This window comes from Camelina sativa, chromosome 8, assembly GCF_030686135.1.
Source record: "Camelina sativa cultivar CO46 ecotype springtype chromosome 8, ASM3068613v1".
In the NCBI taxonomy this organism is placed as follows: domain Eukaryota; kingdom Viridiplantae; phylum Streptophyta; class Magnoliopsida; order Brassicales; family Brassicaceae; genus Camelina; species Camelina sativa.
The window spans coordinates 9,556,600-9,667,582 of NC_141887.1; the positions used below are offsets into that span (position 1 = coordinate 9,556,600).

General features: G+C 36.4%; 15 protein-coding genes, 1 long non-coding RNA gene, 1 other non-coding gene and 3 pseudogenes across 26 annotated transcripts; 6 read left to right on the forward strand and 14 right to left on the reverse strand.

Moving 5' to 3' along the window:
- Nucleotides 1–300: 300 nt before the first annotated feature.
- LOC104706886 (uncharacterized) lies at nucleotides 301–1,531 on the forward strand. The gene is made up of 4 exons (XR_015563718.1): nucleotides 301–573; nucleotides 682–723; nucleotides 847–996; nucleotides 1,074–1,531. It is a non-coding gene; the product is annotated as an uncharacterized LOC104706886 (long non-coding RNA).
- Nucleotides 1,532–10,169: 8,638 nt separating this feature from the next.
- On the reverse strand, nucleotides 10,170–13,941 carry LOC104706887 (indole-3-pyruvate monooxygenase YUCCA6-like). 2 transcript variants are annotated; one of them, XM_087461593.1, is made up of 5 exons: nucleotides 12,607–13,880; nucleotides 11,205–11,453; nucleotides 10,982–11,104; nucleotides 10,677–10,853; nucleotides 10,326–10,498 (listed from the first exon to the last, which is right to left on the reverse strand). In XM_087461593.1, exons 1-5 carry the CDS (start codon nucleotides 13,309–13,311, stop codon nucleotides 10,433–10,435), a joined length of 1,320 nt encoding a protein of 439 aa, XP_087317719.1. In that variant the 5' UTR covers nucleotides 13,312–13,880; the 3' UTR covers nucleotides 10,326–10,432. The 2 variants fall into 2 exon arrangements, with proteins under 2 accessions (XP_087317718.1, XP_087317719.1); XM_087461592.1 differs by having other exon boundaries at nucleotides 10,170–10,853; nucleotides 12,607–13,941.
- Nucleotides 13,942–34,092: 20,151 nt separating this feature from the next.
- On the reverse strand, nucleotides 34,093–34,165 carry TRNAF-GAA (transfer RNA phenylalanine (anticodon GAA)). Its single transcript has one exon. It is a non-coding gene; the product is annotated as a tRNA-Phe (tRNA).
- Nucleotides 34,166–34,375: 210 nt separating this feature from the next.
- On the forward strand, nucleotides 34,376–36,753 carry LOC104706890 (pentatricopeptide repeat-containing protein At5g25630). Its single transcript, XM_010423127.3, has 3 exons — nucleotides 34,376–34,652; nucleotides 34,846–35,718; nucleotides 35,795–36,753. Exons 1-3 carry the CDS (start codon nucleotides 34,587–34,589, stop codon nucleotides 36,557–36,559), a joined length of 1,704 nt encoding a protein of 567 aa, XP_010421429.2. The 5' UTR covers nucleotides 34,376–34,586; the 3' UTR covers nucleotides 36,560–36,753.
- On the reverse strand, nucleotides 36,667–38,469 carry LOC104706889 (rhomboid-like protein 11, chloroplastic). Of its 2 annotated transcripts, XM_087463220.1 has the most exons (7): nucleotides 38,189–38,419; nucleotides 37,863–38,110; nucleotides 37,679–37,764; nucleotides 37,551–37,591; nucleotides 37,297–37,463; nucleotides 37,154–37,216; nucleotides 36,667–37,039 (listed from the first exon to the last, which is right to left on the reverse strand). In XM_087463220.1, exons 1-7 carry the CDS (start codon nucleotides 38,214–38,216, stop codon nucleotides 36,854–36,856), a joined length of 819 nt encoding a protein of 272 aa, XP_087319346.1. In that variant the 5' UTR covers nucleotides 38,217–38,419; the 3' UTR covers nucleotides 36,667–36,853. The 2 variants fall into 2 exon arrangements, with proteins under 2 accessions (XP_087319346.1, XP_010421428.2); XM_010423126.3 differs by having other exon boundaries at nucleotides 37,863–38,469.
- Nucleotides 38,470–38,722: 253 nt separating this feature from the next.
- LOC104706888 (rhomboid-like protein 11, chloroplastic) lies at nucleotides 38,723–40,587 on the reverse strand. Of its 6 annotated transcripts, none has more exons than XM_010423125.3 (7): nucleotides 40,353–40,587; nucleotides 40,069–40,214; nucleotides 39,871–39,956; nucleotides 39,693–39,733; nucleotides 39,429–39,595; nucleotides 39,254–39,316; nucleotides 38,723–39,087 (listed from the first exon to the last, which is right to left on the reverse strand). In XM_010423125.3, the coding sequence occupies exons 1-7, from the start codon at nucleotides 40,585–40,587 to the stop codon at nucleotides 38,902–38,904; spliced, it is 924 nt and encodes a 307-aa protein (XP_010421427.3). In that variant the 3' UTR covers nucleotides 38,723–38,901. The 6 variants fall into 6 exon arrangements, 3 of the variants coding, with proteins under 3 accessions (XP_010421427.3, XP_087319347.1, XP_087319349.1); XM_087463221.1 differs by having other exon boundaries at nucleotides 39,233–39,316; XR_015564575.1 differs by lacking the exon at nucleotides 39,693–39,733 and having other exon boundaries at nucleotides 39,233–39,316.
- A 76-nt stretch (nucleotides 40,588–40,663) lies between these two features.
- On the forward strand, nucleotides 40,664–43,046 carry LOC147939848 (uncharacterized). The gene is made up of 6 exons (XM_087463219.1): nucleotides 40,664–41,189; nucleotides 41,278–42,105; nucleotides 42,190–42,338; nucleotides 42,442–42,535; nucleotides 42,629–42,700; nucleotides 42,781–43,046. Exons 1-6 carry the CDS (start codon nucleotides 40,827–40,829, stop codon nucleotides 42,823–42,825), a joined length of 1,551 nt encoding a protein of 516 aa, XP_087319345.1. The 5' UTR covers nucleotides 40,664–40,826; the 3' UTR covers nucleotides 42,826–43,046.
- Nucleotides 43,047–43,203: 157 nt separating this feature from the next.
- On the reverse strand, nucleotides 43,204–44,525 carry LOC147939849 (G-type lectin S-receptor-like serine/threonine-protein kinase SRK). The gene is made up of 3 exons (XM_087463224.1): nucleotides 44,103–44,525; nucleotides 43,803–43,956; nucleotides 43,204–43,666 (listed from the first exon to the last, which is right to left on the reverse strand). The coding sequence occupies exons 1-3, from the start codon at nucleotides 44,261–44,263 to the stop codon at nucleotides 43,373–43,375; spliced, it is 609 nt and encodes a 202-aa protein (XP_087319350.1). The 5' UTR covers nucleotides 44,264–44,525; the 3' UTR covers nucleotides 43,204–43,372.
- A 534-nt stretch (nucleotides 44,526–45,059) lies between these two features.
- Nucleotides 45,060–46,481, reverse strand: LOC147939850 (receptor-like serine/threonine-protein kinase SD1-8). The gene is made up of 5 exons (XM_087461055.1): nucleotides 45,998–46,481; nucleotides 45,748–45,885; nucleotides 45,477–45,676; nucleotides 45,181–45,313; nucleotides 45,060–45,067 (listed from the first exon to the last, which is right to left on the reverse strand). Exons 1-5 carry the CDS (start codon nucleotides 46,479–46,481, stop codon nucleotides 45,060–45,062), a joined length of 963 nt encoding a protein of 320 aa, XP_087317181.1.
- Nucleotides 46,482–46,628: 147 nt separating this feature from the next.
- LOC104709397 (S-locus-specific glycoprotein S13 pseudogene) lies at nucleotides 46,629–47,231 on the reverse strand (annotated as a pseudogene).
- Nucleotides 47,232–47,723: 492 nt separating this feature from the next.
- LOC104706892 (uncharacterized) lies at nucleotides 47,724–50,023 on the reverse strand. Its single transcript, XM_087463225.1, has 6 exons — nucleotides 49,566–50,023; nucleotides 48,650–49,477; nucleotides 48,417–48,565; nucleotides 48,220–48,313; nucleotides 48,055–48,126; nucleotides 47,724–47,974 (listed from the first exon to the last, which is right to left on the reverse strand). The coding sequence occupies exons 1-6, from the start codon at nucleotides 49,926–49,928 to the stop codon at nucleotides 47,930–47,932; spliced, it is 1,551 nt and encodes a 516-aa protein (XP_087319351.1). The 5' UTR covers nucleotides 49,929–50,023; the 3' UTR covers nucleotides 47,724–47,929.
- A 1,189-nt stretch (nucleotides 50,024–51,212) lies between these two features.
- LOC104706893 (uncharacterized) lies at nucleotides 51,213–56,208 on the forward strand. The gene is made up of 7 exons (XM_010423130.3): nucleotides 51,213–51,696; nucleotides 52,250–52,381; nucleotides 52,577–52,792; nucleotides 52,887–53,071; nucleotides 53,205–54,148; nucleotides 54,268–54,535; nucleotides 54,805–56,208. The coding sequence occupies exons 1-5, from the start codon at nucleotides 51,213–51,215 to the stop codon at nucleotides 53,382–53,384; spliced, it is 1,197 nt and encodes a 398-aa protein (XP_010421432.3). The 3' UTR covers nucleotides 53,385–54,148; nucleotides 54,268–54,535; nucleotides 54,805–56,208.
- A 5,939-nt stretch (nucleotides 56,209–62,147) lies between these two features.
- Nucleotides 62,148–64,578, reverse strand: LOC147939851 (uncharacterized). The gene is made up of 4 exons (XM_087461057.1): nucleotides 63,747–64,578; nucleotides 63,119–63,656; nucleotides 62,948–63,047; nucleotides 62,148–62,852 (listed from the first exon to the last, which is right to left on the reverse strand). Exons 1-4 carry the CDS (start codon nucleotides 64,561–64,563, stop codon nucleotides 62,148–62,150), a joined length of 2,160 nt encoding a protein of 719 aa, XP_087317183.1. The 5' UTR covers nucleotides 64,564–64,578.
- Nucleotides 64,579–67,835: 3,257 nt separating this feature from the next.
- On the forward strand, nucleotides 67,836–72,683 carry LOC109124791 (ubiquitin-conjugating enzyme E2 PEX4). Of its 2 annotated transcripts, none has more exons than XM_010423132.3 (5): nucleotides 67,836–71,508; nucleotides 71,611–71,660; nucleotides 71,793–72,044; nucleotides 72,137–72,266; nucleotides 72,378–72,683. In XM_010423132.3, the coding sequence occupies exons 2-5, from the start codon at nucleotides 71,655–71,657 to the stop codon at nucleotides 72,464–72,466; spliced, it is 477 nt and encodes a 158-aa protein (XP_010421434.1). In that variant the 5' UTR covers nucleotides 67,836–71,508; nucleotides 71,611–71,654; the 3' UTR covers nucleotides 72,467–72,683. The 2 variants fall into 2 exon arrangements, with proteins under 2 accessions (XP_010421434.1, XP_010421433.2); XM_010423131.3 differs by having other exon boundaries at nucleotides 68,564–71,325.
- LOC104706894 (uncharacterized) lies at nucleotides 72,484–75,576 on the reverse strand (annotated as a pseudogene). Its single transcript, XR_015564578.1, has 14 exons — nucleotides 75,343–75,576; nucleotides 74,853–74,975; nucleotides 74,689–74,759; nucleotides 74,508–74,588; nucleotides 74,274–74,402; nucleotides 74,061–74,150; nucleotides 73,925–73,978; nucleotides 73,721–73,811; nucleotides 73,550–73,620; nucleotides 73,360–73,429; nucleotides 73,175–73,227; nucleotides 73,000–73,093; nucleotides 72,804–72,901; nucleotides 72,484–72,702 (listed from the first exon to the last, which is right to left on the reverse strand). The product of XR_015564578.1 is annotated as an uncharacterized LOC104706894 (transcript).
- Nucleotides 75,577–75,977: 401 nt separating this feature from the next.
- LOC104706896 (eukaryotic translation initiation factor 3 subunit B) lies at nucleotides 75,978–79,604 on the reverse strand. The gene is made up of 11 exons (XM_019228413.2): nucleotides 79,266–79,604; nucleotides 78,928–79,165; nucleotides 78,661–78,807; nucleotides 78,293–78,421; nucleotides 78,045–78,173; nucleotides 77,868–77,951; nucleotides 77,655–77,779; nucleotides 77,349–77,547; nucleotides 76,735–77,267; nucleotides 76,540–76,648; nucleotides 75,978–76,457 (listed from the first exon to the last, which is right to left on the reverse strand). Exons 1-11 carry the CDS (start codon nucleotides 79,376–79,378, stop codon nucleotides 76,119–76,121), a joined length of 2,145 nt encoding a protein of 714 aa, XP_019083958.2. The 5' UTR covers nucleotides 79,379–79,604; the 3' UTR covers nucleotides 75,978–76,118.
- Nucleotides 79,605–79,678: 74 nt separating this feature from the next.
- On the reverse strand, nucleotides 79,679–82,129 carry LOC104706897 (protein tesmin/TSO1-like CXC 7). The gene is made up of 8 exons (XM_010423135.3): nucleotides 81,739–82,129; nucleotides 81,545–81,658; nucleotides 81,251–81,431; nucleotides 80,760–81,086; nucleotides 80,532–80,620; nucleotides 80,355–80,449; nucleotides 79,967–80,290; nucleotides 79,679–79,878 (listed from the first exon to the last, which is right to left on the reverse strand). Exons 1-8 carry the CDS (start codon nucleotides 81,966–81,968, stop codon nucleotides 79,844–79,846), a joined length of 1,395 nt encoding a protein of 464 aa, XP_010421437.1. The 5' UTR covers nucleotides 81,969–82,129; the 3' UTR covers nucleotides 79,679–79,843.
- A 2,395-nt stretch (nucleotides 82,130–84,524) lies between these two features.
- On the reverse strand, nucleotides 84,525–87,847 carry LOC104706899 (small RNA degrading nuclease 5). The gene is made up of 14 exons (XM_010423136.2): nucleotides 87,539–87,847; nucleotides 87,393–87,443; nucleotides 87,243–87,308; nucleotides 87,018–87,151; nucleotides 86,825–86,934; nucleotides 86,535–86,657; nucleotides 86,372–86,442; nucleotides 86,234–86,293; nucleotides 86,106–86,161; nucleotides 85,958–86,018; nucleotides 85,581–85,848; nucleotides 85,301–85,482; nucleotides 84,922–85,211; nucleotides 84,525–84,804 (listed from the first exon to the last, which is right to left on the reverse strand). The coding sequence occupies exons 1-14, from the start codon at nucleotides 87,647–87,649 to the stop codon at nucleotides 84,681–84,683; spliced, it is 1,707 nt and encodes a 568-aa protein (XP_010421438.1). The 5' UTR covers nucleotides 87,650–87,847; the 3' UTR covers nucleotides 84,525–84,680.
- Nucleotides 87,848–96,610: 8,763 nt separating this feature from the next.
- On the forward strand, nucleotides 96,611–97,432 carry LOC104709398 (uncharacterized; annotated as a pseudogene).
- A 9,083-nt stretch (nucleotides 97,433–106,515) lies between these two features.
- On the reverse strand, nucleotides 106,516–107,932 carry LOC104706900 (ethylene-responsive transcription factor TINY-like). The gene has a single exon (XM_010423137.2). It carries the CDS (start codon nucleotides 107,440–107,442, stop codon nucleotides 106,765–106,767), a length of 678 nt encoding a protein of 225 aa, XP_010421439.2. The 5' UTR covers nucleotides 107,443–107,932; the 3' UTR covers nucleotides 106,516–106,764.
- Nucleotides 107,933–110,983: the final 3,051 nt, after the last annotated feature.

Consider the following 110,983-nt stretch of genomic DNA (forward strand, 5'->3'; position numbering starts at 1 on the left):
TATAAATTTATTTAATATAGTCATTTTAAAACCTAAAACTAATCATTTTTAAATCTAAATCAAATATAATTTTCTTCTAAATCTAAGACCCCAACTTCCAAATCCTGAAATTTAAATCTCATTTCCTGAAGTATGAATTTAAAACTGCAAAAACATATGAAATTATAAAGTTTTAATGTAATTGATTATTCTTTAAATAATTAATCTTGTTTCCTGTTGTAAAAAAGAAAAAAAAACTTTAAATAATGAAACTTTTTCATTGGATGATATGTAAACACAAGGATAACACTATCAACCGTTGATTGATTGATTTAATCCAACAGACAAAATATCTTCCTTCTTTTTCTTCCCTTCTCTCTTCTCCTTGCCCGATGAGACTCTCTTCTTCTCCTTTGTCTCCTTTTTTTTTTTGTCTGGCGATTCTCCTTTGTTTTCTCCACCTATTGCTTCTATCAATTCCATCTTCATCTATGTCGTTGTTTTCATCCTCTCAAGTTGTTAGATCTTGTACCCAAGCACTCTATCGCGGATCTCAGATCTTAGATCTCAACCCCATTGTTTCATTGATACAAGGTAGATTTGCTTCCTTCTTCTTCTTATTTTCTCAATTTCGGATTTATAAATTTGAAGTCTTTCTCATGATTCTACTTTACGGTGGTGGTGGTTCGCTCTCTTCCAAAGCTCGTTGTCTCTCCATGAAAATGGTGTCGCTTACCCTTGGCGGTATATTGAATCAATCTTTCTTAGAGATTTTGGATCAATTGAACCCAGTCTCTATGTGTATCTGCAATTGAATTGGATTAGGCTTTTGCTGATTATGGTGTCTCCTTGATTTTTTATTTCCAGTGAAAGGGAACAAACTATCTAGAACGCGCTGGGTGTGTTCTAGGATTATATCAAAGAGGTTCAATGTAGGATGAAGAGTTCGATCTTGATCGACCTACGGATGGATTTTTGTGTATTTCTCAAGCTATTGAAGATATTCGACAGAGCACGGTTTGTGATATATAGTAGTGATAGTGTTAGCTTTTGTTGTCTTTGAAGGAGAGGATTTTATTTTTTTGAGTTTGCAGATGGTAGTTGTTGTAGATGATGAGGACAGAAAAATGAATGAGATTTGATAATGTTGGCATCGTTGGTAACGTACATGAACCTATGGCTTTTGTGGTTAAGCATGGACTGGAATCGTGTGTGTGAGCATGTAAGGCAAAGCTGAGATTTCAAAGCACAAATCAAGCTGAGATTCAAGTGTGTGTGTGAGCATATAAGGCGAAGCTGAGATTTCAAAAGCACAAATCAAGCTGAGATTCAAGACTGCTGCAGAGAAGGAGGTGGTATGTTAAGGTCATTTCAATGGACACAAAAGGCTTCAAAGATGGAATACAAGGCAATTGGGAATGGACACAAAAGGCTTCAAAGTTCAAACCATTATGTAGATGTTATCTTTTTTTTTTTAGGAGTATGATGTATTCTTATTTTTAATTTTATTTTGTAATACAGTTTTTTTTTTTAAATCATGGTTTCATAAAAATATATATTATTTTATTTTTAATATCAATTTACTCCAAACAAACATTATTCATAATTTCTATATATTTAAAAATAATTAATAAAATATAGATATTATTATTGAAATAATATATATAATTTGTATAAATAATGTATAAATACATAAATACTATACAAATACGATCATAGTCGTTACATACTCACTAGTTAATCACTAAATTTGGTGACTAAGTTACGACAAATGTTTGCAGTTATAAAATTAGTCGCCAATTAGTCGTAAATAATAACGACTATTTTACGACAGTTAAGATTCGTCGTGACATAGTCGCTATTTGACGACTATTTTTACGACTATTAATTTTAGCGACGAAGGATTTACGACTACAGTGTTTAGTCGTTATTTGGTCGTTATACCCTATTTAGCGACTATTAAGTGACTAATAGTGCAGTCGCTATTCGTCTGTTTTCTTGTAGTGTATGCGATTGAGCAACGATTGAGTACAATTCAGTAAGGTTCTCTTGATGTTACTTCTTATTATACGAAACTGGTCACATTGTGGGAAGAACACAAGAATTATATTGAGTTACCGGTTTGTACTTGCGGTAGATGTAGTGTAACGCAGCAGTCTTATGGGAGAAGCTCCAACAACGTAGCAAGGTTACCAAGTTTTTCATGGGACTGAATGAGAGCTATGAAGCTACTCGGAGGCATATTTTGTTGCTTAAACCTTTCCCAATATTGTTGATGCTTTCAATATGGTGACACAAGATGAGAGACACAGGACTATTACTCCTACTACTAAACTTGAGAATGTGGTGTTTCAGAATATTGGTCCTTCTGAATGTGGTTCTTCTGGTTATTACAATGCTGAAGCTACGCAGAATATGAGTGCTGGTTACTACAATGGTCCTCCAGATAAGACGGCATATGCAGTGGTGAACTACAGGCCTAGTCAGCGTCCGTATTGGTCATACAGTTCACAAGTGTTATAAGCTGAATGGCTATCCACCGGGTCATAAGTTTGGACCAAGAGCTTCTGCTCAACAGTACTCTCTCCCTCGTAACCAAACCACTTCAGGACAACGTCCACCATTTCCTCAATAGTCTGAATTCCAACAATCTCAGTATGCAAGACCTGGTCTGATGGCTAATGCAGTGACAAGTCCTGCTCCTTTTTAAAATACACAGCCAGCATCTCTCTATATGCCGTCACCAGCTATGAATGCTACTAATCTCGATTTGTCACAATTTAGTAACGACCAGATTCACTCCTTGATCCATCAACTCAACACTCATGTCAAGCTACATGAGCAGTCATCTCTTCATCTAACTGCTACGATAATTGAGAGTGGAGCCATGGCACCTACTTCCACCTCTGGTACTGTTTCATTTGAATTTCCCTCTTCTAATCTCATATATGAAAATCATTCATTCAGTTTTCAACATCATTCACTCAATTTTTTATACTCTACTCTTCCTAATGGTGCTTGGATAAATGACCGTCGAGCCACTAGTCATGTTTGTTCTGACTTGGCTTTGTTTAGTGAAGTCTTTCATGTTTCATGTGTTACAGTCTCACTCCCTAATGGCACTAGAGTGCCAATTACTCATACTGGAACCATACATATTTCGAATCATCTTATCTTGCATGATGTGTTGCATGTCTCAACTTTCAAATTCAATTTGTTGAGTGTTAGTTCTTTGCTTCATCGTAATAAATGTTCTGCACATTTTTACTCAGATACTTGTTTTCTTCAGAACCTTTCTCAGGACGTGACGATTGGTAAAGGCATCTTAATTCACAGTTTTATATCTTGGAGACTGACGTTCTTACTGCAAATTTTTGTGGATCCTTGCTCATAGATGGTGACCTTTGGTATCAACGCATAGGACATCCATCTCCTGCCAAGTTACAGCATATGTCGGGTACTTTACCTATGTCTAAGTCGAGTTCTTTACACTGTCAAGTTTGTCCATTAGCAAAACAAAGAAAGTTATCTTTTCCATCTATGAATCATTTGTCTTCTTCACCATTTGATCTAGTTCATTTAGATATTTGGGGTCCCTTTTCTATTGAGTCTATAGAGGTTTATCGATATTTTTTAACAATAGTGGATGATTGTACTCGAGTTACATGGCTTTATATGATGAGAAGTTAAAGTGATGTCTCTATTGTTTTTCCTGATTTCATTAAACATGTTCAAAATCAGCATCAAACTGTTATTAAAGCTATTCGTAGTGATAATGCTCCAGAGTTAGCTTTCACTCAACTTGTTAAGACTCATGGAATGATACATCAATTTTCATGTGCATACACCCCTGAAAAGAAGTTTGTGGTTGAACGTAAACACCAGCATCTGTTAAATGTTGCAAGAGCATTATTATTTCAATCTAATGTTCCATTGCCATATTGGTCAGATTGTGTGCTTACTGCTGTTTTCCTTATCAATCATACTCCTTCTCTTTTATTAGATAAGTTTCTCCTTATGAAAAATTATACAAGAAACAACCAGATTATACTTTCTTGCGTTCATTTGGTTATCTTTGCTATGCTTCTACTCTTGTAAAGAATAGGAACAAATTTACACCTAGAGCTTAGCCATGTGTTTTATTAGGCTATCCTTCGGGTTATAAAGGCTATAAAGTTTTGAATCTTGTTACTAATGTGGTTTCTACATCTAGAATGTTGTTTTTCATGAAACCATTTTTCCATATAAAACCATTTCATCTGATTTACCGCAGCATGACTTGTTTTCTAAAACCATGATGCCTTTATCTACACCTGTTGCACTTGATCAACTGAGTCCTATTTCATATCCTGTCTTTCATGGTAAGGCGTTGGCTTCTTCTCCTGTTACAAGTGCATCATCATCATCATTGTCACCTGTAACACACTCTAATGCCACTCAACCTTCATCATCATGAGAGACTATGACATCTGCTTCAGAACATGCTCCTCTGATCACCACCAAGTCAAAACGACAGGTAAAGGCTCCAGGTTACTTATCCGATTACCATTGCAATCTAACTCAATCTTCTACTTCATCTGAGTCTACTCCCTCTTCGCCTCTAGATTCTTTACCTCTTTATCCTTTTTCCTCTGTTATTACATATTCAAACTTTCGTATCAGGCTTTTGTTCTTTCTTGTTCACTTGAAATAGAACCGACAAATTTCCATCAAGCCATGGCACACCCTCATTTTTCGAAAGCTATGGATGTGGAGATTTCAGCTCTTGAGCAGCTTCGAACATGGACTATTGAATCTTTACCCCCAGGTAAGCATGTGATTGGGTGTAAATGAGTTTACACTATCAAATATAACCCAAATGGTTCGATTGACAGATATAAGGCATGCCTGGTAGCCAAAGGATACACGCAGAAGGAAGGTATATACTATATTGAGACCTTTTCTCCTGTTGCCAAACTGGTTAGTGTCAAGTTCATTCTCGTCCTTGCTGCAAAGCTTGGCTGGACTCTTACACAAATGGATGTCATGAATGACTTTCTACATGGTACTATCAATGAAGAGATCTACATGAGTCTTCCTCAAGGTTATACTCCTACGAATGGTGCACCTTTACCTCCAAATGCAGTATGCATGCTACACAAATCCTTGTATGGTCTCAAACAAGCATCACGGTAGTGGTACCAATGTTTTTCTATTGTGGTTCTCAGTGAAGGTTTTGAGCAATCTCCTGTCGACAATACTTTGTTTATCAAGCAAACTGGAGACTCATTTATTGCATTATTGGTCTATGTCGATGACATTTTGATTGCATCCAATAATGACTTTGATTTATAGGCTCTTCAAGCTGCTCTTCACAAAGCTTTTAAGATTAAAGACCTAGGCGTGCCCAAATATTTCTTTGGTCTTGAGATAGCGAGAAATGCTATGGGAATCTCTATTTGCCAACGCAAATATGCTCTGGATATTCTTGCCGCAACATGTATGTTTGCTTGTAAACCTGAAAATGTCCCTATGGATCCGACAGTACACCTAAGTAAGGAAACAGGAACGCTATTAGCAGATGGTACTTCGTATAGGGAATTGGTTGGACGATTGTTATATCTCACTATTACTAGGCTAGATATAACTTTTGCTGTCAACAATCTTAGTCAGTTACTCTCTTGTCCCACTGATGTCCATTATGCTGCTACTCTACGTGTACTATGCTATATCAAGAATAATCTAGGGCAAGGTCTTTTCTATTCTATGGATACGGAACCCTGCCTCAATGCGTTCAGTGATGCGAATTATGGTACATGTCCTGATTCTCGACGATCAGTCACTGGATTATGTGTCTACCTTGGTACGTCCTTGATTAGCTGGAAGTCCAAGAAACAGGGGACTGTTAGTCGAAGCAGTACTGAAGCAGAGTATAGGAGCATGGCCTTAGCAACTTGTGAGCTTCTTTGGTTAACTCAGTTGTTGAAAGACTTAAAGGTAAAGATACGGGTTCCTGCCAAGCTTTTTTGTGACAACAAATCGGCAATGCACATTGCGTCTAATCCAGTCTTCCATGAGAGGACGAAACATATTGAGATTGATTGTCACACTATACGTAATCAGGTGAAGAATGGCTTTTTGAAGGTGTTTCACGTTAGTAGCGCTAATCAACATGCAGATATACTTACTATGCCTTTACATCCTGGTCAGTTTCATTCTTTGTTAGCTCTTACGTCTATTTCAAGTCTCTTTCTCCCTGCTTCAGTTTTGGATTCAGAGACTTGATGGGAGTGTATTAGATGACTCATATGTAAAGTACAGTATACTCTACTTGTATAGCTAGAGTATACTATAATTAGTTAGATATATTTGTACATAGTATAAATACAGTTTGTACAGTCACTTTAATAATTAATGAGAAATACAGTTTTATTTAGCTCTATGCTTTACTCTTGTTATGACCCATAATTTTTGGATACGAATAAATTTTACAACTACGATCTTATTTACGGTTCAATAAAGAATCTACTTTGCATAAGCAAACTGATCTCTTTGCTTATAACTAAATTGTTTACAATACATGCATTAAACATATTGTTAAGATTGACCTTAACATGGCTTAGAACTTAATGACTACAAACTTAATGATCTTCTGAATCTAAAAACAAAGTCATTGTAGTACAGTTTTGTTAAATGTCAGTGTCTTCGAAAACAACACATCAGTGTCTATTTACTTTCTAGCTAAAATATAAGTAATATCCATGGCGTATGAATGTCTCTTGTTATAGTATAGTTGCAATAAATAAATTCAAGCACCGCATACATCGGTCATCTTTTCTTGGAGGACACTCCGGCTCCTCCGACTATATATGAGTTATAAACTCCAGCCTAATCTCAGTTCTCAAGCTTTAAAACTTAATTTATAGTTACCTGATTTTTTAGGAGGTTCTTCCATTCACACAATATAGCAAATGTTTCATCCTTTATGATAATGAAAATCATGGGTATTTAAACAGTTATCTATGATGGACACGTATAGGACTATATACATATATATGTATTTGTAAAACAAAGAGTTTACAAAATTCAATATCTCCATCATTTTTTAAGGATACTCTTTCCAAAAAGAAACAAAAAGTACCTTATTAAATGCTCATGTTACCAAGTCCACTATGTCATATTGATGATTTATGTAACCCTTTTCGGTTTAAAATTTGAGACAGCTCACATTTTACTGTTTTCTGTCTAATAGATTTAGTCCATTAGCCAGAGATTCTTGTATTGTCATTTTCTAATTCTTGTAAAACACAATTTTCCTCTTCCACCTTCATGTGTGTCTTCAGATGGATTTTACTAGTTTTTTCTCGAATATTAATGGTCTTTTTTTGTTCTTTGATCGGTCAAGCTTCGACATGTAAGCTCATATTTTGCTAAGCAGCTGAGCTAATAAGTACATGTACTCGTTTGTACAGTGATATGTTAATCAAGTTTAACTATTTTAAAACAATGTATAGTGCATGAAATATATATAATCAGTCGTATGTATAAAGAATATATGGATGGAATCATCTACACCATTTGATGTAAAAGAGCACCAATTTCCAACACAATATGGTTGACAAGCCAACCATATGATTCAGAGCCATGAAAAAGCATAAACTAAAAAAGGCAAAAAATGAAAGAAAGAAAAAAGTTCATAAAAAGCAGAAACATTGTTTGAAAAAAAAAGTAAGTGCTTCTTGTGTTAAAAATGTGGGACTAGGAACTGTAATGATATATCAAATCTGTTCGCCTATTTGGAGTCAGCCACTACTAATTACTTCAACCACATTCAATTGAAATACAAAAAGTGGAAATTTCGAATTAAAGACTCGATGTTGACAATAATATAATTGAAAGATTTGATTTGGGATCTGAATATCTGATTTTGTTTTCTAAAATTTCCCCAACAGCTTGGCAAAAGTGTAAGGGCTCCAGCTTGTTTACTTATGTGCTTTTTACAAAAAGTAAATTTCTGTAAGATCCTTGTTCCCCTTTTTTTCCTTTTCCACTATACTTGTCATAATTAACTCTTTATTTCATGTATAAATATCTTCTGATGATTTTAAAACTTCAGGATTTAATTAGGTAGAGTTCTGAGTAAAAATGAACCATCTCTTAGAGAATATATTTATGTATGTTGATCAGTCTTGACATTAAAGACAAAATGAATACGTACAATCTCTAATATACATTTACTTTCTAAGGTCAGCCGCATGATTAATGATGGTCCAAAGACTTCGAAAGAAAGAAACACAAAACTATTTGTTATGTTCCGATTATAATTATATGTCCTTGTCTTCTTTGGCAGAAAACTTATAATTTTGAGTTTCTCATAAATTTTTAGTCTATCTCAGCAATAGTAAAAGTGTCTTTGTGTCTCCGATCAAAAGTGTAATTGGTTAGCCTGTAAGTCCATTCTATCGACTAGTACTAACCTTAAAAAAATCATAACCTGATCCTGAAGAAACCAAAACTGCCGCGAGTTTTCAACAGTGCTACGTATGACTTTAGTGTTTTCATCTTATTATGACCATCCTATTTAGCCTCTAAGTCCATTCTATCGACTAGTACTGACATTAAAAAGTCTAACACCTTTGCTCATACGTTAATGGATTGACCTACGAAATCTTAAAGATAGATTTGATTATTTCATGGCGGCCAAAAATCTAACTGAACTTAATGCTAATAAATTGCATAGTACCTTCTAGGTTGTGATGGTTCCAAACATTAAAAGTAATTATTGAAGCTTCCTCTATATTTTGAACACAATGCTCACATTCAGTCTACATGTACCCACATATTGGACCACGGTATCAACCATGCAAATGATACTTTCTAAATGTTATAAATTTGACACGCCCATTTTGGAGAGGGATATATGAACAGCGGCTTCATTCATGATACAAAATTTGTAAAATCCATTGGATGAACCCCACTAATCTTTGTTTTCAACATCATCTTATCTGGCTTCGTCAAGATGTTGGGGCAAAGGAAGCTACACCTCGTCAATATATGTTTCTTAATTGAATTTTTTTAGTACAATGATAATTTATTCTTCCGTACAATCTTTCAAACAATTCAAGTGAAAAATATTTCATACATGTTTCTTCACAAGTTTTAATCGTATTCTGAACAACAATTTATGAATATCTTTGTTGGCCAACCAAAACGACCGTAATATTAGGTATTTTCTAGTAGTCTTTTTCATATTCCACCCTTCACTAATATTTTTTGTTCTGATTTTCTCGATAGAGAATTCACCAAGATTTGTTACCACAATATCCTGTTCCTTTTCGTATAAAACATCAATGTAAGAAATCAAAATTTCAGGTGGCTCAGACGAGGAGGAACACAAAAATTCATGGAGACATGTAATGAGAGTCTCCATCTACTGACAATTTTAGAACATTAGTTTTTCCATCTAAAACCAATGCCTGTGTTCGAGAAGCAAGAAAAATACTTGAATGCTCTCTACAAGGCTATCTATCTATGCATCCTTTAAATGTAAAGTGGCCTTAAATACAAATGCCTTCGCTCTTTCGTTACATATAAGAATATCTATGACATCTTCTTCAGCGAGAGACTACTAAAAATATCGATCGTGGACGAGCTTCCCATTAACAATTAATATATTGTGGTGAACTTTTCTTCTCTTTAATTGTCAAATATAGTCTAGTTGAATATAATTTACAGGTAGAATGTTGCTAAAACATTGTTTTTTTTACGCGGAAGTACTTATAACAAGGTTTACCAATTTTTTGGCAGAGTATTAATACGGCCAAGGTACAAACAACCTGATTATGAGATCCACAATGGAATCTAAAATGGACGTACGATATTATATATATCTGACTAGAGAGATCTAGTATAGATTTCGATATAGCCAAATTAATTAACAAAAATATGACAAGAAAAAAAAAATCATGTGGAGGCCGTACATCTAGCAATAATTGGAAAAAAACGGTCAGCAGAATTATAAATGTGCAGGTCTTAATTTCTGACGAATGTACAAGCAGTGGTCCTAATTTATATGACACTTCTACTAGGGAATGAAATCATTTCGACAAGGAAATTTCATTGACACACTCATTGGTAGGACACATATAATCAATTATACTTATATATGTCCGTTAAAAATAAGAGTTTAGTTCGAAGTTAAAAGTTAAAAAAGTTAAAACAAATATTATGTATATAACAAACAAAAACCTCACCACAATACTCTGCCAACAAAAAAATTGAACCAAAACAGGGAAGAAAAACAAAGAGCATACCTAACTAGGAAAAACTAAAAAAAAAAAAAACAAAATACAAAAAAGAAAAGAGAAAAGAAGAAAATTTTAGAAACATAGAAAGAAGGTATAGAAAGATTTACAAAGTGGGTTATAAGCATGCAAAGAGAAGAGGGTCCCCTCTCCTTTGGGGCAGATGATCATCAATTCCCACCACAATCACTCTCACTAAATTTCCTTTTCATTCTTTTCCCCAATTTGCATCGCAGCTGGAGATAAGTCTTTAATTTACATCACCTCTCCTCCCCCTCCAGTTCTCCTTTTAAACCAAACCATCAGTTTCCGATCGCTACCGGCAGTTTGGCAAGTTATGTTTTCTTGATTAGAAAACCGATCTTAGTCTTCTCAACTGTCTATAGTCTATAGGTTTGATCATATTTTCTTGACTTGCTCGTCTTGTTTCCAACACTTGTCTATGTCTTCAGCTATTCTCTTTGCGTCCATTGATGCTCCAGAAATCCCACGTTTTGTGAATCCGACCGCGTATAGCCCACATTCCCCTCTCCATCCCTCTGGGAACTCTTGTATTGGAAATCCATCTTTCTTACTAAACATTTTATTCTCCTGAAATATTATTTGTTTTCCAAATCCCATTTAATACAAACTTTATTACAATGGATATATTTCTAGTCTTATATAAGAAAATAACAATAAATATGTGTTAACCAATATTACTATCATTTATTGACTACCTTTAGCCAAGAGGGTACGTTGCTTTTGTAGCCAGTTGCCAATATTATGGCGTCAAATCTCCCCGTTGTACCGTCATCGAACTCAACTTCATCTCGTTTTAACCTTCTTATCCCGGAACACACCTTTTTACCATTAACAAAACCAACATCAATATCAGTAAAACAGGTCTTAAGCATGCATGTATATGTATCATATTTGATTAGATATAACCGAATACCGTACCTTGATATCTCCGGTTTTGATTTTGGCGAGTGTGCCGACGTCGAGAACCGGAGTTTTGCCGGAGATATTTTTGAGTTCAAGTGGTCCTAACTTAGGCCGGTTAAGACCTAACAGGGTTGTATCCCCGAGGATGAACCGGGAAACAACCAAGAGGAAACGGTCAACGAGCCGGATGGGCAGCCATTTGAGTAAGAACATGGACAGCCTAAAAGTCGAAGTACCCAACATCTCTCGTGGTAGGACGTGCACCTTCACCAGTTAAAAATATAAAAATAAACTCAAATTAGCAAAATACTGCAACTTTATAATTCGGATGAGAAAATCATGGTTATAAAATAATATTAGAGATTGTATTTTTTTATTTTTTTGGGATGAGAATGTTTGCGCGTGCTCGTTACAATCCCAATAAAGTTGTTGTTCTCATAGTATTTATTCTTTGAAAATGTTACAAAAATGATATTATGTATTAAAGAAATTAGGTAAACCTCTTTTTCATATAAAAAACTATATTAACAAATTGTTGGAACTTGAAGTCACAAGGGCCTAAAAGAGAGAATAAATTCTTAAATTAGGATAATACCAGCCTTTGTATTTTCCCCTAAATTTTTCAAATTTTCTAAACAGATTAAATAATAAGAATATCAATCTGAAAAGCAAAAGAAATATGATACTTTTTTTTTCAAAAAAATAATATAAAACACAAAATAGGAAACAAAGTTGCACATGATTTCAGAGAAATCATAATAAAGAAAAGATAGTAAAATGTCCAAAGAAAAAATATTTCTTAAAAATATTAGTTTAGGCTTTAGACACCATTTGTATAAAATTTGGTTTTTTAAAAAATATTTATAATAATAATAAAATCTTATAACTGATAATAGTAAATATAAGAAATAAGATGCATAGTAAGGGTAAAGAAACTTACAACTATTTTTTCTTCAAAATCATGTGGTCATTTAAGCAGATACTATTTTTCTATCATATTTATGAAAAACTTTTTTTTTTCTTCTAAATCTCATTTAACTATAGAACATAGAAAACATATATATTGATAGAACGGAATTTAGTAGAATCTAGACTATTATATTGATATCGGATAATACTTACAGAAATGCACACATAATCCTAGAAAATGAAAAAAAAAAATCTAGAAAGCAAAAAGAAATTTTTATTAATAAAGTAGGTAATATCTTGAGTTAAGAAACATAAAAAACAGTTAATATCAGAAGAAGATCAACTTGAATGAAAAAGCTTTTCAAGATTTTGTATTTTAGCATAGAAGAAGAACTTCACAAAACATGAAGGAGCCAAAATATCGAAAACGCATACGAAAAAAGTTAATTTAATCTCCAAAATACTTTCTCTTTTAAAAAATTCAAGAAAAAAAAAAAAAAAAACTCACAGCGTCTCTGACAACGAGAGAAGGCTGAGCACCGAAGTTGCATAGATCCAAACAAACCTCCATACCGGAGTTTCCACATCCGACAACAAGAACACTTTTTCCGGCGAAATCTCCACCGGTCTTGTAATGACTCGTGTGCTTAACTACCCCGGTGGCGGCAAACTTGTCCATCCCCTCAAACCTCGGCACCACTGGCTCCGCATTCTCACCCGTCGCCGCTACTAACCACCGGCAAACATACTCCGTCGTGCCTTCTTCTCCCACGCTCGTCACGCGCCACATCCCAAGGTTTTTATCAAACTCAGCCGACTCAACCGTCTGGTTGAACTCGGGCTTTATGTCAAAACTCCGAGCGTAGTCCTCAAGGTACTCGATGAACTGTTGCTTCGTCGGGTAGGTTGGGAAATCGGCCGGAAAGGGTATTATCGGAAGTTCACAGAACTGTTTAGGGAGGTGGAGGTGAAGACGGTCGTAGGTCTTGAGCTGCCATAGTGATGCTATACAGTTTGATCTCTCGAGTAGTACGGACGTGATTCCTCTCTCCTTTAAACACGCGGCCGTGGCTAGCCCCGACGGTCCGGCGCCTACGATCACCGGTCCGGTGACGACGCAGATACGACGTGGTGACGTCATGCCTCGGTGGTGGCTAGACAAGTAATCATGTGCTAGTTTACCTTCAATCTCTCTCTTCCAACAGAAATCCATCAAGAAAATAACTTCTCTTTGTTTCTCTCTCTTGGCTTTTATATATATATATAGAGAGAGAGAGAGACTTGGTGTGTGTTTGTGTTTTGTAATGTGTATTAATAAAGTACGTATTGATTAAGAGAATACGAGAAGGGTTTGTAGTAAAGAAGTGGTGGTGGTGGTGGTGTTGAGACTAATTAAGAGCAAAGGACAGATAGAACAATTTGACATTGATGGCATGGAGTAAGTTAAGTTAAAAGAACACACAAAAAACAAAGAGAAAGAGATGGTAAAAACTTTTTTTGTTTAGTGAAAGGTATTTATAATGGGTTTTGAAGAGAGAAAATATTCTCCAAATATCGGAATCAAAGAGGTTAGGGTTCGGATTGAATCTGCTGAAAAAGAGGGAGAAAGAGAGAGATCTTATCCAAATGAGAAGAATGAGTAAAGAGAGAGTGAGAGATAAGCGTTGTGTGTTGTGTTTTGATGAGAGTAGAAACCGGAGGAGGATGATCAGAGAACTACGGATCTCTTAAATCGCCATTCAAACTTATAGGAGAGAGAGATTGTTAGTTTTGATGTGACTATCTCTCATGTGTGATTGATTATGTGTATATTTATATGATGAGTGTGTGTATATGTGTGCTTATTTAAAAAAAAATGCTTAAATAGGGTGTTTATATATTTAATGGACTTCTCTTTTTAGATTGCCCACCTGTGAGATTTTTGGTGTTCCACTATGGAACTTTTGACTCTTTCTTTACCTTATGGAAATCTCAAAGATTGATGTAAGTAATCTTTTGATTGTCTTATGCTCAACCAATGGGTGCACAAATAATATGATTATGTTTTTAGTTGATATAAAATTTAATATATACTTTTGTTTACTACATCATTTCAGCATTATATACATTAATTACTTTGCAAAATATTTTACATATCACTATTTATAAAATATGATGAACTTAGGAATTCCTCAATAGAAAATTAGTCCACAACATTCGCAAATACAGCAATCTGTTCATCATGCAGTTACTAAGGATCTTTGAAGTATATGCATTCAAGATATTTAGATATAAAAAGAAACTAAACTATCAAAAGTTCGAAACGTTAAATGGTACTAGATTTTAAACCGCAGGACAATTTTTTACCTAAAATTTTTAAATTTTATTTATTTATTATTTTTTTCTCCTTTTGTGTTTATATTGTATAATTGTATTTTGAATGTTAATTCTAGGATTTCACCCGTATACCACACAAGATGATTTGTTTTTTACAATCGTAATTAAATCAACTTTATTTACTATTTTTAGATTCAACCCGTTAATGCATATACAATAAAATATTAGTCTAGTTACAGGAAAAAATCCTAATTATCATATAAATTACATGATTATCATGCTCACATATTACTCTATTAAATCATTACAAAGTACATAGAGCATTTAATAGTCACTTTGGAATCAATTAAACAATTATCATTCAACAAAAACTATGAACAACTTCGCCAAACTCATCTCTTTCTTCTCTCCTCCTCCAACATATTTTTCTCCTCTATGGCCTCAACATAGGCCCCTTTAATTTACTCCCAATTATTTGAAAACATATACAAATGGATCAAAGCAAAATCCTGGGGTGTACCAAAAACCGAAAAGCTTGGTAAGTGCAAAAGGATAGTATATATACAATAATAAATATAAAGAGGATACCTAGAAAGGTGATCAGCTCACCCTGAGCTAAACTTAGAATTAGTTTCTTTCTCAACATGCATTTGTGACATAACATAACTACATGGAGTCCAAAACAAAAAATTAGTGTAGATATGAAATAAATCAAACAAAAATATTTTGATTATCCACTAACCGGAAGGTTGCATCTTCACGTGAAACCAAATCTTTTTTTTTCAAATAAATGGATTTTAAACCATCTAAGATAAGAAAAGAAGGGTATTAGAGATGAAATAAAGAAAGCATAAACATTTTGTACCAATAAATTAATAAAGAAATAAGTGTGCACCTGTTTATCGCCAAAACCAAATCAAGTGTCTCAACCGGGAAAGTTACTTCAAGTGTATGAATTGATGCAATTTTGTATTGCTATTGAGACGTTATTTATATAGTTCTTTGAAGATGGTAAAATTAGATTAGATATGAGATCGAGAATATATTGGTAAGCAAGCAAAAAATCTAAAAATATATATGGCAATTTTGAATTAATGCAAAAGGTTTATGATTAAGGCAACAAATATCTCACTAAGTTGTTACAGTAATTAATTTCTATACTATATCGAGTTAATGTATAATACGAATAGGAAATGTAGATTTGATTTCAGTTTTTTTTTAATTAGTTTCCATTGGCTATATTGTCTAGAGTTTATTAGTTTCTGTTTGCTATATTTGAATGATTGCGGAAATAATATTTATTAGGTGTGTAAATATCACACTAAGGACTAAAGTTGTAAATAAAAAAAAATAAATAATCATAACTATAAAGACAGAACCCAAAATGTACTTCAAAAATGTCCCGCAGAACAATATTCAGTATCTAAAGGAGATATATACAGAAATAAATATATTTCTTGCTTACAAAGTTATGTATTTGCTAAAATTTGATTTTCTTAATTTGGGTTATCGTGTTTATGAATGTTATCTTCGTCATAAGTATAATTGAGAATGTTCAAAATCCCTCGATTTACATTCAACTATCATAAAAATGTATTAAAATAAGTTTTGAGCATTTATTATCGATCTCTTAAATGATGGTGTCATGCTGTGTATGGCAATAAGCATAAATAAATTTGATCGATTAATATAGTTTCATTAATTGAGTTAAGTAGAAATGTTATTTTAGGAAAATCTATAGGGGTTAATTAAGTAGAAATGTTATTTTAGAAAAATCTGTAGGGGTTAATATTGCAAAAAAAAAACAAATTAAATAAGATAAACTTTAAGGGCATAAACCAAAATGTACTTCAAAAATGTTAATATAGATTCATAATTTCCAGTAACCCATCTAATAGTGTAAAACATTATATGCATATATTTATATTTCTTCATCCTCCTTTTTAAATTATTAAACTAAATTGATGATAAAAATGCAATAAATCAAATAGGAATACTGTAAAATTATGTCTAAATTGTTAAGATCCCACCTGGACAGTTCAAAAGTACTAACATTTATATATAAGAGATATGAGCTAATTTACTAACTAATTGGTTTTGAGTTAATAGCTCATAAATTTTAAAGTGGTATCAAAATATTGTTTATTAACTTGTATAGGAAGGCCTAAAAAGGTTTATTGTAACGGCCTGACTGCCATTTTTAGTGGGCTCTATATCTAATCTCAGTCCATGGATCCACTTTCTTTAATGGGCTTCACGTCCTTTCACTAGGCCCACGAGCCCATCCATATCCTACGGCCGGTTTGCTACGTCGGGAGGTTTAAAGACTTGTTACTATCCCTACAAATCACCAAATGATCTTTCCCTATGTTCTTTCTTCACTCGCACAATTCCGACAGTCACTCGGTCACTCACCTGAAGGTCACTTATCTTAAGACTACTCCAGCATAAACACGCTTAACTGTGCAGTTCTCTCAGGACACTAGACCAAAAAGATAATTGTACTTTGGTGATATAAGTGGTCAAATCAATTCTTTTAAATCTCTCCACAAATCTCTGAAACCTGGATGTCATAATTCATCCCATTAACAGATCGCAACATCCTTGTTGAGCATCAAGACCGTCACCCCCGACGGTGTGAACCCACTCGACTCCACACTCGTCTGGGTTCGGCTCTGATACCACATGTAATGACCTGACCGCCACCTCTTAATAGGCCTCATGTCCTCTCATTAGGTATGTGAACTCATAAATATTCGACAGCCGATTTGCTACGTCCGGGAGGTTTTAAAGACTTGTTATTGTCCCTATAAATCACCACATGATCTTTCTCTGTGTTTGTCCTCACTCGCACAGTTCCGACAATCACTTCCCGAAAGATCACCCATCCTGAGACTACTCCAACATAAGCACACTTAATTGTTGAGTTCTCTCAGGACCATTGACTGAAAAGACAAGTGCACTTTGGTAACATAGGTGGCCAAATAAATATTTTAAACCTCTCTGCAAGTCTCTGAAACCGAGGTGTCACATTTATTAATGGTCAAGAGTGATATTCTGTTTGAAATGAAATGTTAAGAGTAATCTTCAAAGTTTGAAAGAACAAACACTAGCTAATATATACTCCCTCTATAAAAAAAAGGATGATTTTTAGGATTTTCACATAAATTACCAAAAAAAACATTTAATGTTTAGATAAAAATTTCTTATTTATTTAGAATAGCACAATTCTCATATCTATTACCCAATAGTAATTCATTAAACATTTCAATTATCATTTAATAATTTTAAAAATTTACATTTTCTTTAGTATTAGTTGATAAAAATTTACAGAAATTAATGTTTGTATATAAAAAAATCCTAAAAAATCATCCTTTGTGATTTCCAAAGAGTAATAGACATGAGTCAATCCACTTATTATCAATTAGTTTGAATTGGAAGCCATAAATCTAACATAAACATATGTTATTTTGATAAATAATTGCTTAATGAAAACCAATATTTTTTTTTACAATGAAAACTAATATTTTTCATCACGAGCTTTGCGAGTTAGAAGACCTACATTGTCATTTCAATTTTGCTTGCTACTAATTCAAGTAAAGGAAACTAATATTATGTTTTGCAAATCAATCGACATCAATTTCCAGTTCAGTATGCTTTTCGATTTCAAACCAGATGTAGTACTAGTTCAACTGAATTTGTTTTCACATCGAGCAAAAGCGATTATGCCACACCAAACATACTATTTCCCAATAAGAATGGGGAATTCTAGCTGAAGCGCCGGATTTTTCTACTACACTATTAAGTATCCAACATATCTACAATGTCATTTATAAACTTTATGACTTCATGTTTTACGAGTTAATTACTTGATACAGACTTATCTTATAACTCCATTTATAAAGTTTATGACTCCATTTTTAATATTTTTTTTATACACTGTAACATTCCGACTGGCACCTCTTAGTGGGTCACCTTCCTTAATGGGTCTCACGTCCTCTCACTAGGCCCGTGAGCCTATCCATATCCGATGGTCGGTTTGCTATGTCCGGGAGGTTTTAAAACTTGTTACTGTCCCTACAAATCACCACATGATCTTTTCCTGTGTTTTGTCCTCACTCGCACAGTTCCGACAATCACTTCCTGGAAGGCCACCCATCCTAAGACTACTCGAGCTCACACACGCTTTACTCTGGAGTTCTCTCAAGACCCTTGACCAAAAAAATAAGTGCATTTTTGTGACATAGGTGACAAATCAATCCTTTTAAACCTCTCCGCAAACCAGAGTGTCACAATTCACCTCCACTAACAGATTGCAAGGTTCTCGTTGCGCACCAAGACCGTCACCCCCTAGTGGTGTGAGTCCAATCAACTCCACACTCATCTATATCGGCTCTGATATCACTTGTAACACTCCGACCGACACCTCTTTGTGGATCCCATGTCCAATCCCTGTCCATAGGCCCACGGGACTCACGTCCTCTCACTAGGCTCGTGAACCCATCCATATCCGACAGTCGGTTTCTTACGTCTGGGAGGTTTAAAAACTTGTTACCGTCCCTACAAATCACCACATGATTTTTCCTTGTGTTTTGTCCTCACTCGCACAGTTCCGACAATCATTTCCTGGAAGGTCACTCATTCTAAGACTACTCCAACTCAAGCACGCTTAACTTTGGAGTTCTCTCAGGACCCTTGACCGAAAAGATAAGTGCACTTTTGTGACATAGGTGGTCAAATCAATTCTTTTAAACCTCTCCGCAAATCGGGGTGTCACAAACACATAGAGAACCCAAACTTTTTTTAAAAATTCTAAAAGTTAATTTAACTTACTGTAATTATGTATAAGAGTGCAAAAATGAAAATAACCAAGAAAATGAGTATTTTTGAAAAATGTATCTAAAAAGAAACATTTCTAACAAATTCTCATTTTTTAATATCTAGAAACACAAATTTACACATGATGATTGAGTTTATTAGGCTCTAGTTTTTTAAAGATATATTTTTGGTTATGAAATATCTGTTTCATGAAAAAAATTATGACGTATTTCATAATTAAAATAGCAAAAAGTTCGGCATTCTGTGTAAAAATCCCATGTTTTACTATTTGCGCTATCAGCAAATCGTAAATCAAAAAAAAAAAAAAATACATGTTTATAAATCAAAGTATTATATGTAGAATATGATACCCTTTTCCAATGTGAGCCGTAAAACAGATTCAACAATATTCCTTGCAATGATCTCAACCATATATTGAGGAGAACGATCCTTACCTTCAAAGAATTTTTGTTTCACTTTTGGCCTTCCAAGTTCCAAGTAAAGCAAATTATTGTAGGAAAGACTCTCATCACTGGATTAGTTACATAATCATAGTTAATGTAACATATCAAAAAAGTTTGTTTAGATGTATGAAAGAACCTAAATGAACAATTAACTTTAACTGTAGACAATTAACTTTTATTCTATGGTTGTATCAAAACTAAAACTTTTAAAATGTGTTTGAAAAGATGTTACTTATTTCGGTAATTTCTGATTTTTATTTTCCTGCGCAAAAACCGATTATATTAAGTAAATTGTCGGAGACTTTCTTCTAAAGAAAGCTGTTCCGGTATGGAGGTATTATCATCTTACATATCTACCATTATGCACCATATAATACCATTTCTATATATAGTGATAGCTCACTGTAGAGTGGTAGCTCATTGTACTTACTAAAACGTAGATGTAAACCCATATGAAGTGTCGTGACTTGCCAGCCACATAGATAGTACATTTGGCAACTTTGTACTTCAAATGCTCTCTTTTTCCAAATGGTACCATTTTATATTTATTCTTTTTGCCTCTCCTCAATAATCAATTTAATTGCTAAGCTTCTATTGGATGTGTATGGGCATTATTATAACAATTTCTTTTAGATTTATGTCAAGGGAGTCTTTGCTTTCATTTTTAAAAAGATGTCACAAAAACAATAATAAATCTAAGGTGGTTGATGAGTGATTAATCATGAGTAACAGTATTAGAAATTTTGGCTTTAATTAGAAAATCTAGCACGACGTAGGTGTTTTTTAATTTTGTATTTTCTCACGCACGATATATATACATATATGTATATATATGATTATTATTAATAATAAAATTATCGAATAAGTATACTAAATTTTGTCAGAATTACACAATGTATTAATGTTTATCACTTACCTACATTAAAACATTATACATAGTTAGGATTATATTATGAAATAATTGGACCAAACTTATTACCAAATTAAAGTATAAACCACCGCAAATTGTGAAAGTCTTTCAAGTATAGTGAATGGTTGACCAACGATTAATTAATTTATTTACACTTTGTATATATTCTCCCGAAATTGTGACTTATTGTAGGTTAAGAAATGAAGTTTATTGAAAATTTAGAGCGTGATGTATAGTCTTGTTTGTGAAAGGGTACAGCTTTCCATCTTGAACATGGTGTAAAGAGAATCATCTAACATGGATCTTTATGGTGTGGTGTGGATAGTACTGTTAATTGTAAAATTGTCTACAGAATCTCCTTGGCATGGAAAACTGAAGAAATCATTTGCTAGTTGTATAAAGTTATTCATTTACACAATCAAAAATATTAAAACATATTTTCATTTGATATTATTTCCGACTACTAAAAAAAAAAAAAAAAAAAATCAAAACCATCCTGAATTTTAGTGTATCTTTTGAGTAAATACAATAATACATGATGATTGTAATATAAGAAGTTATCTGATTAAGATTCAATCTAAGGTAAGACTAATAGAAATTCTTAATATATATATATATATGTGTGTGTGTGTACCTACACTTTTTAGTAGGAAAATAAAACAATTTGTTAATATAAAAATATTTATCTATTTATAATTTTTTTTTTGCCGTCAAGCTATTTATATCTTTTTGATATAATTTTTTTTTATTCATTAATAAAAACTAAGATTTTATTTGGTATAAACATTAAATAGTACCTTATATACGGATACCACATGTTTTATTAATATAACTAAGATAAGTATTTCAACTACAATATTTTTAGGTTTTAGTTTTTATATCTTAATGTTATATGTTCATATAGTTTTTCTTTATTAATTCACTTTAATTTTTAAATTACACCAATGTTATATATTATTATTGTTTCATAGATTATATTAATTTTTAGATAAAAATTTAAGTCTATATTGGAAACTAAAAAATATTGTAGTTGAAACCAAAAGAAAAAATCCACAAAAAAATTTTATGAGTAATACTTGGGTTCACCCCTAGGGGTGAACCTCTTCATTCACCCCGTTATAAAAGAAAAATATCCCTCTCAACCAATCAAAATGCTCTATCTAATATTTTATATAAAAAATAAATCAAAATTAAATTAAAAAGCAAAACTAATTATGGAAACAAATTTTGTATACTTTTATTTAAAGAAAGTTTAATATTATCTTGGTTTAGATTTTACAATTAAACGACGTTATATATCGATTTGGGTTTATAAATGAGAATTAGGATTTAGATTTTATAATTAAAACGAAATTATATCCAATGAGGTGGTTCGGATTTAGATTTTACAATTAGAACAAAATTATATGTTGGTTTGGGTTTACAAATGAGATGGTTAGGGTTTAGATTTTACAATTAGAACGAAATTATATGTCGGTTTGGGTTTACAAACGAGATGGTTAGAGTTTAGATTTAACAATTAGAACGAAAGTATATGTCGGTTTGGGTTTACAAATGAGATGGTTTAGGTTTTTCTTTTTTTATCCTAAGTTAATGTTTGGATGAAAGAGACTATAATTGTAGAAGGGTGATTTAACATCATCAAATGAACTCAGAATCAGATTTTTAATTGAGGATTCCTAAGAGGATCATTCCATGTACACTAATATTTGAGTGTTAGAAACTTAGAAAGTTAATAACGTAGATTAGCCCTATTTAATACCTATGTAGACAATTTCCTGATTTTGTTGTTTTTGCAATGATTATTAACAAAAGCCAAGGACAATTATTTTCTAATGTTGGATTATATTTATCAAAACCTATTTTCTCTCATGGTCAGCTATATATTACAATACCTCGTGTTACCTCTAACTCTCTAAGTCAGGATTGAAAGTTCTAATAACTGATCCAAAAGGAAAACCGCAAAGAAAAATAAGAAATGTCGTCCTTAAAGAAAATTTCCTAAACATTTGATGACTGACAATCTTTATATTTGATTACTTCATCCCTTTTTTTCTTTTATTAATGTGGTAATATATTTTTATATTCTCATTCTGAGTTAAGTTTCTTAATTATCCCAACAATGTTTTGGAAAATTATTATTTTTCTATTTTGCACTTCTAAATTATAATATCCATAAGTATGAATTAAACCATCAATTTTGTTTTCGTATAAAATAAATATTTTATTCTTGGTTTGATTTGTTACTTAATTATACTTAGCTATATATAAAATATATATATATATATATGAGTAAAATAAAATTGAATAAATCAGAACCCTTATAGAGCAGAAGAAATGTCATGTATACATAACAAAACTGGATGTGTCGGGACAATTATTGAATGTCGTCTATAGTTAGATACATGTTTTTTATATACAACCAAAAACCGGTAAATAAAATCCATATAAATAAATAACTTGAAACCGAGAGTAATAATAGAGAATTTAAATCTAATATAACATATTTTAAATTTACATCTAAACAATTTTTCGTGTTGTAGCACGGGTTACTACGTAGTAGTATATTACGACGAGAGCAAAAAAATACAGTAACGCCATAATAACTTTAGGAGGGTATACCAATTTGGTTATATTGCATGCTGATCAATAGGTTTTAACTCAAATAGTTTTAAAGGATACCAATTTCATTATATTGCATGCCGACTAACTGGTTAACGTAAAGGATACCAAATTCGTACCACAGTTTTAAGCTTCTTGGCCTGCCTTTTTGCTATTTAAATGGTTTTGCCATTTGGCTTTTGGTTATATATATTTAGAAAAAAAATTTCGTCATTTCGGATGTCATGTCACCGCGAGAGATAGAGAGAATTCATTGGATGTGGATTTGAGTGGAGTAAAGATCCCCAAGCAAGACAAAAATACACATACCTAATCCTATTTGTTTAATTGACCACTTCGAGTGTTAATAACGTAAATTAATCAAATAACATCAGCCAGTTGAATCTAGCAACCGACCCAACCATGTACCTTGTACATGTGTTTATTTTAAGTATACTTGGCTACTATTCGTACAATGCACGAGATTTCAAATTATAGTGAACTGTGTAATAAAATGAAACAAAAGAATATATATATTAACTATGTTGCATTTTCACATTATTTTTTGAAGTTCTGAAACCCAAGCAATTTTTTTATCAAAATCTTTGTATCGGCAAAAATAAACTGAAATCTATATAATCCTATTGTAACGCTCGCGAACAGAAAAAATTCGGTTGGTGCATCGATTGATGCAACTGTGCGGATTGTGTTCGGGTTAGTTCTATTTTTTCAGTTTAACGTGATTTAGTTGAAGGAAACCTAAGACTCAAGTATTTAAAGGGAATTCGATGCTTAGGGTGAGTTTTTGGCCGTTCTTGTTATTATAAAGGGTATGAAAGAAGAAAAGTTTTTCCAGAGTCTTTTTTTGTGAGTTTTTGGTGCCATTTTTTGAGAGATCTGTCTGTAAGAGTTGAGATCCAAGTTTGAGGACGTTTTGGAACTTGCTGTGGTATTGTTTTCGTACTTCTAGAGTCATAATCTCCGTGTTAAAGGTGAGTGCATGACCATGGATTATTTGAGCATGAGATGTCTGAGTTTTCAGTGTTTCTCTATGATTTGGTGGATTGATTATTTGTTGGTTGTGATTTTCGTGTTTTCTATGGCCTGGTTTGGTTGTGTTGATATTCTTGGACGATTGGTGGTGTTGGAGGACGAATAGCGGTCGAAGACGGCGTCTGGTTTCAACGCTAGGGAAACTGCATCGATAAATGTCAGGATAGAATCGATCGACACAGTCACGTTGGTACGCGAGTAATCAGTGTGCTGCATCAGTCGATGCAATAAGTGCATCGGTTGACGCAGCTAGGGATTTGAAGGTTGCATTGGTTGATGCAATGAATGCATCGGTCGATGCAAGGAGTGCATTGGTCGACGCAATGGCGTTGCAGCGCTCAAAGCAAGGGATGCATCGGTCGACACAAGGCGTGTGTCGGTCGACACCGGTTCCCAACAAACGGTTGTTATGTGTGCTTTTGTGGTTTGTTTTGATTGTGACTTGCTTGTGCTTTGGGATCTTATTGCTTGTGTCTATAGCTGATGTAATCCTAGAAATATCCATGACTTATCAAGAATTAGTTCAAGGCTAATCATGATCAAAGTATAAAGAAATTTCTAGGAGACAATTAATTCATGGCTATATCAAGAAATTTTCTAGATACAAAGAACCAATCTCCATCAATGATGATTGATAACATCTCTCAAATTTATTCTTGATTGATTTATGTTATTAATTTGATTTATTTTGTATTTATGTAATTGATTTGTAAATTGATCCTATATAAGCTCATGTTTCCCTTCATTGTAAATATACAAAAAATTTTGGAAAAATAAAGAGAGAGTATTCTCACTTTTAAAGCTTAGGTTTTTGTTTTACTTGTCTTTTCTATTGTGTGTGATTCCTTTAGAAAACAATTTGAATCTTTATCTTTGTGCGCGATTCACTTAGATATTGATTTGTGTTCTTATCACAAAGTCATTCCGCAACTTTGTGTGGCGAACTTCGATCCATCATTCAAATCCATTCTATCTGAGTTAGTTAAAGAGGTCCTTTAGACCAGCTATCGACTCATCCCTATTTTGGCTTGTATCAATAGCCCAATAGATGAGAGGATTGCTTCACTAAGTATTTCCGGTAATACTTACGCCTCTCTTTTGTGTTGTGGTGCAGGTAAAGACAAAGTGTGATCGTGAAATCAGGACGATAAAGACGAAGATGTTCTAGAGGCTTGATTGGTTGTGGTCAGACTTTTGTTAGGTTGCTAGAGTTGGGTCTTAGAACATTTCTAGGATGCTGGTTGTTGCTTCTTGATATTGTTGGATTGGAAATTATTAGACTTGGCTTTGGAATATTCATTATTGGAATTATTTTTTTTGGATTATTGATACTGTTTATATCCCGCTGTTGTTGATTGTTGCTAGGATGTTTGTGAGTATGGGGTCACTAGTTAAATTTCATGTTAAAAGGAAAAAAATGGATGGGTTGTTTCACATATAGTTATTGTAATACCCCGACCGCCATCTCTTAGTGGACCTTACATCCACTCCCGGTCAATGGATACCCATATCTAACGGTCGGTATGATACGTCTGTAAGACTTTAAAGACTTGTTTATCGACTGTACACCTCACCACATGATATTTTCTTGTTTTTTATTTTCACTCGCACAATTGCGACAATCCTGAAACTACTTTAGAATAAGCACTATTAACTCTAAAATTCTTTGAAAACCTTTGACCAAAAAGATAAGTATATTTTTGTGACATAGGTGGTCAAATCATGCAAATTGAGGTGTCAGTTATGAAGTAATAAAAATAAAAATAATAATAATAATAATAATAATAATAATCATTTAAATATTTCAGATATTATATATGTGTTAGATATACAGTAAAAAGAACACATTAAGTGTTAATTTTTTTTAAAAAATGGTGAAAATTATCAATGGATCAAAATTTAACAATTTGGTGTCTTTTTTTTTTCTTTTTCTTTTTCTTTTGTCAAACCACTTGCATTTCATTATTCAAAGGAGATAAAGTTCATACAATCATTGCTTAAACTACAAGAGAAGAAGGCATTCTCCAATGCCAAAACAACAACAAGAAAAACAGATAAGGGTAGGATTAATTGACAAGAGGTTCTTGAGAGCTTTGAGCCAAATCCTTGAAGAAACTTGGTACATGTGAAGTCAAGATTGCCGACGAGCTCTTCCATGATCAAATCAATGGATGAGACAATATCCACAGTCATAAGGCGAGTTGGAGTTAGGAAAGGACTCAAAGCTGAAATTATCGCCGGTTGGAGAACGCGGAGAAGCAGCTTGACAATAGTTTGAGCAAGGTTGAAGGTGCTCAGAGGCTTGAAGATAGTTGCTATAGATACCGCAGGATGGAATCTGGTCTTGAACGTACTAAAGCCGTACTCAAAGAGGTCATTTGGATTCAGGATCCATATGCCAAAGAACTTCCAGCAAGAGGGTTCAAAAGACAATGCCAAATGGGATAGTAAGACCATGATTCACAAGGAATTAACGCAAAGCCATAGTAACAATGATGCATTACTTCTTAAATGGAATCCATACAGTAAGTAATCTTGATCACACCATTGGCTAAAACATGGCTTCAACACATGGAACAAAGGACCATGTATGGACTTACATGGGTTTAGAGTTAGATCAGCCATTGAGTGGAAGTTGTCCCAGATGTTAATATATTGGACATGACAAGGCGGTTTGATCACGGGGCATGGAAGCAGGGGATTGAAGGAGTGTCGGTAACCACAGTTCAGTGAAGTCGGGGTCATGATGACGTTCTGCAGTAATCCCATAGAGTGGATGGGCTCAAAAACTGTGGGCTTTATATTTGATAAGCTTAATGGGCCAGTAGAAAGAGCAAGGCCCACCCGAATAAACCCTAGTTTCTCTGTCGTGGACCAAAGTGGAGAATGGTTATGGGCTTATGGCGGCTGACCGGAAAAAGCAGAGAGATTTGCAGAGCAGTGAGCAACTCCGTTGAGTGATAGATCAGCGAGACTAGCCGGTGGTTGTTGCTTGATTCGAGGTTGGAAACTAGGTCCACTAAGAAAAACCCTAGAGTCACAATCGTTTGCCAAATTGAGGATTGAAGAAGATGTCTGTCCGAGCTTGGCAGAGAGATTTGCGGAGCAAGAAACCTCTCTGGTGTGTGAAGGATCAGCAGAAGCAAACATTGGCCATGAATTGGATCAATTTTGGAAGCTAGATCCAATGGAGAAAACCCAAGTTCCACAATAAATTGCCAAGATGAAAGAAGGTTGTAGTAGCTGCCCGAAATTAGCAGAGATTTTTGAGCAAAAACCATCTCCGGTGAGAGAAAGACCAACGGGAGCGTATAAAGTTTGGATTTTTGTTCGGAGGCGAAGGACAAAAGAGTTTTAGAAGGGTTATACAAAGAGAAAAATTGGGGAAAAGAAATGCAAAAGAGGACATTAAAAAGGAGCAAATCGAACACGAGTCGGAAGTGAAGCAGGTAGATCCCGACGCTGGCGAGCAGCAGCCCCGCCGGCATCGGAAAACTTGATTAAAGGAGGTTTCTTGGGAATCGTGCCTGAGAGAGTTTTGTATCAAAGACTTAAATGTTAGAAGACTTGTTCAATTTAGATCTATTAACAATTTGGTGTCTCTGTTTCAATTATCACAAACATTTAGTGCAATAATAACACTCTCAGCCTCAAAGAGAAACAAATTTCATACGCTCCTCTTTAATTAGTCAAGACTTAGTCTACTCTTTATTGAAGGAACGTAAATATCATAACAACATCTCGATCTCCAGCTTTACTAGCAATTGTTATCAATCGGACTATGCGAGCTAAGCTTCTTGGAATCTATACCGAACAGCTTCCAGACAACAACAACAACCCTTCTCACACCACCACATCGGTCTCAAGTGCAAATTTATGAAATTCAAACCACACTATCTCTCCTATCTCTTATTTTTTATTTCTCATTTTTGTAAGCTGTTAAGGCTCGGACAAAACTCTTCTGTATAGATTTAGACTTCATGCTATAAAATTGAACTTTACAATCAAAATATCAATTAATGTATAAAATAAGGGAAGACATAAAACGGAAAAGTATGTATTATCTTTATTGCCGCGGATGAATATGATCTTCTACAGATTGTTTTTATTCTCAACAATCTTCTAATATATTGGTAATTAAAATTTAGTTTTTAATGAAACATTCTTAATATTGTAAAAAAGAAAAAATTGGATAATTGTATGTTTTCACATAAATTAAACATTGTTTCCCCTTCAATTCCAATCCTAAGATTTTTTTTTTTTTTTTTTTGGCAATCATTCTAGCTATTTCTAACTAATGTTTACTCTTAGTTCGACATATCACATGTGTTGTGAGTTCTTACCCCAAAAAAACTATACTCTTAAATGATTCTATGTATTACTGTATTAGTGTCCAAGATCTTTTGGAAAATGAATTTGATATAAAGCATGAGCAATATAATAACAAAAGAATTACAGATATATAATTTAATCAAAGCTAATATCTGAAAAGGCCATGGGAACTGACTTCAAGTATGAGATCAACAAAAAAGTATAAAGGAGTAAACGTTTAATAGGCTTTGTAGTGCCTATAATTGTAGCCTAGGCGTTATAATTGTCTTTTACGCGTCAGTTTAAACCTCCTTCTTTTTAAATTTACACTTACGCAATCAGAGTATATCATGATTCATGAAACTTAATACTCCTAGTGCAACTTTAATAACCCTAAAGAACAATAGAAAATAAATAAAAAATGAATAAAGGGTCTCGCTCCAATTGGTAATATATAGTAATAGTATTATAGGATAGTGGAAGTGTGGAATGGAACTAGAATTGGTAGAGCGAATCTCGTTCCGTTAAATTTAAGTAACAAACACATGCAGAATCATTTTTTTTTTGTTCTCCTGATTTTAGGCCTGTAAAAACAGATTATTATGTATGGATTACACAAATCACGACTGTCAAATTAACGTACTCTTTTTAATGAAATAAACTTTCTAAAATACAGTACTAATTACAAATTAGAGTTTCGTTTTAAATATTCAAAGTTTAGTTTTCGTATTGCGGTATTTTTGAAAAAAATATATTTTACTAATTTTTTTTGAAAACAATATTAATAATGGTGTTTTTGGAGAAAAAAATTGTTTAAGTGGTATTTACAAAAATTAGGCGATATTTTATCCGTTAAAGTTGTAATGTTGTATATTTTGAATTGCCTATATACTACATATAATTTTCTAAAACAACCAAAACTTTTCTAAAAACATACTTCACGTATAATTTTCGATATCCTAGCTAAGTCAATAAACGTTTGTAAAAATCAAAAATACAACCAAGTGTATTGTAGCTCATCTTAATTGTATATCTTAATTGTATACAATTAAGATGGATCTATATCCTTTGCCCACTCAGTTCCACTTAACTTATAGTACCTCTTTTTCTATTCTTTTTTTTCTTCTTTTCCGCTCACGAGACATTCGTGGGGAAGAATGACTTATGGTTTTTAAACAATAATTAAAGGGGAATTTCACACTGGCCGGTTCGTTTGCTTTACTTAGAAATATGATAAAAGGAAGAAAAAACAAAGTGATGAATAATTAATCGTGCTAAATTTTCTAATAGCAAATGGGGTAGCTAATAATTACCCAATCTGTCTAATGATTATAAGATTAAGTGGGGTTGTGAGAAAGAAGAAAGCAAAGGTAGGAATTTCTAACATGATTAAAGAACTTACATGCTTAATTAAAAACTTCATTAATATTTAATTACTTATTTTTTTAGTTTGGCTTATGCTTGTACTCCCTTTGATATATTCTTCTATCTAATATTCTTTGTCGAATGTCAACTATTATTGAATTTATTTGACTCACAGAGTAGTTTAATTTGTACACTCAAAAACTTTTTCTAAATATATATTTAGAATTTAAAATATACCAAAATGCATTTGTAAGTAAAATAATCATTATATAACTAACCAAAATCATATAAGCGGAAATTTCAAAAATATTCATTTTATACTACCTCTTTTCATATTTACACTCAAACATCATCTAGTTTTGATTAAACCCCTTCTATAAAAAAAAGTAAAAGGTTTTATAAAATCCAATTCATATTATTTTACACAGTGTATTTTTTAAAAAATATTTTTATATTTTAAGGGTTTTAGAAAGATAATTTGGAGGTACAACCACTACACGTCTACACCCGTAGTCATAGACATCAAAAAAATAAGGGTACATATTTGAATCAATTGTATTAAAAGATATATTTCTAAAAAATCGCATTTATCCATTGTCAAAAAAATTAAAAAGTTATCAGTATAGATTATATTGTTAATTATTATTAAGTTAATTATAATTAAGTAGTCGTTATCTTCAATGCCTCCTTAAAAATAGTACGTACATCTTGTGTTAACATCAGAATTAGTTAAAGAAAAATTACTTTATTTTTTAAAACCAAAACGACATAATTTATTATTTTTATAAAAAATAATAAAGAATTTATTATAAATATTCTTTTTGAGATATCTTTTTCAAAAATATCTATTTTTAAATATTTTAATTTTTACCTTCTTTTACATAATTATAATTTATTAAATTAATTCTTAGATTTTTTTTTTTAGTTTTGGGTTCTCTATTTTATATTTAGGATACAGTTTTTTAGGAGATAGAGTTTAGTATTTAGGGGTTTTAGAGTTTAGAATTTAATCATTTCATATATTAAAAAGAGATATTTTTGAAAATGGACACCGTAAAAAGATATTTTTGAAAAGTGACATAAGAAAATATACAGTCAAATTAGGGTATGATACGGAAAGCGCGGCGAAGCAGAGGACTTTACAGGATTCTCGGTATGGGCCGGATATTACTCCTTCACTCGCGGGGATCTGGAGAGTGTCTTGTCCACTGAAGATTATGCATTTTATGTGGCAAGTGTTGTCTGGATGCATCTCGGTCTCGGCAACCCTTAGGCGTCGGGGTATTGCTTGTAACCCAGGTTGCGCAAGATGTGGGGCTGAAGAGGAAACAATAAATCATGTGATTTTTCGGTGTCCCCCAACCCGCCAGGTTTGGGCTTAAGCTTATGTGCCAGTTGGACCAGATTCCTTTCCCACAGAGTCTCTGTATGCCAATGTCGATCACTTCCTAGGTTCATCAAATCCGGGTGCGTAGGTACAGGCTTTCCCTTGGCTCATGTGGTATATTTGGAAAGCGAGAAATTCTTGCGTTTTTGAAAATTTGATGGAAAAACCAGAGGATGTAGTGAGGTTAGCGGTTGGAGAAGCATCTTCCTGGTTACAGGCTCAGGTAAAAGAGGTGGAGGAGGACCTAGTAACAGTTCCCAACCCTCCTTGTGTTCAGGAAGTGGGGTGATTAGGTCACCTCCCTACTAGTTATTCAGGTTATCGGTGTTTTGTAGATGGATCGTGGAAAGTAGGCGATGTTTTTGCGGGTACAGGATGGGTGTGTTCATCCTTTCAGGACGCTTTGACGACGAGGGGTGTTGCCAATTTTCGGCGTAGTCTTTCCCCATTGCATGCTGAAGTAGAAGCTTTTGTTTGGGCCCTGCGGTGTATGATTGGACACGACTACCGGGAAGTGGTTTTTTATACAGATTGCTCAGACTTGGTGAAGATGGTGTCTTCGCCTCAGGACTGGCCGACTTTCAAAACATATCTCAACGATATCAAGATGGATATGGAGGAGTTCTCCAGTTTCTCTTTATCTCTAATTTCAAGAAGTGCAAATGTAAGTGCGGATTCTTTGGCACGCCAAGCGCGTTCATCTCCGCAGCATGTGTTATTATAAACGATTTTCCCGCCAATTGGTTCATTTTAGCTAATTTTTTTTATTGTAAAAAAAAGATATAGGAAAAAGGTATTTTTGAAAATTCACCAAAATCATAAAACACTGCATTATATAAATAGTTATAAGAAAAATAAATAATCATTCAACTGTTCATTAAAGTTTAAAACATCAATAAAATGAAACACTTTTCTACTATAAAACATTATATATTTAATATAGTACAGATGAGGTAGTATTTAATTTAAATTGTCGACTGATGTTAATTTCGTCATCTATTAGATCAACTTATTTAATAGTATAAGGTTTTCTCATGAATCTTTTAACAAAAGAAAAAAAAAAGAAAGAAAGGTTTTCATCAACTTTTTTTTTCCCTTTGGACAAACTAAAGATTTTCATCAACTAGCATTTATTATTATTACACCTTAACCCAAAGCTTTCTTTAAATATCTTACACAAAACAAAAACCAGTTACACTCTTTAGCGCATTTTCATGTGATGAATTATGAACGGACCGCCAAAATTTGTCAAGTGTAACTCTCAATCGAAGCCCATTAGGGAAAGTTAAAAAGTAATGGGATAGACTTGGTTGCTACATACAATTGTAGTTTGTGGACATTCTCAAGTGCATTGTTTTTTTTCTTTTTCGCAAAGCACAATAGAAAAACAAATGGAATTACCCCTATTTTTATATGGTTAAAACCTTTAAGTAGAGTTCTAAAATATATCTTTTAATTGTTGAAAGGCGAATGATCACCCAGCTTGTATAATTCGTTGAGTTGTGGCGGTAGATCTTGTTTCTTTTCTTTGACTGATCATATTGTGTGATACGTTCTGTGGCATTAGTTCCTTGTTCACGAACTTAGCTTAATAGCTTATTAGATAGATTGAGATAGTCCAATTTTTTATATATAGATATCAGATCCGTGTATCAATCCTAAAAACCCATGCAAATGGATATCTTTTTCTTTTGCATAACATAAATGGTTCATTGGCCTAATTTTCTAGTCATTGATATAAGATGTTTAGATGAACGTACGTTAATTCCCGAATTAAACATTAATTTGGACTATAATTTGATTGGAGCCATTAGCATAGATAGTAGAAGATGATGTGTCAAAACAACGATCCTTCGTCGGCATGTACGGCTATATATCCACGTAATAGTCAGCGCCTTGTCAAATGGAAAATAAAATATAGTGTAGTGTGATGTCAATGGGTATAACGTATTGAGAAAATTCAATGGATGATGGATACTTATTGGTCTTTATGCATTTTACAAAATATCGTAATATTGTTGGGTAGTTGGAAGGTGAGGTTTGGGGCTTAATTAAGCGCCCACCCAATCTACTCTTGCCAAATTAGACAAACTAAAGAGATTAGACAGATTATATATGTATTGTGTCTATCTTTTAATTCATATAGTCGACAACTATGTATTTGTTTGAGTGGGTGACTACTAGATCACACTTATCCTCCATTTGGAAACTTTCTCTAGATGTTTTGAATTCGAAAACGTTAGTGGTAAGTGGTAACAGTTAGCCTTAGCCCTCATTTGATGAAACTCTGGTTGAACAACATGTAACTATTTCACAAGCTCGCAACCTTGCTTTGCATAAATGTTATAAAAAAAAAAACGGAGAAAAATTAATATGTTAAATTTATAAAGTTCCTGAATTCAACTCACAATGTTCATGAATTCAGCACATAATCTTCTGGATAACAAGGCTATTCCATAACCCATATCGAACCAAGTCCCACTACAGAATCAGATAACATTTCCACTTCGGGTTAGGGTCGATACAAATGATTATATTAAAAAAAAATGTCCATATCAGAGAATCAATTAACAAGTTGTGTAATGGCCAACATATTTTATTTTTATATATACATATGTATTTATCACACTTGAGCACAGAACTTAATTAATATTAATTTACGTATAAATCTCGGTAAAACACAAAGTTGGCGAAAATACAATGGGCTTTTAAATACTGGACATGATACAGAGGAAACGTTTAATAGCGAGATCTCATTCAGTATAAAAATGCGGTGAGCGTGGATCGAACACGCGACCTTTAGATCTTCAGTCTGACGCTCTCCCAACTGAGCTATCCCCGCTTATTGATAAATTATTACTTTTTGTAAAATATAAACGCTTAATAAGTATGGATCCTCAACTTTGCAGTTTGCCCTATAGATTAATTTTAATATTTTATAATTGGGTTAGGCCTTTCTTGACCCAATTAATCCATGTATCGAAATAAAAATTCTGAAGGCCCTGTAGATTTAAAAATACAACAAAAATAGTAAAGATAAAAAGAAATATTTGTGGACAGAAAACAAAATTATCTCCATAAAAAATCTGTCGTTTCTCAAATTCTTTGTCCTCCTTATCGAAAAAATTTCGTTTTTATTTTTCCTATGGACCCTATCATCTCTTGAGAAATGTAAAGACAGGTGGCGTTTTATTTAGTCTGAATCTGTAAAAATTAAACTTTGTATTCGTTGCAAAGACACAGATTCTTTTTCCGACAAAATCATGGGAGACATCGAGGAGAAGAAGCCACCTTCTATGTCTGAACCAGAAAGATCCACACCGATTAAGGTAACAGTATCAAGAATCGCTGTCTTGAAATTAAACCAATACTGACACACTGCACACTTTTCTTGATTTTGAGTTTAATGAAATCTTCATTTTTCGAATCTTGAGTAATTTTGAGATATTGTATCATTTTATGTCCCCTCGAGTCCACCTTCTGGTGAGCAAAAGGCTTTTTTTTTTTTTTTTCTTTTTGTAGACTAGAGGACAGTATCGTTTCTGCAAGTCATGTGGTGAAGGAAGTAGTTGCAGGACAGTGAGGTCAAGAACGAAGCTTATGAACGTTTTGATCGAACGTGGACGGCCTCACGAGGCTCAAACCGTTTTCAAAACATTGCCAGAGACTGGACACAAACCTTCTTTGATCAGTCACACAACTCTTCTAGCTGCGATGACGGTTCAGAAGCAGTATGATTCCATAAGCTCTATAGTCTCGGAGGTGGAACAGAGCGGGACGAAGCCTGACTCTATCTTCTTCAATGCTGTTATTAATGCTTTTTCTGAGTCTGGTAACATGGAAGACGCGGTGCAGGCTCTGTTGAAAATGAAAGAGCTTGGTCTTAATCCGACCACGAGCACTTACAACACTTTGATCAAAGGGTATGGGATCGCAGGCAAGCCTGAGAGATCATCTGAGTTGCTTGATCTTATGTTCGAGGAGAACAATGTTGATGTTAAACCAAATATAAGGACGTTCAATGTGCTGGTGCAAGCCTGGTGCAAGAAGAAGAAGGTGGAGGAAGCGTGGGATGTGGTGCGTAAGATGGAAGAGTGTGGAGTTAGGCCGGACACGGTGACGTATAACACGATTGCAACTTGTTATGTGCAGAAAGGAGAGACTGTGAGAGCTGAGAGTGAGGTGGTCGAGAAGATGGTTATGAAGGAGAAGGCTAAACCAAACGGAAGAACATGTGGGATAGTTGTAGGAGGGTACTGCAGAGAAGGGAGAGTGAGAGATGGTTTGAGGTTTGTGAGGAGAATGGAGGAAAAGAGAGTTGAAGCGAACCTTGTGGTATTCAATTCCTTAATCAAAGGCTTTGTTGAGGTCATGGACCGTGATGGCATCGATGAGGTAAAAACTTAACACTTTTATCTAATGTCCATTGATGAAGAGCTTGAATTGGTAATAATAAGAATGAAAACTGCAGGTTCTTACCTTGATGAAGGAGTGTAAGGTGAAGGCAGATGTAATCACGTACAGTACCGTGATGAACGCTTGGAGCTCAGCTGGATACATGGAGAAAGCTGCACAAGTGTTTGAAGAAATGGTTAAAGCAGGAGTCAAACCAGACGCTCACGCTTATAGCATTTTAGCCAAAGGGTACGTTAGAGCAAAAGAGCACAAGAAAGCTGAGGAACTTCTTGAGACTTTGATAGTTGAATCCAGGCCCAACGTTGTGATCTTCACCACGGTGATCAGCGGGTGGTGCAGCAGCGGAAGTATGGATGATGCAATGAGGGTTTTCAACAAGATGTGCAAGTTTGGGGTTTCGCCGAATATAAAGACATTTGAGACATTAATGTGGGGTTTCCTAAAGGTGAAGCAACCATGGAAAGCAGAAGAGGTTTTGCAGATGATGAGAGGGTTTGGTGCGAAGCCTGAGAATTCAACCTTCTTGCTCTTAGCAGAAGCTTGGCGTGTCGCGGGACTCACTGACGAGTCGAACAATGCATTGAAATGTAAGGACATAGAGATCGCAAAGTTGGAGAAGCTGTACCAGAGACAGTCATCTGGTAGTTTTAATCTCTTGCAGATCCCACTAGGGAAACGAGAGCTTCCAACTGCAAAAGCTATGAATCTCTCTGCTTGCAAACTTGGAGCTCGAGTGCCAATCATATGCCAGAAGCAGTCCCAAGCGCAGTTTGGGATCAGTGGACAATTTGTACATTCTTGTACAGTGTTCTTGACCTGAAACAAACCAAACCGGCTTTGGCTGAACTGAATCCAGAGAATTTGGTTTTCAATTATTCTTCTGTTGAAACTTCAGAGTCAATAGTTTGAGAACTCACTCTATGTACATTGCAGCTGAATGATCTTGTATAAAAGAAAATGTATTGTACAGTTGCTGTTTTCAATAACTTGCAGACTCAAAGATTTTGGAGAAAATATTAAAAACCTCTTTTAACGAGCAGTAACATAGACAAAGCAGTTACACAACTCTGCTGCAAAAGAATTAGTTTTATCAGCTTTGCATTCTATAATTACCTCACTTTTGTAGGATTTTTTTAACTTGTTCTGAGGGAAATTTGCTGAGAAGCCAAAGTAAGAGAACACCAGCAAGAGCACCCGAGAACTGTGCAATGGGTTTGAGAGTTCGAACAACTATCACTGATGTAAAGCCACCAAATATAGTTTCTAATAGTCCAGCTGAACCCTGAGCTGCTTCATATACCTGTAAGAATCAATGAACTGATGAAATGGGACTAAAGAAACACATAACTCCCACTAAAGAAATGGGACTATAACCACAATGATGATGTGTGTAAATGTTGAGCGAGGTTCTTACCCTCTTCAAAACGAACTGACCCAATATAAGAACTTCAAGGAATTTCCTCCAATCCCGAGACATCTACAAAATCAGGTTTAAAGATGTCCTTCTCATATGATTTACAAGCATTTTGGAACAAGGATAGAAGATAACTATAGTACCTTGAGGAAGACACTGATCAGAAATAACCCACAAACAGCTCCCGAGGCTCCAGCAGAAGCTGACTTTGACGGTAAAACTAACCACGAAACCAAATTAGCTCCAAGACCAGTATACAAGTAGGACATCCACAAACCAAAGGATCCTATTTCTTCTTCAACAATCTTTCCTGTTATGTAGCCATAGAACGAGTCTCATTATCCATTATCTCTGCATTCGATAAACTTAGCTTACGAGTAAAATCCTGAACTCTCACCAAAGATGTACAAGAAAAACAGATTGCTGGAGAGATGGTTCCTAGAATTATATATACAAAAATGTCAACATCAAGGAGGAGAGAAATAAAAGACTAAGCAAAAAAGAAAGCGAAGAGAGATCTCTCACCAGTTAGCATGACAGAAAGCTGCGGTCACAAACTGATACCATACCGGAAAATCACTATACAAATACAAAGATTTGATCCAGCGAACCTATTTTGAATAAAGAACATACAAAAAAAAAACCAAATGACACATCTTGAAATATAGAAGCAACCTGATTAGATACAAGCCACAACAAGTTCAAATACCTGATAGAAGTGTTCAGCCATAAATATGGCAAGATTGGTAAGTATGATCAAGAATATGCCATTCGCTAGCTTTTGTGGTTTCTGTTTGTCTTGTGTCTTACTCAATTCATATTGTGGCGTAATATCTGAAAAAGAATCCTCACCGGGTTCGCTGAAACGAGATCTGACGACGGTGAGAGGACAAGAGACGGTGGGTTTAGTTGAGTTGAGAGAGAGAGAGAGGGGAGGCCGGTTGGTTGACGAAAAAGCTGCACGGCAGAGATGTAAGGAGGGTGAAGAAGGGAATCTTGAACGAAGAGAAGAGTGTGGGAGGGAGAGATAGTGACCGTGAAGGTGAAGGTGAAGCTGAGACATTTGAGACACTCAAATCTTTGATTCACCACTCGGACTACTTTGTTCTTCAAAAAATTACAATAATTTGTCTTTTTAAAGATTTGAAATTTAAAATTCCTAATCGTTCTAAGTTTGAGACCAGATTAATATAAATTAAAAGTTAGATCTAAGATCATATATAAAAAAAAAAAAAAAAAAAAAAAAAGTAAGATCTAAGATTATATAAATCAAAAGTAAGCTCAACAACTACACCCTGTAACAACCACATACATACTTTCAGGGTAGGCTTTACTGCATCGGCTTATCAGCCCATATTATTTAGGATGACATTTCACTAGTCATGCAAAGTCTACAGTTAAATAAGGGATTTGGTGCATTTGGAACATATCACCTGGTAACTCCCAGTACCGTTCGTGCAGTACCCGAGAGTGTGATGTTGATAGCGTCGGTAACCGTGACTGGTGGTGTATTGAACAGTGTTTCAATGGAAGATAGGTTCATTTGAATCATAACTACGGGCCATGATATTCATCTACTAAAACTTTTGTTTTTTTTATGCCTGATAATAGGGACAGAGATCCCGGTTTAGTGCCCATTCTTCAGTTTTACAAGGATATATTTTTGTCAATCTATCGATCGTTTCATCTGCCATGCATTCACTGGCGAGATAGTATATGTTTCCTGAAGTACAAGAAAGGTTGTCTCTTCATTTTAAGGGGGATTTTTTAACTTGATGATCCACAGGTTCCGAAGGAAATTTGCTGAGAAGCCAAACTAAGACAACGCCAACGAGAGCACCAGAGAGATGAGCAATGTGATTAACAGTCTGTAAAGAATAGCCACCATATATAGTTCCTGATAATCCAGCCGAAGCCTGAGCTGCTTCCATTACCTATGAGAGAATCAAAGAACTAAAACAAATTTAGTTACCGTGCCCTGAATTGTAAGAGCTTCTAATCACATCACGACTTGTTGTTACAGTATCAAACATATACAATGTTGTATAAATAAATAAACACATAAGAAAATAGGACTACATTTTAAGCAGGAATCTTTACCCTCTCAATAACGAACTGACCCAATATAAGAACTTCAAGGATTTTCCTCCAATCCCAAGACATCTACAAAATAAGTTTAGCAAAACATATATATATATATATATATATAACTGAGAGGAGGTTGATGATTCACAGGGAGATAGAAGGAGAGAAGGAAAATAATAATATAGAGTACCTTGACAAGGACACTGATAGCAAATAACCCAAAAACAGCTCCCGAGGCACCAACAGAAACAGCATTTCTCGGTAAAACTAACCAGGAAACAAGGTTAGCTCCAACACCAGTGAACAAGTAGGACAGCCACAAACCAAAGTTTCCTTCTTCTTCTTCAACAAGCTTTCCTGTTAAACCCACAGAAGGAGTTTTCCCAATGTCCCATTAGAGCTCTAAATCGATTAGCTAGAGAGTCAAACTAAGTGAAAAATCTTGAACTCTCACCAAAGATGTACAAGAAAAAAAGATTGCTGGAGAGATGCTTCCTAGAAATTATATATACAGACAAAAAAAACACTTAAGAATCATCAGGAAACAACATCAGGGAGAGGAAAAAAACTTAAAGAAAGCGACAGAGGCAGGCAGCTCTCTCTCTCTCTCTCTCTCTTGCTCTCTGTCTCACCAGTTAGCATGACAGAACGTTGCAGTCACAAACTGGTACCATGCCGGAAAATTGTGATACAAATATAAAGATTTGATCCCGCGAACCTATTTTTTTGAAATAAAGAAGACAATGTCAACCCTAAGTTTTCCAATCAATTGTTTTCCAAAACTACCAACAAAGTCATTTCTAAGCAGCAGCAAAAGTTTCAAAAAATACCTGAAAGAAGTGATCAGCCACATATATGCCAAGATTGATAAGTATGATCCAAAATATGCCATTTGCTCCTCCTTGCTTTTGTGGTTTTTGTTTGTCTTCTTTTGCCTCCTTACTCAATTCATCATCATATTGTGGCCGCGTAATGTCTGAAAAAAAAAGAAAAAAAAACAAGAATTACATTTATACAGTGTATATGATGGATTCCATTGAACATTTAGAGATACTAAATACGAAAACTTGGAATCTATCATGTAAATCCGAAAGAAACGATTTATAGGGGGCACCTGACTGGCTGAATCGGCAAGAAGTTATCCGAGATCTGGAGACTGTGATAGGAAGAAACACGGTGGTGGATTTTGTTAAGTTGGTAAGCGACAAAGCTGCACGGCGGCGGTGGCGATGTATAGGTGGGAATCTGAGACGAAGAGAAGACTGTGAAAGAGAGACACGGTGAAGGTGAAGAAGGTGAGACATTTGATTTGAGAGAGAGAGAGAGTGACATTTGACTGTGGAAGACATTTGATTCTCTCACACAAAAATCAATATATTAGAATTTATTATTGGGTGTTCTAAACTCTTGGTATACATAAAAACCAAACCGGATGAACCCGGTTATCGTCAGAAAAGAAAACCGGATAATACCCGGTTATCTATTAATAATAATGTAGTTGTAAACCCTACAAGGCAGTAAAGTGTTTCCTCCTCCTCCTAGTAGTCTCTTCTTCGTCTTCAGGAATTAATCGGCGAGCGAGAAAGACATGGCGGCGAACTACGAGTACGAGGAAGCGGCGGCGGGGGAGGAGGGAGAGAGCGGCGGATACGACCCGAATTACGTGGCGGATTCGGTGAAATCGTTCGTGGTACACATGTACAGACACATAAGGGAGAAGAACGTGTACGAGATCCACCAGATGTGTGAGACATCGTTCCAGAGCTTATCGGAACGACTGTTCAAGGAGACGCCATGGCCAAGTGTAGAAGCGATTGCTCCTTACGTAGACAACGACCACGTCTTCTGCCTTCTCTACCGTGAGATGTGGTTTCGGCATTTGTATGCGAGGTTATCTCCAACGTTGAAGCAGAGGATCGATTCGTATGACAACTATTGCAGCCTCTTCCAGGTTTGATTTTGAATCTTGATTTTTTTTTTTTTTGGAATCTAGAATCTCTCTCTTGTTTAGATGATTAAGAAGATAGAATGGTTGTTAGGTGGTGTTGCACGGCGTAGTTAATATGCAGTTGCCCAACCAGTGGCTGTGGGATATGGTGGATGAGTTTGTCTACCAGTTCCAAAGTTTCTGTCAATTCAGAGCAAAGCTCAAGAACAAAACAGAGCAGGAGGTTGCATTGCTCAGGCAGCACGATAAGGCATGGAATGTGTATGGCGTCCTCAACTTCTTGCAAGCCCTTGTGGAAAAGTCCTCTATCGTCCAAATCCTTGAGCAAGAAGAAGACAAGGAACATTTCACTTCCACTGATGGCTACGACTACTCTGGTGGCAGTAACGTCTTGAAGGTCCTTGGTTACTTCAGCATCGTCGGCCTCTTGCGTGTTCACTGCCTCCTCGGTGACTACCACACTGCTCTCAAATGGTTGCAGCCCATTGACATCTCCCAGCAAGGTGTTTACACCAGTGTCATTGGATGCCATATCGCTACTATTTATCACTATGGCTTTGCCAACCTCATGTTGCGACGCTATGTTGATGCTGTTCGTGAATTCAACAAGATTCTCCTCTACATTTTCAAGACTAAGCAGTACCATCAAAAGTCTCCGCAGTACGAGCAAATACTCAAGAAGAATGAGCAGATGTATGCATTACTTGCTGTTTCCCTCTCTCTCTGCCCTCAAACTAAACTCGTTGACGACTCTGTCAACTCTCAGCTCCGCGAGAAGTATGGTGAAAAGATGATGCGGATGCAGAGGTTTGACGATGAGGCATTCGGTATCTATGATGAGCTCTTCTCTTATGCATGCCCCAAGTTCATCACCCCTTCCGCACCAAGCTTCGAGGAGCCTCTTGTCAACTACAATCAGGTACCACAGTTTTTATATCATATTTACAAAAGAAAGGACTTGTGTGTTTGTTTACCTTAACACCAAACTTGGGAATTATCTCAGGATGCATACAGGCTTCAGTTGAAGATGTTCCTTTATGAGGTAAAGCAGCAGCAGCTGTTGTCGGGAGTGCGGACATTCCTCAAAGTCTACTCCTCCATTTCTCTTGCTAAGCTCGCTAAATACATGGAAGTTGATGAGTCCACGCTAAGGTGAGGACCCATGGGCAGATGGCTTGTACCAAAAAATGTCAGTCTCTCTCCAATCTAAACTTCTTTTTTTAATCTTTTGACATGTACGGGTTTTGATTGCAAGGACCATATTGTTAACATACAAGCACAAGACCCATTCAGTTGATTCCAATGGTGGGATCATCTCCAATGCAGACATTGATTTCTACATGAACAATGTATGTTCTTTCTTCTTTCTGTGTATCTCTCTTTGACATGGATACTAGGGTGCTTGTAGAAGTTACTAACTTTTAAATCTGGTGAGACTGCAGGACATGATCTACGTTGTGGAATCAAAACCCGTAAAACGTTATGGGGATTTCTTCTTGCGCCAGATTGCCAAGGTATGTAAAACTGAAACTAATATGTGTTTAAACAGATTATATGTATTGATCTGGCAGATTGATTCTTTTCCACTGCGTAGCTCGAAGGCGTGATAAACGATATGGACCGCGTTAAACTGGAATGAGGAATTTTTCTGTGTTATGCCAATCCTCTTTGCCCAATTGATGTGTTTTTCTTTTTACTTGGAGACAAAAACACTTTTGAGAAGCTGTCTTCATGTAGTCTAAATGGTGTAGATGGACTTCTTTTCTTGTGTGTAACTGGAATCATCTATGAATTCGTGCCATTTTACAATTGAGTGTGGCACATCAGATTATATACAATCTCTGAGTTTCTTTCGAATAATTTGTCATGATTTCTTATGCCAAAGATGAGTTTAAATCTTCAGTGATACGAGCTTTCTTGTTTTTCTGCTATCATCAAATTAAAGTTTATCACATATTCACATGTGTGATCTGTGTTAGTATACTATATTGACCTGTGTACGTCTCAATCTCATTAACAGTAGAGAAATTGTCATTTGCCATCTTTACATTATATGTTCTAGTGTCATCGGAATGGTTCCAACGAATCATTTTTATTTCAACACTTAATAAAATGAGGTATTCTCAAAAGTAGTCGAACGAAACTTATCCTTGGACTTGTAGTAGTAATTCATTCGCCTGCGCTAATTAGCGGGGTGGGATGTTGGTAACTGTGTACTGATTAACCGATGAAGGTTCACCAGTGCTAGACGGACCTTTTCCAATGAAAAAACCGGGTGGTTTAGGCTTGGGAATTGGACATGTTTCGTTCCCCAACATCATCACCACGGATGACATCTTTGGTCTGTCCTCAGCAAGTTTTTGGACGCAGAGGAGACCAATCTCAATGCACCTTAGGATTTGTCCAGACTGTGATGCATCATGTAACATGATCTCATCGACAATCTTTTCCCAACTCCCGTTCATCCAGTTTATCCATACCTATTAAGAGAAAAAAAAAAAAAAAAAAAAAAAAAAAAAAACAACCAACGCTTGTTAATTTACCAATCAACCTTTATTTTACATATAAAAGAAGAAAAAAAAACAACAACAACAAATCTTCTACAAGCTTGCTTACATAGCTGAGGAGATTAGCACAGTTGGGGTCCGACAGGGAGAACGTCCTGTTCTTCTTGCCAGTTAAAATCTCAAGCACAATAACTCCGAAGCTGTAAATATCCGATTTCGTCGAGTATATACCCTCTCCCGCGTATTCTGGAGACATGTAACCACTGTATATGTATGTATAATAAAAGTCAATGCTAAGGAGTAAGGAGTTAACTAATCCTCAAATATATATATATATATATATAGATGTATATAAGGTTCAAAGCATTTTTTAAAAATATTTCAGAGATATGATATGATGATGTCTTACTAGCTTCCAGCCGCCGCAGTGGTAAAAGCTTCATTCCTGTTCTTTCTGCAGATTCTTGCCAGGCCGAAATCTGAAATTTTTGGGACCATATCTATATCAAGCAAGATATTTCCCGGTTTCAAGTCCCTATGTACAATTTTAACTCGTGATTCCTCTTGCATATATTCAAGCCCTCGCGCAATGCCATCAATTATCTCAAATCTTGTCTGCCAATTAAGTCTAGAGGTTTGGGTTCTTCCACCTACACAACACAAAGATCCATCACTCTGTTCAAGCCCTCGCGCAATGCCATGAACTATGCAGGGACTCTCACATTAACAAGTCATGCTACGTACGAGTTAATAAGTTAGTATATTTGTTGAGAATTGAGTTCTTGATTAAATCTGCAACAAAGAGAAAGAAGAAATCAGTGAGTCGAAGAACAAAGAAAAAGAAGCAAAGCTCCGTGAAGAAGAAGAAGCAGAGTCAACGACAAGAAAAAGGTCAACAAGCCTGTGTGTTTTTTCATGGGCCACTAACTTGATTTAGGCCCAAAGAGAAAGATGTTTTTGGTGGTCCATGTGGAAGATGGACTCGACAAGTAGAAGCAAGAGACCAAGGACAAGACAAAGTAGAAAGTTGTGTTGTGACTTAGTCATTTGTTTGGTTAAAGCCTAGCTAAGAGAGTTGTTGTAATAGTAGTGTGGCTTGTGTAAGAAAGCAAACCTATGATGTGTAAGGGTTAGTAACTAGGAGCGTGGTCTAATGTGTAAGAGTCATGATGGTCTTAAGTATGGGAGCATGTGGGAGGTGCAACTAGTAGAAGTAGTATAAGTATGATGTGTGTGTTGTAAGAAAGCATCCTTGAGATCCGAAAATAAAATGTAGACAATTAATGTGTGTTCTCTCTTCTCTCTTACAAATCGTTTGTCATATGAAAAGAAACAAAGAAAGAACAAGAGAGTAAAGAGAGAGTCTTTATGCTTCTGTTAGAGTAAGAGAAACAAAGCATACAAGTGAGTGTAAGGGAGATGGTGAACCTCTTAAGAAAGACTAAGAGGAAGATCCTGAAATGTCAACAATATTACTAAACACTAACCAAAGAGATGGCCTTCAAGGCTTCCGTTTTCCAAGTACTCGTAAATCAAGACCTTTTCTTCATTGTAAGTGCTCCACCCACGGAGGCAAACAAGGTTAACGTGTTGAAGGCGTGCAATCACGCTAACCTCGTTCTTAAATTCAGAGAGGCCTTGTGTTGAGGACTCGTCAAGCTTTTTAACTGCGATTTCTTCCCCGTTGTAAAGTTGTCCCGGCAACCAAAAGTGCATAAAATGAAAAATTGAGCATGCATAAAAAGTCCAAATTATTCTCTAGTCTATAACTCCTCCTACTAACCTTATAGACTTTACCAAAGCCACCATGTCCAATTTCATTGGAATCAGAGAAATTGTCTGTGGCCCTCAATATGATCCCAAAATCCATCTGTTGGTTCTCTATTGTGTCTGCTCCATACATGTCTGTATCAGTTGGCATGAGTACAACCTCAACTTGATAAATGCAAAACATAATAAGATTATCATCAATCATCACTGGAACTGGAACAAGCATATTAAAAACCAAAAAACAAATTAAATATAAGAAGATGAAGAAAACATGTTATTATTACCAACAGCAGTTGCTAGATGTTGTTTCCTTTTCCAGTAACAAAAACCAGCCAAAGAGAATAAGATAATAATCACGGTGGGGATGCCAACTCCTAAACCTATGATTTTTCCTTTTTTGTTCCTCTTCTTCTTCTTCTCCCCTAAAAGATTCGTAAAATGATATTTTTTAACTAAAGATAAAGAGTTGTGAAAACAATACATATATATATTTGTATAAAGTCAAGGATGATTAATATATTCATCAGAACTAACCGGGGAATTTGACATAGAGATTTAGACTTTCATTAGCGTTACGCCGCAGAGTGGACAGTTCCCCTCTCCAAGTGACACATTTTGAGATGCCACGTTTTAGGGTATTTGTTACTGCAAATGCAGTGCAATTGCAGTTTGCAACACAAATATTCTGGCATTCTTGAATTTGGTTGGTTTCCACAGGGATCGTCGACGCAGTATCTCTGTCTGGAAAACTCATCTCCGTTAGTATGATAAACTTATCTGCACCGCATTTCAGAGGCTTCTTCCTTATGCACCCGTTTGCCACGTAGGTAGGGTCCCTCGGCTCAAACCCTTCGATACATGTACAATGTTGTTCGCTCGTGTTCGTAGCGGTACAATAACCATTAGACCCACATGGATTGTAGACATCGCAAATATCATTCGGTAAATTCCACAACCAGTCCCACTTTGTTGTGGTCTGATTCCATGTAAATTGGATTAACAAACCTGAGTGGGCCATCACTAGTCTCGATAAATAGGAGTTGTTTGTTGCTATGAACAAACAAGTGGCATCCACTCTTGTCCATGTTATATTAAACAAGGGAGGTAGTTTTTTAAACTTTTTTGTATCATTTTCCCATGGACCGCTATCGAAGACTCGCGCACCTTAATAGGAGCCGAAAAGCTCAGGGGAAACTTGGGTTTGGAATCTGAATGTGTAGTCTCCGCTTGACGGATCATCATCTTTGATTTTCCAGGATGTTAGAAATCTCTTGGGATCCAACCCGAGTTGCATCTGAGGGATTAGAGTATCTGTTGGGAAATGGAAACTCTGCCACAAGAACTCATCTTCATCAAGATCGTTGGATCTCAGCACAAAATTTCCGTTATCGAGAAGCTCTGCCGCCACCAGAGATCTCTGGATTCTTAATTCCGTTGACCAGATGAGTCTATTAACTTGATCCCGGATCACAAGGTTAGTAGCAGAGATTCCAAAGGTTCCATTGGAATCCAAGAGAGGGTTGTCTCTATTAGCAACCCAAACGTAGGTTCGCACAGAGACCTTCTTGTACCAAATCCCGATATACCAACGATTACCACTACTGAAAAAACCAAGCTCGAAGACATCCCCGGGAGACGCAAGCGTACTGTTGCTTGATAGCCGCAAGGATTCGGAAGGGAGCAAAGTATTACTGGCATGACTTGAGGAAGAAGCAATCTGAAAAAGAAGGTAAAGGACCAAACCAGTCAGAGTATGACGTATAGACATCTTCTTCCCAAGATGAAACAACAGATTCACAAGCAGCTATGTTCTGCAATTCCCCAATAATTCGGAGATCCCGATGAACTAGGTAGTTCCGTAGTTGTACACTTCAAAAGTTAATTTTGTAATTAATGTAACTAGTATTTTTGATATTGTCCGAGGATAAGTTTCGTTCTAATTACTTTTAAGAAAGACTGCCTCATTTGGTGTTTCCTTCCCTTTATATTCTTCACCTGTTTTTTAAAGAAAGACGTCAAAGAAAGTGACTTTTTTAACAAGGGGAACGATTCGATGAGACTTAGAGCATATAATGTAAAGATGGCAAATGACGATTTTTCTATACTGTTAATGAGAATTAGACATACACAGATCCATCAGATCACACATGCTATAAACTTTTCTTTGATGATAGCAAGAAAGCTCGTACATCTTAAAAAGTAAAAACTTGTATTAGTGAAGATTTAGACTCATCTTTGGCATAGCACAACTCAGGACAAATCATTCCAAAAGGAACTCATAGATTGTATATAATCTTAAGTGATAATATTTCATAACAATAATGATTCCAGTTTCCACCAGAAAGAGTCGATCTACACCATTTAGACTACATGAAGACAGCTTCTCAAAAGTGTTTTTGTCTTCAAGTAAAAAGAAAAACACATATCAATTGGGCAAAGAGGATAGGCATAACACAGAAAAATTCCTCAATCCAGTTTGACGCGGTCCATATCGTTTATCACGCCTTCGAGCTACGCAGTGGAAAAGAATCAATCTGCCAGATCAATACATATAATCTGTTTAAACACATATTAGTTTCAGTTTTACATACCTTGGCAATCTGGCGCAAGAAGAAATCCCCATAACGTTTTACGGGTTTTGATTCCACAACGTAGATCATGTCCTGCAGTCTCACCAGATTTAAAAGTTAGTAACTTCTACAAGCACCCTAGTATCCATGTCAAAGAGAGATACACAGAAAGAAGAAAGAACATACATTGTTCATGTAGAAATCAATGTCTGCATTGGAGATGATCCCACCATTGGAATCAACTGAATGGGTCTTGTGCTTGTATGTTAACAATATGGTCCTTGCAATCAAAACCCGTACATGTCAAAAGATTAAAAAAAGAAGTTTAGATTGGAGAGAGACTGACATTTTTTGGTACAAGCCATCTGCCCATGGGTCCTCACCTTAGCGTGGACTCATCAACTTCCATGTATTTAGCGAGCTTAGCAAGAGAAATGGAGGAGTAGACTTTGAGGAATGTCCGCACTCCCGACAACAGCTGCTGCTGCTTTACCTCATAAAGGAACATCTTCAACTGAAGCCTGTATGCATCCTGAGATAATTCCCAAGTTTGGTGTTAAGGTAAACAAACACACAAGTCCTTTCTTTTGTAAATATGATATAAAAACTGTGGTACCTGATTGTAGTTGACAAGAGGCTCCTCGAAGCTTGGTGCGGAAGGGGTGATGAACTTGGGGCATGCATAAGAGAAGAGCTCATCATAGATACCGAATGCCTCATCGTCAAACCTCTGCATCCGCATCATCTTTTCACCATACTTCTCGCGGAGCTGAGAGTTGACAGAGTCGTCAACGAGTTTAGTTTGAGGGCAGAGAGAGAGGGAAACAGCAAGTAATGCATACATCTGCTCATTCTTCTTGAGTATTTGCTCGTACTGCGGAGACTTTTGATGGTACTGCTTAGTCTTGAAAATGTAGAGGAGAATCTTGTTGAATTCACGAACAGCATCAACATAGCGTCGCAACATGAGGTTGGCAAAGCCATAGTGATAAATAGTAGCGATATGGCATCCAATGACACTGGTGTAAACACCTTGCTGGGAGATGTCAATGGGCTGCAACCATTTGAGAGCAGTGTGGTAGTCACCGAGGAGGCAGTGAACACGCAAGAGGCCGACGATGCTGAAGTAACCAAGGACCTTCAAGACGTTACTGCCACCAGAGTAGTCGTAGCCATCAGTGGAAGTGAAATGTTCCTTGTCTTCTTCTTGCTCAAGGATTTGGACGATAGAGGACTTTTCCACAAGGGCTTGCAAGAAGTTGAGGACGCCATACACATTCCATGCCTTATCGTGCTGCCTGAGCAATGCAACCTCCTGCTCTGTTTTGTTCTTGAGCTTTGCTCTGAATTGACAGAAACTTTGGAACTGGTAGACAAACTCATCCACCATATCCCACAGCCACTGGTTGGGCAACTGCATATTAACTACGCCGTGCAACACCACCTAACAACCATTCTATCTTCTTAATCATCTAAACAAGAGAGAGATTCTAGATTCCAAAAAAAAAAAAAATCAAGATTCAAAATCAAACCTGGAAGAGGCTGCAATAGTTGTCATACGAATCGATCCTCTGCTTCAACGTTGGAGATAACCTCGCATACAAATGCCGAAACCACATCTCACGGTAGAGAAGGCAGAAGACGTGGTCGTTGTCTACGTAAGGAGCAATCGCTTCTACACTTGGCCATGGCGTCTCCTTGAACAGTCGTTCCGATAAGCTCTGGAACGATGTCTCACACATCTGGTGGATCTCGTACACGTTCTTCTCCCTTATGTGTCTGTACATGTGTACCACGAACGATTTCACCGAATCCGCCACGTAATTCGGGTCGTATCCGCCGCTCTCTCCCTCCTCCCCCGCCGCCGCTTCCTCGTACTCGTAGTTCGCCGCCATGTCTTTCTCGCTCGCCGATTAATTCCTGAAGACGAAGAAGAGACTACTAGGAGGAGGAGGAAACACTTTACTGCCTTGTAGGGTTTACAACTACATTATTATTAATAGATAACCGGGTATTATCCGGTTTTCTTTTCTGACGATAACCGGGTTCATCCGGTTTGGTTTTTATGTATACCAAGAGTTTAGAACACCCAATAATAAATTCTAATATATTGATTTTTGTGTGAGAGAATCAAATGTCTTCCACAGTCAAATGTCACTCTCTCTCTCTCTCAAATCAAATGCCACCACCGTGTTTCTTCCTATCACAGTCTCCAGATCTCGGATAACTTCTTGCTGATTCAGCCAGTCAGGTGCCCTATAAATCGTTTCTTTCGGATACAATTCCAAGTTTTCGTATTCAGTATCTCTCAATGTTCAACGGAATCTATCATATATGTTAAACGAGTGATACTACTGGATCAGAAATAATAATTAGAGAAGGCGAAACAAAGGACTTTTATTAAAATAGCCAAAGATCGGCGAGTTTACAAGATATTCCGTTATAAGCTGGTCGGCTAATTACATAATTGTATACTCTAGATATAACTATTAATACTTTGGGCTAGAATCGGATTGTCTCCAGACTCCTGCTCCGGGTCACTAGATGTCTTTCTGCACGTCTCTCCCTCGGTATTTATAGTTGATGGGACATTTCATCCTTATGCCTCGGGATCAATGTGGTACCGCCTCAAAGCTTAATCGGTGATCGCTTCTTTACGGGTTGTCGCTTATTGGGCTGTCTGTCTGACTGGGCCTTTTAGAAGCTCTGTCGGCCCGATAAGAATGATCAAGTCAGTCAACACTTCAGCGAGCTGCTTTGACTGTTCTGTTGATGGGCTAGGTGAAAGGCCTGTTAAGGCAGGGTAAAACCCATATCCAACAATTGCCTCCCCCCCCTTAGTTCATTGAGTTCGGCTATAGTTTGAGCCAATGAGCTATTTTGGAAGTTTTCGGCTTGGCTCATCTACGGAACGTCGCGCTAGGGTCTTGCGTTCTCGAAGAAGGGGAGATCGAAACGTCGCGCCTCGAGAGTTGTGCCATTTTGCGCCCAATCGTTGCCTCGCGAGTTTCTCTCTCCTTCTCCTATAAAGGGAGGTTCCTTTGGTGTTTTTCTCACTTCTTCTCCAGCCGCAAAATTCGAGGTAATCCTTTATTTCCTTAGCTAGTTGATTAGTCTTTAGCTTGTCATATTAGTAGCACTCGATTGGGTTGTTGTTGTAATTGTCGACCTCCATCTTAATGTCGAACTCGTACGAGGACTACTTGAAGGAGCGATCGTCTCCTAGTTCTTCTGGAGCTAGCTCGTCTTGTCAAGCCTTCGATCTGTCTGATCCTGAAGAGTCGGCAGAATCGCCTAGGCTTACTAGGCAGCCTAAAAGAGCGCAGCGGAGGAATCCTTCTCCCGAGTTTAGGATCGATCCGGAGTCCTCTTCGTCTTCCAACGCATCTGCCGAGACAGAAATGGCTGGATCCGTCCCAGATCGGGATGGCCCTTCTAGTTCTCCATGTTCGCGTGGTGAAGCGGGTTCCATCAATTTTTCCGACCACACACCGCTTTATAGCGAGGTTGTGGGTGATGAAGGTACGAGTGATCTCGACACTCCTTTTGACTTCGGGCCGACACTCTGCGACGCCGAGTCTTTATGTGCCATGACGGATTTCTGTGAGTCACCTCGGCGTGTTTCTGTCGTTTGTCCAAAACCTGATGAGCGGGCGTTCAAGAGTCTGGACGGATATATTAGCATGTATGAGCCCTTCTTCACTAATGTGGTCATCACATATGCTGAACGAGTAGCTGAACTACTTTAAGACGGATTTCCGGATGGATTTCCTGAACTACTCTCCGACGAGCCAAATAAGGAAATATTGATTGTCAAGGCAGATATCTTGCCAGAAATCCTAGATCCACCATTTATTCCTCATCATCACCATTGATTATGATTTCTCAATTATGGTGATTGATTTGTAATTAATTTAGACATATTTGTAATTAATGTAGATTATACCATGTAAGAGCTATAAATAGGCTCATTTGTTTCATTGTAAAGATATAGAAGATTTTTTGACAAATAAAAGAGAGAGTTTTCTCACTTTGAAGCTTAGGCTTTGTTTTTGTTTATCTAAGTTAGGTTGATTCCTTTACTTAGTAAACATTTGTTCTTATGTCTTTTTGAGCGAGTCATCAAGGCAGAGAGCTTGTGTTGTATCAGAGTCTTATCACAACTCTGTGGTGCACTTTGTTCCGCCATCACACCCCTCATTTGATCCCACATGAGAGAAGCGACCGCCAGCATGTCAGATCTCCATCTTCGACCATCATTTCTTCACAAGAGAGAAGCGACCGCCAGCTTGTGAAGCCGCCATATCTATCCCCATATGTGTCTCACCACCGAGTCTTGTATCATTTGGTATCTTTGTTATTTTAATTAATTTTTGAAATTTTCTATTATATAAAACCAGAAAATAATTAAAAAAAATATAGATTTTCATATTTGTTATTTAAATTTTCCGGATTTATTAAAAAAAAAAAATCAATTCTATTTTGTCTCTTATTCCTTATTTGTTGATTTACTTTTGATACATCTTTCTTTTGCTTGTGCAAGATTCTTCTATCACGAACACCAGAGCAAACTTGGAGTCTATTGAGTTTTATTCGGATGAAGAAATCGAAGGAGAAGAGCCCTATCAAGTCACGTCGGATGAGGAAGACAACTATGAAGCTATCTTGTGGCAACGAGATGGTAGTTCAGCTTCTGATTCAAGGGATGAACCAGATCGTGAAGCACCAGACCCAGAATCACCCGACTCATGCAACACCAGTAAAGGCTAATTCTAAACCATGGATCAGATTTAAAGATGATTTTTGTATACATGGTTCATAATCTCCACTGACCCAAATTATGTCTTTTTCAGGAAATGATAATCACTTCAAGAAGGGAGAAGACATGGAGTATGATAGAGGAACAACGAAGGACTACCATCATCAATGTCCTAAAAGGAGTAAACAGAAGTCCGCCCATCACATCTTGTCATACCAAGTGCCTAAAGCCTCACGTCAAGCAAAACTGAGAGACAAGTACTTTCGCACAAATTCACAGGTAGTACAGGAAGTGACTCAAACATGGCACTAGCAAAGACTCATTGCTATCTAATCCCAACCAGACCTACAAGACAAATTTCAGGTTATCTCTAAACAATGGTCCAAAATTTATGAAAATTTTGAGTTTGCAGGACACAAAAGAGATTATCCATAGTGGGAGCATAACATGGACATGTACTTTAAGTACTATGCCATTCCCAAAGAAGAAAAGCTCGAATATTGTCTTGAACAACTCGTGGGAAACGAAAGTCTTTGGTGGAACCAAGAAGACAAAGTTAGACGAATGTCACTCAAAACGTGGGGACAACTAAAGTTGCTTATGAGGGAGAGATATGCACCTCAAATGCTGTCCCAGCCTAGTCAAAACACTTACCCTTCAAAGGAACCAAGCCAAGAGAAAACTACACATCAACGTGTTAGTTCCAATCAAAATTCCGCCAAGGTAAGTGGCAAGAATATTGAGCTTAATTTTTATCAACAACTTGAACACATGATGCACTTGCTTTCATCCAAAAGGTATGAGAAAGGTACAAGTGCAAAAGAAAAATCGGATCCCACACCTTCTCTAGAACCGCAAGACAAACCAGAGAGAGGTAAGTCCTCTAATTCTTCAAAGTCAAATGAATCGACATGTTATAGATGTCATAAGAGAGGTCATTTTGCTGCAACATGTCCTGAAAGACAAGTAGAAGATGTCACATTTCTAGAGTTGAAACTGAATGTATCTAGTTCAAATGATAGTTTATCAACATCAAGTTTAGAAATTCCCAATTCTAGATTAATGCGCTTGCCTTTGCCAAAGGTTATTGATGCAGGTCAATTTCATAGCATGGATGACAGAACTAAAGAGGTAGACTACAAGGTATTAACTTCAAAGTTAGATGATGTTGACACAAGTCTTGAGGAAGAACTTTTGGAAACAACATCTACACAAGTTTGCCGAAATAAGGTATATTATCAAGAAACTCCTAAAGCATGTGTGAAGGTACAACCATGTTCAACACCATCTGATCCTGCTTCGAAGATCACTCTCATTGGGGCAGATTTGATGCCAAGCACTCTACATGGTACTCTAGTAAGTAAAACATATGATCTTGTTAGATATTGGAATAATTTAACAATTGATTGTAGCTTCAAACACTTTGTTTTAAATTAGTCAACTTCAAGTATAATTTACTTGATTTTATTCTTAAGTGTCAAGCAAGATACAGGTATCACAGACGTGTATAGTGATGAGCGAGAGACCACATCCAACATGATCTTAAGTTTGGAGCAAACAGAGAAACTCAAAAGGCGTGATAACATGGAATCAAATCCAGAGCTTAAGTTGAGCAAGCTAGCCACTAGAGAAGATGAAGTTGATACAAACAACATCTTGCTGCAAGAAGAACCACCAGATCAAACATTAAATCAACCAACATTGTTGATTTTGAATGATACACTCATCGATGAACTATGTCAAGTAAGTACCCCATTATTTCAATTTATTTCTAATAGTTTGAATGATGTGATTATAAATTTGTTAAAACCTAAAGAGCGTGAGAAAAATATAGGTTCTTTAAATAAACCTATGGAACCAGTTTCTTTTATTAATACATATCAAATAGTTGATTCACTTTGTGATATACCTAGTGTTATACTTTGTAGAAAAGAAATGGTTCAAACAAAAAATATTTTACATGTTTATATTGATCCCATGAATGTAATAATGAACTTGTTCTTTGTCAAAAGTGTCAACAAAATTGCAGGTACAAAAGAGGATCATAAAGGCGGTTTACCAGAGATGAAGAGATCCATAAGTATTGCAAATCAAAACCGGAGTAAACTAGCGCCATTGGTGGTCACACCATTCCTTAAGGAGACTAGAAGAGTTCCAAAATCTTGCTTAATTAAAGAGGAACCACCGGATCACAAAGCTCAAGCACAAACCTAACAAGGAGCTAAGCAAGCTACCCCACCAACCATGATACCAGATAAAAACCAAGACTATACAGTTTCGAGGACAAAACTATTTCAAGGGAGAGGGTATGATGCGAACATCAAAACTAAACCAAACCGGGAGCATGGAGAACCAACCGGTCTACACACCAAACCGGTCCACGAAGAGCATCTTGGAGAATCTTTTCCCAAATGGAGTTCTGATCAAGCACAAAGAGAAGGGTTAATTATTCATCATCAAATTAACCCTAAGGATTCCAATGGTTCAAGAGGGATCAAGCATCAGCAAGTCAAATTATCTCATTGTTAGGATATGAATGTTGCACTCTTTTTCCCTTGTGTAGGGTTTTTCCACTAGGTTTACCTAGAAAGGTTTTTAATGAGGCAACACCAAGTCATCAAGGAATCACTTACCATTCATCTGATTCAAAGATGACACAAGAAGTCGTAGCTGAATTACTTGTTGGACCTGCTGAACTACTCGCTGACAGCCATGATGAACTACTCGATGATGGACTTGAACTACTCGCAGATGAATCAGACATCATTGCAAGCTATGAAGAGTTTCGGCCTTTTGACACTTGTAACAGACCTAGAGGAAGCCCACACACCTATTTGATTCACCACAAGTCCCCAGCCCATGGAGAACAACCCAAGAGAAGACCCAAGTCCAAACCACCCTTTGAATCATGTCCGTTGATCTATTTGGAGCCAGATAAGGAAACTTCCATTTGCCTTCACTTGGACGTGCCTCAAATCTACATATGGGATCCATGAGAGCCTCTACATCCACTAAAAAATATTTGGAGGATATTCACACGCAATAATAGCCATTGGATCAAGCGGATTCAATTCTATTATTAGTTGCCTTTTTGAGACCCGATTGTCATCAATGCGCAACGACTACTTCCTATTCTATTTTTGTGCATATTCTAGTTTCCACAAGTGCCCAAGAAGCTTCCAAAACGTCACCACTTCCTCTCCAAGTTATCGAGATACAAGCCACACCTCACTTGCCTTACTTGGACTGATTCTACAATTAATGGTCCAACATCGTATTTTCATTAATTATTTTGATTTGTATATTCTTTCTAACTTTAGAACTTGTGTAATCAGCCAATATATGCTGATCATTAGTCTCATTGTAAAGCACCCTTGATCATTTTAAAGTAATAGAAACGTTTTCTTCTTTACAAAGTTTGAGTCTTTGTATTGCTTTGTTCTTTAGTTCTTTGTGAGTGATTCACTTAGTGTTTTAGAATCCTGCGGATTAAGTTTGTTGAGTGATTCAACATCCTTCATTCGTTCATTGATTGAGCGAGTCGATTATCCCACCGATTGAGCGAGTCAATCACCCATCTATCCATCGTACCACCCCTTGATTCACGAGAGAGTGCTTTAGAGCCAGCTCGTGAATTCTACCTTCCTCAAGATAAGCTTGGAATCTCTTGATCATTATGTGATCTTAAGTTGGAGCGATTCCAATCTTATATCAACGCTCGAGTTCTCTCAGGACCCTTGACCGAAAAGATAAATGCACTTTGGTGACATAAGTGGCCAAATCAATTTTTATAAACCTCTCCGCAAGTCCCTGAAACCGGGGTGTCACAATTCTTCAAGGTTTGGATCTTCCTCTCTGAGTGCCGATATTTCTAAGGATGATAGGGTGTACTCATATGTACCTTAGTGCCCATCTCTGCCTGAAACGCTCTCCAAAACAATGAAGTGAACTTAGAATCCCTATCAGACACAATACTCGTTGGTACCCCATGCAATCTGAATATCTTCTTCACATACTTGGTATATAAAATTATCATTCCATCGGTCTTATTAATGGCCAGAAAATGTGTGGACTTAGTTGACTGGTCCACAATGACCCAAATCACTTCAATAGTTTGAGACATTGGCAATCATACCACGAAATCCATCGTGATCATGTCCCACTTCCTCTTTGGAATGGGTAAACTCTACAACAAGTCAATCAGAATTTGATGCTCAGTCTTCACTAACTGGCAAACATCATACTTCTCAACCCACTTAGCTACATTCTTCTTCATCCGGACCCAATGATAATACAGCTTGAGGTCACGAAACATTTTAGTCACTCCTGGATGAATAGAAAACATGTTCGCATGAGCCTATCTTAAAATCTCCCGCATCAACTTCTCATCCTTGGGCACAAAAATCCATCCACGCACAAGTATGGTACCATTGGCGGAGACATGATACTCCAAAGCAACGTCCTGAGGCATTCACTAGTCCCTCATCCCTCTCATGTGCACCCCAAACTCTACTCAAAAGATCGACTTGGTCTGTTGTCTCCAATTCCAAAGGCTCCTGTGATATAGCACACAACCTCAATGCACTAATCTAACCCACCAGATATTCCATATCCGGCTCCTGGGCCAGGGTGATAAGCTATATCTAGATCATAATCTGACATCAACTCCATCCACCGTCTATGCCTCAAATTCAGCTGAGGCTGAGTGAAAATGTATTTCAAGCTCTTATGAACTGTAAATACCTATACCTTCCCGCCATAAAGATAAGACCTCAAAATCTTCAGGGCAAAAACAACAACAACTCAAGAGTCTACCACGAAGGCCATACACATGCCATAAAGGCCCACCATCACTAAAAATGGACAAATTTTACACTACAAGAAAACAGTCGATTTGCGATGGAAGAATACATCGCAAATCCCTCGCAAATCGACAATAGCAAGGGATTTGCGAGACACAACCGTTCCTCGCAAATCGCGTCTCGCAAAATGGGTAACATCGTAAATCCCTCGCAAATTTTGCAAGGAATAATATTCTTCGCAAATCTCACGCAAATTGCGAGGGAATAATTTTCTCGCAAACGACACACAATTTGCGAGGGACTACGTTCCTCGCGGATGTAACGCATATTGCGAGGTATTGTTTTTCTCGCAAACGACAAGCAATTTGCGAGGGATTTTTTACTCGCAACTATGAAGCAATTTGCGACGAATTTGTCTCTAGCAAATACGTTGAACGTTGCCATAGTACATCCCTCGCAAATTGTTATGCATAAATTAAAAAAAAAATCAGAATTGATATTTAATTTAAATCATTATCTTTGATAATTTTGTTGTGAATTTAAAATTCTAAATAAAATAAAGAACAGAATTGTAAATCGAGAAATAAAATTCTAAATAAAATAAAACATAATTACAAAAAGAAGTTGTGTTTTAGTTTTCCCTCACAGGGGATATAGTCAGCGAAAAAAGAGTTTTTAAAAGGATTGAGAGAGAGAGGTCACGTTTAAATTCCCAGTTTGACAACCAGTTACTCCCGTTTCACCAGTGGTGCCATCTGGGTTGGTGCCATCTGGGATAGTGCCTTCTGGGTTGGTGCCTTCTGGGTTGGTCGCTTGTTGGTTGGTCGGGTTCCGGAACTTGGCAGCAAACTCAGGATCTTTTTCGGCAAGGTAGTCGAAGTATGCATCGTAGCTATGCATTCTTTGTGTCTGGGTTTGGATAAACTCCTCAGCTGCAGCAAGTTTCTGAGCCAATATAACCGGATCATTAGCTGGAGACGGAGGTGGTGGACCGCTACTGGTAAAGGACGCTTCAAACTGCAGTGAACCAACCCCAAAAATCCTGTTTTTCTTCTTCGGAACAACCTAACAACAAAACAACAAACAAAATCGTGAGTTATCACATACAAAACAATCAAAAATATCACAAAACAATTGCAAGTTATTACATACAAAAGATGCACAAGTTATAACATACAAAACCATCAAAGATATCACATACACAAGAATCACAAATTATCACAAACATAACAATGGCAACAGTTCAACCATAGAGTATTTAAAACCAACAGTTCAAAACAATGATAACAGTTCAACAGTTCAAACAAAACAATCGCAAGATATCACAAAATCATTAGAAATACAATCATTAGTAAACTTAACATCACAGTTCAACCATCAGTTCATAATAGAGATTTTAAAAAACCAACAGAACTTCAAATTTGAAACTTACCTCAGTGTAAATTTTGTTTTTGATATGAATGGGCATCCCACCAGAAGTAGAACTCTCTCCATTATCCCCTGTACACAGCTCATATTCTAACTCTTGAATCTTAGACGACACCTCATTGAACACGAACTCAGACTTGCCATCAGTAAATGAGCCATCCGGTTTTCGATGAGTGTCTTCTAAGATTCGTAGGAAATCCGGAGTTAGCTCACCACTAATCTCAGACTTGAAAAAAAAAAGGACATTGATTAGTTATAACAATTAAAAAAGTTCAAAAGGCATAATTATAAGAAAAAAAAAGAACTTAACGAACTTACATTTTTTCGAGCACAAGCTTTAAACGACGTTTGGCCTGAACGGTGCTTGTATATTCCGGTGCCATCCGGATCATGATAGCGAGCATTCCGACTGTGGTTGCTCTTGATTTCTGATTTTGGATCAAGCCAATACCGAACAAGACCAGCCCATACCTGAGGATCAATCCACCGTGGTTTTGCCTCATCACCTTTAAGCTTCCACTTTAACTTCCACCGTGACACTTGATCACACATCATGTCCTTCAACTTGTCCTCAAACTCTTGCCTCACTCTATCATTTATGCAACGGTCCCAATTGTATATTTGCTTGTAAAAAAAAAAGGATTAGTCTATATTTAATTAAGGCAAAGAAAACATATTGTAAATAGTAAACAAAGAGACTTGACTTACCGCGAACGTTTCATACCAACGGTCTACCACTGCAGTCGGCGTCTGTGTCCAATTGGCATGGGGCTCTTTGAAATCTCTTTCAAATATGCTTCGAACAATAGCCGCAACAGAGGAGTCTTGGTCAAACCTTCAAAAGAAATACAACTTTCAGATTCCATACAAATACAACTTTTTAATTATATTATCAAATTAAAAACATAAAACAAACTTACCACAGAGTTCCTAGAGGTCGGCGAGGATCTAGTTTAGTTAAACCAGATCGTCCAGGACTATCGAGTAACTCCTCCAAAGTAAGGTTGTTGAGACGTTGGGACATGACTGTAGAGGAGGAACGCGCGAGTTGAGATGCAGTAATGTCAGGGTTCGGCGTAGTGCCACCATGCGAATGAGATGGTGAAGGCGTATTAGAAGGAGGCGCCACAGACAGGGGTTGCGAGGTTGCACGGCGATTATTGTGAGAACCGGGGTTTGTGTTATTAGAACTTGAGGGACCGCGACGTTTAGAAGCAGTGGGAGAGGTTAAACCTTGATCCGTCAGGAATCTTGTGTAATCGTTGCCTCCAAACATCTATAACAAAAAAAAATTGAAATCAAAATTAGTAATTAATAAAAGTAGTATTATCAGTAACATGCATAGATCAAAATCGAAATCAAAATCGAAATTAAAAACAAATTAGGGTTTACAAACGAAATTAGGGTTTATACAAAACGAAATCAAAATCAAATAAAAAACGGAAACAAAACGAGATTAGGGTTTGTAAAAATGAAATCATAAACGAAATTAAATCGAGATTAGGTTTCTACAAAACGAAATCAAAACCAAATACAAAACGAAATCATAATTGGATTAGATTAGGGTTTATACCTTTCAAACTGCGATTGAAGAAGAAGATCGGAAGACGAGAGATTAGAGTTTGCGATTGAAGAAGATTGGAAGACGAGAGAAGTAGATCGGAAGAGGAAGAAGACTAGGGGGTTTGATCGGAGGAAGAACCAGATCGGAAGAGGAATAAAACTAGGGGGTTTGATCGGAGGAGGAAGAACTAAATCGGAAGAGGAAGAACCAGATCGGAAGAGGAAGAAGATGGTTTGATCGGAGGAGGAAGAAGAAGATTAGGTTTTGTCGGCGACTGGTTTGAGCTTCGCTCAAACTCGATTGAGTTTGTATATATAAACTTTTTGGAACCTCGCAAATCCCTCGCAAAATTTGCGAGGGATTACCTATGCAGCCTCGCAACTCTATCGCACTTATTAAACATTGCGAGAGATTTGCGAGGCTACTGGTGTTGAGGGTTTACTAATTGTGAGGGATTAACTAGGACTTCTTGCAAATCCCTCGGAAATACTCAAATATTGCGAGGGATAAGCTAGACTCCAGTTGTGTTTAGGGTTTACTAATTGCGAGGGATTATCTAGGACTTCTCGCAAATCCCTCACAAATACTTAAATATTGGGAGGGATAAGCTAGACTCCTGTTGTGTGTAGGGTTTACTAATTGCGAGGGATTAACTAGGACTACTCGCAAATCCCTCGCAAATACTTAAATATTGCGAGGGATAAGCTAGACTCCAGTTGTGTTTAGGGTTTACGATTTGCGAGGGATTAACTAGGACTTCTCGCAAATCCCTCACAAATACTTAAATATTGTGAGGGACTACCTAGGGAACTCGAAACTCTGTCGCATTATTTAAATGTTTAGGGTATAGTTTTGCGAGGGGTTACCGAGGAATTTGCGAGACCGTGCAAGAATTCACTCGCATATCTATCGCATATCCCTCGCAAATACTTAAATCTTTTTTGAAAAAAAAACAAGAAAACAACAATTGCTCAATCAAATTCATCTTCTTAACTACTAGAAATTCCATTATCATCATTAGAATCTTCTCCATCATCAGACAATTCAAATTCTTCTAATTCAGGCTCTTCTTCAAATACATCATCAACATCTTCTACTTTAGGGTTTAGTGGATCATCATGTTGGGGTTGATGATCAAGTTGTGTTGCAACTTGAAATATGTTAAAATTTCCATTGCAAACATATCAAAAGAACATGTTATCCACATTGATACACAAAAATCCATTGCAATGTGCAAAAGCTTAGGGTTTGAGCATTTAGTGTTTAGGGTATATAATTTGCGAGGGAGTAACGACTTATTTGCGAGAACTAGCAAGATTTCCTCGCTAGTCACTCGCAAATCCCTAGCAAATCCATCGCAAATCCATCGCAAATCCCTCGCAATGTTTAAATGTTCAGGGTATAGTCGTAAGTCCCTCGCAAATAATGTTTAGGGTATAGGCTTTTGCGAGGGACTTATGACGACGTTGCGAGAAATTGAGCTTTCACTCGCAATTCCATCGCAAATCCATCGCAAATTGATAAATCTTTTTAAAAAAAAACAACAAAAAACTACAATTGGTCAATCATATTCATTTTCTGAACTACTAGAAATTACATTATCATCATTAGAATCTTCTCCATCGTCGGACTCTTCGAATTCGTCTAATTCACCCTCTTCTTCAGAAACATCATCAACATCTTCAACTTGCCTGTTTTGTGGATAATTGTGGATAACATTTTTTGTTGACATGTTAGGAATGGAAATTTCACCGATCCATTCTTGTTGCAACACGACTTGATCATCAACTAACCCGATTATACGACCTCGAGGATTAACTTTAATGAATGATAACCACATTTCACGTCTTGGCCTTAAACGAGGATAGGGCAGAAAGCTCACTTGTTTTGCTTGTGATGCTAGGATGAAAGGATCAAATTTGGGGTATGATTTGTTCACATTCACATCGACAACTCCCCAATTATTTACCCGCACGCCTCGGTCCGATGGATTGTACCAGTTACACTTGAAAAGTACGCATCTCAGATTCAGAAGGCCTGGATAATCAACTTCTAATATTTGTTGCAAAACACCATAGAAATCGCTATCACCAGCTTGTACATAGATTCCATAATTTGCTGTAGCTTTGCGACTTCCGTGTGCGTACGTATGAAAAGTATAACCGCGAGTAAAGTACATCGGAGCAGTAGTGATCTTTGCTCTTGGTTCTTGAACGAGCTCATGCAACCAAAGAGGCAAGGGTTCATTTCCACGTCCATTATGAACCTATATAAACAAATAAGATATTTAGATCATAAGTTTATTTAAATTTTAAACTATAATACCTATATAGTTTAAATTTATTTCATATATATACTTACATAGTATTTCAACCAGTTAGCGAAATCCCGCTCTTTGTAAGCCTCATAGTCAGATTCTTCTAAATTAGGATATGCTTCACGAATCTGCATTTCAAAAAGTCTAAAAAATAGAGATTTGTTAGTTCGTTATCTTACATAATAAAATTAATTTTAGTTTTAAAAAAAGAATACCTTTCAAAAGGTTGAACATAATCTAGATTCCTCAAGATGTAATTGTGAGCTTCTCGACAATAGTTATGATCTTCCCACCAAACTTCCTTTAACTTTCCATCAAGTCTTCCTATCTGAGCAAAGATATCTGGAACATCAGGAACATTATATGTAGGTGCAACGCCTCCGTCATCATATCGTCTAGTACGTGTTTTCTTGGTTCTCACGGTGGGGCTAAAGTAGTATGATGTGAAGTGAGACGTTTCCTTGGTTAAACTCCCGGCGACTATCGACCCCTCAACTCTAGCAAGATTTTTGGCCTTTCCTTTAAGAGTTTTCATAAACCGCTCAAAAGGATACATCCAGCGAAATTGCACTGGCCCACCAAGATCAGCTTTATGTGGTAAATGGATTGGAAGATGTTCCATCACGTCAAAAATAACAGGGGGAAATATTTTCTCCAAGTTACAAATTAAAACTGGAATATTATCTTGTAACTGCTCTATGCCATCTCTGGTCAATGTTCTAGTGCATAAGTCCGGGAAAAAAACTCCAATACCTACAAACCAATGTTTAATTAATTCATGGGTGAATTAATTAAAAAAGTATATATATCAATATATAAATATATCATTATATACTTATATACCTGCAATAGCATCATAAATGTGTGTTGGCAAGAGCTCAAGAAATACAAATGGTAGTAGCCGTTGCATGAAGACATGACAATCGTGGCTCTTCATACCTGAAATTTTTTGGCCTTGCTCTACACATCTTGAAAATTTTGAGACAAATCCATCTGGAAACTTCACTTCAGATTTAATCCACTCGAACAACACCTTCTTATCCTCTGCTGACAATCGAAATTGGGATAATGGTAATTTCCCATCTCTTGTAAGATGTAAATCGATCCTTGCGCATATTTCCGCCAAATCCAACCTAGATCTCCAGCTATCTTTTGTTTTACCCTGCACATTCAGAAGCGTAACGATGAAATTATCGAAAAAGATTTTCTCGATGTGCATCACGTCAAGGTTGTGCCGCAATAGAAGATCTTTCCAATATGGAAGCTCCCAAAAAATACTCTGCTTGTGCCAATTGTGAGCGCTTCCATATCCATCTGGCATGTTTGCTGGTGTGTGATAGTTACCCCCACGTTTACATGTTTCTTGAGCGCCATAGTAATCAATCTGCTCAAACAAATCATTTCCAGAGACATAAGTTGGTGGAGGAACACGCACAACCTTGTTCTTTCTAAACAACTTCTTGTTCTTCCGGTACGGATGATGCAAGGGAAGAAACCGACGATGAAAATCAAACCAACAAGGTTTTCGCCTATACTTTAACTGAAATGCATCGGTACGATCCATACAATAAGGACATGATAATCTTCCGTGTGTTGTCCACCCAGATAACATTCCGTACGCAGGGGAGTCACTAATCGTCCACATTAGCACTGCCCGCATATTGAAATTTTGTTTTCGCGACAAATCAAACGTCTGAACACCTTCATACCACAATTGCTTCAGCTCATGAATCAGAGGCTCGCTTCGGATGCTTTGGACCTGGTACCAAAATACTCAAGAACAGAAATTCGCTTTGAATACACATCTCTGGAGGAAGATTGTATGGCGTCAATATAACAGGCCATAAGGAATACTGCCTCCCTGACATAACAAATGGACTAAAACCATCTGAACACAACCCAAGATAAACATTCATACACTCTTGAGCAAAGTCTGGATATACCGATTGAAAATGTTTCCACGCCTTTGCATTAGATGGGTGTGTAATTTCTCCTTCTTGAGTAGAATGTTCTGCATGCCATCTCATTGCCGCTGCAGTCCGTTTTGATTGGTATAGGCGTTTCAATCTATCAGCAACAGGCAAGTACCACATACGTTTATATGGCACTCGCGTCCTTCATTGAGTAGGTTGATATCTCGGCTTCCCGCAAAACCGACATTCTTGGAACTTATCATCATCTTTCCAAAAAATCATGCAATAGTCAACGCACACATCAATCATTTCAGATGGTAATCCAAGACTCGCAACCAACTTCTGTATTTCATAGTAGTTCTCAGCCGAGACATTATCAGCTGACAAATACTCTTTAATGAGTTCAGTCCAAGAATCCATGCAATTCTCACTTAAGTTATTATCAGCTTTAATTGTCATCATCCTAGATGCCAATGATAACTTAAAATGCCCTTCTCTACATCCATCGTAGATAGGTTGATTTGCAGCATCTAACATAGCATAAAAACGTTGTGCATCTACGTTGGATTCTTCTGCATTATTCTCAGGAAATGCAGCAGTAGTTTCATGAAATGCATCATTAACCATATCATGAAATCTATTTTCCTCATTATACCCATAAAAACCAAATTGATCAGATTCTTGATGCCCATAATTACTAGGTTGCTACAGCATAATTCATACTACTACTTCCAACATTACTGCTACAACCCTCTCCATGACGAAACCATACATAGTAATTTGGCATAAATCCTCTATTATAAAGATGCTTTTGCACTAGATTAAATTCCAAATAATTATCGTTGCAACACTTAGGACATGGAAAAAATATGGTACCGTTTTGACGAGCAAATTCTTGGTTTGTCGCTTGGTACATGAAAGCGCGCAACCCATCACAAAACTCTCTCGTCACATCACCGGTCTCCGGAACTCTGTGATTGTACATCCACCGTCGCAATGTGTATATCTCATGCTGCCCGCCTCCAAACATTATTATGGAATTTACAAGTTTTAGGCCTTTTTTGTAGCCTTTTTACTTTCTCAAGATTTTTTTGGTAGTAAGTGTTTTTGTTGCAAGTGTTTTGTGTTGTGGTTTCCATGAATCATGAACTTGCTATTTATAGGCTTTCTAAAAATAAGTGCTATGGATTTGCGAGGGAACTTTGCAAGGGATTAGCGAGGGACATTTAATATTTTATTTTTTGCAAGGGATTTGTGAGGTTGTTACTGTTTTGCCGACAAAACAGTTACACTCGGGGAAAACGTGGCTGCCGACATCTTCGTCCCTTGCAACTCCCTTGCAAATTTACTACGGACAAATGTCATCGCTAATCCGTCGCAATTTGCGAGCGAGTTGCGAGTTGTTTGCGAGGAAAGCCCGCAGAGTCGCAAGTCTGTATTAAATCCCTCGCAAATTTGCGAGGGACTGTGCCGTCGCAAATTTTGTGAGGGAATTGAAAGTTCCCTTGTCTTCCTAGCAAAGTACTCGCAATTCCGTCGCAATTTTGCGAGGGCTTTCTGCCGTCGCAGATTTCCGTCGCAAATCGACTGTTTTCTTGTAGTGTTAATTCAAATAAAACTTTCAAATTTAAAGAAACTTTCCATTTATGGAAACCTTCCTCTTTCAACAACTTCCCACTTTTGTAAACCACAACAGTATTCCCTTTCTCATGCCAACACACGCCAAATCCAAGAAAATATTCATCTTATCAATCATTAATTGTCACAATCGCTACAACTTTAAACAAAAATACATAATGAAAGATAAGATACAACTGCACCAAGCTAAAACAACAAATTATATCCCAAAATAGACAAAATCATGCATCGACTTGTTTCTCGAACCATTTCTTGAACTTTGCCTTCATCCTCGCCTTTGACTCCCAAGTCTGCTCCTCAACACCATCACAATCCTACAAAATTCTTATCAAAGGAATCTTCTTCCGCCGAAGCTCCTTGATTCTCCTCTCGAGCACCCTTACTAGTCTCACCTCCAAAGTCATGTTGGGCTAAAGATCTACAAGAATCTTAGCCAACAACTGATCATTCTTATGAAGACACTTCCTCAGCATTTACACATGGAAGACCTTGTGGAATGCATGCATAACTTCAGGCAACTCCAACTTATATGCAACCGGTCTCACCCGCTCAACCACTCTAAATGAGCTCATGTACTTCAGACTCAACTTAGTCTCATAATGTCTTGTTCAGACCCCGCAACATTGCCATCTTGAGGTACACTCTATCTCCAACCTGAAACTCAAGATCCTTGCTCCTCTTATAAGCATAACTCCTCTGCCGATCCTAAGCCTCATTCATTATTAGCTTCAGAACCCGAATCTTCTCCGAGATCTCATGAACAAAATCTGCACCATATATGCTCCTCTCCTTGAAACGACCGCACCCGGATTCCCAGTCCTCACATAAGATCCACGGGAAATGATCTCACTGTAACCCCATAATTCTAATGAGACAACCAGCGTAGAACTCGCTTCTTACAAAACTTCCACCAATACACCAAACACACCTCATCTAGTTACTGAGTCTCACAAGCAACCACCCCTACTGACCGAGTTACAAGAGAGGTGGGCTGGAATATTTGATTCCGTCCAGCCACGGAAAACACTTCCCCACAATTATTCCAACTCACTATCAACTCCTCTAGTGTCGAACGGCACCTCCACCTGGTGTGTCGAACGACATCTCCACTTGGTGTGTCAAGCGACACCTCCACCTGGTGTGTCGAGCGGCACCTACACAATTATTCCAACTCACTATCAACTCCTCTAGTGTCGAACGAGACCTTCTCTAGTGTCGAACGTCACCCATCGCACCACTTGTGAACCAACACACACACCGATGCTACCGACATCACTTCCGTCAATCTCTCCTCATCCAAACCTAACTCCAGCTGTCCTCCTAGGAACCAAACACACAACAGCATGCTGGTGTCGTTCGACCGTCAAACACACCCCAACTTTACCACAAAACCGTCTATACCATACCACAATACAAACACTTGATTAAAACACAAACCAACCGTCCATTTCACAAACCCACCGTTGGATATAAATATCATAGCACGACGAAGCTCTTCACCAAATTTCAGCCAAATCAAACTCTGTTTCATCCTACAAACGATGCCCCGAAGTAGCCCTCTCAAACCAGTTCGCGTTGTTCATCCGCAGGTGTTGGTGTCGAGCCCACAATGGTGTCGAACGACACCAACCCAGAAATCACGATCTGAGCCTCTCTTCAAGCTTCTTCTCACCGTAAAACCATAATCCTTCACAACCATCTATTCCCTAATCGATTAAACATCAAACAATACGACTTATCTGGATAACAACCATGAGGAAGCCTCCTTGACTCTCCTAATCCACCATCAAGTAATCACATCCTTCTACTTACACATGAAGAGGATGGATCTCCTTTCCCCTCCCTTCCGATTGAGATCACCACAACTCTCTTTGCTTCTCTCCTCCTAGAACCACCAAAAGAGATCCCTCTGCTCCTCTTAACCCTCCTCACGGCTCCCTTTTCTCTCAGGATCAAACTCACAATCTCTCTTTGTCTTTCTCCTTCTCTCTTAGAAGCGACCAAATACTACCCTCCCCCAGAAAATAGGCTGCTCGCGCCTTTTAAAACGAGATTTAGGGTTTCCAAACTAAACCAAGCTAAACCGATCGATTTTGAAACACACCAACCAACCACCAGTTTACTGGTGTCGATCGACACCCACCCAAAATTGGATTTGGGATATAAAGCTCATAGCACCACGAAGCTCTCCACCAAATTTCAGCCAAATCGGACTCCGTTTCATCCTCCAAACGTTGCCCCGACCGACATCACAATAGTGTCGAACGACACCAACCCATAAATCACGATCTGAGCCTCTCTTCAAGCTCCTTCTCGCCGCAAAACCCTAATTATTTACAACCATCTATTCTCTAATCGATTAAACATCAAACAACATGACTTACCTGGATAACAACCATGAGAAAGCCTCCTTGACTCTCCTAATCCAGCATCAAGTAATCACATCCTTCTCCATACACATGAAGAGGATGGATCTCCTTTCCCCACCTTGGTGTCGATCGACACCAACCCAAAATTGGGTTTGGGATGTTACACTCCCCCCCCCCCCACCTGATTCCAGCACAACGGTGTACGACATGACCTCCAATACAACACCTAATAAGGAGTCATCTAGATACTCGTCTGGTAGTTGTTGTTGTAATCAAACTCTACCAAGCTTAGATGATTCGCCCATTGATGCACCTTAGTGCCCATCTATGTCTGAAATGCTCTCCAAAACACTAAAGTGAACTTGGAATCCCTATCAGACACAATACTCGTTGGCACTCCATGCAATCTGAATATCTCCTTCACATACTTGGTAGCCAAAATTGATTTTCCATCGATCTTCTTTTTGGCCAGAAAATGTATAGACTTAGTCGACTGGTCCACAATGACCCAAATCGCTTCAAAAGTTGAGACATTGGCAATCCTACCACGAAATCCATCGTGATCATATCCCACTTCTTCTCTAGAATAGGTAAACTCTGCAATAAGCCAATCGGAACCTAATGCTCAGCCTTCACTAACTAGCAAACATCATATTTCGCGGCCCAATCAGCTACATCTTTCTTCATCCCGACCCAATGATAATACCGCTTGAGGTCACAATACATCTTAGTCACTCCTGGAAGAATAGAAAACATATTCGCATGAGCCTATCTCAGAATCTCCCACCTCAACTCCTTATCTTTGGGCACACAAATTCGTCCATGCACAAATATGGTACCATTATCGGAGACATGATACTCCAAACCAACATCCCTAGAGGCATTCACTAGTCCCTCATCCCTCTCATGTGCCAACCAAAGTCTACTCAAAAGATTGGCTTGGTCTGATGCCTCTAATCCCAAAGGCTCTTGTGAAATAACACACAACCTCAATGCATTATCTCACCCACCAGAGATTCCATATCCGGCTCCTGGGCCGAAGCCGTATGCTTTCGACTTAGAGAATCTACAACCAAGTTAGCTTTACCAGGGTGATAAGCTATCTCTAGGTCATAATCTGCCACTAACTTTATCCATTGCCTTTGCCTCAAATTTAGTTGAGGCTGAGTGAAAATGTATTTCAAGCTCTTATGATCTGTAAAAACATGTACCTTCCCGCCATAAAGATAAGACCTCCAAATCTTCAGGGCAAAAATCAGAGTTGTCATCTCCAAGCCAAGGGTAGGACAAACTGTCCAAATGCTTCTGCAATTGCTTCAACGCGTAGGCAATAATCTTCCTATGCTACATCAACACACACCCCAAGCCAACTCTAGAAGCATTTGTATAAACCACATAACGCTCACTCTGCTCTGGCAATGCTTAGGAACCTCATGATCTTCGTGGGCTATACATACAACCATCAAAAATCAAACCATGAAAAGGACAAACATCCATCCGCCTGCTGAGTAATGGTGTCAACCGACAATGATCACCAGATCTCCACCTTCCAACGCGTCCATGGCTCTCCTAGAGGCCATTTCAACTCATAAAACCACAAAACTAAGCAACCAAGCAAGAAAAGACAATCAACCCACTCACAAAAACAAAGAAATTAGAGATCTTAGCTTAGAGAAGCCATGGTCATGCACCCACCTTTCCAACAAAAAGTTTCTGACTAACAATGATGAATCCAATACCACAGCAAGCCTCCCAACACATCCTTAGCCTTAGATCTTCATTCACCGGGACAAATCTCTCTAAAAACGGCTTAGAACTCTCAGGAAACTCACAAAAACTATTTATCTCTTTTCAAACTCTATGGAAGACGAAAAAAGGCTAAAAAAAATAAGGGCATCGGGTTTCTTTCTTCAATACCCGAACCCTAGAGTTTCCCCACTAAACCAAACCAAACCGGAGAGATTAGAAATAACTCGAGCACTAACCGAATAGTGGTGTCAACAAACACCCTTTCTTGGTGTATACTGTATAGTCAAACCAAAAATTTGGTTTGCGGGTATTAGATGAAAAAACTTGAGGTTTTTTTAGTTAGAAAAATGAAGGGTGTGAATGGTTGCAGCGGTCAAGGCGAATAAATCCATCAGCGGATTAGACCGCTTTTTATTCACCATTTATCAAATACAATCCGCAGTGGTGCGGTCTAAAGATAATAGAAAAAAACGATACAAACCAACTGCGGACCGTTTTTGTTTACAAATATAGTTGGTCCGTCCTATTTTTGGAGTGGTCTAAACCGCTAATGGATTTGATCACCCCGACCTCAATCACCATTCAGACCCGAAATGTATCGATTAATTTGGGTAACAAAATAAATTACTGAAATCTGATAACCGAACCGAATGGAACCATTATTTAGTTGGTATCTTCCGTCAATCGAATCAATTTGCTTTCTTCCTCTCCTCATTCTCTATCTCTCTCTCTCTTCTTGTCATTCCTCTGCAGGTAAAGGCTTCGTTGAATCTTCTTTCTCTTTATTATGTCTTTCTTTCTTAGATCTCAAAAGTAGAGTGATTGATTAACCCTAATTAATCAATTGTTCTTGGATAATACAATTTCACCTAATGATTGATTGAGATTATCACCACCGGATCTGATAACTGCCGTCTGTCTGTGAATTACAAGAAAGTAAAATAAAACCCTAATTTTTTTGCTTCAGGGTTGTTTTAGTTCTTCTTGATTTTTAGTATTTGATCTCTCTTTTTTTTTTTTTTTTAATAACTTTTGCAGTTGAAGACGACGATTCGATCTTTGCTTCTTTGGGCAAATTAGAGATGCAGGTAGTAGTTTTTTTTTTTTTTTTTTTTTTTTGATGTTATGAATTTCACTATAATTATAACTTAGGGTTGTCTGAGAATTTTTTTTGGCTAAAAAAAATGATTGATTGGTTGATGTGGTGTTTGTAAAAATAGGCATCATCACGAGCGAGACTGTTTAAGGAATACAAAGAGGTTCAGCGTGAGAAAGTAGCTGATCCAGATATTCAATTGGTGTGTGACGATACCAACATTTTCAAATGGACCGCTCTTATCAAGGGACCGTCTGAGACGCCTTATGAAGGCGGAGTTTTTCAGCTTGCATTTGCTGTTCCTGAACCGTATCCTCTACAACCTCCTCAAGTGCGATTCTTGACCAAGATATTTCATCCAAATGTGCACTTCAAGGTTCAGTGAAAACGATGCGGTTTTTGTAATCTCTTTGCTACAAACGTTTTCTTTTCTTTTCTTCTTTTTTCTTACATTCTTTGGATTTGTAGACAGGGGAAATATGCCTCGACATACTCAAGAATGCGTGGAGTCCCGCTTGGACGCTTCAGTCCGTTTGTAGAGCCATCATAGCATTGATGGCTCATCCTGAACCGGACAGTCCTCTTAACTGCGACTCAGGTGAAAACAAACAACAACAAAAAAAAAAAAAAAAAGAGAATATGCAACTGCCTTTTAGTGTAACTAGAAATAATATGACACTTCTGTTTTCGTTGTTTGTTGCTATTGAAGGTAATCTTCTTAGATCTGGGGATGTGAGAGGGTTCAATTCAATGGCAAGCATGTACACACGCCTCGCCGCTATGCCTAAAAAAGGATGATGATACTCTCTTTTCGATTTCGTTAATGATAAAATGATTTGCGACAAGTGAAGAATACATTATTTCAGTTTACAAGCAGATGTTTCTTCTTCTTATTATTAGTTTACAGTTTTACCAATATTACAATTGGACATGTCATGTCCACCGGTTTATGTAAGGAATTTGTCAAACCAGTCTGATGACTCTTTGATCATAAAACTCGTCACTTCGTGTCCAACTCCATCTTCTGCTTTGAACTGCTCTCAAGAAACATCAAAAAGTCTATTTTAATTTCTCTATCTGATACTGGTTGCAATTACAACTATATATAAGATTAGATCAATGATGATATACGTACCTTAAAATTTCCAGAAGAACCAGTTTCCTTATACGCCTTCTCAGCTCTCTTTAAAGGAACTTCTAGTCCGCCAAGAGGGCACCGAGGATCCTTGGCACCTGCATATGAAAATCCGGAAAAAAAACTTGTAAGTGTGTCAGAGCATATACTTGTAAGTGAATCAGATGGATAATGAGCACATATTGATTGTGCTGACCGTTAAGGATGTAAAGAGGTCGTGGAGCAATCACTGGTAATGAGTAAGGTGAATCAAACTTGGAAGCTAGTCCAGGAGCTATTCTGTTCCACACCTGTTTCAAGTCATCAAATACTTTACCAACTGTATATTTGAGTCGCTATCCGGATTCCTAGTCATTTTCAAGCTTTTTTACCTTGTCGACTACTTCTTTGTCGATTACAATCTTTCCCAGATCAATCCTTGCTTCTGAAACCATAGAAAGAAAGAAAAAAAGTGCAAAGGAATTATAATTCTCATACTTAAGTATATATTGAATCTTTGTTCAAAAAAAAAAAAAAGTATATATTGAATCTTTTAGTGAGTTTTTCAAAATCTGACCTTCAAATAAAGGTTTTAAACTGTTGACTCTTGCTTCCCACTCATCATTGTCGATTGCCCATCTAAATCCCTGCCCAACATACAAAAGTTTTTGAATTAGGAAACCATATATCCTCTTTTACAAGCAAAAGAATAGGTCTCATAGTTGCTATGCTGTTTAAGAAAAGAGTAGTAGTGATGATTTTTGCACCTGGACACCGATTAAAGGGACAGCCACGGAATAGCGGGTGTCAGCTGCAGCAGCAAACCAAGTATGCATCCCTGTATATTGGTTTCACAATGAACAAAAAGTTAGTGTATATGAACTTACTACTATTACTACAACAAATCATGCAACTCATCAGTTTGTTATATGACTGACCTCCTAGGGAAATGCCGGTGATTCCTATCCTTTTTGGGTCTATATCATCCCTCTTAGTAAGATATTCAGCTAGTTTGATCAAATCCCAAACCTGAGAAAAGACCAAAAAATAAAAATCAAATAGATGCGCAGTAAGATCGATGTCTTATACTCTAAAAGTGAAACCACAAAATGAAAGCTAAAAAGAGGCAATGGGTTTTTTACAGTATCAAAGATAAAAGGCATTGTGTTTCCATTTTTCCAAGATGATATAAGAGCCTGCATTGTAATATACACCCATATCAGAACTCAAAAGAGAAGAAAAATCAAAAAGGTCATATATAATGAATTTGTAACAAACATCATTATATGCAGTTTTGCAGTTGTAAGCGCGTTCCCCATGGTAGCGAGAGTCTAAACCAATGGCGACATATCCCCTCGAAGCATATGCCTAAGTAGAAATAAAACAGATATATATATATATATATATATATATATATATATAATCAAAACATTCCTCTGTTGATTAATTAAGAAGAAATCAAAAAGTAAAAAAAAAAAAAAATGATGTTACTTCGAGCCATGGCCTTAACCATTCTTTGTTTGTGTTTGTGCCGTGCATAAACACAATCGCTGGCCTTCTTTGTTCACTGCTCTTCTTCAGGCTTAATATAAGCAAAGGCAATCTCCCTTGCTCTGCATCCTTTATATTCCCCATTACAAATAGAATACAACTTTTTTTGTAAGACTTAACACAAAATATATTATACATAAGAATATATATATATATACCAAATATATTAGTTACCTCAGTGTGGAGATGAAGATTTTCTTCTTTAAGCATTTCTTTCAAGTCACCAATGTCTTCTTTTGGACAAGACTCTATTGCCTGTGTTTTGTAATGACCAAACAAACAAAAATCAAATTAGAAGAAGAGTAAAACTTTTGTAGGAAAAAAAAAAAAAGAAAAGGATTGAACATCATCTCACTTCTGTAGATGGAACATCGGATTGAAAGAGAGGGTTCTCGACAGGATTCGAATAATCCACCATTAGTGGAACTGGAGAGATTAAAGATTTAAAAGGAAGATTATTAAAATATGTGATTATGAAATCGGGAAAAAAATTAAAAGAAAGATTAGTAAATAAATCACCTTCGGGAGATCGTCGACTCAGGAGAACACGAAGGAACTCCGATCTAAACACTTGGGCTTGAGAATCCATAACTCCGTCTGGCGTCTCCGGTGATCGGTGGTGGGAGAAAAAGATTCGTTGTTCTGTTTTCGTTACTCAAAATTAATGTCAACGGCATGCAAATTTGCACAATTTTAGCTACCTGCTTGCTACTTCTTAATGAACGTGTTTTGGTTAACTTTATAAATACTTTTTTTTTTTTTTCGTCTCTTTGTTATTGATTTGATTTATAAAAATAAAAATAAAAACACTTTGATTTTGTCGTCACATTTTCGGATTTTTGCATTTTGGGTTTTTATTCGATTGCTATAAAAAAATTATTCGAAATGTTTTTCTAGCATCCACAAAAAAAAGAAAAAAAAAACATAACACATACTCAATTTAATATATATAATCTATATACGAAATTTTTTAAAAATCCTCAGTCTTTGAATACTCAAGTGAGAATACCTTCCACCAACTGGTATGGGAGAGGAACCTTTGTTTCCTAGGATTATATGGGCGATCTGGACAGCAAGAGACAAAAACATCTTTAACAATCGACAGCTACAACTTTGTGATGAAGCCATCATCAGTGCCTGCTTGTAAATTGAAATAAGAAAAAACAAGAACCACAGAGTCAAACACCAATGAGGCAATGAACATAGTGGCTTTTCTATAGTGCGGCTTGGAGATAAAAGACGTAGATAAGATTAGATCAGATCGCTCTAACTCTAAGCAAAGTCTTCTCTGCTAAATTAGGTATCAGAAATTTATTAGCATTAATGGGAAGTTCACTATTTGCACCCACAAAACACACACACACGCATACAGAAAAAAGGGTGATAAATGAAGTCTCTTTCAGCCTTATACATGACGAAAATTGAATAGTTTCATCATTGTACACATTATTGTGTTTAACCTTTTCATATACAAAGCCAACCAAAAAAAAACTTTTCTTTAAGATGGAGCTTAAGTAGTAGAGACCTAAATATTAATTGCTTAAACCCTGAAATTGAGAAAGATCGGTCAACAAATATGATAATAACCGTTGCGTTTTGCCGTTATGTCTCACCAAATCCAACTTTACAATTCTCAATCCTTAATTTTGTCATCACAAAGCTCAAACGCTATATTTCATATATCTCCAAACGCTAAAGATTTATCCGGAACCAAAAATTCTCTTCGAAGTGTAGAGAACGCTGACGTCTAAGAGATCCGAAGTAACAAGAGACGGACTGAGAAAATTACATTGACTCTTGAACGATTTCCTCGGTTACATCGATAACATCCTCAAACTCAACTTCTTTGGCTTCATACTCATCTTCTTCCACATCACTAACTTCACCATCCCGAAGATTTTGCCTCGCGAGTTTCTCCTCTTCATGAAGAGACTTCCACTGCATCACCCATTTTTCCCATTCTTCCTTTAATGCCTTCCTCTTCTCTCTGTCTTGTTCGCTCAACAGCAACGACACGTCCTGATCCTCTGCCTCGTACTTCTTGCTGTACTTTTTCAGGTTCTTTGCTATCTCTTCTTCCTTCTCCGCTGTCAAGAATGATGGCGGTCTTGGACGCCAAGCCAACTGTTTAACCATACACAAACATTTTTTTAGACATCGAAATGGATGATACTTGTTTGAGACCGAGTTTCTTTTTGTTACAGACCTGGAAGAAATGATCCTTCAGTGTTCGGTAAAGCAAATTCCCGTTGAAAGACCATATGGTGAACCCATTATCCATCTCGTGGACTGATGTCACTGCGGTTGCAACGTACCTTTGGAAAAAAAAAAAAGCGAACCACATCAGTCTGGAACAAAGAGAAACAACCAATGGACTGATTTAGTTTTAAGAGAGTAGTACCTTCCAGTTGGGTCCCATAAGATTTCCGTAGCCATGAAGTGTTCGGCTGTGGCCATTGTCTCGAGCTCATCCACGTTGAAGAATTCAAGCTGGCCATTGAATCCCTTTAACCCAGCAAGAATGATGTACTTGCCAGTGGGGGACCAGAAGAGGGCATTGGCTTGTTTGGCCTTCAAAGTTGCGAGCTTTGAAACCCTTCCAGTGTTCTGTGCAGTCTTCATTGTGTAGAAACTGACATCTGGTCTTGGTTGGTCACCATGAATCACAGCAAACCTGTGACCCTTGGGCTCCCACGCGAAAGCAATGATCTTGTCATTCTTGTTGTCCAGCTCAAGAACCTCGATGGGAATATCTCTCTCTTTGATACGGAAAAGCTCAAATCCAGAGTATGTGCTCTTCTTAGTTTTTGTGTATCGATCAACCTTGACAGCAAGATACTCTCCACTACTCTGCCAGTACATCTTGCAGTCGCTCACACTGAAGAGATTCTTCTGCCTCAACTCCACCTTGCTCGGGATTTGGATTAGAGCAGCCTGAAGAAAGACATGTAAATACAGAACAACTGGCAGAAAACTGAAGCAAATTGAGGATTCAGGGAAATAATAAAAACATACCTTGGCAGGTTGGTTTCCACCACCTTGTTCAGGAACAAACAATGAAAGGATAGAATCAGTAGGAGACCAGCAGATATCCACAACATTATCAACCTTCATGGATTTCTTGTCTATTAAGCTGAAAGTCTCAGTCTCATAGACAGAGATAGTGTTTTTGCTAAGCTTGGCAAAGTATTTATCATCATTTCCACCAGCCCATCTGCAGAAAAAGTTTACGAGATATCAACAAATGTGGACAATAGTTGAATAGAGAATAGATTTTGACTTTTTATATTCAGGACATTGATATGCAGTTGAAGATATTACCTGAAAACAGGCCAAGAGGCACCAGCAACACCACCAGGTCCTCCAATTGAAAACTCATCAGCACTACCCTTGAAATCTCTCATCATCCTACCGGTCCTCACATCAAAGACCTTAATCTCTACTTTCTGAGAGTTTGACAGAAATCAGAATCCTTTGTATAGAAATGATATACAAATAAAAGTTGGAAAGAACAGAAAGCAAAGATGCACTCACACTTGCATCTCGTGGGTTGCTTGGTTCTTGGCTATGGTAAGTTACCAGATATTTCTCACCTGGCGAGAAGTCAACTAGTTTTACCTAAAACGGAATCAACAAATTAAAACATGTCAATTTTCAGGCCAACAGAAGAAAAACAAAGCTACTACGTAGCGATTAAAAGGAAAGTCAAACCATAGAATGCTGATAACGCATGAGACGCGTGAATGTATCAGCACCACCCCAAACAGCTGCTCCTTGCTTGTGAAGTGTCACAAGGTATGTACCTAGAGGAGACCACTGCACATAACTCTCTGTCCAATACTGCATAGGAGGAGAACATCATTAATTCAAATAATGGATATATACAGGAAAATGTAACATTGCTCTAAACAGTCAATTAACAAATAATGGATATACACAGGAAAATGTAAGTAACTTACAGGACGCTTATGAACAGGTACAGGCATCTTCTGCCTAGGATCATTCCAGTAAACTTCAGTATCAGCGCCATGACGAATGACTAGCTGGTCCCGGGCTTTCTCATCAGTAAGCCATTTTTGATAATTTTCCTGAAAAAAAAAACACCTCAATAAAGAAACAAACATGCAACAAGATTTACGCAACTTTTAACTATATTGGTTAGTATACATACAATGCGTAAACAAATCCTAACTCTAATGCAGCTAGCAAACACATGAAATTCACTGAATCAAACCAGCAAATAACCAGCACAGACGCAGAGGAAGTTATTCAAAGACAATGATTCAAGGTAGCAAGGAGTAGAGTATATGATGAAAACGACACATACCGCAGGGACATAAGGCCTGGCCTGAGGAGGCTCCCACTCCTCCTTCACATTCATCAACCTGTCGAAATCATCAAACTTGTTTACATCAAAGATATGAGACTTGTCCAGCTTGTAGCCATGAGTCTTTTCCTTAGCATTTTGCGCTTCCTGCAAGATTGAGAAACAAACTCTTATAAGTAGAAGACCCCATTGAAACATACGAGGCCTACACAGAGATAGAGACACCTAAGCTAAATTAACTAAGCTGCTCGTAGTTAGTTAAATAACCTGAGCGGTATTGAACTCAATCAAACAGTAGCCCAAAGTCTTTTTGGTATCGGGATCAACGGGCATCCACAGTCCATTCTCCCTGATCACACCTAACTGGTTGTAAATTTTCTTGACAACACCTTCAAGTTTCTCATACTTTTCCCTGGTAACAACAGGGAGGTGATCTACTACGATTATGTTACCGAATCCAGTATCGAATTCTGACTGATCCTCGTGGTATACTGCTTCATCATCACTACCAATCCACCAAAGATTCCAAAAAAAAAACTCAGTTCCGTTGTTCGTACATTCTATAAAAACCAAGACGCAGCGATCTATTGAGAAAAAAATCTCACCTCGCGATCCCAAAATCGTCTCCAGGAGGAAGTTGGATGGAATCGAGATTAATCTCAGACCAATTAATCCCTAACTGAGCCGCTCGGCCATCTATATCAACGGCCGCAACCATGATTTCAAGAACTTATATCCAAGATTCTGTGCGCTTTGAGGAAGAAGAAGAAGAAGAAGAAGGGAAGAAAGTGAGAGCCTAGGGTTTTATTATAGTTTTGGCAGTGTTAAGCCGATGACGAAGACGGAGGAAGACTGAATATTTTCCCCGGACGGGTCGGGTCATGTAATTGGTTTGGACCTATATTATTCTAAAGCCCATTAACAATAATACAGCGACGAAAAGCCCATTATGCTCTGTTAATTCCTTTGACGATACATGTTTTTTTTTTACTCGCAACTTGCACAAGCTAGATGACAGTTTATTTTTTACTCAACAACTTCATACCATTTTTAAATTATGAATTAAAAAAAAAAATGAGTTAGATCTTAAAGTTTTTGTCAGAAATTTCCCCCTAAGCATTATTATTACCCCCAAAAACAAATTTAAGTCTAGATAGCTTTGCTCTTCATCATCTAATTCCTTTCAACTTGGATTTGTGTCGGCTTTGGTATTTTTTCCTGCATAAAACAAATCTCTTAAATTAGCACATCATCTACGAGACTACAAGACAAGGATACGATCTTAAGTTATAAAAGCAAAGCTTACCATTTAAGCTCCCACGGTTTGAGAGCTGAATGAGATAGTCCCTGAAGCTTGACAAGATCTGTCGTTCTTGTTCTAAGTAAACCTCCGAGCTTGTGTCTGTGTCTTCTTTCTCTTGGCTTGTTTTCACTCTGGCAAACGTATCTTTCTCTGACCCGATCTCATGTTCTTCGTCACACATCAAGGCACGTGTTGCTGGAGATAAAGGCTTCTCTTCTATTCTATTAGTATCAAGGACACAATCTGGAGAGTCGTTGATCACATTAGCACCTCTTTGGGTTGTATCACGTGAAGGATCTTTCCTTTTGTCTGTTTCACATTTGGCACCTGAAACACCATATCAGACATGAGGAACATATCCTCCTTACATATAACTGCATGATATATGTACCTGATAATTTATTTGCCACATCCACTGATTTTGAGACCAAAAGCGAACATAGCTCTCTGACATGATGTGGTTGGATAATATTTGACAGAGAAGACCTATAGAAAGCAAAACAGTCAGGTCTCACGGTAGTTTCCAATAGGCAATATCATAGAAAGGAAGGGCTTTGATATTTCCAACCTGTAAGCACAAGTGGTAAATCCAGATACCGCCTTGTCGTTAGGGAGTGAAAAAAGAGAAGTGTCACCATTTCTTACAACGTGGTTTGCCTAGTTGGAACAAGAAAAACACACACACAGAAAAGTATGCTTTCAATGCAAGAAGTGAAGCTAAACACCACCAGATCGACACATAAAAAAAAAAAAAAAAACAGGATTGTATTATTCGGCAAGATAAATAGAAGTGTACCCTCTGATTCTGGACAACGTGTGAATGTAAAGCGTCCTTGCTCTTTCTCTTTCTTGATTCAGGAGGGTTTAGATAACCAGACATGTCGATGGCGCGGTTAACAGCAGCATTGGTTGTCTGTTGTATGTAGGTTTCTGAGAGCTGAGGTCCATGAAGAAGAGCATGTCTTTCTTCACTTCCTTCGAAATTCTTGCAATCCTGACATTTACAATTCTCTGAACACAGGACATTCGCCTGGTAACACTCACAGTACTTCTTGAGGCATCCTGATTTCTTGCAGTGGCATCCTTTACTGTGCTTTCCAAGCAGCATTTCCCGCGCATTCTCCTACAAAGTCCATTTTAAGAACATTCAACACGCCGAGGATAAGTTATATAATACTATATCATCTAGCCAAATCATTACTCAAAAGCCTTTTAACCTATAATGGACACCTTCCAAATGCATAAAGCTACATCTTTTTTTGAGATGCAAGATTTACATTTACAAACCTGCAAATCTTTAATTCCATGAGGACTACCAGCAATCTTGGGCTTAAACGCATCCGGATTACGGTCCAAGATCGTCGTGACAGCTTCTTGTCTTGAACCCTCTTTCTCCAAATTGTTGTGACAATTCAAACAGTTGCAACTACCGTTACAATAAGATCCAGACGCAAAACATTCGCAATACCTTTTACAAAAAAAAAATCCACAAGACTGTTAAAGGAAAAGGATCTAACCAACATGTTTTTTTTTTATAACTCTCTTTTTTTAAAAAAAAACATAACAAAACAGATTACTTACAGCTTCAAGCACTTTGAGTTTTTACAATTGCAACGTTTCTGTTGTTTATTTGGAGTATTATCTATCGATTCAAGTTCAGTCTGTCCTCGTGAGGTCGTCAATGGATCTTGGTTACTAACATATATATAAATCAAAATCAAACCCCAAAAATTTGATGATATGAGAAATTAAATTGTTTGTAAAACCATATTTACCTCACTCGACAGTTTCCTCCTGATTGATTCATATGAACTTGGTTGTGAACAAATCGGGGAAGCGGTAGTTTCTGCGGCGGAGTGACTTCCGTCGCTGATTCTTGAGAAGATTTCACCGGAGAAGTCGGCGGCGGTGGTGGTTCTAGCGACTTCTGAAACGAATCTATCTTCGCAGAGATGGAGAAATCTGATTGAGGTGGATTCTCATTAGAACTCGAATCCTCCTCCATAGCAAAAAGATTTTACAGAAGGAGCAGAGATTTTTTTTTTTTTTTTTTGATATGGTTCAAGTTTGAAAAGCTCTCTTCTTCTTCCTCTCTTTGGGATCTTTTTGAAAAATCAAAAAAAAAAAAAAAAAGAGAGAGAAAAAAAAACAAAACAAACTGTGTTTAATCAGCGAATTTGAAGGTTGAGATTTTAAGGGATTAATCAACGGTTCAGATCGTTTGATTAAGATCTATCTAGGTTTTTAGAGGATACGAGCGCAATTTGGCGCTAAAAAACTCAGTGTTTTTTACACGTGCGGTATGTTTGTTTTGTCCAATTAAAGTTAACCGGTCGGTTAAGAGCTTCATTGGTTTTCTCTCGACCATCTGCATCGGCACAACGCTTCTTGACTCGTTTGCGGTTACGGTTGCGGGAGTTTGCGGTTTCAAATATTATTAAGCATTTTGAACGACTGATTCAAGTTTCAAAATAGATGTATTTGCAGAAATTTTACGACTAGTTGACCATCAAGTCCAACATTGAATAGCGGTTAAAACATAAAAGGCAAAATTAGATGTAATATAAAATCACAAAAAAATGTTTGAAACACCAAATACTTTATTAAATTTGACACCAACTGCTAATAACCGCTACCACCCGAAAACGCAGCGTTTGCAGGTTTTAGTGGGAAAACCAATCATCACCTCGATTGCGATTGTTAGCTATTTAAACCAATCAAGTAAATAGTTTTTTATTGTTTAAGTCGGATTCGCTAAACTTCAAACACCTGTAGGCAGTAACGAATGGAAAAAAAAAATCACATTAACAATTAATTAAAAAATATATATTATCAAATCCTATATGTATTTCACATTACAATTCTCAAACATTAATTATTCTCTAAATTTATTTTTCCAATGTAAAAAATTATGTGTTACCCTAGAAATATTTTTGTTTGATTTTTGAATTAGTTTTTCTCTATTAATCATGCACAGTTTTTATAAATATCATTTGGTGTTTTTATACCTTTCTATTTATACAAGGATTTCATCAATAGACTTACAACACCAAAGCCTAGTAACAATAGCACACATGTTAATAACGCTGCCTGCTCTCTCAAATTTCTTAGAAGAATCACCAATTGATTTGCAAAGGGCTGCTTCAATGTTCATGAGAAATCATCTGAATCTATAGGAACATCTAAAGTATTGCTGGCAACCAGTGCTGCAAGTTCACCGAGACAGACCAAAATTTGATCTCTATCACTATCAGTTATAAGTGCCTGTTAAAAAAAAAGACCAAAATTAGCACAATTTTAAAGAAAACTCAATAAGATTTCAAAGAGAAAGCTGAATCAATTGCTTGCTTGCTTAGCTAACATTTGGCAATGAACTCTTTTGGCCTCGATGTAACTACTGTAAAAAAGCCGATCAAGAGAGATATTAGATCTGAACATCAACTTAGGATTTGCAAGTACAAAGTAAAACCCCTTAATCTCAACCGCATGAGAAAGAAATGGGTAATCTCAACCCCTTGTTCTCCTTTATGTATCCCGGGAGAATCTTGCAGTTCATAATACCGAACATCATTCTTACGACCAATACTAGTGAGAAGCATAACATGGTATACATTATAAAATGTTTCTCTAGTAATTGGAAGGTAAACCTCCTCCTGCACAATACCATACAAATATTATGCACTAATAGAAACTGCAACTTGATAATTTAATTATATATTAAAATTATCACTTACACTACCAATATTTTGAAAATACTCATAAATTGGAACAGCAACAGCTATAGGGGAATCGTATTGGCGAAGTCAGCAAATGATTTCATCTTGAAATTTCGTTAAATTTTCAAACTCTTCAGGTCGATATTGAATAAGCTATCAAATCATTCACCGATTGAAAAACTTAAGAAATTTACATTAATTTCTTATTTTAACTATCTTATTTTTTCTTATATTATGTTAATCACTAATTTTAATACATTAAACATTTGCATACTTTAATCACTTTTCTGTATAAAATTATTTTTACTATATGATTATAATAAATAATAATTGCAATTAAATTGTATATATTTTCCTTATTAATTGCAATATTTTTCTATTGAAATTAGTAATTTAGTAGATAATTTTTCTATTAGAATTGGTGATATAATAGATTACTTTTGGTTTTATATACTTTTCAAAATATTAATTGTAATCCTTTTATTTTAAGATTTTTTAATTTTCTTAAAATTATGAATAATAATTAAAATTTATTTTCACACATGTCCAAATATTATCGATAGACTTAGACACATGCCGCAATTATATGAATTACTAACTTTGAAAACTAAGCTTTATATAATAAGATATTACATGTATATGGTAATATTTAGTTTTACTGTTGTTTCACCAAGACAACCACTAATAACCAGTCATAAAGTTTCCCCAAATATACATATTTCAATTGCTAAACCAATTGTTCAGATTATGCAAACTCCCACAATAGCATAATCACCCCCCCCCCCCCCCCCCTTATGTTATGTGTTATTTTGTGCTTTCAGTCTTTTTGTCTTTTGAAACCAAACTTGAAATGTCAACTCTTTTAAAAATGTATATAAATCAGAATATCAGAATTGACAATAACAGAACTACATATATAACCAATAATATTTGAGAAATAAAAAAAGACTCAGTATGATGCTAGTAAGTCATAAGGTCTAAAATTTGGCGTCTGTGTCAGTTTATTGCTTGATACCAACAAAACAGAGAGCTACTTCGGCTTGTGCTTGAAGCTCTTCAAGAACCTTCACAACTCTCTCACGGTCAAGCCCGATTTCATTCTCATCGTTAAGCAATTTCCTCACTCTTCATATCCACCAGCAAGAAACAAACGGGTGAGTAAGAAAATCCAATCAGATCGCAAATTCAGAAAACTATTCTTTTGTCTAAAAACACTTGGGATTTGGATTGAGTGCTACAAACCTGTCTACAATGGATGTGTCTCCGTGTCCGGTGCAAACTATAAACATCGCATTGGTGGGTAACGCATCGTAAAGGGATTGCACTCTCTCGTTCATTTTCTTTAATATTTCCTTCGTTTCAAGTGAAACATTGTTTTTCTTCTTAAGGCTCTTGTTGTTGTTACATGTAAGCGATGAGATCATCTCCGCTATTCTGGAATTTAGTTTCTGCGGATCATTCGCTCTGCTCTGGAAATGTGTATTCAATTCTGAGAACTGTGTCCAAACGAACTGTGACCGCTTGTTCTTTACCTAGAAACATAAAAAACACACATGTATCAAACGTTTTTGGAAGATGACTAGTAATACAAAGAAATGGATGAGGATTCAGAAGTTTTTACCTCCTTCATGGCCTTTGAAACTGCTTCGTCGTCACAAGAAACTGGAATTGAATTGGATGACTCAGACGCATATCGCTTCACAATGTTGATATTGTCAATCATAGAAGTAGATTTCCCGCTCTCATTCAAAATGGCGAGTAGCTTTTTTCTTCTCACTTCCGGTGGTGAGCCAAAATCAGGTCCTAGTGGAAGCCAGAAAAGAAAATCACTTAAAAGGATACAGAGAAAAAACAAAACATACAAGATTTAAATAGCGAGGTTAAGACTATGAAGTTCTTGCCATGTTTTATCTTCAATAGTGCCAAATCCATGGCTGCTTTTGCATCCTCTACGCTGTCATGTCCAGATTCAGACAGCTGTATCTCTCTAGCAAGAAACTTTTTTGCTAGAATTCGAAGTTTAGTTTTATAAGATCGACCATGTGGATGCTTGTATAGTACTGCAGTGTCAATCACCAGATTATGAGAGATCTTCAAAGAAAACAAGTCATTTTCCAAGGAGTGTCCGACTAATATGGTCTCTTCGAAAACCAGCCTTAGGAACTCTGCCTGAACATAGGAAACGGCTCTAATTATACTAGACCATTACAAGTCCTCAATTCAAAAGTTCAAACCTCTTAACCCATATCTAATAAAAATTAAAAGGATCTCGTCAAACCTGAATATCTTTAAGAGTTGTTGTAACTCCTTCCATCATCACAGCTGTTATTCCACTAAACCTGTAAACAGATACCAATACTGTATTTTTTAAGAGGTACACTATTGTAAAATTCATACACAAAATCACCAATATTTGCATGACTTACCTTGTGTTATAATCAGTAATAGGATTTGTTGGCTTGACTAATCTATCTAATAGAACCTGCGGGATCATGGAAACTTGGTAACATAAATGAAGAATCTAACATACTTAAAGAAGGAAGGAAGAAGGTACCTGTCCTTGGATATCGACCAGTGTCACTCTTGTTAACTCCAAACCCTCCTTTGTAATACACTAAGGGTGAAACAAAAAGGAAAGATGTTTACAAGATTATAAGATTATCATGAAAGGCCAGTGAACATAGTTGTTTACCATCTCGCAATCAAGAGCCACAATTTCATGGTGAGATACTCCTGGTGGTGCAGGAAGTGTAGGGGTAAACTCTGCATAACGAACAGAAAATGATCAAACAATATGAAAAAAAGGTAAAAGGCAAAGGTTAACAGCTTAAATCTTAAATAGATGTAGCTCGTACCAAATTGTTCAAAAGTGTATCCATTTTGTTCCATTTCCTTTCGACTTAGGGTATAGTATGCAACAGGGAATGGTATGTCTTTTATGATCTCAATGAACGATTTCCCCATCAGATTGCATGATTCTACAAAAAGCAAAGATTATATCTAGTTAATGCCTTCTATTGGGAGAAGACTTTTTAAAATCTGAAACTACTGTTTACAGGCGTAGATAATATAACTGGAAACATTGAAACCTCGTCGTAATTAATAACGAACAATGATCAAGATTCATCGAGTGAAGTCTACTTACCTCGGCTAGATACAAGGGGAGGTGGTTCCACTGAACTCGTAACTGTTTTCTTTCTTTTAACATTGCAAGTAAGGATTGTATCAATTGTCCTCATGTCATCAACTACAGAGCTAACACAAGAACAAAAGATAATTTTTTTTACCAACAGTTAACCAAACAATTGTAAAGAGAAGCACCCAAAACTTACACCAACCTCAAAGCTAAAAGTGCTATAGGATTGCCACAACACGATTTCAAACTAGCAAGTGCTTTAGACTGTGATAAGTATAAAGCTGCATCCAATCCAGGAAGGTAAAGCATGACAACCTTTGGAATGAGAGGCTTGTTCTGCCAAAACCAGATCCTTAAAAATGTCAATTAAACTTAAAGTAAAGGACACAATCAAACAAACATATCCAAGAGGTTCACTTGTTCATACCTTAATAAACACCCACGAGGGCATATAACCTTCTGCAAGAACCCATGTCACAAGTCCCTGAACATCCTATTCAAACCCAAAAAACTTACATTATACCAACTATAAAATCCTAAAATTTTGATTAACCATGAGGATGATTCAAAAACCTACTTGTAAGTTCAATGTTGCTTCAGGGCTTTTGAAATCGAGTTCTGCTTTTGCCTACCAAGAAGAAGAATCTTAAAATCAGAAATCACGATATTGAACACCAATCAATCTAAATCAATATTAAAAAATTTCAGAGGAAGTGTTGATACTTCGGGTCCATATATATCGAAGAAGCTGTTTCCGGTATTGCTCTTTTCATCACTACCGTCGCCACTTTCTCCAACATCTTCCGCGTCGCGCTTCCGTTTCGAAGACGACATTCTTGAGACGACGGCGTAGAAGCTATTCGAGATATTTATCCGGGATACGATTACGCCGCCGAGTACAGCCGTCGTCTAATACCGCCGTCGCGTTTTTAATTTGCCGTCGGAGAGAAATTTAAGGGTTTTTATGTTTAACCTTTTCGCCTCCAAAAAACATTTATCTCAAATAGCTTCATTTAATTAAATTTTTAAAATGTTTGACCCAATCAAAATATATTATAATATAGTTTCGGTTTTTTTTTTTGCCCTTCTGGGTAAATTTGCAAATTACATTTTAAGCGAACACACATCATTTTTTTTTCTTTTTCTTTATTAACTCGAATTAGATATGACAACCAATGAGCATACAAATTACAAATACAATCAAAAATTAAATATAACAAAATAATATGTTTTTGAAAAAAAAAAAAAAATTATAAACTACTTTTTCCGTTTCATATATAATATTATTTTGATATATTTTACACAAAATTTAAAAGTTAAAATAAATCATACAAAGATATTTCTATTTAATAAGTGAATAACAATTTAAATTTAATAAAAGATAGTTGTAGATTAAAAATAAATTGGGAAATTTAATGTAAAATGACATTTTTGTGAATCTAAATAGCAATACATCGATTATCATTCCAAGGTTTATGTAATCATATGACATGATTAGGAGAGAAACTTTAAACAAACAAAAAACAACAACTTAGTGTCAATTTACATCAACAAATTACCATAAAAAGTCGATGTTTGGAATATCAGATTTGTGATATCCCGGTTTCAGATACTTACAGAAAGGTTTAAAAGAATTGATTTCGTCACCTATGTTACCCAAATTGCATTTATTTTTTCGGTCAAGTGTTCTGAGAGAACTCCACAGTTAAATGTGCTTGAGCTGGAGTAGTCTTAGGATGGGTGACTTCCGTGAAGTGATTGTCGGAACTGTGCGAGTGAGGATAAAAACACAGGAAAAGAACATGTGGTGACTTGTAGGGACAGTAACAAGTCTTTAAAACCCTCTCAGACGTAGCAAACCGGCCGTCAGATATTGATGGACTCACGGGACTAGTGAGAAGACGAAAAAACGATGCAAAAATTCCTTCAATGTAAACCCGAATCAAAGAAGAAGTAGAGCTAAATGAGCTTAAGTCGGTAGGTAATACTGTCCTCTACCAAGATCCTCCCCCTAATGTCAGTAGAATGGACTGAAGTAAATTACATCATATTCTTTACAATTTATTAATTTTTGTATTCTGGTGTCTCATCTACCCACATCATGCAAGGTTCGTAATATTGTATGAACATTCCCTATATAATAAAACGAAAGTACACAACATTGTTTTGTAGAGTATATAATTTTAATAAATTGGTTACAAATAGGTTATATATTAAGTTTTATATTATTTGTATAGTCTGAATTTATTATTTCCAAAAATCTTAAAGAGAATATTCTAAAGAATCATTTGATATCATCTAACTTACCATATTAATTTTCTTTATTAAATTATTCATCAAATAAAATCTTTTGGTGTCTAACTTAACATATTAATTTGTTAATTATTATTATACTTCACCTCTCATTTTGATATATGAGTCTATTTTGTGAAACAAATAAATTTTCATATTATTTATTATAATTAAAAAATAGTTTTATTTATGGATATACCATAAGTTGAATTTTCAAAAACAAATATAAATGATTCAAGTTATAAAATATTCAATTTTTATTAATATTATTCTTTAAAAATAATATCTATTGAATTAAAATTTTACTGAGTAACGGGTCAAAATTTGAATATTTAAATTCAATTTCATACTTTTTTTGTTGAATTTTATAATTTTATATAATATAATAAACTTTAAATAATTTATTTTGAAATATTTTTAAAATATTGAAACTTGATATTAAAGTTAGAAACTATAAAAACTCTAAATTGGTTTGTTATAGCAATGTCAATAATATGTCACTATAATATGAAAAAATTTAAAAAAATCAAGTATATTAAAACAAAAGTATAACAATGTATTAAATTACTCATAATATAATAACTCGCTTTTTAAATACCAAATTCACAAAATTATGTCTTATAATGACATTCAAGTCATGAGGTAGAATATACATTGTTAAAATAACTTCACGTACATAAACTAATACAACATATTAAATTTTTATTTTAAATCAGAAAATATACAAAATTTTGTATAAAATAAAATTTAACCAGTGTTATAGCACGGGTACTTATCTAAAATCATTTACAATATAAAACTTACAAAACAAGTGTCTTTTTCAAGCCATCATATTTAGCATATGATTTTATTACATAATATTTTATCCAAAAAAACTTTTAAAAATAATCACATAAATTATATTTTATAAAAAATTACAATGTAAATAAAATGAATTAATAAATAGCAATAAAAATACTGATAAAGAAGATAGCAACATGACTCGATCGGGTTCAGTACCTCTGAAGTTTGGGTAATATCCAAATCTGAATGCCCACCCGAGCTAATCCGAATTAAATCATATATTCCCTCCATTTTTTTTTCAGCAAAAGAAATTTATTGAGAATAAAATTTGTCAAGATACAAAGTTTCCATCAACCATGAGAGAGGATTCATACAATCAGAATAAAAATATGAATAAGTACAACCTTGTTTTGCTAACAAGTGAACTACCTCATTGTTTGATCGATAAACAAAGGAAAATTGAACCTTAGTAAACTGTTTGGACCAGAACTTAATATCTTGGATTAGACTATATATGGAAACATCTACCATAGGTTCATTTAAACAATCTATTAAGGTTTTACAATCTCCTTCAAAACAAACATTTGTATGGCCGTTGTTCAAGATTTGTTGCATTGTGAATAATAAAGCCTCTGCTTCACCCTCCAAAGGACTGTTTGCAGCTTTTAGTAGACTTGATCCCCAGAACAGTTCCTCACCTAAATAATTATGAACCATCCAACCTCCGATTGTCTTTTTGGTGGTAGCTGTATAACTGACATCGAAATTGCATTTAACCATTGACTCAGCCGGTCGAGCCCAGTTAATGTTGATCGCAGAGTGAGGAGAAGTAGGCGTCTGTTTCTTCTGAGATTCCATAGCCATTGTCCATTCAGTAATATCTGCTTTGGATTGTGAAAAAGTTTGATGATGATCCTCTGCTTTGTTATTAAAGAGAAACTTGTTGCGTCCTTTCCAAATATTCCAGATTAACCAAAAAGATAAGAGTTTTTGTTCCCTAGATAAGGAGCTATCATTGTGTAATCTAAGCAAATATGAGATATTTAATTCATGGTCAGTATTATCAAAGGTACTTTGTAGTTGAGGATTTGCTTACTTCCAGACAGTATGGTTAATTGTTTCGTCCGACTGTTTACATCGTTGATAGACTTTGTCAATGGCTACACCCCGCCATTCATAAAAATTTGATTTTCTGGTATCGTGGAGGAGATTCAAGCAAAAAAGAACTGAATTGTGTATCCTCAGTAGGGCGCAAAGGAGATTCAGGTTCTGATTTGAGAATCATTAAGTTCTTCATATGTTTATCATAACATTCTGTTTACGTCTCTCTTTTTCCGGCGAATTATTCATACGGCATAGAGAAGACGGTGATGACGAGTTGCACATGTGTCGATGAAGTTCGTGAGGCAAGGTTCCACGTTAGAGACACGCGTCATGGAGCATTTTAGTTTTCTTAGAGCGTGACTAGTTCGATCTGAACAATCCGACCCGTTTTTTTAATAAATAATAGTAATAATAATCTAAATTAGTGGTTTCATATCCACTAGCCATTTAACCACAATCACACAACAACGGATAACATAACAATACTAATAAACCAATATTAACTAATAATCTAATAACCAAATTAATTCATAATAATTAACCAATAATCTAAATAACACGAATCAAAAAACCAGTAATCCTAAACAACATTTTATGACTCAACTCTAGCAACCTAACAAAAGCCAGACAACAACCAATCAATTCACTAGAACATCATCTTCTTCATTATCTTGATTCCACAACACACTTTGCCTTTACCTACACCACAAACAAAAATTAAGATGCATGAGTATTTTATAAACACTCAGTGAGGCAATCCTCCCATCTGCTGAGTTATACGCACAAGCAATAAGATCACTTAATGTCACAAACAACAAACAATAAAACAAACCAGGCAATAAACAAAGCATTTGCTTCAACCGTCGCAACTGAAGAAGGGTGTCGACTGACATCATGCTCAACATCCCCGAAACCCTAGTTTGTGTCGACCGACACCTCCACATAGTGTCGATCGACACTCGCCAAAGTTATCGAATCGTCCTCACGTTGTTGTCGACCGACACCCCAACTGGTGTTGACCGACACCGATGCCGATCATCGATTTCCTTTGAACAGAAACTCTGAAACTCACCTCCAAACTTCTCCCATCTGATCCATGCATTCTCAGAAGTAAATCTCCGCCATAGAAGGCACGAAATCCCATAGGAACTCAAAGGAAACAATTACAAAAGCACAAAATCACATAGAATTAGAGATCTTAGCTTAGATAAGCCATGGTCATGCACTCACTTTAGCCAAACAACGAAATATAAGCCCCAAAACGAAAACTAGCTCCACAGCAACCTTCCCACACGTCTCTAGCCTTGGAAACTCACTCTCCAGGAAGAAAACCACACCAACAGTGACCAAAATCTCCAAAAACTCAAGAACGCTCTGAGGAAACTATCTTTTCTCCCTTCTCTCTCTCAAAAAGCTAAAAACGGCTAAAGAAGTGAAAGAAGTCGATTTGTCTCTTATAAACTCGAAACTAGGACTCTCCTAAACCAACCACGCAAACCACACGATTAAAATTGAACCAGCCGCAACCCTAACCAAAATTCAATTTTTGGTTTGCGGGCGTTACACAAACGCAACGTTTGCGGTTGCGGATGATTGCGGAAGCGAGCGATTGTTATTTCAAGCGTTATTAAGCGTTTTGAATTACTGGTATAGCATTTTAAAATGGGTGCGTTTGCGGGAGTTTTACGACTGGTTGACCAATAGTTGCATTAGCGGTTAAAACATAATAAATGTAATATATAATTATATAAATGTTTAAAAACACCAAAAACTTTAATAAACTTGATTTATAATTAAAATAATTAAAAAATCCAAAATAATTATTCAAAAAAACAAATAAATTTCATATTGAAACACTTATTACTTTATGCATTTGGATTTTCACCCAAAATTTAATCAAATAATGTGATAAATGACAAAACATATACTTTAGATTATAAATCTTCTCTGCTAAATCTCACACACTCAATAAGTTACTCACATTGAATAATAAGGCCAAGGTAAATTAATTATAAAAGAGTTGAAAAGGGTCATTGGTGATTTGTTTTAATATTTTCACAAATAATCTTATTTTCTTAAACTTCTGATGAAATGTTATATTGATTTAGATTTTTTTGAATTTATGTGCGATGTGCCAATAGTTTTACATCATGTTTTCCGATTTTTTGTTAACTGAAATCTTATTTTCTTGTAATTGTTTATTTTCTAATCTCCTCAATCGTATTTGTACTTCTTTTTCTCTCATGTTTAATGGGTAAAATGGTTAGGTTGAAGATATGAGGAAAAAACATTTTAGTAATTTTGATTTGTTTTCTGTTAAAAACAAATAATAATTTCCAACCGCAATCGTCTGCAACCGCAAACGCTTGCGGGAAGCAGCTTTTAGAAATCAGTTGTTGGGAACGATTGGGAGCGATTGAAAACGGTTTGTGTGATTGACATCAATCGCTAGCAACCGCTACCACCCGCAAACGCAGCGTTTGTGGGAGATAGCAGGAGAACCAATCAGTATCTTAGTCTAAGAGTTTCCTTGTTGGGCTTGATTTTCATTTCAGGTCTAGTTGAAAATAATGACTTATATTTGTCTTGGTCTACACATAACCAAGCTTTGTATAGTTTTTTTGGCTTTGACAAAAAAAAAAAAAAAAGAGGTGACTCATAATAGATGGTTTACATTAGATCGTCGATTTAAGTAGAACAATTTACTTTTTGTATAACAGAGAACCAAAATTTAGTATAACAATAAAATGTTAACCAGGATTTACAAACTTAACTAAAATTTCATGAGGTATCATTTATTCTTATATGGAATTATATCGTTTAACTAGTAAACCAGAAAGAAAAAGAAAAAAAAAAAAAAAAAAAAAAAAAAAAAACAGGTTTAGCGAATTTTAAATTTAGAAATCCAAAATGCAATTAGAACTCTTAAATATTCATTTAGAATATGATTTTAGATCAAAACAGTTTTATTTTATGAACAAAACTTTATACTATGTGGAGCAAAACAACTAGTTTGGGTCAGAACTTCGATAAAAAAGTTGCAAAGATGGATCATTAACACTTGACTGAAAACACTTTTTTAGACTTGTTAATTTTTAAAGCATCGTTTTTACACCATATACATTTATTATTTATAGACCATTACCGAAAATCTTCAGATTTTGATTGAAGTTATAAATTAGTACTAGATTAAGACCTGTATTAAGACCCGTGCTAGAGCACCAGTTGAAATTTATTTTATTTCTATTGTAATTTTTATATAAAATATAATTTATATGGTTATTATTAAAAGTTTTTTTGGATAAAACATTATACAATAAAATCATATGTTAAATATGATGACTTTAAAAAAGACACTTATTTTATAAATTTTATATTGTTAATGATTCTAGATAAGTATCTATAACACTGGTTAAATTTTATTTTATATAAAATTTTGTATATTTTATATTTTAAAATAAAATTTTAATATGTTGTATTAGTTTATGTATGTGAAGTTATTTCAACAATGTATATTCTACATCATGAACTTAAATATCATTATAAAACATAACTTAGTAAATTTGGTTTTTAAAAAACGAGTTATTATATTATGAATAATTTAATATATTGTTATACTTTTTTTTTTAATAAACTTGGTTTCTTGAAATTCTTTCATATTATAGTGACATATCATTGACATTGCTATAACAAATCAATTTAGAGTGTTTATAATTTCTAACTTTTATATCAAGTTTCAATATTTTAAAAATATTTCAAAATAAATTATTTAAAGTTTATTATATAATATAAAATTATAAAATTCAACAAAAAAATATGAAATTAATTTAAATATTCAAATTTTGACCCGTTACTCAGTAAATTTTTTAATTCAATAGATATTATTTTTAAAGAATAATATTACTAAAGCTTGAATATTTTCTAGATTGAACAATTTATATTTGTTTTTAAAAATTCAACTTAATGTATATCCGGAAATAAAAATATTTTTTAATTATAATAAATAATATGATAATTTATTTGTTTCACAAAATAGACTCATATATAAAAATGAGAGGTGAAGTATAATGATAATTAATAAATTAATATGTTAAGTTAGATATCAAATGATTTTTTTTGATGAATAATTTAATAAAGGAAATTAATATGGTAAGTTAGATGATATAAAATGATTCTTTAGAAATTCTCTTTAAGATTATTGGAAACAATGTGCTCTAATAATAAAATCTTCCGAAAATAAATTAAGGCTTCACCCACTATTTAACTTGTAATCGATTAATCTATAACCTATTTGTAACCAACTTATTAAAATTATATAGTCTACAAAATAATGTTGTGTACTTCCATTTTATTATAAAGGGAATATTTTTGTAATAAGTATTATTTTTTTTATAGTCTTGAAAACGTGAAATTAGTAAAACCGACAAAAATGATGATACTTGGATATGAAAATCGAACTTTTCTCATCGAGCTGTATAATGAGACGTGTGTTGTTGGCTTGTAAGCAAAAGCAAGAGACAACTCAAATGATTGTTGAGCAGTAGCTTGGATATGGGTATGTGTTAAATTTACTCGTCATGCATGCTTTTCACATCTTTTTCTAAATTAGTAAATTGCTTTAGAACTAAGGAACAATCTCCTCGTCCCTTTGCATTTTTTTGGTGACATTCTTCCTCTTTCTCCTATTTGCTCGGTGGAGAACATTTTTTGGGGGAAGCTCCTTTCCTCTTCATTCATTCTCTTTTTCTTTTCTGTAGACTTTCAAGTTTCAATTGGATATCTTCAACCGGGATGTGGTGTTTCCAAGTGATCCTTTACGGTAACTTAACAGAAATATTTAAAAGCCAAATCTGGAAGTATTCCCTTTTTAGTAATAGTCTTACAAAATCCTTTCAAGTCTTAAGACTATTCAAAGTATTGCAAGTTTTGGATTCAAGTCATAGGAGTCTCTAATACACATTTTAAATATAGTATGATGTTGGTGATTGAATTTGAACGACTAATAAAGTGAAAGAGTGAAATAAGAAGGACTAATATAATATATTACAATTAATCATATCAAATGGATATATTTGTATATATATATAATATATTTGAAATGCCTGATACATCATATTTTATTGAGGATTATATATATAATGAGAGTTTTTCTCTCTTCTTAGGAAGATTACATTATGTTAATACATGTTATCAATGGATATTTTTTACTTTTGTGTGTTTTATGATTAAGAACTATCATCTTACATATAGATTATATCGTAATGACTATTAATTTTGTTAATTAAGTTTCTAAACTACTACTTAAATAGAGTATTCAATGACCATTACTTAGATAGTTAATGAATAAGAGAAATGTAATTTTTTAGAGATATACGTATTTAAATTTGAACTGAACTTGTAAACTACTTAAATTAAACTTCAACAATATTTCCAAAAGAGATATTTTTGAAATTCCACCATCTTGAATCTTCAAAAATGAAAACTCTTATAAAAACGAATACTTAATAATTTAAACAAAACAAAGCAACTAAATCATATTGTATTAAGCTCGCGTGTTTGCGCGGGTCGACTTCTAAACTATAGTTAACCTATTTTAACAAAAAAAGAAGTACATTAATGGACAACGAGAGCGAAACTAGGGTTTTGGCGATGGGGGATCAGGATGCAACCATGATGGATCTTGGAGAAAGGGCTCGACCTCCGGGAGATCCACCTGATGGGCAGAGGGTCAGGGTGAGAAACTTGATGGGGAGCAACTCGGTTGGGATGCCCCGTCCAGAGGAGGTGTTGGATGATGCTTTTGTGACTGAAAGAGTGTGTTTGGAGTTTCCGAATGGCGAGGATGGTGAGCCAGTAGTCACGATAGGATATGAAGTCTTAGAGGCGATGTATGGTTTGTGGAAAAACTGCATGATTGTCAAAATGTTAAGGCGCAATGTTTCCGTCTCGGTGTTGAGTAAAAGACTGAGAGAGATGTGGAAGCCGGTGGGAAAAATGGCCATGTTAGATCTTCCTCGAAACTTCTTTATGATCCGTTTTGATGTTGAAGCCGAGTACATGGCTGCACTCACAGGTGGGCCTTGGCGAGTGTTTGGAAGTTATCTTTTGACGCAAGCTTGGACGCCTGAGTTTGATCCCCTTCGAGATGAGATTGTTACAACTCCAGTGTGGATCTGATTGTCTAACCTGCCGGTTCATTTTTATCACAGGTCAATTTTGATGTCTATTGCCAAAGGGTTTGGTAAGCCACTTAAATTTTATCTTAATACTTTGAATGTTGAGAGGGCTCGTTTTGCACGGGTTTGTGTGGAAGTGAACTTGAAGCGGCCTCTGAAAGGTACTGTGATGGTGAACGGTGAACGGTATTTTGTCTCTTATGAAGGTCTATCTGCCATTTGCTCTAGGTGTGGGATGTATGGGCATTTGGTTCATAATTGAGCTCAAGCAGTTCAGGAGCGTGAGCTGATGGTGGTGCAAGTGCATGTGGTTATTGTGTCTGTAACGCCCCCGAACCGCCGTACGGCCGGACAGGACCACGGACGGCACCGAGACGCCACATGTGTGGGAACCGCACCCTGGTGGTCCGGTCGAGGGATGGAAGCTGCAGGTTCCCAACCAGTCCTCCTGGACGCGACTCTGCCCACGGTCGAGGTTCGCTTAGGCTTTGCAACCCTTGCGTCCTACGCGCGTTGTGTTGACCCGGACAAGGCTGAGTACCATTTGCAACTTGTCATGTTTTCCCGAAAACCGAATAAATTACTTTAATAATTCATTATATTGAAAACAAGTCATCAAAGCAATATACATAGATAGTCGGATAATTTTACACATATCATTTAGGAAAATAAAGGGTTTTACAAAGAACACAGAAAACCCTATCTGGTACCCTAATGTTTGCTCCAGCTCTAGACTCACTTAGGCTTCCTACAAGACAAAATAATATCATGAGTAATCTAAGATTACTCCGTGAGCCTGGGCACCCCTTTCCTAAACAGGATTCTACTTCCCCAACCCGACTACCCCAACAGGCAAAGGAAACACGCAAGGCAAACAAGCCAACAAGCAATCAAAGCAACGCAATAGAAACAATAGCGGAAGCTATAAACAACAAACAAGCGAGAGAGGTTAGAACGACACGACTCAACTCAGACGATCTACACTCGCTATTCGCAGAAAAAGACGACTAAAGGGAACAAGGATTACTTGACCACTTTAGACTCTTAACTCTTACACAACTCGCAAAGACGACTAGAATAAAACAAGGAACACTTGAAATACTCTAGACTCTTCCACCAAACAAACAAGACATCTAGAATACTACAAGGAATACTTGAAATACTCTAGACTCTTTCACCTATGGGCCCTCGATAATCTGTTCCGTTCCACAACATTTCCTATGCTGAAACCACAAAGGTAACCAGCATGAGCCCACACAAATGCTACATCGTCATGTAGCGGTCACGCTAGTAGCTAGCTAGCCGTGACATTATCCCGCGCGAGTGGTCATCGGGAACTCTCGCGAGACAAACAACATTTGGAACAGAAGATCGACTACACTATTCTAGCTACGACTTAAGAAACAAATTCGAGAGACTTAGCTAAAATACACCAACAACTCAAGCAAGAAAATCAAGCATAACAAGCAAGAAAATCAAGCAAGAGAACATGCAACAATCAACAAGCAACAAGAATGACAATTCATGCAACTTAGATTTTCCTACAAGCATGCAACCACTTTAAGCAACTTAATGCAACAAGTTCAATTATGCATGCAAACCAATTTTAAGCGATTTAACCCATTTAAATCCTTTAAGTCCATTTACGCATGCAAGCCAATTTTTAAGCGATTTAACCCTTTAAATCCTTTAAGTCCATTTACGCATGCAAGTTAACCTCAACCAAAATTATGCAATAAAAATTGCAAATAAACTTCACCAATTTAATCATGCATGCAACCGATTTTAAGCATGAAATATTGCAAGTAAAATCCTTCAAGCTCAACCATGCATGCAAACCCTTTTGTCCAAATTTTAAGCAAGTCCAACTTACTTTAAAATGCATCCAAGTTCATTTTCGCATGGTGATTCCTATCTCAAATTCTATGTGCATTTAAATATGAATTTAGCATGAATCCTACCATATTTCGCATGCATCAATTTAAACTGATTCTAACATGAATCTAGTCTAAATGCAACAAGAAAATGAGTATGTGCAAGGATCTAAAGATCAATGCAGCACTCCACACACAATTATCACATAACTCACCCTGATACAGCTGATGATGGTCGGACTTCACTGCACCACGGATCAGACAACTTCCCTTCTTGCGTCCAACAACGTCTTCTTCTCGACTTTCTTACTTTGGCCGCAACACTTCTCTCCTTTCTCTCTTCTTTCTCTCTTCCTCTCCTTTCTCTCTTTCTCTTCTTCTCCCTTTAGAATTTTTGGCGGAATGAGAGAGAGTGGAGGTCTTTATATAGAGAAAGTGGGCGACAACATGACCCAATGCATGCTAGATGAGTTTCCATCATCAAAACCACCAATTTGCATGTGTGTACACTTGTTAAGTGAGCACAACACTTGTCCAAGAGAATTTTCTCTTGTCTCCCACTCACTTCCATTTGATTAAATTAACTTTTAGTGGAAAATTCCACTTAGGTTAATTTTGAAATTAATTAATCACTTAGTGGAGACTCCACTAACTCCACTTTTTAATATTTAATTCACCCTCCTTAGTGGGTTCCTTCCTACTCTCGCTTCCTGTCCAGGACACAACCTTGTCCACTCGGTGTTCGCCTAGTACGTCCGCTCGTTCCACGTACGTCTGTACGGTACATGGTACACGGTACATTGTACCATCGGCCACCTCTCGACCATGGGTCGGTCTCGGTCCGGACTGCGTTCGTTTCCTCCAGACTCCCTCGATCTTTTCTCGGATAACTCTCGGTCTTTTCTCCCTTCGGTTCTTCCCGTCCCTTCTGGCACTTCTCGGAGCATACTGTCTTTCTTGGTACTAGACTGTCTCTTCCGCATACGCAATTTTCCGCATAAACCGCCAAGTCCCGATCTGTCTTAAGGTCTCGATCGTACATCCAGCCACTTCGGTCTTGGCATGGCCATTCTCCAACTCGTGCATTTTTCCTCGGACTTCCTTCAGCCTTTCTTCTTTGTTTTTCTTCCTCTTCCTCTTTAAGTCTTATCTGGGCCATTTCTCCGAACTTTTATTTGGGATTTCTGTCCTTAGTGAGGGTCACTACAGTGTCGGGTGGAGATGTCGCGGTGGAGGACGGATTCACGGTGGTTGGTAGAGGAGGAAGGAAAGTCCGATAGATGACTACAAAGCAAAGTTCATCGGGGGCGAGTCCGGTGGGAAGTAAAGATCGTAGTCTTCGGGAAATCCTGGTAAAGCAGGTTTTTGAGAACGTTGCCATATCGAATAGATTTGGTGGGTTGGGGAATAATATGGAATCTCAGGAAAGAAGGGAAGTTGTTGTTCGTAACAGAGAGGACAAGGAAAATGAGAATATTATGGAAACCTCCGAAAATGATAAGAATGTGGTGCAAGGACAAGAAAAGATTTTTGGTGGGAATTTTGAGATTCAAAGAGAGGATGTTCAAGGGCCTTTTCAACAGAAACGGACTGCGCCTGTAAAGTCTGGTTTGAATAATGGGCCGAGAATTGGACAGAAGTTTAGTGGGCCTAAGTCACAAACTAAATCCAATAAGCCGACGAGGGGTCTGGTCTTTGGTCCATGTGGGGAAGATGTTACACTGTCTGCATCGGGTAAACGTTTGAGATCGGAACCGGTGACTTTTGGCGGCCAAGGCGGATTTTGGTCAATCAACGGGTCTCGAATCCGGGGACGGCGAGGATTGATGCGAAGAGGGTTTCAGAAGAGACACATGATGGTTCGGGGAAAGATGAGGTCGAAGGGAACCACGAGGAGGATATGCAAATTGCTCTGTCGGAAATGGCGGCGGCTGTTACTGTTGCTTAACGGGTTTCCCCGGTGATTCAGGTTCGGGAGTTTTGTGTAATCATAATGATTAATTGTTTATTTTACGGGAGGCAAATAAACCTAATTTTAGGAAATCAATCCGATACATTTTGAAGCAAGGGGAGATAAAGCACAGCAGATATGTCAGGGTTTGGGGTTTGAGAATGTATTTTGTGTGGATGCAGTGGGTCAACTTGGTGGTTTGTGGCTATTGTGGAGAACAAGGATAGGAGATGTGCCGGTTTTGGACTGCTCCGATCAACATATTCATGCTAGAATTGTTGACGGTACTGATGTGTTGCATTTCATTGCCGTTTATGCGGATCCCTCGGTCAGTAGGAGAAGTGGACTGTGGGGTCAGTTGAAAGATATCATTCAGGAGATCACGGAGCCGGTTGTTGTTGGCGGTAATTTCAATACTATTGTAAGAACTGATGAGCGAACAAGAGGTAGTGGACGATTGTCTCAGGACTCGTTGGCTTTTGGTCATTGGATAAATGAACTATCTCTTATTGACATGGAGTTCAAGGGGAATAATTTTACATGGAAGAGAGGACGTGTCGTGAATACTTTTATCGCAAAGAGGTTGGATCGGGTACTCTGCTGTGCCCACACCAGACTGAAATGGCAAGAGGCTTCGGTCATTCACCTTCCTTTTCTTTCATCTGATCACGCTCCTCTTTATGTCCAGTTGTGTCTAGAGGTGAAGAGTGATCCGAGGAGGAGACCTTTTAGATTTGAGGTAGCCTCGTTAAGTCATCCAAGCTTCAAGGAGATACTCCAGAAATCTTGGGATCGTAGCCTGTCCACTCCATAAGCACTTAATGGCTTGCGGGTTCAGCTGAAACGGTGGAATAAAGAAGTTTTTGGTGATGTTCAGAGGCGGGAAGAACAGTTGGTTCAGGTGATTCAGGATGTCCACGATCTACTCGATATTAGCCAGACGGATGATTTGTTGGCTAAGGAGGATAGTTTGTTGCAAGAATTTGAAGTGGCTCTTGCACAAGAGGAATTAATATGGTTCCAGAAATCTAGAGAGACGTGGATTGTGTTTGGAGACCGTAATACGCGTTACTTTCACATTTCAACAATCATTAGGAGGCGAAGGAATCGAATCGAGATGTTGAAGAATGATGAGGGGATTTGGATTTCAGATTTGAAGGATCTAGAGGGTTTAGTGGTGAGTTACTATAAAATGTTGTATTATATGCAGGATGTGGATGAGGTTGTCGACTCTTTGCCACCTGCGGGTTTTACTACATTAACCCGAGCGAAGCAGTCTAGTCTGAATAAACCTTTTATGCGGCTTGAAGTAGAGAAGTCAATAAAGGGAATGGGCAGGTTTAAAGCTCCCGAACCGGATGGCTTCCAGCCAGTATTTTATCAGGATTGTTGGACAACTGTTGGGGACTCGGTGAGCAGTTTTTTTCTGCAGTTCTTTGAAACTGGTACTCTACCGTGTGGAACTAATGATGCTTTGGTAGTTTTGATTCCTAAAGTGGGCAAACCTGAGAAGATCTCACAGTTCAGACCGATCAGTTTATGTAATGTCTTGTTTAAAGTGATTACTAAAACTATGGTTCTGAGATTGAAGGAGGTGATGCCTCAGCTTACTGGACCAACACAGTCAAGTTTCATTCCTGGAAGACTCAGTGCTGATAATATTGTTGTAGTGCAGGAAGCAGTTCATTCAATGCGACGAAAGCAGAGTCGTAAAGGGTGGATGTTGTTGAAACTAGATTTAGAAAAGGCCTACGATCGGGTTAGATGGGATTTCCTTGAGGATACCCTTCATGTTGCTGGTTTCTCGTCTACTTGGATAGCATGGATTATGCAGTGCGTTACAGGGCAGTTGATGACAGTTTTGTGGAATGGAGAGAAGACTGATCCCTTCACACCTTTGAGAGGGTTGCGCCAGGGTGATCCTCTGTCTCCCTATCTGTTTGTGCTTTATGGAGAGGTTGTATCACCATATTGATACATCAGTTAGGGCAGGTGAGTGGAAGCCTATCAGTCTTTCCCGGGGAGGACCGAAGCTATCTCATATTTGTTTCGCAAATGATCTGATACTGTTTTCGGAAGCTTCAGTGTCCCAGATTCGTGTTATACAAAAGGTTTTAGAGAGATTTTGTAGAGCTTCAGGACAGAAAGTAAGCTTAGAGAAGTCTAAGATCTTTTTTTCTAATAATGTCCACTGTGACTTGGAGAGATCGATTAGTGAGGAGAGTGGGATCAGTTCTACACGTGATTTGGGAAAATACTTAGGTATGCATGTGTTACAGAAAATATTTAATAAAGCCACCTTTGGAGATGTTCTTGATAGGGTGGCTACACGCTTGGCGGGATGGAAAGGCCGTACGTTGAGTGTGGCAGGTCGGATGATTTTGACAAAACTTGTTCTGCAATCGATCCCTGTTCATACTATGAGTACCATTTCTCTGCTGAAGGCGTCTCTGGATGCACTTGATCGAATCTCCAGATCTTTTCTATGGGGAGATACTGCGGAGAAGAGGAAGCAACATCTACTGGCTTGGAAGACGGTCTGTTTGCCAAAATGAGATGGAGGATTGGGTATCAGATCGGCCAAAGACATGAATAAAGCTTTGCTCGCAAAGATTGGTTGGAGGCTGCTAAATGATAAGACTTCTTTGTGGGCTAGAGTGTTGAATAGTAAGTATAAGGTGAAGGCGATACACGATCATTCCTGGCTTGTTCGTAAAAGTACTTGATCCTCGACTTGGCGTAGTATAACAATGGGAATAAGAGAAGTGTTGGTCCCGGGGCTGACTTGGGTTTTGGGTGATGGGCAGACAGTTCGGTTTTGGATAGACAAGTGGCTTTCTCCAACTCCGTTGGGTGAGTGTGTAATAACCCCTTTACCTACTAGTGTTGATTCTTTACGAGTTTGTGATGTTTGGAGACAGGGGACAGGTTGGTTGATGTCACAGCTTACGCCTTATGTCCCGGTTGATATTAGTTTACGCCTTGCTGCAATAGTTGTGGATACTATCACAGGGGCTACAAATAGGCTGTTTTGGGGTGAGAGTTCAGATGGGCGGTTTACAGTGCAGTCGGCTTATCGCTTTCTGAAAAGAGATACTACACCACGACTGGATTTGGGGATGTTGTATAGTCTTGTTTGGCATGTTGTTGCCCCGGAGAGAGTGCGAGTGTTCCTTTGGCTGGGTGTTCACCAAGTGCTAATGACTAATATGGAGCGTTTCCGCAGACATCTTTGTGCAAATGGAGTTTGTCAGGTATGCAATAGTGGCGAAGAATCAATCATACATACAATGCGGGATTGCCCTGCCATGTCTGGCGTCTGGAGCAGGTTTATCCCGAGGTGGAAAAGGGCTTCCTTCTTCATGAGTTCGTTACTTGAGTGGGTTTATGAGAACTTGGGAGATGCATATGTGACTGGAGGTTGTCCATGCTCCACAGTGTTTGCCATGGCTGTGTGGTGGGGCTGGAAATGGCGATGTGGTAATATTTTTGGGGTAAATGGCAAATGTCGGGACCGAGTACGATTTATTAAGGAGCTAGCGCTGGAGGTGTATCAAGCCAACCAAAAGATGAATACTAATGGGAGGGAGACTGGGAGGATTGAGCACTTAATCTCTTGGATTCGACCGAGTGAGGGGTGGGGTAAGATTAACACTGATTGTGCGTCTCGAGGCAAACCGGGACTGGCTACTGCGGGAGGAGTGTTACGGGATAGTAATGGCCGGTGGTGTCGTGGTTTTGCACTGAATATCGGTATATGTTCAGCGTCTTTGGCCGAATTATTGGGTGTGTATTATGGTCTTGTACTGGCATGGGAGTGTCAGTTGAGTTATGTTGAGTTGGAAGTGGATTCTGAGGTTGTTGTGGGTTTTTTAAAGACAGGGATAAGTGACTCTCACCCGCTGTCGTTCCTAATACGCTTGTGCTATGGCTTTCTTTCAAAGAACTGGACATTTCGAATTTCTCATGTATATAGGGAGGCTAATCGTCTGGCAGATGGATTAGCAAACTATGCGTTTTCGTTATCGCTGGGTTTTCATTATTTGGATGTTTGTCCGAACGTTAGGATTTTGGTGTATTTTGAGAACTCTAATGGAACGGCAGTTCCTAGACATGTACGTGTGTAATTTTATTTTGTTTGAATAAATTGTAGGAGACTATTGTCTCCTATGGCCTACAAAAAAAAAACTATAGTTAACCTACAATCAATAATACAAAAAGTGGCTTTGAAATTCTGCATTATTCAAGTTAGTTAATCTTTGAATCATCTATTACCTGGACGTTATTACAATATTTCCCAACAATAAAATATCAGCTTTTTATAACTTCTTTGATAAAGCTAAAACTTTACCATTGTTTTGTCGGGACATTAACATATAAAAATTAAGGTTTTCCACATAGTATATACTTTCCCTTACTATATCGGACTCCACTATCCAATATCTTTCACAAAGACAATAATTGAGAGCATCCTTGAAATGGCAAGCAAGAAAAGAAAAAGGTAAGGTAAAAAACTAAAAATAAAAAAAGTTTGTCAAAAAAGTTGGTTCTGTCTTCGAAAGTTTTTGCCTAATTTTTATTCCGAGATATTCGAACTTATTCTACTGCATTTTAGTTATCACTGTTTGCTTGATGATATTTTTTGGGCGTAATGTTTGCCTGATTTTTTGGTGCTCGGTGACCTTTTTATATATAGAGATATATACATACAAACGAACAATTACTCGTAAACGTTTACGATTTTGATTATAATTTAAAATATATATATGTTTTCTAGAAGTCTAATGTACACGTAAACCAAATAAAATCTCGCCTCTCTTATTTTTTTGTTGTTGTTGATTATATTAATAGACATGTGTGTATCAAATATCAATCACCATTTAATTATCAATTAGGACTGTATTATGTTAACATATTGCATTAGTTTATGACGTTAATCCTAACTATCGATAGTCATATCAACAGATTCTTCTTTCAATATATGTCTACTCAAGAAAATTTAAAGGATAGTGACGGATTCTAATTACAATAATCATTAAAGGCTTATGTCATTTTTTTCAAACAACGAAAAGAAAAGAGACGTAAGACTTACAAAGAAAACAATGGTTTCCATTTTCAACCATTCATTACAGTATTGTTTACACGTATTTTCTAATCAAACTGAGCAACTTGTATTACAATATATTACATTTTCTAGATCATAGTGCTCGAAAGACAGGAAAGAAGAGATTCTTTTGCAATACTATTGGGTCGCAAAAGGAAATGTAATGAGTAAAAGTCATTGTTTGGTTAATACAATAATACTTGAATGGCAAAATTATTCAAGCTGTTGGATATTTATCTTAATAATATTAGCAACAAATATCAAAATCCAATAACTGATAGTGGAAAAGAAAAATAAAGGCAAAAACTAAACAATTGGTCAGATTAATTTATGCTTAATCAGAAGATCAAAGTATTGATTGATCAATAATGTACATTAATTCAAAATATAAAAAAAGGTAAGTGGCGTCCGTTGGCTACTAGTCCAATATTCTTTATTTTTCAAATTTACACACACTGATTTAAAATAAAAATAAAAACATGTTATGAGAATTATGTACAAGTATTCATATATGGAGCTCTCTCTCACACACACACAGAGATTGAAAAAAAAAATGAAAAAAAAATCAAAGACTAATAACCCTAAACTCACCCCACAAAATAAAGGGTTCATTAAAAAGTAATTAAACACAGCATTTACTAGTATATTAATATGATTATTATGACTTAATAATTATTGTACAGTCCTTGAAGATCCCAATCTTGTGATAATAATGCAGAAGGAACCATCTCATAATCACCTTCTGACCAAAGCGGTGGATAAACCCATAAGTCTGTCGTCGAGTCAGAGAATATAAAATCTTGACCTAGCTGAGTCGAACCATCGTAACTCGATCCCAAACTCGGCAGCTCTACGATCTCCCCTAGCTCCTCTGAGCCCGTCCCAGAGGAAGACACGAGAGACTCAAGCGAAGAAGAAGACTGTGAAGACGAAAACGTAAAAAAAGAAGAGGATGAAGACTGTGACGTTGTCGTCGTCGTCATGATCTCCATGTGAGCGGCTTTGAGAGCTGCGGCTTGGATGTCACGAGGGCTGAGCGAGCTAGGTCTCGGGAAAGAGCCGGCTAGGTCAGGGAAGTTGAGTATAGCGGAGGCTCCTTTGATGCTAAGAGCAGCTACGTCGTGTGCACGCGCCGCCATCTCCGGGGAAGGAAACGTTCCGAGCCATATACGTGATTTTTTCCTCGGCTCGCGTATCTCCGACACCCATTTCCCCCAGTTCCTCTTTCGGACTCCCCGGTAAACCGGATACTTACCGGAATCTCTAACCGATTTATTTTTCTCCTCCTTGCTCTCTTGACTCGCTAAGCTAGTCTTGGGAGTGGTAGTCTTTGAAGCTATCATATTGATGATCTACTTTATAAAGAAGAGCTTTATACCAAAAACACCAATGTCACACTAACCATTATAATTTTTCTTTTCGTTTTGGGAACAAGGTGTAGAGAAAAGTTTGGGAATGTGATATAATGGTATTATTTTGGGGAATGAGTTAATGAAGGAAAGTGAGAGACAGAGTTTGATGGGTATTTGTCTGCATTTCTCAATCACTCCCTTATTTATATGCAACAATTGTTTTGGGGTATGGTAGGGTCGTAGGGGTAAAGGGAGATATGGGACAAATATTGCACTGAGTCTATAGTAAGTAAAAGCAAATGAGGACCCACGGGCTAAACTTTGATTTGATGCTCTTAAAAGACCCGTACATATTTTTCTATTAATCATGAATGATTGCTATGTTTTTTTCTCCTAGTTTGTATTTCTACTATTGTGAAATGTGTATTTTTTTGTTTTACAATTTGTTATGTTTGCTAATAAACAGAATATAAGTGAGTAACAGAAAGAGATAGTATTATATGTCGTTATGATTTATGAATGGTATAAGTTTAATTTTGACATTTTGAAAATGTGATTCTACTTTTGTTATTATGTCATCTAATCAATTAGAATTAGAGTGTGTAAAATTATGATTAAAATAAATCATGGGTTTGACTGACATGATATACGTAAGTATTAATTAGTAATCGAATATTAATAAAATGAAACTGATCCATTAGTGGAAACCTTGTAGCTAGTTAAAAAGAGTGTCTACATAATAATCACAAAACTCCAAAACAAAAAAGTACTTAAATTTTACAGATTTGCTATTTTTGAACACTTAAAAATGCTCATATTTATGATTTTTTTTTTGTTGCTAAAATACATACTTCATAACATATACTAAACCTTGAAAAAAATTAAACAAATAAAAACTCAACACGATGTGTAAATTATGTATTTAAATTTTGAAATATAGCAAATCCACAAAATTTTAACCATCATGAAAAAATTCACATACACCATACCAAAATAAAGAAACTGTTTCATAATTGATTTAATATGTATTGGTAAAACAATTTAAATGTTGTTTATCAAAACAATTTTTTTGGTGTTTTCTGACTAGATGTTGTTATATCATTTAAATATACATACTGATTATAATCTGTGTTTGCAACACATGTTAATTAAAGACATTAAATAAGCTCAAATTAAAAAATAACTATTGCATTATATTACTTGAGGATTTGGAAATAGGTATAACACAATACAGTTTTGTGTTTAGTTAGAGAGTTTTACAAAGTAAGGCAGACTAATGGAATTATGTGGAAGGTTGATAGGATCTATTATGCAACCAATTGTTTCCTTCTATTTCCTCAAAGCAAATGAATGTTCTCTTTAGAATAAAAGATATAGTATATTAATTATATCTCAAAGTCCCTTCTACATATAACGAGATATATTATTTTGTTAAATGCCGACTTATTAAATATTAAATATTCAATGTAATATACATGATCGTGACTTTTTTTTTTATATAATAATTTTAACGAATTGTCTTCTTTACGTTGAAAATGGTGTGTCAACTGTTTTCTGGTTTATTTAAAAGTTTTCAACATATATACTGTTGAATCATTTCTTATCGTGTGCATCATCATGCTTGTCACTACAGAAACATTATCTTGTCGTACTTAAAAACTTATTTTATATAAAAGCATATATGTGTTTGTATATGCATACGCATAAGATATTCTTTTTTTTTTGAATAAAACGCATAAGATATATTCATCTAGTTATAAAGATAATTCAGAAGAATTTTAAGTTGAAAATTTGGATTCAAGATTGTTAATTAAGCCGCAAAGTCTTAACTTTTCTTAAGTCTTTACTGCATCGTGTAATGGTCTAACCCAAGAATTGTTAATAGTATGTTTTTTAGTCAATGAGATATCTCTAATTTCCTTTTAATAATCATTAAGGTTTTGATTCTAGTATAAACCGTTAGACATTCAACGTCTAAAAAGCTTAAACTACTTAATCGAGACTATACAATTTTAGGTGGTTTATAATTAATATTTTGTTTATAATATTCTAATTATAGAATATCCACACACCAAAAAAGTTAATCATGTTATCCTTGTGTAGGAGGGTTAGACTGAGAAGTAAGAATCCGAAATCAAATAGTTCAAGATCAACAGTTTTTCACACATGTAAAATCAAATCTCTAAACTTTGTTCTAGGCAGTGGTTGGCATTGAGAATGATTCCAACTGTGACAACTTATTCGATATTTATTTTAGTATAACTTTTTCATATTTTGGAACTAGTCTAACATACACATCTCGAGATTAAAGACAAATTCTGTCGAAATAAATAACAAAAAAAAAACTGATGATATAAGACAAAGTTAGTTACAGATTTGGAAATGAACCTATATACTAATTCAAGTAGCACCAACGAACGACGTTGTGTGTTCCTTGACCTCATGTTTCTATATGCATACATGCATTTTAAATTGCTACTAATCCTACAATTATAAACTAAAGGATGATATGATCCCAATTATTAAAAAATGAACAAGAGTTCTCAAAGTTGTAAGTCTGTACTTCTTTGCTGAATGGCTAACTAAACCGACTAAACGATTACTAGCCTTATGTAAATATATTCTAGTATTTTGATGGTTTTAGTTATGTACTCTTTGGAAAGAGAACTTAAAAATGTTGGTTGTCTGATCATTTAAATAACAATGCATGGTTTAGTATAAAGTAATATTTAGGGGTCAATCGATCGACCGTACCACACGCTAAAGTTTGTCGACGTATATGATAAGCTGAATCATAACGGTAGGTGAGTGTAAACAAGCTATCTGATATAAATGTTCAGATTCTAAGAATTATTGAAGTGGTTTTAATCAAGCTCCGGGAAATGATCTTTAGCTGTTTAATGATAAAAGAGAACTTTCTAGCTAGCTGATCTTGTATTCCAATTAGCTACCAATCATATATACTGTGTTTAACTAGTAAATCAACAGAACAAATACAATATTTTTATTCATGGACCTAATATACTTCAGAGTCATGATAATTTCACACACATGCTGTTTTAATATTTTTTTTTTGTTAAAATTCGAGTATATTTGTTCTATTAACGGTTTCATATACGTCCTCTAATACACATTGCATTTGCATATACATCATATTGAAACATGTTTGAGTTACAAACAGGTGGTTAAAGACTAAGGGCATCTTTAATGGAGTAACGGTAAAAGATTCTCAAAAAAATAAAAATAAAAATTATATTTTTTACAAATTTTCTTTTTTATTTATTTTTTAATATCTGTTTTACTGAATAAATGACATCCGTCTTATTTGCTGTGAGAATCGTTTCTCAAATTTTTTCCAGAAGAATAAATGACATCCTCCTTCTTTTCTCTTCTCTTTATTTTTTTATTTTTTTTAATAAAAGTATTTGTAAAAGAATTTTCCAGTGGAAATGGTTAAAATGACTAGAGTTCAAAATTGCCATTTTCGACAAATATATCGGTCCACAAATAATGAGTTCCATCATACATATAA

What these genes read in the sequence shown, in the direction of transcription:
- LOC104706887 (XM_087461593.1), bottom strand. Translation starts at nt 13,311, where the DNA reads ATGGATTTCTGTTGGAAGAGAGAGATTGAAGGTAAACTAGCACATGAT. An exon ending in CTCTCGTTGTCAGAGACGCT is followed by an intron (nt 11,454 to 12,606) that starts GTGAGTTTTTTT and finishes TAACTGGTGAAG; the next exon opens with GTGCACGTCCTACCACGAGA. An exon ending in TCAAAACCGGAGATATCAAG is followed by an intron (nt 11,105 to 11,204) that starts GTACGGTATTCG and finishes AATGGTAAAAAG; the next exon opens with GTGTGTTCCGGGATAAGAAG.
- LOC104706890 (XM_010423127.3), top strand. Translation starts at nt 34,587, where the DNA reads ATGGGAGACATCGAGGAGAAGAAGCCACCTTCTATGTCTGAACCAGAA. An exon ending in AAAGATCCACACCGATTAAG is followed by an intron (nt 34,653 to 34,845) that starts GTAACAGTATCA and finishes TTCTTTTTGTAG; the next exon opens with ACTAGAGGACAGTATCGTTT. An exon ending in ACCGTGATGGCATCGATGAG is followed by an intron (nt 35,719 to 35,794) that starts GTAAAAACTTAA and finishes TGAAAACTGCAG; the next exon opens with GTTCTTACCTTGATGAAGGA.
- LOC104706889 (XM_010423126.3), bottom strand. Translation starts at nt 38,216, where the DNA reads ATGTCTCAGCTTCACCTTCACCTTCACGGTCACTATCTCTCCCTCCCA. An exon ending in TGGCTGAACACTTCTATCAG is followed by an intron (nt 37,765 to 37,862) that starts GTATTTGAACTT and finishes TATTCAAAATAG; the next exon opens with GTTCGCTGGATCAAATCTTT. An exon ending in GCTTTCTGTCATGCTAACTG is followed by an intron (nt 37,592 to 37,678) that starts GTGAGAGATCTC and finishes ATATAATTCTAG; the next exon opens with GAACCATCTCTCCAGCAATC.
- LOC104706888 (XM_010423125.3), bottom strand. Translation starts at nt 40,587, where the DNA reads ATGTCTTCCACAGTCAAATGTCACTCTCTCTCTCTCTCAAATCAAATG. An exon ending in TTGCCGATTCAGCCAGTCAG is followed by an intron (nt 40,215 to 40,352) that starts GTGCCCCCTATA and finishes TTTTTTTTTCAG; the next exon opens with ACATTACGCGGCCACAATAT. An exon ending in CTATCAGTGTCCTTGTCAAG is followed by an intron (nt 39,317 to 39,428) that starts GTACTCTATATT and finishes CTTATTTTGTAG; the next exon opens with ATGTCTTGGGATTGGAGGAA.
- LOC147939848 (XM_087463219.1), top strand. Translation starts at nt 40,827, where the DNA reads ATGGCGGCGAACTACGAGTACGAGGAAGCGGCGGCGGGGGAGGAGGGA. An exon ending in GTTGATGAGTCCACGCTAAG is followed by an intron (nt 42,339 to 42,441) that starts GTGAGGACCCAT and finishes TTTGATTGCAAG; the next exon opens with GACCATATTGTTAACATACA. An exon ending in TCTTGCGCCAGATTGCCAAG is followed by an intron (nt 42,701 to 42,780) that starts GTATGTAAAACT and finishes TCCACTGCGTAG; the next exon opens with CTCGAAGGCGTGATAAACGA.
- LOC147939849 (XM_087463224.1), bottom strand. Translation starts at nt 44,263, where the DNA reads ATGCAAGAGGAATCACGAGTTAAAATTGTACATAGGGACTTGAAACCG. An exon ending in ACTGCGGCGGCTGGAAGCTA is followed by an intron (nt 43,957 to 44,102) that starts GTAAGACATCAT and finishes ATACATATACAG; the next exon opens with TGGTTACATGTCTCCAGAAT. An exon ending in GTGCTAATCTCCTCAGCTAT is followed by an intron (nt 43,667 to 43,802) that starts GTAAGCAAGCTT and finishes TTCTCTTAATAG; the next exon opens with GTATGGATAAACTGGATGAA.
- LOC147939850 (XM_087461055.1), bottom strand. Translation starts at nt 46,481, where the DNA reads ATGGCCCACTCAGGTTTGTTAATCCAATTTACATGGAATCAGACCACA. An exon ending in ACATCTAGCAACTGCTGTTG is followed by an intron (nt 45,677 to 45,747) that starts GTAATAATAACA and finishes TGCTTGTTCCAG; the next exon opens with TTCCAGTGATGATTGATGAT. An exon ending in GCTTTGGTAAAGTCTATAAG is followed by an intron (nt 45,314 to 45,476) that starts GTTAGTAGGAGG and finishes TCTGAATTTAAG; the next exon opens with AACGAGGTTAGCGTGATTGC.
- LOC104706892 (XM_087463225.1), bottom strand. Translation starts at nt 49,928, where the DNA reads ATGGCGGCGAACTACGAGTACGAGGAAGCGGCGGCGGGGGAGGAGGGA. An exon ending in CTCTTGTCAACTACAATCAG is followed by an intron (nt 48,566 to 48,649) that starts GTACCACAGTTT and finishes GAATTATCTCAG; the next exon opens with GATGCATACAGGCTTCAGTT. An exon ending in GTTGATGAGTCCACGCTAAG is followed by an intron (nt 48,314 to 48,416) that starts GTGAGGACCCAT and finishes TTTGATTGCAAG; the next exon opens with GACCATATTGTTAACATACA.
- LOC104706893 (XM_010423130.3), top strand. Translation starts at nt 51,213, where the DNA reads ATGTCGAACTCGTACGAGGACTACTTGAAGGAGCGATCGTCTCCTAGT. An exon ending in ACCCGACTCATGCAACACCA is followed by an intron (nt 52,793 to 52,886) that starts GTAAAGGCTAAT and finishes TGTCTTTTTCAG; the next exon opens with GAAATGATAATCACTTCAAG. An exon ending in ACTTTCGCACAAATTCACAG is followed by an intron (nt 53,072 to 53,204) that starts GTAGTACAGGAA and finishes TTGAGTTTGCAG; the next exon opens with GACACAAAAGAGATTATCCA.
- LOC147939851 (XM_087461057.1), bottom strand. Translation starts at nt 64,563, where the DNA reads ATGCGGGCAGTGCTAATGTGGACGATTAGTGACTCCCCTGCGTACGGA. An exon ending in TATGTTCAACCTTTTGAAAG is followed by an intron (nt 63,048 to 63,118) that starts GTATTCTTTTTT and finishes TCTATTTTTTAG; the next exon opens with ACTTTTTGAAATGCAGATTC. An exon ending in CTAACTGGTTGAAATACTAT is followed by an intron (nt 62,853 to 62,947) that starts GTAAGTATATAT and finishes TTGTTTATATAG; the next exon opens with GTTCATAATGGACGTGGAAA.
- LOC109124791 (XM_010423131.3), top strand. Translation starts at nt 71,223, where the DNA reads ATGGAACCATTATTTAGTTGGTATCTTCCGTCAATCGAATCAATTTGC. An exon ending in TGGGCAAATTAGAGATGCAG is followed by an intron (nt 71,661 to 71,792) that starts GTAGTAGTTTTT and finishes TTGTAAAAATAG; the next exon opens with GCATCATCACGAGCGAGACT. An exon ending in TCCTCTTAACTGCGACTCAG is followed by an intron (nt 72,267 to 72,377) that starts GTGAAAACAAAC and finishes TTGCTATTGAAG; the next exon opens with GTAATCTTCTTAGATCTGGG.
- LOC104706896 (XM_019228413.2), bottom strand. Translation starts at nt 79,378, where the DNA reads ATGGTTGCGGCCGTTGATATAGATGGCCGAGCGGCTCAGTTAGGGATT. An exon ending in TGCGTTATCAGCATTCTATG is followed by an intron (nt 77,952 to 78,044) that starts GTTTGACTTTCC and finishes ATTCCGTTTTAG; the next exon opens with GTAAAACTAGTTGACTTCTC. An exon ending in TGAAGGATCATTTCTTCCAG is followed by an intron (nt 76,458 to 76,539) that starts GTCTGTAACAAA and finishes ATGGTTAAACAG; the next exon opens with TTGGCTTGGCGTCCAAGACC.
- LOC104706897 (XM_010423135.3), bottom strand. Translation starts at nt 81,968, where the DNA reads ATGGAGGAGGATTCGAGTTCTAATGAGAATCCACCTCAATCAGATTTC. An exon ending in ACGTTGTCCAGAATCAGAGG is followed by an intron (nt 80,621 to 80,759) that starts GTACACTTCTAT and finishes TGTTCCAACTAG; the next exon opens with GCAAACCACGTTGTAAGAAA. An exon ending in AAACCGTGGGAGCTTAAATG is followed by an intron (nt 79,879 to 79,966) that starts GTAAGCTTTGCT and finishes TGTTTTATGCAG; the next exon opens with GAAAAAATACCAAAGCCGAC.
- LOC104706899 (XM_010423136.2), bottom strand. Translation starts at nt 87,649, where the DNA reads ATGTCGTCTTCGAAACGGAAGCGCGACGCGGAAGATGTTGGAGAAAGT. An exon ending in TCCCCTTGTATCTAGCCGAG is followed by an intron (nt 86,658 to 86,824) that starts GTAAGTAGACTT and finishes TGCTTTTTGTAG; the next exon opens with AATCATGCAATCTGATGGGG. An exon ending in ACTATTGAAGATAAAACATG is followed by an intron (nt 85,483 to 85,580) that starts GCAAGAACTTCA and finishes GGCTTCCACTAG; the next exon opens with GACCTGATTTTGGCTCACCA.
- LOC104706900 (XM_010423137.2), bottom strand. Translation starts at nt 107,442, where the DNA reads ATGATAGCTTCAAAGACTACCACTCCCAAGACTAGCTTAGCGAGTCAA.